Source organism: Pristis pectinata, chromosome 17 (genome assembly GCF_009764475.1).
Source record: "Pristis pectinata isolate sPriPec2 chromosome 17, sPriPec2.1.pri, whole genome shotgun sequence".
Classification (NCBI taxonomy): domain Eukaryota; kingdom Metazoa; phylum Chordata; class Chondrichthyes; order Rhinopristiformes; family Pristidae; genus Pristis; species Pristis pectinata.
The window spans coordinates 10,279,342-10,423,520 of record NC_067421.1 but is presented as its reverse complement, the minus strand read 5'-3'; the positions used below and the strand labels follow the sequence as shown (position 1 = coordinate 10,423,520).

Below are 144,179 nucleotides of genomic sequence, written 5' to 3'. Positions count from 1 at the left end.
AGAACATTAAAGCCATAGGAAGATGGAACGATTAGGAGTCCCCTCCAATTTATGCACAATCCTGAATTTAGTATACATCTATAGGATATTCCTCCATTACCATGAAGTCAAAATCCGGGAATATCATATCTAACACCATCATAGAAACACCTGTAAGAACTGTCGCAACCCTACTTTGCAGCTTAATCAGGCTTTGCCACTATCAGCTGCATCATGAGAACAAGTAAACATCACTTGTCATTTCCTGCATTTGGGAATCGCTGACTCTGTGCTCCCTCTACTGATAAAACTGCATGGATATTTCTTGATGTATGCTTTAGCTACCTTTATACACAGAGTATGATCAGAAATCTATAAGTTACTGCCAGATATTTCATCATGACACTGGATGAAACTTCAAATACAGGGTGGTGGGGAATAGGAGCAATTGTAACCAAATGGATCTGTGAAATTAGAAGGGATCATAAAAATAGATACGGTAAGTATAATAGCTGAAGAATGTTCATACTTATTAAATGACGAGGCAAAAAATGTAAGCAATCATGATCAGGGTTGCAACACCTGAACAGAGAGGGAAGAGAACAACCTAACGCTGCCTGTACACGTGGCAATGTCCAATGTCTGTTTTGCCCTGGTCTATACTGGGATCTCAAGTGCCTGTTTTGGACATGTTCAGAATATATAAGCATTCACCCACAATCATTATCTCCAAAGCACAGTTTATAAAAAAAATACTTAAGGATACAACTGTGATGACAGAAGCAAATGGACTTATCCTGAAGATGGACTTCGAATTTACCATGTTACTTTTAGTATTTTGGCTATGTGAAGTTCCAGACACCATTGGGAACATTCCTGCAGAGGGTTAAGGCGATATTGCATTTACAGTGAATGCCACAGAGAGTTGTTTAAAAGTTTTGCACAACCAGAGAACCCATGAAAAAAATCCATGAATAGTTCATAGAAGCCTAACACTTGGCTCATGAACCAAATTTGCAAATGCAGGAAATGGTAAGCTGCAAAGTCTTCGGATAACATTTATAAATATATGAAGCCAGTTTATTTCTTCCTGCTGTAATAAGTTCAATCAACATGCAAGTAATCAGAAATGTACAGAAATCTCATTCTATCTCAATGCAAACAAATAACAGAAATCTGTTAATGGATCAAAAATGAAAGAAATATGTGTGAAATTGAGTTTAGAATTTCAGCATGGAGTTCCTGGAATTTATTATATTTTATTTGTACACCACACTGAAGGAGACACAAAGCCATAAACTATAGGCAAGTTAGGTCAATATCTGTTGTTGATAAGATCTGCAGTCTATAATCAAGGAAGAAATAGCCAGTCATATTGAAAAGCTTAATGTAATCAAGTCAAAGCAACATGGTTTTATGAATGGTAAATCACGTTTGACAAATTTGCTAAGGTTCTCTGAGGATGTAACAAGCAGAGTCCATAGAGCAGGCTCTGTAGATGTGACATATTTGGATTTTCAAGGTGCCACATACAAACCTAGTGCATGAGGGCTCATGGTGTTGGGGGAAGTGTGTTATCGTGGACTGAAGACCAGTTATCTCATAGAAAACAGAGATTAAGTGGGTCTTTTTAAGGCTCGAGGAAAGTAACTACTGGAATGCCCAAGAATCAGTTCTTGGCCCTCAATTATTACTATTTATATGAATGACCTGGAGGAGGGGGCAGAGTGCAAGGTGTCTAAGTTTGCTGATGACTTGAAAACAAACGGGAGGGAATGTTGCAATGAGGATATTTGGGCTCCGCAACAGGATACAGAGAGGTTGAGTGAGTGGAAATGGAGTTCAATGTGGGAAAGTGTGGGGTCACACCAGTGAGAGGAATCGAAGGCAAATGAGTGAAGTACTTGTGCACCCAGATTCCTCTGGTTATTTGGCAGGCGTAGCAAGTGGTTAGGAAGGCAAATGGAAAGTTGGCCTCTAGAAGCAAGGGGTAGTTACAAAGGGCACTCGTTTAAAAATGATATGGGTAGGAATTACTTCAGAAGAATTTCCTGTCCCAGAGGGTTGTTGAGGCTAAGTGACTGGACATAGTTAAAAGGGAGGTAGATTTTTTTGGAAAGATCAGGGAATTGAGCATTGTGGGAAACTGGTACAAAACAGATATTGAGGCCAGGAGCAAATCAGCGATGACTATATTGAATGATGGAGTAGGCGTGATGGATCAAATGGCCTACTCCTGCTCCTATTTTCTTGCATGTTCTCTTCAGCGACTGAAGAGTCCAATATATTTAAATAAATATGATCTGGAAATTTCATATCCTGATGCATTTGATCTATTGGTACCTTGACATTGCTACTATTTACAGCTGGAACTATTGGAAACCACGTTACATTAAAATTCCAATAAGCCTGTATGCAATTGTTTGGAAATTCTGATGGGTCACTCATTGGTCCAGGTTTTAGCCATGGGTCTAGAGTACAAGTGGGATGTGTGTCCAAGATAGGATTAGGATCCAGAACACCAGGGCTCAGAACGTGGTTTGGAGTGAGGCTGGAGCCAGGGAAGAGAATGTTGGTAGGTTTGTGGCCAGAGCCAGGGTCTGGAGTTCTTGTATGTTTCCCGCTCCCTTTAAAGTCACTGAGTTCACGGGAAAAATTATTATACTACTGTGCAAAGTGTAAAATGAAGAAAGAGAAATAATATTGTGTTTGGGCATTAATTGGAGTAACATCCAATAATCTGGAAAAATAGCTAATGCAGCCCCATCAAAAACTCGAGGATTCGGTTTTTCACAGTTTCACTGTAGAGCTTAAAAGCTCACTCTCAGTTGACTTTAGAGCAATCCAACTGAAATGCATCTTCAGGGTCTGTTAGTTATGGTAAAAATCGATTTATTCAAGACTGTAACTGAGGAGAACTATGATTCCATGGCTCCACTCCCATTGTTTTTTTATTCAAATACTGGGTGTCTTGCTCTTAATTTCTACTCGTTTGATGTATATAGTACTACCACCTTCTTCCGCCCATTTAAAATCCTGCACAGGCACACAATGGCTTCAAACTTTAGTTCCCAAAACATCAATGAGACAAAGAGACACATTAAGAAGAAAACATAGTTTAAGGGTCCTTTCCTTTCTGCATCTCAGTTAGGTACACTGATTTCTACTTATTTCACACCTTTGTACTAATGCGTTTCTTAATAAGCATTCTCTTGATAGTTGCAACCCCAAAGTTTCATCACTTGCAACCCAGAATCATTGTAATATTTTGCATTTTACCTATTCAGACAATCTTCAGACAGACAGCATCACCTGCACCACCCAAGAGCTAGTGCCACGCAGGCGCACTTCAGCCTCTTCCCACCTGAGGCAGTTGTCCGCATGACGTCTGGTTCCGCGGGGTGGGTGGGTGGGGGGGGGAGGACGGAGACGGTTCTGTGACGTCACCTAGGTTGCTGCAGAAACGGAGACACCTGGACGTGGTTGGCGGGTGAGCAGTCGAGTGCCAGCCGCCGAGCCTGGCAGGGTCTGCGCACACACTGCAGGGCCACATGGTTGGAATGGAGTTCACCTCGCCTCACATTAGAAGTAGGGAAAAAGTAGGACCAATTGATAATGGTGCAGGAGCTATTATAATGGACGATAGAGAGATGGCAGAGGAATTGAATGAATATTTTGCATCGGTCTTCACCGTGGAGGACATCAGCAATGTGCCGGTTAGTCAGGAGTCTCATGAAATGGAATTGAGTTCAGTTGAGATTACAAGGGAGAAGGTGCTAGGAAAACTGAATGGACTAAAGACTGATAAGTCTCCCGGACCGGATGAGGTGCATCCCCGGGTTCTGAAGGAGGTGGCTTTAGAGATAGCGGAGGCATTGGCGATAATTTTCCAGAAAAGGATAGATTCCGGCGTGGTTTCGGAGGACTGGAGGGTCGCAAATGTAGTTCCGTTGTATAAGAAAGGTGGGAGGCAGCATAAAGGAAATTACAGACCTATTAGTCTGACGTCAGTGGTGGAAAAGTTATTGGAATCTATCCTCAAAGACGAGGTTACGGAATACCTAGAGGCGCAGGGCAGGATAGGTCCTAGCCAACATGGTTTTGTGAAGGGAAGATCCTGCCTGACCTCCTGCCTAGGAGTTTTTTGAAGAAATCACAGGTAAGGTGGATAAGGGAGAGGCTGTAGATGTTGTCTATTTAGACTTTCAAAAGGCCTTCGATAAGGTGCCTCACAAGAGACTGATTAATAAGATGAGAGGTCACGGAATTACGGGTAGGATAACAGAATGGGTGGAGCATTGGCTGGTTGACAGGAAGCAAAGAGTGGAAATAAAAGGATCTCGTTCTGGTTGGTTACCTGTTACTAGTGGTGTGCCACAGGGGTCGGTGTTGGGACTGCTCCTTTTTACCTTGTACATTAACGATTTGGATGATGGAATAAATGGTTTCGTGGCTAAGTTTGCGGATGACACCAAGATAGGGGGAGGAGTAGGGAGTATTGAAGAGATAGGAAGGTTGCAGAGGGACCTAGACAGTTTAGGAGAATGGGCAAGGAAATGGCAGATGAGATTCAATGTAGGGAAATGTGCAGTTGTACACTTTGGAAGCAGAAATAAGCGGGCAGATTATTATCTAGGAGGAGAGAAAATCCAAAGCACGGAAGTACAAAGGGACTTGGGGGTACTTGTGCAGGATATCTTAAAGGTTAACCACCAGGTCGGATCGGTGGTAAAGAAAGCGAATGCTATGCTGGCATTCATTTCGGGAGGTATAGTGTATAAAAGTAAGGAAGTGTTGAAGAGGCTCTACGGGGCACTAGTGAGGCCTCATTTGGAATATTGTGCACCGTTTTGGGCCCCACATCTTAGGAAGGATGTGTTGACGTTGGAGAGGGTTCAGAGGAGATTTACGAGGATGATTCCAGGAATGAAAGGGCTTACGTATGAGGAGCGTTTGTCGGCTCTTGGACTGTACTCGCTGGAGTACGGAAGAATGAGAGGGGACCTCATAGCGACATTTAAAATATTGATAGGAAAGGACAGAGTAAATGTGGCTAGGCTGTTTCCCTTGGTGGGTGAGTCCAGGACCAGAGGGCACAATCTTAGAATTAGAGGGTACAGTTTCAAAACAGAGATGAGGAAAAATTTCTTTAGCCAGAGGGTGGTGAATTTGTGGAACTCCTTGCCACGTACAGCAGTGGAAGCCAGATCAGTGGGGGCGTTCAAGGAGGAGATAGATAGATATCTAAATAGTCAGGACATCAAGGGATATGGGGATAAGGCCGGTAATTGGGATTAGAATAGTTTTTTTCTTCTTCTTCCCCCATTCCCCATTTCTCATTTCTATTTCCCCTTCCTTGGAGCAGACTCGATGGGCCGAATGGCCTGCTTCTGCTCCCTTGTCTTGTGATCTTGTGATCTGGGTGTCCTTGTATCAGACTGAAAAATGTTGATCTGGGTGTCCTTTGTACACCAGTCACTGAAAACAAACATGCAGGTGCAGCCAGCAGTCGAGAGGGTAACTAGTATATTAGCTTTCCCTGCAAGAGGTTTTCAGTAAAGGATCAAGGATTTCTTACTGCAAGTCTCTAGGGCCTTGGTGAAATCACATTGGGGTATTATGTTCAGAAAGGATATACTTTGCTCGAGAGGTAGTGCAACAAAGGATCACCAAACTGATCCCTGGGAATAGTGAGGCCACTTATGAGAGAAGATTGGGTCAACTAGGGTACACACGTGGAGTGTAGAAAGATAAGAGATGATTAATTGAAACGTACAGAATTCTGACAGGGCTCAACAGGCTGGATGTAGCGAGGATGCTTCCCCTGGCTTTGTGGGTGGATGGGTCTGGAACAATCTCAGGAAACAAGACTGATATGAGGAGATTTTGTTTTAGTCAGTGTTATGTTTGTTCTTCATCACGAGACAAACTTGGCGTGGGTTTAACATCTGAACATTTATTAAAACAACAACAGGCTGCAACCGACAGGCTGGCTGCTTTTTCTCACTCTTTCCAGCCACTTCCTATTCCCCCATGTGACCCCTTGCATTGCCTGCTGGGAACTGTAGTTCTTTATTATAACTACATAACAGTACATAATAATACATCTTCCCCCTTTAAAGAAAAAAACAAACACAATACTTTGTCCTTATAAACCTGCCAAGAACCCTTGTCCACTCAGCAGCTTTCAATCAGTCTCTGAGGTGGTTTTATGGTCCTTTTTGGTCTGGTACTTGTTTCCGCAGGTGTGGTGTAAGTGGTTCTGCTTGCTGCTTTGGTCTGTAGCTAAGGCATATTTCACCTGAAGCGGTAGTCGGGCTGATGTCTTGGTTCATTCTTGGACAGTACATCATTTCACGTGCTCTACGTTTACATTTTTCCTCCCCAAGATGCCCTTCGTGTATCTTCTGGAGCATCTCCTTGCGTGGAGACACTGGAATCACAAACCTGTTCCCTTTGAAAACCATATCTTTCACTACTGACAGTTCAGCTCTGCATGTCCAATAATCCCGAATACACATTGGACAGTCATCCTTTGCTGCTGGCCATCCTTTCCATATTGTATCCTTGAGTACTTTCATTACTTCATCTGCCTCTGCTGCATTCCTAATCTGCTCTATCCGGAGATACTGGAAGAGAGGTGACTATCATGTCAACATAGGCCTGTATATCTGCATTAACCTGTTGGTCACTTTTTTCTGTCCTGTCGACTGCTTGAGACAGAGCATCAGCAGTAAACATACATTTTCCCAGTGCGTAGATCATCTTCACATCATATTTCTGCAGCCTTATCAACATGTGCTGTATCCTCATGGGACAGTCATTCAGTGGTTTGGAGATAATTGAGACCAATAGTTTATGGTCTGTCTCCACTTCAATAGCTTGCCCATAGATGTACTGATGGAACCGCCTTTCACATGCATATGTAGTGGCAAGAAGCTCTTTCTCTACCTGTGAATAGTTGGCTTCCGCACTTGTTAAAGCCCTTGATGCATAGGCCACAGGTTGTCATTTGCCATCATGCTGCTGCAGTAGTACTGATCCAAGGCCGTGCTGGGACGCATCAGCTGATATCCTGATACACCTTTCCGGATCATAAAACTTCAGCACAGGCTCTTCAGTTAGGACCCTTTTCAACCACTGGAAACACTCTTCATGCTCATAAGACCAAATCCATTCATTTTGTTGCTCAAGGAGTGACCTAAGTAGTGCTGACACTGTTGACAGTCGAGGGATGAACTTAGCCAGGTAAGTCACCATCCCTAAGAAACGTCTCATCTCCTCTTTGTTTTGAGGCCTCTCCATGTTTTTAATAGCTGACGTCTTCCTTGGGTCAGGCTTCACTCCCTCTTCAGATTTGACATCTCTGATGAAGGTCAGTGTCTTCACACCAAACGCACATTTCTCTTTATTTAATTTCAAATTGACATTCCTTGTCACATCAAGCACTTGTCTCAGTCGAGTATCGTGTTCCTCCTTGGTGGACCCCCAGACGATGACGTTATCCATCATGGTCTCTACACCAGGTATGCCCTCCAAAATCATGTGGATGGTTTTATGGTAGACTTCTGGTGCGGACAGGATCCCATATGGCAGCCGAAGATAGCGATATCTTCCCTGTGGTGTGTTAAAAGTACACATTCTCGAACTTGCCTCATCAAGCTTCATCTGCCAAAACCCAGCCGATGCGTTGAGCTTGCTAAACCATTTGGCACCTGAAAACCGGGACATGATCTCCTCCCGTGTTGGCAATTTAAAATGCTCTCTCTTGATGGCTTTATTGAGATCACTTGGGTCTAGACATATCCGCAATGCTCCATTTTTCTTTTGCACAATGACCAGTGAACTCACCCAATCTGTTGGTTCTTCTATTTTCTGTATGACATTCATTCGTTCCATGTGTGCTAGTTCTTGTTTAAGTTTATCTCTAAGTTGAAACAGAACTTCCCTGCATGCATGGACAACAGGAGCCACTGCCTGATCTATGTGAATTTTGTGTACACCAGGTAAGCATCCGAGCCCCTCAAAGACATCTGCATACTCTTCCATGAGTATTGTGTGGTCATCTTTGGTATGTGAAGCTACTATGAAAACTCTTTTCACTAGGTTGAGCTTTTCACATGCACTCAGACCTAATGTTGGCTGTACTCTCTTTTCTACGATCAGTAGCTATGATTTTAAGTTTAAGTGCTGCCCCTTGTGCTTAAAGGTCACCATACAGCCCCCTTTTACTGGAACTTTCTCTCCAGTGTAGCTTGTCACTTTTAACTTCACAGGGTAAATCTTACCCTTTACTGTGAGAGTCTTATAATAATCCATGGATAACAGATTCATCTGAGCTCTGGTGTCAAGCTTGAATGGAATTACTGTCTCATTCACAGTTATTGGAACAATCCATTCTGTTTTACCAGCAGCCACAGTCTGTACAGAATCTACAAAGAACTCCATTTTCTCATCAACTGTGTGCACCTTTCTCTTTTTAGCCCCAGCTTTGCAGCACCTTGCAAAGTGATTCTTCTTCCCACAGCTGTTGCAGGACTTTCCATAAGCAGGGCACATCTTTGGAATGTGTTTACCTCCACATCTGCTGCATTTGCTGTTTGAGCCTTCCTCTTTGATTTGCTGTTGCTTTTGGAAACACCTTGGGAGCTGCTTCTCTGTTTTCACAGCATGTACTGTTGTGTCTGCTCTGTGCAGCTCCTTAGTGTGTGCTCGTGTGGTTTCTGCTGACCTACACATATTCACCGTCTTTTCCAGGGTCAAATCTTTTTCACGCAACAGTCTTTCTCTGAGTCCGTTATCTGGAATTCCACAAACTATTCTGTCTTTAACTAGTGAGTTTCTCAAATCTCCATATTCACAAGACTTACTCAGTGTGTGAAGCTCAGCTAAGTATTGGTCGAAGCTAACACTTTGTTTCTGGTCACAGGAAAAGAATTTATATCTCTCAAATGTGATGTTTTTACTTGGGATAAAATACTCCTCAAATTTTTCCATCAAGGTGCCCAACTCAAAAGCTGTCTCATCAACTTGAAAGCTATATTAGATGTCCAAAGCATCTTCGCGAATCACGTGCAGAAAAATAGACGCTTTCAATTTTTCGTCATTCCTTCCCGCTTCACTAGCATCTAATTATATGTTGAATCGCTGTTTGAAGTGTTTCCAATTATTGGCTAGATTGCCAGTAAACTGCATAGGCTTGGGAGGACTTAGCTTATCCATAACGGGAACTCTCGGCCTCTCGCCTGAATCTCTCTCAGCAAATCAGGTGACTGCTGAACTTCAGGAACAATGTGCTCCTTCGCCACGCCGGCTGGCTTTTTCTCCGTCTTTTTACAGCTTTTCTTTCGTACTCACTCTCTCTTTCTCAGTTGCACACAGTATTCATTTACTTTCCTTGTTCAGACCTCACACCAACTTCTGACACCATGTTATGTTTGTTCTTCATCACGAGGCAAACTTGGCGTGGGTTTAACATCTGAACATTTATTAAAACAACAACAGGCTGCAACAGACTTGCAACAGACAGTGTGGCTGCTTTTTCCTGCTCTTTCCAACCACTTCCTGTTCCCCTATGTGACCCATTGAATTGCCTGCTGGGAACTGTAGTTCTTTATTATAACTACATAACAACACATAATAACACAGTCAGAGTGGTGAACATGTAGAATTCTGTCTCTCAGAAGGTATTGGAAGCCAAGGCAATGAATATATTTAAGGTGGTGGTGAATAGTAAACTAAAGAAATGAGCATAGCAAATACTGAGATGAATATCAAATATGTGTATAAATTGTAGAATATAACTCATGACCTAAATGAAAAGTAAAGGTACTACTGTTTAATACATGTGTGCATAATCACTATGTCCTTTCATTATAACTGTGCTGATCACTCTACAAAGAGTAAATACCCACAATGTACTATCACTATTAATACATATTGTGGATTTGCTACATACATTGTTTGCATTATTTGAATATCAAACCTATAATAATCTGTGCTTCAGGTATGCAGTCTTACTATAAGCAAATTTGACTGTAATGTATTCCCCAGTATTATGTATTATTTGTACACAATATGTATAACATTCATGCTGTATGTACAATCTATTCATTGGCCCTTGATATGAATATTCTCACTCACACTGTATATGCAAACTGATCACACAGTTTACAACTGGCAACCTGTATGGACAAGCAGGCATGTTATTTAACTATGTGTATGTTTCCTAAATCTGCATTGTACATTCAAACATATTATTATTGGTTGATATGAGAAATGGCTGTTTGTGGTGACAACTTTTTACCCTTTGCTTTTCTGTATTCTTTACTTTCCCTTCCCTGTACAATGTCTTTAACTCTGTTTAAGACTATTCATTAGAATAATGTCAAGTCTGATCAATCTTCATTCCCCCAATTCTTCTTTCAAACTTCCTTCTGTCTCAGACAGTTGGTCCTTTCCTGGCTTCAGCTGAGGATATCTATCTGTGTAACCATGGACAGCTGGTACAACTTTGTACTGATTATGATTTGAGGGAGGTACACTCATTTGATAAGTCTTTACCTTACTGAGTTTGAGACCACGAAGCCAGTGACTAGCTGGATGGCTGTCCTTTTAGCTTTCTGCCAAAAAAAAAACACAATGTAAAATCCTTTTGTTTTGGTAAAATGGTGACATTTCAACTGTCAACTGTAAAAAAATAATGGCCCATGACTGAATCTTCTATACTTGTCTTGTTGAGATGCTCAGTTCTGTTGAAGAGCAATGGATGTTGAGGCATTTTCCAGATATTGAATATGTACATATTTACTACATATGTAGTATATGGATACATACTTATTTCATCAGAAAGAAATGAACCAACTATAAATAGACATATTAGTTCTTGCACCTAGACAACTGTTACATATTTATTTTGTGATAGGACTTGCTTCTGTCTATTTCATGAAAAAATTTCTGTAAATAACTTTACTTTTTATATTTAACAATGTTTGGACTATTTTTTTAGGCCTGTTAATGTTAACACAACATAGATAGTATGGAAGACATTACTTCCAGAAAGCATTGTCAGGGTATTTGCTGAAATGAAGGGGTACTTAGAAAAGCCCAGTCTGGAAAAGAAATAAAATACTGCCATTCCAACTACCTTCTCATCTACTCTCTGTGGTGTTATGCCTATGTCATTGGCACCAGAAAATCCTGCTTCTAACTAACCCAGTGAAGATAACATATCGCTTTCAGAATTGGTTGCTCCAATGCATTCTGAGTAGTTCCTCACCACTTAAAACTTGGCCAAACTCTGTCACTTATATTTCACCCATCCTTAAGTTTCATTTTCCTATTATTCCTCAGCTCATCAATCTTCATTTCTTCTATTTCTTCCATGATATTAATTTCAACTTTTTGCTCCTCTTCTCTGTGGCCTCTCCCTTCTTCTGCAGGCCAGTGTTCTTATATGCATAGGCTCTGACCTCTGCAAACCCTCCTTATTTCATCAAATACCTCCCTATGGAAATTTTCCTTGTATTTGACCATATTTCTTTCCATTTCCTTCAAGAACTACCATGTTGGTTCAGCCTTCAGTCCCTTCCTCTAATCGACCTTCATTGTGGGTTTAATACCCACAACGTTTTCACCACTGTGAAGTGTGTCATGACATTTCATTTTATTAATGGTCCTGTGTAATTGCTATTGAGTGTTGTGGATGATAACGTATAGAATGTACTTCAGGTATGTTATTGGAGCATAAACTCTGGGGGACAAACTTTATGAAAGATGCAGTTAGATTTTTGGTCAGGTTTTATACTTTTAAATAAATCTACATGAGCTGAAAGGTCTCCTTCAATCATACTTTGTCACAAGATAATATTATTTTCGCACTAGCACCATGGATAAACTTAGCGATAAGGCTTGGAATTCAGATTCAAAATTTTCATTTTTGTTGCCATGCATTTAATCCACTTTATCCATCACTGTCGCAAACTTATTATAGATTATTTAACCGGGTGCTCTTTTCTTCTCCAGAATTTGCATTGTAAAGTGGAATGAATTTCCAAAAGAACCCATGATATTGATTCAAAGATTGAAAGGGACTGCTGCCTGCACCCGACCCACATTCAGGTGACTGGAGTTACTAATATTGATTTGCATCCCTCTAGAAAGGCATAATAAACTGAGAACCTCTTAACCTTCAATTCTATGGCATGGACATGACTCTTTTTTCAGAGTATGATTCCATTACTTCTGACTGTACTGTATTTAAGTTACATATCTTTTACTAAAGTAAAGGGAAAAGATGATCAACATGCCAACTTTCTTTGGGTTAGCATGAAAGGGTTTATATGATTTTTTGAAGCTTGTGTTTCTTACGGCTAGAATTTCACAGCTGCTCCAATGTGATAGTTAACATTGTTGAAGTCATAAAAAACCTATTTCTATTTTTTCTTTCTTTTTCAATCTTTTTATTAGTTTTCAAATTAATACAGATTAATATATAACATCAATGTTTGTACATGTAATATAAAGAGATCAGGAGAACAATCATAGCATAGATAATCATAAAGAACAATAAAATATAAAAAAAACCTGTAGATCCCATGATCTCTTAGTAAATGAATATAATATAAAAGAAAGGAAAGAAAAAGATTTATTATATATATGTAAAATAAAAGAAAAAAAATCCCCAAATCAATAAGAAAAATTATAAACAATATATCAAACCAAACTAAACTAAACAGAAAAATTAAAAAAAAAGAAAAAAAAAGAAAAAAAAACTAGACTGAAATTTCTCAGTAGAAACAGAGCAATATTATGTCATCAACTCCATTCCTCTAAATTAGAAAGTTATTGAAAGGGGATCTATATCATGTGAAAATATTGAATAAATGGACTCCAAATATCTTCAAATTTAAGCGAAGGATCAACAGTACAACTCCTAATTTTTTCCAAGTTTAAACATGATATAGTTTGAGAGAACCATTGAAACGTAGTAGGGGGTATTGGATCCTTCCATTTAAGCAAAATGGATCATTTGGCCATTAATGTGACAAAGGCAACTATACGGTTAGCGGAAGCAGATAAATGGCCAGAGTATTTCTATTTTTTCTGTTCCTTCTGGTGCTGCGTTCTGGTGAAAACAGGGTGAAGTGGCTTGGAGGTTTTACTAAAATCAGTGGAAGTGAAGAATTTTCTGTGCAAAAGGATAGTGAAATCATAATCCTTTCATTATCAGATGGTTCAACATTTGCTGCAATAAATGTAGAGAGGAAATCTTTCACCATAGTTGAAAGGATTATGTAGATATAGGCATAATCACTGATTCAGTCTTGAGCTCAGGACCACTGTAATTTTTAATTCAGTTCCTGATTTTCCTCAAGACTATTCCCTACACAGCCTCCTCTCTACAAGAATCTCCTTTGCATCTCAGCGAATAAAACTGCACAACTACAGACTCCCATTCTTTGTACATTACAACAGTAACTACTTAAGTACCTCAATAGTAGTAAATTACTTTGGGAGGTCTCAAGTTAAGAAAGCTGCCATATAAATCCAAATCCTTCTTTCATTGACTATGTCATATACAGGTACAAGTTCAGATTGCACTGGTTCATGAAGTGATCATCCATTATTATACTTAACAGCTCTTACTCTGAACTATTCATGGTAAATTAATTTATTTGTTTCAAATTTTGCAGGTAATTTATGATGTAACATTAATGAGGTTCTCTCAGTAAACAAGACCATTATTCAATATACCCTACCTCTTCAATTTGTATTAAGCATAGTTATCTCTTCAAATTGGAATGAAGGCTGTAATTTTTTAGATGGGAATTATGTGAACCAGACAGCAAAATATGAGTCAGTTTTTGCTCTTTATAAGGCGCAAACATTAGCCAATAAAATTTTCAGTGAATTTCCATTACTGGTAAAACAGAGCTCAAAATTCAAGAGGTTGTTCCATCCCTGTCCTGTATCTCATCCATTTTCAGATGCTGTTAAAGGTGGAAACCCTCATTGTCATTGCTAGGGAACATCAAGGTACCCTGATCTCATGAACTGTCATCTCTGGAGAATTAGGTCACTCCGGTATCTTTATCTTTGTGGCATCTTTAGTGTGCAAAAGAACCAATAGATTACTGGGCCTTGTGTTGAGATATGTAGTGTGTAATATACAATCTATGATGTTCTGCTTTGTCAATGTTGAACATCCCTTTGCAGCCTGTTACTTTTGAATTATTTTTTGGCTTTGAATCTGTTCTTTTCATACTCTTCATAGCCTTAAAAGTACAAAATTCTGCATCATGGAGCATGAACATGTAGTCTGCGACTTAGTGCAACATTATGAAGACTGGATTGATGTGCTTGGTATGTACAATGGTTGCGCAAATATATTAAGACAAAAGAGAGAAGTGTATCAAACTCTGACAGTAAACGTTTCCCCAGGGAATGGCCTGCTGAAGAAAACAACTCTTATATCTGGCAATAACCAACTTGAAAACCCACAAACTTGCCAAACTGTCAACATCTGTATAAGGACAATGCTAGAAAATAGGAAGGAAATTGAAACCCCCAAAAATCTTAGCTTCATTATAGGAAGTGGTGATGTGAGTGAGGTAAGTGGATGTTATGTCAGCAAATTAAGGGAAATTAACAACAAAATTAGAGTCAATGTATCTTTAGTGTTAAGTGTGGTGTTTAAGTTGCCATATGATATGTAAAAGGAAAATTGGCATCGAGAAGTATTGGTAATATCATACAGTTCGATGGTTTGGAATTGGTTTATTACTGTCATGTGTACTGAGATACAGTGAAAAACTTGTATACTATTCATACAGATCAATTCCTTGCACAGTGCATTGAGATAGTCCAAGGTAAAACAGTAACAGAATGCAGAATAAAGTGTAACAGCTACAGAGAAAGTGCAGTGCAGGTAGACGATAAGGTGCAAGGTCATAACGAGGTAGATTGTGAGGTCAAGAGTCCATCTTATTGTACTAGGGAAACATTCAATAGTCTTATAACAGTGGGATAGAAGCTGTCCTTGAGTCTGGTTTGTGTGTGTTTTCAGGCTTCTGCCTGATGGGAGGGGGAGAAGGGAGCATGTGTGGGGTGGGTGGGGTCTTTGATTATGCTGGCTGCTTTACCGAGGCAGTGAGAAGTGTAGACCATGGAGGGGAGTCTGGTTTCTGTGATGTGCTGAGCTGTGTCCACAACCCTCTGCAGTTTATTGCAGTCACGGGCAGAGCATGGCCAACTATTTGGTATTTTCTGAGTTTTTTAGAAGACCAAGCAAATAGACCATCAAGGATTGGATTCATATTGTCTGCAAGACTGACAAAACCAATGGTTTTTTTTTGACATTTCGATTTTACTTTTGTTGCTCTTGATATATGGTTAATGTTAGCATTTAATAACCTCCCCAGCTACCCCAATTCCCCTGAGGTACTTATGGGTCTTCTCCAACAACCATTGGAGACCTTGATCATGTGGTTCCCCCCTTCCCCCCCCCCCCTCCACCCCTTCCCCCAGCCCACAACCATTTAAATTAAAGAATTCTGGGATTTTAAGCACTTGTGTTTGAGGAACATCAGAATATTGTACGATGTATGCCGTGCTGGGGATAGATGCTGGGCCGGGTTAGTGTTGGTGTTGTGATGATGCCGTGATCCTGTTACTCTTATTCTTCTTTGAAGCTGAGATTCTGGCTGGGGAGTGGAGTCAAAGGGAGGTGACATAGTGCATGCTGAAGACTGCACTGGTGGTGGAGAGGGTGGGGATTGAGCTGTGACAGTGGTGATACCAAGCAGACTGTTCAGTCCTAGTTAATGCAGCCTGTTTGTTGTTATACAGCTGTACCTATAGTGTAAGTAGAAAATATCATGTTGCACTCCAGAGCAAGATTTGTCAAAGGTATATATGCACTGAGAGATCAGAAGCTGCCAGTGTGTAGAAGCAGTGTGGTGCAGGTTGGGTGCTTGCTGAATTGACAAGTATGTGAAGGTATGAAGGAAATATGAATGCCAGGTACAAGTCTGGGTTGTTAGAGATTATTCTTAGGTGAATAATGCGACGTATAGTATGGAATGCTTGATACTAATGGTGTAACTGTTGCGAAAAGTGGTTTAATGGTATCATCACTAACCTCTGTCAGGTGTGTTAGGTCAATTAACACTGCAGAAGTGCATGCAGTCCTGTGGTCTCATTCCTGGTATAGATCAGCCTCCTCAAGATCAATACCAGGAATAAGACCACTTGTCGCTTCAGCATTGGAGCTTTCTGGGCCTCAACTGGATGCCCTTGACTAAGTTCCCCTGAGTAGTAGGGGAAAATAGGAATGCCTTTTCTTGCCATTGCTCCATCATGGCTTTCACCAACCCTCTTAAGCTAATGAACCGGCTTCAACCAGTGGTTATAGGCAATGAACAACTATGTTTTAGGAGATGCAAGCAAAATCTCAATCAGTGCAAGATAGTTTCGACTGGTGGTAGATATTTAGAAAATTGGATCCATTGAAATGTATTAAGGCATGAAATAGGCTGGATATTGCTAGTTAAATGCCAGAATCATGTTAAGAGAGATGGAAGAACAATTTTATGTGCGTTCTGCACAGGATCGACTGAGCTCAGATTAGTTGTGCATCACAATCCCACTGACTGTTTTCTACATTATTAAATTTAGCCCTTAAATTCTGGAATTCCCTCCCTAAACCTCTCTGCTTCTCTCCTCCTTTATGATGCTTCTTGAAACCCACCTCTTTGACCAAGCTTTTGGCCACCTGTTCTAATATCTCCATTACGTGGCTGTCAAATTTTGACAACATCCTGTGAAGCACATTGGAAATTTTTGTTACCTCAATAGTGCTGTACACATGAAAGTTGTGGTTGTTGCAGCTGCTTCGTTTCTGTTACATCAGTGTTCTCCTCTTCTTGTGCTGTGCAGTTCCCCAGGTGCTCCCTGTTACATATCTAAGTGATCTTGCCACAGTGGTTCTTTCTGAGCATCATCTGGATCATATGACAGATATTTCTGAAGAGGCACTGTCTCTTGCACATTTCTGGTGGTGGTGCATCACTCATCAGGGACTCAAAGAAGAAGACAAGAACATGTGGTAGCATGTTTGATATAGATCTGCATATAGTACCGGTTCTAGTTTGCCAAATGCTAGAGGACGATTAGATGAATGTACCCACCTACATGTATAAATTTGATGTGGAAACAAGAAGAGTACTCTTACCTTGCTGGGCTCCCTACCAAACCCCTAAGATTCTGCTTGGACCATGTATTCTATTGGTCCCACTCATTATACGAATGACCCTCTCTTGTCATTTGTAATTTGACATCTACCATCAAATTGGGCTTCTCTATTTCGATTGGTTTCAACCTTGTCCAATAACAAGGGAAACAAAGTATGCTTTTAGCATTTATCTCCCTCGTACCCAACCTCCACTTCAGCTCTTATGAAAGAATTAGCAGTAGTCTCATATGTTTAGAGACATGTTGGCCAATCATATAACTGCTGTATTATGAGAAGTTTTCTGTGTTAATCACAGTCTTCGAACTGAAGCATTTAGAACATGGAAGATTTCATGTGCAAATAGAAAGATGACGCCTAAAGTGCCTTTGATTAATTACTGATTTGAACACTTTGGGCATTGGGGACATTGTTAAATTGTGACCAATCTTAGTTTGCATTCCAAAGTTTTCCACAGAGACTGCAGATTTTATAGTTTTCATTGTTTTATATTCTTCCCGAAATTTGATAATTTATCCTGTTTCAATGATCTATGGATGTGAGAAACAGCTTCACTTGACCTGTCATTTTCTCCTTACCTTCCTTCCTCTGTCGCATCCCCTTCAGAAGATCCATTGTTTCACCATGTAAGGAGATTGTTCTGCCTGAGACTCCTCGATGGTTTATGTTGGTGTAGGTTCACATAGCCACAGCAGACAAAAGAGGAAACACTTGTACATATAAATGATGGCGGAAGTTTGGAACTCACTTATCAAACAATTGTAAATGCTGGGACAATTGGAATTAACAAGACTGAGATTTATATATTCTTGTTGGGTGAAGTTATCAAGGTACAAAGCTGGTATTTGGAGAGAAGGTAAAGATCAGTAAGGATTGAAATGCTAGTGACTGACACCTGTTCCTGTATTCTTATGTTTAGAGATTTATATTTGTATCAAAGTTCAGCAGCTGTCTGATTCCATGGTCCGTCTCATTCACAGATATGACTATACCCATGCAAAATGTACAGGAAGCACACAATAATTATTTAAATTAACTAATTGTTGAATTTCATTAGATCTCTGCATGGGACATATCCTATGCTAAACCAGCTCTCACTGTTTTTGCCCAGTCTTGGAATCATCCTTGCTTATGGTGCATTTGGTTGCAAGCAGTGTAAAGTGGTCGACTCCACTTCTTACCTTCATCGGTACAAGATACAGCTCTAAAACAGATGCAAGGAATTACTAATTTTGATGATTTGAGGCTTTCTGTAGAGGCTGCATCAACATGTAGTTTCACTATGAAAATTTCTCTTTCTAAGGCTCTTGAGATCTGTGTTCCTTTGATGAAGCTGGAGGAAACCATCTTGATCCTTGCTGATGTGAGATATTGTTTCCACAGACCTGGATGGTAAGATGACATGCGTCAGTGGTTAATGATGAATTGAGCATATGCAGTAAGCAAAGAACACAACATTCTCAATTTTTTCAAGTTAGTCCCAGCTCTGCTTACATGTGAGCTGATTTTGATGTTTGAGCAGACACCAGCAGGTCACACTTGCCAGTTGTGTCTTTCAGCTCTGAAGAGTTGGCTGAGAATTTCAAGTTCCTGCCCTCAATCACATCGGATCAGCGAGGGTCTGGGGACTAATTTGGTATCCTGATTCTATTTGCTGGGTTCAGTCTGGCTAAATCCAGATGCCCTGCCCTGTCCTGCAGCAAGGTTAAGGGGGTGAGCTTATTTGTGGGTGAGAGAGAGGTTCTGATTATCTTTCTAGCATCTTCCACTCCTGCTAGTCCCATAAAAATAATCCCAAATGTGCATCACCACTGGGCATCTTTTCCTTCTATCATTCTTAACCAGTGAGCTCCATGTTCCTTGTGAATTTTCTTTGCATCTTTCATGAAGCTGGGAAAATTGGGACTGTAATGTGTAAGAAATTTGTGGAATTATATCTAGACATTTCTCCCCAAAGAGCAAACTGCAGACCTGAAGAAGGGTGTAACCACGATCTGGATCTCCCTGTTGCCAGTCACTTCAACTCCCCCTCCCACACTGTCACTGATATGTCAGTCCTTGGCCTCCTCCACTGCCAGGAGAATTTCAAGTCCAAACTGGGGGAACAACGCCTCATTTTCTATCTTGGAACCTTGCAGCCTAATGGCATGAACATTGAATTCTCCCACTTTAAGTAATCCCCACCCCCCTTTCCCCACAACCCCCCCCCCCCCACCATGCTTCTTCCCTTTCCTAGCCCATCTCTTTTTTCTACCTTTTTCTCCTTTCTCTCCTTACCTTTGACCCATCCCCCAGTGGATCTGCTCTCCCCTCTGCCCCGCACCTGCCTATCACTATCTCTTACCTGCATCTAGAACATCGAACATTACAGCACAGTACAGGCCCCTTGGGCCCACAATGTTGTGCTGACATTTTATCCTGCTCTAAGATCTATCTAACCCTTCCCTCCCACGTAGCCCGCCATTTCTCTATCTTTCATGTGTTTATCAAAGAGTCTCTTAAATGTCCCTAATGTATCTGCCCCCACAACCTCTGCCGGCAGTGCGTTCCATGCACCCACCACTCTCTGTGTGAAAAAAAAACATATCTCTGACATCCCCCTTATACCTTCCTCCAATCACCTTAAAATTCTGCCCCCTCGTGTTAGCCATTGTCGCCCTGGGAAAAAGTCTGACTGTCCGCTCGATCTATGCCTCTTATCATCTTGTACGCCTCTATCAAGTCACCTCTCATCCTCCTTCTCTTCAAAGAGAAAAGATCTAGCTCACTCAACCTATCCTCATAAGACATGCTCTCCAATCCAGGCAGCATCCTGGTAAATCTCCTCTGCACCCTCTCTAAAACTTCTGCATCCTTCCTCTAATGAAGCGACCAGAAATGAACACAATATTCCAAGTGTGGTCTAACCAGAGTTCTATAGAGCTGCAACATTACATCGCGACTCTTGAACTCAATACCCCGACTAATGAAGGCCAACACACCATACGCCTTCTTAACAACCCTATTGACCTGCATGGCAACCTTGAGGGATCTATGGACATGGACTCCAAGATCCCTCTGTTCCTCCACACTGCTAAGAATCCTACCATTAACCTTGTATTCTGCCTTCAAATTCGATCTCCCGAAGTGTATCACTTCACAGTTTTCCGGGTTGAACTCTATCTGCCACTTCTCAGCCCAGCTCTGCATCCTATCAATATCCTGTTGTGATCTACAGCAACCTTCTACACGATCCACAACATCACTAACCTTTGTATCATCAGCAAACTTACTAACCCACCCTTCCACATCCTCATCCAAGTCATTTATAAAAATCACAAGGAGCAGAGGTCCCAGAACAGATCCCTGCAGAACATCTACCTATCACCACCTTGTGCCTACCCTGCCTCCCCTCTTTTGTCCACCTATCATTGCTCTGCTTTTCCCTCCTATATATTGGGCTTCCCCTTTGCCTATCTCCCGTCCTGAAGAAGGGTCCTGACTCGAAATGTTGACCACCTGCTTCTCTCCACGGATGCTGCCTGGCCTGCTGAGTTCCTCCAGTATCATAGTGTTTTTCATCTAGATTCCAGCATCTGCCGTCCTTTGTTTCTCTAGTTCTGCTGGATGAATAACTCTGAATGTTATCTGTGATGTAAGAACGTACAATTTAAACATAACTAGTAAGTATTTTGTTATGCGAGTAACCTGATTTATTTAGCTTCCTTTTGAAATCCAAGAGGTCTTAATCTCTGCTTGCTTGTCACACTCTCCTGTGACTTTGTGTGGAAGGAATGTATGCAACTTGCATCTCTTTGGGAGAAAAGGCTGAATCTATGGTGCTGAAGGCTTATTACATTCCAACGAGCAAGGAGAAATTGCTGGAAAATGCTCGCCATGTTTAACAATAGGAAACTTCACCCATATTCAGTAAAGTGGGAAGGAGGGGACAAACTGAGTTTTTCATTTGAGAAGCTTAAATCTGTGTTTCAGTAGTCTTAGGGCCCCTTTCTTTTTGATCAAGGACTGATATGAATGGGTAATCAATATCAAAGTTTATTGATAAATCTAGGTAAAGGAGGAGATATTGGTTATGGGACAATTGGTCAACAGATGATATTGATTGAACTCATTTGCAAAACCATGACAGCAGAAAAGCCTCTGGGATATGACTCTGGCCTTATCTGTAGGGGAGGGATATAGAAAAAGTATGATGGCACTTGGCTATTATTTTGTTTGAATGCTGAGCATAAAATACCAATACCCAACTCAGAGTTATTAGAAAGTGATTTTCTAAACTGAATAGATTATAAAGTGGGCAGAGTCAAATAAATGGTAGGAAATCACATCCATTGATTGGACATTGCATGGTTCAATAAAAATATAACATTTAAGGCAGAACGGTTGTATCAAGGAAATTCTAGTGACCCTAAAATGTGGTTAAATCTTTTTAACTGAAATTGGTCTGGAATCCATGATTCCATATTATACGGTCGGTCGGGTTTTAGCTTGGCGGTGCATGCCAGGCTAGAGTAGTATGGTTTTGAAATTTAGAAATCTGGAAGTATGGGTTTTCTAAACCATTCATTACCAGTTAAAATGAAGACACACAACTTCATTATAATAGTTAAGTGGACAACTACCCCCATGAGTAATTTGGTTGCCTATCCCTCATCTCACCACTGTAAAAATCAGAAGTTACCATGTTCAATGTAGGTTGGGTTCAGGCTTCATATTTTCAGACTTTTAACCTGCACTGACCACAATTCACCAACTGTTGGAAGTGAAAATACATTCAAATGATTTACCATGGCTGATAGATACAAATTCACCGCTTTGTGCACCATCAGTGCAACCAAGGTGTTCTCCTTCATTAACCATTCTGTTTGATCTTGTAGGATTTTTTTCTTGAAGATTCATATAATTAGCTCTTTATACTTTGTATGATTGATGCAGCCATGGTCCAGCATAAACTGATTACAGCTATGCTGAAAAACAACACAAGATTAGCCTTGAAAAATGTTATCTCTACTATAATTGTGTAACCTAACATCCACCTTTCAAATGGACACAGTGAACCTCTGGTAACTTAGGACTGAATTCTCCCCTGCAACAGTGGCATTTTAACAGTGATAGAAATGAACCGGATAACTTTCCAGGATAACAGAATTGAATTATTGCAGATTCTGTGAGACATTCTGTGAAACATTCTAAGAAGTATGCATTATCTCCAACATAGTGGTATCATGTGCAAATAATTAGCAAATGCATCTTACTAAGCTTTATATCACAATGTGCTTACAAAAATAACATTACATCATTAAACTTCAGAAGTTTAAAGTGTTTAGAATAAATCATACTGCTAACAAGTGAAACGTTTGTCCCTTCACATGTCCTCAGCCAGCCACCAGGATCTAGACTACTACTTGAGGTTAAGCTCCTATCGATTACTGGATGCAGTATAAAGGAAAAATCAGAGGGAGAACAGCTGGAAATAATCAATAGAAAGCGCGAGAAAGGCAATAATTATTTCCAGAGTAAGGACTATCAGCTGGCACTCTTTACCAATACTTGTGCATTGAAGATCATAGAGTCAGTTTCCAAAGGTAATGGTGTACAATCAACTTCACCTCAATGAATACCTGAAATTGGAACCACTGCCCATTATAATTACAGCTAATAGTAGTTTTAGAAGTTAACTTTTTGTTAATTGAATCCCTTTCTATCCACTGTAGGCTGGAGTAGAGTAGGTGCGAGGAATGGGAAATTCCTAGCAAAATGGTTGTATTACTTCTGGTTTAATAAAACTATGCAATGTAGATACAGTCATGGGTATGCTCTTAGTGCGTTGGAATTTTGATCGTAGCATGAATTCAATTCATTCTGGTCCTTACGAACTTGCATAGTAGATTATACAAAGCAAGACTGCTCCTGGTGCATTGAGCATGCATCACCAGATAGATAGAGAGTTGTTGGTGGGCTGGGTTGAACACCTTTATTGTAATGATGGGGCAGAGAGGGGTGAGGGCAGGATTCCTATTTGGCTTCTGTAGTGTGGATTCAGTACATTAGCATGAACCTTCTGCTCCTTGGTCTAATGTCACACACAGCCACCTATCATCGTTTCTTTATTTCTTCAGCCTGAGCTGTCTATTCCTGGTCAATTCCACTACATACTTTCTCCAGGTGCCTCTGAAGTTTCTTCTCGGTGACATGGGGGCCAATTTTAATTGCAACTGCTCATTGTAAATGATGCAGTACAGCTCTGAAAATTGCATTCAGTCATTTACCACTACATTGCTGCTGATGTATTAATCAATCCACTTTTAGATGTGTGGCTGTGTTATTATTAAACATCTTGTAATGGACTACCTGCTTGGTCTCTTGCAAGCGGAGAAGTCAACTTAGTAAAAATCAAGAACTTGTAACTAAGGTTTCCTGACTAGGTGTCTGTCACTATGACATTTCTAAGAATGGCACAGTCAGATTATACTTTTTTTTTGTAGATGACCTAAATGTTGATCAAAAGAACATCTTTTTAGATGAGAAGGTGAAATGTTACAGCAATATGGCAGCCTGTCACTTAAAGACAGGAAACTTAAAGGAGACAATCTCCTGCTGTGATGTAGTTTTGCAGCACCAGCCTCATCACTGCAAGGCCTTATTCAGGAAAGGGAAGGTAGGTCTGTTGTTCATTATGCTACTTTCTTTGTAACATTGCCCATGTCTGGAATGCCACAAGCTGTAATGATCAAAGGCTCTTCTTGGAATTGTTTCAGGTTTTGGCACTGCAGCAAATTTATCCCCTTGCCATTGTGTTCTTGAAGAAAGCCTTAGCTGTGGAGCCAGAGCACCCGGTGAGTGGCCTTTATGTTCTTTCCCATTAGAGCATTGTGTAAAAGAAGAAATTCGTCATTCATCAAGAGAAAAGTTCCAAAGGAAAGACTAGATCCTAAAGTGCTAAGGTTGGAAAAAGTGGGGAGGGGAAGTTGGTTTAATTAAATGGTGATTAGGCAATGCCAATCGTAAGTTTTTAAAAACTTGAGATTGCAGAAGGAATGGAATGTGAGATGTTAGTTAGGATTTTCCAACTCTATGGAATACTGGATCTGTTAAATTAGATTTAACATTTACTACCTCAGAAGACACTATTGGTAGTTCTTAACCAAGGCACAAATTTGGAAGTGAAGTTTTGTAATTATAATTGGTTTATTATTGTCACATGTACCGAGATACTGTGAAAAACTTTGATCATACAGATCATTTCAGAACATAGAGGTAGTATGAAGGGAAAAGCAATAACAAAATGCAGAATATGGTACTTAAAGTCTTAGGATTTAAATTTAAAAGAACGATTATAATAGACGTAATGAATAGATCTGCTGAGAATGGCTTGCAATGAGTCGCCATGCTCTGGTGCCATCTTGATGTTCCTTCTATTGATGAGGTAGAGTTACAGCAAAAAGACATCAAACCAAGAACAAATTTCATTGTGACCAAGCAAAACATGTCAGGGTACTCTACAGGACTGTTACAAAAAAAAAATGAAGTTGAGTTGCATGAGAAAATATTAGAGCAGTTGAAGAAGTGGTGAGACTGTCTGAGATTAGTCACTTCTCCAGAGATTCTGCCAATGTTGCAATGGAAGAGTAGGAGATATTGAAGAGCCCCACACAGACAAACAGGTTAGAAAGTATGTGAAAATGGTTAAAAAGGCCAGTTCAATGAGGTCCTGTCCATCACTGAGGGATCCCAGAATATCCTAGCCATGGGTGAGCATGTCCAAAATCTAATTCAGGGATTTGGTGAAGTTATATATACAATAACAGATCCTTGGGAGTGAGTTGCAGGCTGGAATTGCAAGAATTAATACCACATGATTTAATATGATTATCTGAGGTTCAGGAGGAATTATACAGAACAAGCCCTCAGGAGATGAGGAATAAGTGAAGGGAGAATAAATTATATGAAATCTGGGCTTGTGACCACATAGACATTTCTGACCCCATGCTCTCTTTATTCTTATGCCACTCATCAGCATTTGTAGAGATTCACTGTGACTCTTCCTGAGGGAATAATTTTGAGATGTTACAATAATTCAGGCCATGTAATACAATAAATGCCATGAATTATGTCACTGAATGCCACTGATTACACCTCCAGGAAATTAAAGAGGAAATTAAGACTATTATTGACACGTGGACAAAACAGAGAATATCTGGCATTACAGAGAAACTTGGAGATCGTAACTCAAGAGTGCAAACCACAACCAGGCACATGCCCTTTAAGGTAGGCTTGAAATCTCACAACAATTGGATAGGATGGGAACCAAATGGCACATTTCAGAACAGAGGTTGTACTGTGAAACAATCTGTTGGAACCAAGACTAGAGATTTTTCCCACCAGAGCCTCATTCACATTCCTAGGGCTTGTTAATTAGAGGATTTCTGATAAATCTGACATTTGATAAATTAAAGCTGTACAAACTATCAATGATTTGAAACCACTGGCACTGCAAAAAATGTCACTGTTGTTTGTGATTTTGTATATATGTGATTTAGATGAAAATCTAGGTGGGTTGATTAGTAAGTTTGCAGATGACACAAAAATTGGAGGGGTTGTGCATAGTGAGGAAGGTCAAAGGATAAGCAAGGTATAGATCAATTGGAAATGTGGGTGGAGACATGGCAGATGGAGTTTAATCCAGACTAGTATGAGTTGTTGTACTTTGGGAAGTCAATTGTAACAGGAAAGTATACAGTAAATAGCAGGACCCTTAGGAACACTGAGATGCAGAGGGATCTTGGGGTGCAAGTCCATAGCTCCATGAAAGTGGCAACACATGTAGCCAGGGCAGCAGAGCAGGCATGTGGCATGCTTGGCTTTATTGGTCAGGGCATTGGGTATAAAAGTTGGAAAGTCATATTCCAGCTGTATAAAACTCTGGTTAGGCCACATTTGGAGTACCGTGTGCAGTTCTGGTCATCATCTTACAGGAAGGATGTGGAGCCTTTGGAGAAGGTGCAAAAGAGGTTCACCAAAATGTTGCTTGGATTAGAGAGTATTAGCTATAAGGAGAGATGGACCAACTTGAATTTTTTTCCTCTGGAGCGTTAGAGGCTGAGGGGCAACCTGATAGAAATATGTTAAATTATGAGGGGCAAAGGTAAGATTAGATATCTTTATTAGTCACATGTATTGAAACACACAGTGAAATGCATCTTTTGCGTAGAGTGTTCTGGGGCCAGCCCGCAAGTGTCGCCATGCTTCCCGTGCCAACATAGCATGCCCACAACTTCTTAACACATACATCTTTGGAATGTGGGAGGAAACCGGAGCACCCGGAGGAAACCCACGCAGACACACGGGGAGAACGTACAAACTCCTTACAGGCAGCGGTGGGAATTGAACCCGGGTCGCTGGCGCTGTAATAGTGTTATGCTAACCACTACACTTCTTTTTCCCAGGGTAGAAATGTTAAATTCTAGAGGGCATAGATTTAAAGTGTGGAGGAAAGCTCACAGGATACTTGCAAGACAAGTTTTTTTACACAGAGAGTGGTAGGTGCCTGGAACACACTGCCAGGAAAGGTGGTGGAAGCAGATACAATAGTAACATCTAAGAGGCATTTATACAGGCAGGGAACGGAGGCATGTAGACCATGTACAGGCAGATGGGATTAGTTAAAATAGGCACCATGGCTGGGGTACAGACATTGCAGGCTGAAGGCCTGTTCTCGTGCTATACTGTTCTACATTCTATGTCACCCACCATCTATACGTACATTGCAATATTACATAAGGAAGATGTGCACAAGGCCTACAATCTCCCGCATGTTCCAGTGCTTTCATGATATTGCAGATTTGTTGAATGTTTGGAATTCTAACTGAATAAGACAAGCTTATCCTCTGCCTTGGATAGTATGAGACTGCATAAAAGCACTTAAGTGGAAGCAGGATAAGTACGTAATGGAAAAAGGAAAATTAATTCTGGTGGGGTTAGATGAGGTTGGACAGGATGAGATTCCTGTGAAACATTAGAACTCTGACTTGGTGTACTGGGCTGAATTGCTGTGAATCCCATGGCATTTTATTTATTACCTGCCCCAGAGTCAGGTTTCTGCCTCCTATCAACTTCATTTATGTCAGGTCTTTCTCCCTACCTAACCCCACATTCTTTTCCTTACCAAGATAGATGCTGATACACACCTGCTTCAAATCGAGATTTGAGTCTCAGTGCTGATTACGATAATTTGTACATGCCTGGAGGAGCCAAATCAAACACCAACAGGATTAGTCCTTGTGCGAACTTATTGCAGTTCTCATGAAGCAGCACTTTGACTGCAGTTCACTGGCTGCCACATTAGCACTTTGCAAGATGTCTTGGGGAATGAGAGAGAGGAAGCATACATTCTTGTATGAAGTCTTAGCAGAGGAGATCCAGAGGAGGAGGGATACCCTGGGTAAGCACACCGACTTGACTTTCTAACCCTCTTTCGTGTAGCAGCTGATGCTGTTCCTCAAGGCCTCATTTCCTCATCCAGACCTTAGCCAGCTGTTAATGACCAGGCACTCCCTCTCACCTAATGATTCCTGCAGGGTGTCCAGTAAGATGATGGAGTTTAGTACTCTTTTTAGGTGAAGTCCTAGGAGAACTTCTAGAATAAATATTGCATGATCCTTGCTGAAGTTTGAAGAAATGTCCAAAAAATTCTCCCAATGTGGTTCAGTCATTCCCTTAACAACTCCAGCCACAAGTGAGTATGAAATGGTGCGTATCCCTTCAAGATGTGGAGGAATTACGCATTAGTGCTGTAATTATTATCAAACAACTGATTGCTATTAGGACAAGTTAGACCCATAAAAATGCTATGCTTAATAAATGCTTGTAAGATTTAAGTCACAATCAGCTGCCTAACAGGCATCCAGGCCACCAACTGTTGTTTCAACTTATTTACTAAAATGACATCGTGCCCTAAACATGGGCCAAACGAGTTTTGCCGTTTAATACCCATTTTGACTACCTTCAAGAATATTTAATGCTTGGAAACACCATCAAAATTTGGCTTCTATATAGGAGCCCTTGATAATTTCCTGGACAAGGTGAAGTAATCCTCTAAAATTTAAGCATAATCTTTCGTGAATTTATTGGGATAACAATTTCTATGTGAAGTCTCCTGATCTGAAAATGTAACTTTAAAACTCCTGAGTAATGATATAAATAATGGCATTATTTTATGTACAACATTTAGATGTAGTTTTAACTCTGTTAAACATTGACTCGGTTGCAGCACTTTCACTAATAAACCATAAAATAGAAACACAAAATGCCATAAATACTCAGCAGCTCAGCTGGCATCTGCAGAGAGAGAAATAGTGTTAACGTTTCTTGTCACTTACCTTTTTGGTATCATCTTTGCTTTAAATTCTGTATCAAGGAATAACAAAGCTGGAACACGCACTCAGTTAAGATGTAAATAAATGTGGAAAACAATGACAAACAGAAGAATTAAATTCAGTTCTGTTTATATTTCCCTTAAATTTAAAGATGTTTATATTGAGAAATGGGTCCAGTTCTTAAGATTACAGAGAATAACAGTGGGTGTGGGTTTGACTACACATTTGCAGTGTTCGACATAGAATCTAAAATCTCTGTGATTTTCTAAACTCTATTTCAATTATTCCAACCATTTCCACTTTTACCTTAGGAATTTTCCATCACCATTGTCAACCTACCTCACAACATTCCTCCCTATGCAATCTAGACTTAAAGTACATATGGGGAGAATTTACACAAGTTTTATTTTTGTCCTCCGTGACGGATGGAAAATTAAAAACAACATTAGAACACAATAGGCTAGGTTATTTCTTGGTATGGACTTGTTGGGCCGAAGGGCCTCTATCCGTGCTTTATTGCTCTATGACTCTAGATCTTGCAAGAAATCTTGGGCATGGACTTTTATCTCTGCCCTACTACTCGGAATATTTAGTACTATTATATTCTGGAAGTCTATGTTGATGGGGACAACAGGGCATCTGGAATCTGAATGAATGATAGGACCAAAACTCCATAACTGTAGTCAGTAAGACATAAAAATTGTGAATGAGACAGAAGAACAATCGGAAACAGTGTGAATTAGAATGAATTCAAGTAAAGAGGCTGTCAGAGACTTCTCCCCAGTGAGACAATGGCTAACACGAGGGAACATAATTTTAAGGTGATTGGAGGAAGGTATAAGGGGGATGTCAGGGGTAAGTTTTTTTACACAGAGAGTGGTGGGTGCATGGAATGCACTGCCTGCAGAGGTTGTGGGGGCAGAGACATTAGGGACATTTAAGAGACTTTTAAATAGACACATGAATGATAGAAAAATAGGGGGCTATGTGGGGGGGAAGGGTTAGATAGATCTTAGACCAGCATAAAATGTCAGCACAACATTGTGGGCCGAAGGGCCTGTACTGTGCTGTAGTGTTCTATGTACAATGGGAGATATAAAGAGAGGGAAAGAAAGGTTTGTTTAAAAACGGTAAAGAAATCAAGAGGAAAAATTTAAGAGGAAAGATTTAATTTTTTTGAAATCTCCAGTTACAATCTACCATGTACAAGAATGATATTGAATACTTTAAATTGTTCCTTTCAGGATCAAAGATGTTGATGAACGTATTACTAACAGATGTCATATTAGGAGGGTCTTAGCTTTTTAACTTCAGAAAGTAACATTTTGTACTTTAAGGGTCAATTCATGTTCAAATCCAGCAAGTTTATAAAAATAACCAAAAGACCAAGGGTGATGTTTGTGAGAGACCAGTGGCAGAATGCAGTAAATTGTGGATTACAATAAACCTTTAATTTTCATGTATTTAACTCTTGCAGTTTTGAAAATTCATGGTAAAAACTCACTAGTACATTATTCCTGGTAAGGCTGCTATGTAGCCATAGCACAGCAGAAGAACTGGTGTGAGTAGCAGCTAGCATCACTCAGCATCCCGCATCCCCCAACACCTGCACCCCATAGTCTTTGCAGCCTCTAATATGGCACTGACTACGTTATATTGTATGAAGGAAATTTATTAACAGTGTTACATTAGTATTTATTGTACTTCACGCACACTGTATTTTTTTAATTTCAGCATTTGGGTGGAATGGCATTTGTGGTTTTCAAGATTTGCAGTGGTTTCTGGAACTTAAACTATGAAATTTAAGGGCTTACTTTATTTCTTAATCTTCAGGATTTACTAGCCAAATTATGCTTTAGTTATGAAGTGTGTTCTTAACATGCCTTTAGTTATCCAGAAAGATCTGACCAGGTTCATCTCCACTGAAATCATTTTGGATGACTGACTCCTTACAACTGCAATGTTTTTGCCTTTCAGGGGTCCAGTTTCTGCTGTGAATACTAAATATTGGTGCCTTGCACTTTTGTGATCATTGCTGCTTGCTGTTGTAAATACTTCTGTTTTCTAATTTGATTAATATTTTTCTTTCTCAGAATATACCTTGGAAGTGGACGATAGGAATTTCTACTGTTGTATTAGGTTGTATGATTTTATATAAATGGAGATGAACCCTAATCTTAATAAAGTGAGACTTGTTTATGATTAATAAAGGAACTTGCTTCAGATTATGCTGGAGTTGAAATATGCTGTTGATTAAAGGTATTTGGCAAATACCTATGGAGAGAACAAGGCAAGTCAAAATGATTAGGCATTTTGTGCCTGTAGCATTGCTTCTTCACTAAAGTACTAAAATCCAGTGTCACAAAATGTGAGAAAACCTTTCAGATCGAGAGCAATGTTCCAGGTTGAAGTTATGCATAAAAATGGGAATGATTTACGTCTCATTTAATTGAAACCTAGATGAAACATTTGGAAGCATTAATATGGTAATGAATGATATAAATTTATAATTTTTTAAAATTTTATTTACAGCGTGGTAACAGGCCCTTCTGGCCCAATGAGTCCGCACCGCTCATTTTAAACCCAAATTAACCTACTCGTACGTCTTTGCAATGGGGGAAGAAACCGGAGCACCCGGAGGAAACCCATGCAGACATGGGAGAATGTACAAACTCCTTACAGACAGCGACGGGAATCGAACTCCGATTGCTGGTGCTGTAATAGCGTTGCGCTAACCACTACGCTACCATGCTGTGTCTGAACAAATGACTCTGGTACATTCAAAACATGTTTGACTCTCTGAATGGAAAACAAGGTTATTATGGGTCATGATAATTGTTAAGAAGTTAAAGGTGAAAACAGGAACTTCCCTGATCAATTAAATCAGTAAAGGCATCACAAAGTGTATTTATAAGCCACACAAGCCAAGAATGTTCCAGGTTGATCCCTATATTCTGATTGTAGTGTGAGGAGAAAATTACCCAGCTTCCTTCACCTAATTTCTATCCTTTGCTAAAGACCCATGTTGAGTGAGGGTCACGAGTGAATGTGAGTGAGGGTCAGCAGCTTACATAGTTGGAAGACAGGTCAGCAACAACTGCAAGCCCACTTGGTCACATGAGTGAGCTATTGGAAAGTTGACTGCATAGGCAGAGTTATACATTTGGCAAAAGTCGTGAACTTCAGGACAAGAAGGGAGAAAAATAAAAGGACAAAACAAGGAAACAAGAAAGAATTCCAGCCTTATGTGGTGAAGATGATTGTTTGCCTAATACCATGTGTTATACGTAATTTATTTTTACACATTCAAATTTTAAATAAAAACATTAATTACCAGACACAAAAAGTTTATGCAAACACTTAGCCCATTTTATGCATTTTTTTGTTGTATTGCTGAATCAATTTTCACGTTGGAAATGTTTCATAGCCAGTTGTTTTCATTAGAATTACATTTACAAAGTCTAATCTATCAGTGAATCCAGACTTCGGTCGAAGCATTTGAGCCATGGTATCCAATATGAGTCAGGAGTCACTGCATGAAGATGCCATGATCATTTTTATTGTATTTGTTTGAGGTAAAGATATAATTTATTTAAGTTATTTAATGATTCTGTTATCAATTGAAAGTCCCTGTCTGTGGTTTCAAGCCCCTCCATATCCTTGCCCCTTTTTATCTGTGATACCTCCTCTGGTTCTACAAACCTTTGAACCACTGTGCTCCTCCAGCTCTGGCATAAGACTTCCTGCTGCCTTGGCAATGAGCTTGTGGTATTCTCCCCCGATATTTCTCTGCTTCTTAAACTTTCTTTCCTCTTTTGTAATATTTCTTAAAACATGTTTTCCAGAGTAAACCTCAACTCAATCATGAAGGCTCCTTTTGTGACTCAATGTCAGATTTTTAAATAGATAAAATTCTAATTATACACTGTAAGATACTTTGCTATGTTAGAAGATCTACATAACATAAAAAATAGTTAGCCCTGTCGCCCATCTAGAATGCTCCACATTCAGTCTCATTATGACTCAACTACATCAACTATACTTCAATGCACAATTGACACATCCCTTGACTCACTTAATGACCAGGAACCTATTAATCTCAGTCATGAATACACTCAACATTGTGCATCCACAATTCCTCACCACACATTTTCAGAGATTTGCAACATTCTGGATAGAGAACTTTATAAGAATATTTTAACGGAATCAAAAATCATTTCTCTAAACTTCATAGAATGCAGACACATTCTGAGGGGTAAGAGGATCAAAACAGTCCATGATACACCAGCAGCAGAGCTGGTAAACAAACAGATGAGCACAAGAATGGAAGAAACGTGAGATGAATTTTTTTTTACACCGTGGGTTACTGGGATCTAGAATGCACTGCCTGACAGGTGGTGAGACAGCTTCACTGGTCACATTCAGAAGAGAACTGGTAGGGAAACCCAATCACAGGACAAAGAACAGGAGAAAAGAATTAAGTGTGAAGCTCTCCCAAAGAATTGCTTGGGTTTGAAGAGCCAGATGGTCGTGTTTATTTTACAAAGTAACCAAATAGCTACATTATTTCAGCCAAAAACAGATCATTGAGAAGAACTCAGTGGGTCAAGCAACATCTGTGGAGCATGTTTATATCTTCATCATTTTTGATGCCACTTGGAGGTGACATGAGATTTATAGCCAAGAAACTCGTCATTTAGGATAACTGGTTGTTTAGGCTCCAAATGAGTTTGTCCCCACCATCTTACCCTATCAACATATTCCTTTCCTTCCCACGTAGCTATCCAGCTTAACCTTATTTTAATTCATTTATTCATGAGATCTGAGCATTGCTAACTAGACCAGCATATATCATCCCATCCTTAAGTTCCTCTGAACTGAGTGGGTTGCCAGGGCATTTCAGACGGCAGTTAAGTGTAAACCAGATTGCTGTGGATTTGGAATCATATGTACAACAGTTCTGTATAGGGGTAGCTGAAAGTCAGCAGTGAACAAGATGAGTTTTTAACAATCCATGGTTTTATAATCACCATTACGAGTATTAGTTTTTAAAAAAAAATCCAGCGGATTTAATGATTTGGATCTGAACTCTCCAGCTACCATGGTAGGATCCAATGTCATGCCCCCAGATCAATAGCCCAGACCTCTAAAACCCTTAGTGTATCCACACTATTGACCACAACCACTTCATGTGAGTTTTTCATAGCACCCTTTGAGAAAGCAAGTTTGTTCCAAAATCACTATTGGATTATCACCTTCGAGTCATAATAGAAATACAGCTCAGAAACAAGACCTTTAGCCCACCGAGTCCAAGCCAACTATTAATCATTCATTTACTTTAATTCTACGTTAATCCCATTTTATTATTATTCTCTCCACATAATCATCAACACCCGTCAGATTTTACCACTCACCTTCACACTAGAGGCAATTCACAGTGGTCGATTAGCCCACCAACCCGCACGTCTTTGGGATGTGGCAGGACACTGGAGCACCCGGAGGAAACCCATGTGGTCACAGAGAGAATGAACCTAGGTCTCTGGTGCTGTGAGGCAGTGGCTTTACTAGCTGTGCCACTGTGCAACCAGTATAGATTCTGGAATCATTCCTGTGGAATGGAGGATAGCAAATGTGACCCCACTTTTTATGAAGGGAGTGATTGAGAAAATAAGAACCAATATAAGTAGGAGGAAAAGAGTTTGAAGCAATAATGAAGGACATAATAACAGAACTATTTGAACTGAACAACAGGGTTCAGCAAAGTTAGCATGGAGCTATGAAAGAAAAATAATGTTTGACCAATTTTCTAGAGTTCTTTGAGGAGGTTACTGGTAGAATAGATAAGGGGGAACCAGTGCATATGGTGTTGGAGTTTCAAAGGGGCTTCAATAAGGAGATTAGTCAACCAGTTTAGAATATAAAAGTTGTGTGTAATATACAGACCTGGATTGAGAATCGATTATCAGACAGAAAGGAAAGAATGGAAATAAATGGATCCTTCTTGGGTAAGTAGGCTGGGACTAGTGGGCTACTGTGGGGACTTGTGCTTTGCCCAGCTTTTCATAATAGATATCAATGGATTGGTTGGGGGAATCAAATGTTATATTTCCAAGTTTGCTGATGGGAGGAAGACATTAAAAAAGATTCAGTGGGCATCGACCAGCTGAGTGAGTGTGCAGGAATGTAGCAGCTGCAACACAATGTGGAAAAATATGAGATCATCCACTTTGGTGCACAAAGAAAACAGAGTATTTAGTTATAGGGGGAGAATGGGTAAAATTTATGTTATATATGACAAAGACCTTATGTATCCCTGTACACAAGTCACTGAAAGCCAGCAGACAAGTGCAGGAAGTAATTAGGAGGGCAAATGGTATGTAGACTTTATTACAAGAAGATTTAAGTACAAGATTAACATGTCTTACTGCAACTAGATAGGGCCGTGGTGAGACAGCACCTGTATTATAGAACATTGTTTAGACCCCCCTGCCCTAAAAAGGATATACTTGCCATAGAGGAAATGCAATGAAAATTCACCAGACTGGTTCCAGGGATGACAGGTTTGCTGTTGAGGAGAGCTTGAACAGACTGAACATGTATTCTCAGTCTGTTAAAGTTCAGAAGAATGGGAGGAGATTTTATTGAAACAAACAAAATTCTTACAGAACAGACTAGTTGCAGGGAGAATATTTCCCCTAGGTGATGAGTCCAGAATAAGGGGCAGGCCATTTAAGATTGAGATGAAGAAAAATATCTCACGCAGAAAGTGGTGAATCTTTAGAATTCTCTACCCAGCAGTGTTGTAGATGCTCAGTAATTGAGTTCACTCAAAACTGAGATTTATAGATTTCTGGATATTAAGGAAATCAAAGGATATGGGGATAGTGCAAGAAAATGGCTTCAAGGTAGAAGATCAGCCATGATCGGTGAATGGCAGAGCAGGCTTGAGGGTCCAAATGGCCTTGGCTACTACTTTTTCTTGTGTTCTTATTTTGTCTTCTATTGATGGATCCCTGTTTTGGACACATGGACGTGGGAGCATCTTCCTTATACGTGAGCACTCCTAAATTGTTAAAGACCTCTATCAGGATTCTAGAATCAGCAGTCATTACACTGAGCTGCCATCACAGAGGGAGCATTAGTGACCCAGGGCTGCCATCACAGAGGGAGCATTTGTGACCCAGGGATGCCATCACAGAGGGAGCATTAGTGACTCAGGGCTGCCATCACAGAGGGAGCATTTGTGACCCAGGGCTGCCATCACAGAGGGAGCATTAGTGACCCAAGGCTGCCATCACAGAGGGAGCATTTGTGACTCAGGGCTGCCATCACAGAGTGTGCATTCGTGGCCTAAGGTTGACATCATTGAGGGAGCATTAGTGACACAGCGATGACACCACAGAGTGAGCATTCGTGACACAGGGTTGACATAACAGAGTGAGCATTATCGATACAGCACCGATATCACAGAGTAAGCCTTAGTTCCAGGGGACTAATGTGTCCCATAGCGAGCACGAGTAACACTCGGTTGATGTCACTGAGCATTAATGACAGAGGACCGATAAGACGGTGAACACCTGCCGCACCTGTTGCGTATGGCTCACGTTATACAGCGAGCATGAGAGAGAGCGATCTGATATCCCAGATCCGGCAGATAAAACATAGGAAACACGGCGGAACAGCTTAGGGGAAGGGAAGCAACGCTTGGCAGAAGATTTTTCTTGCTCAGATGATCAATGTCAACCTGCTTCCTTCCGAACTCTACCTAATCTGGTATAAAACCTGGAAACATTAGACTGAAACTCAAATTGTATCTAAACGCTCCATAGAATTGCATTAATTGACAGAGAACAGAGAGCTTCAGTGACGACCCCTCGGATTGCCCACTGCCGCCGGCTCACAGCGAACCACCGAGAGCGCCCTGCTAAAACCCCGCCCACCCATGCACCGATTGGTCGGATTTGCTCATGAATATGTTACAGCTATTTTTTAAACCAGGCTGATTACCGACGTCCCGGTTTAGAGGCGGCACTGACTTCAAATGAGTAACGCGGATTGGTCAATCTTCGTCCCGCCGGCAAACGGGGAGGCGGGACGTGCTGCGGCTTCCCGGTGATTGGCTGCAAGCGATGTCCCGGCGAGGGGAGCGGAACAGAAGGGCAAGGATGGCGAATGTTGAGCTGTGGAGGGTGAGTGTGGGCCTGGGGCTGGAGTGTGTGGGGTTGCAGTGCAGATGGCAGGGTCACGTCCCGTGGCCTGGGTTCTGGTAATTGTTTTACTCTGTGCTGACTTTAAATTATCTGATTCCTCCATGATCACAGATTACCACTGCAGGAACAGGTCCGTGTTTCTGATGCAAACATTGATCTGTTTTGGTTCTTAATAACTTTCTTTTCAGATTGGTTCGCACTGGATTAGAGGGCATGTGCTATAAGGAGAGGTTGGACAATTTTGGGTTGTTTCCTCTGGAGGAGCAGAGGCAGTTTATAAAATTTATGAGAGGCATAGACAGACAGCCAGTATCTTTTTCCCAGGGTCGAAATGCCAAATACTAGAGGGCTTGCATTTAAGGTGAGAGGGGGAAAGTTCAAGGGGGATGTGTGGGGGAAGTTTTTTACACAGAGAGTGGTGCGTATATGGAATGTGCTGCCTGGGGTGGTGGTGGAGGCAGATATGATAGAGGCGTTTAAGAGGCTCTTAGATAGGCTCATGGATGTGCAGAGAATGGAGGGACGTGGAGCATGTGCAGGCAGAAGGGATTAGGTGTCATTAGTTTAATTAGTTTGCGCAACATCATGGGCCGAATGGCCTGTTCCTGTGCTGTATTGTTCTATGGGACGCAGATCAACCAAGTAATGTTGGTAATGGTGAAGATCTCCCCGTGTTAGGGCAATGTACTGGAATAACAACAGGAACTGCTGCAAATATTCTGCAGCTCAGGCTGAATTGCATCCAGCATTCTCAGTTTTTTTAAATTTCAGATTATTCCTTTCATTGATATGTGTGTTGTTGAGGCTGCATTTCATAGCTAGAACTTCCTGCCAGAGGCAAGCTGCCAGTGATCGCCACCAATTTGCTTGATAAATGGTCTCACCCCTTTCTCTACCAGTTTGACTTTCTGCATGCTGTAGGCTTGCCCAATGTAAAATCTTCATATTCAAACCCTGCCCGCAAAACATTTGGGAAAACTTTGACAGGTCAGTCAACGATGCGTTGAAGCTTGGTTGGCTGGCAAAGTGCCTCATTGATCTCTGAACTGACCCTGGCATTCAGAAGGATTCAAAAACACTTAAAATTATTTTAAAAAATAAAGCAATTAAATTTATTAAAAATAATCATACACTTAAACAGTTGTAATCTAAACAAATCAAATTTCTCTCCATTAAAATGATGGACTTGCTGTTCCTGCACCAGATTTAACCTCTGTAAGTGCAGACTAATTGTAGTGAGTCACATTCTGCCTCTGGATCCCTCATGCAGTTCAAAAGTAGGAGTGCAGTTGGCAACATCCCGGTGATGAGCAGTTTGCAAGTTCTGAATTTCTATTTTTGTGCGGGAGCCCTACTAATTACAGGGAGATTACATGATGACAATTTGATGTGGAATTGCTTGCACCTCATTATGTTTTGGACCAATATGTTTACAAAAATCATCTATGTTTTTAATAAATCTAACTGTGTTGTAGAACTTGGATGCCTTTTTAGGTAATTCACTGCATATGTTAACAGTAATCCTCATCCACAAAGTGTGTACCATAGTACACTCACATAGCCAATGTTGCCATTTAGAATTTATACCGGCAGATGTGGTAGTGTGCTGTTCTATATTCACGCTGGCCAGTCTCAGTACTGTACAGCTCAGTTTGGTGTTCCTATGCAGAGTATGAACACCAGAAGCCTGTCAGCTGTCTCTAACCTGTCATTGACAATCATATCATTACAGCCTCCTCGAATGTGTGATGATTATTGGAGTGAATGGAAGCATTGTCGGAGTGTGGGGAATCTCTTTCATCATTACTATGCCTATGGAGAGTTCCCGTCATGTAAGCAGTGGAAAACAGATTACAAAAATTGCAGGGAATGGGAAAAACATAAGTCTGGAGAGACTAAGGTGAGATTTTTGAAGAAAACATATATGGATGTAGTATTTCTGCATTTAGCCAAATAGCACCCTAATTTTTCTTGGAATTACTTTTGGAAACATGCTTTCTTTTTTATTTCAATCTTAGTTTTGTAATTTAAAACAAGAACAGGAAATGCTAGAAACACTCAGCAGGTTAGGCAGCATCTGTGGAAGGGAGAACAGTTAACACTTAAGTTCTGGGACCCTTCTGACAAACATTAAATGTTTCTCTCTCCACAGATTCTCCCTGACCTGTTGAATATTTGCAGTATTTTCTGTTTTTGTTTCAGATTTCCACCATCTGCATATATATGAATTTCTTATATTTTAAAAGTTGTTGTCTGATATTTCTCTTGTGAAAACAGTGGTTTGTGCTGGATGCAGATATAGTTCTTAATTTGAGGTAACCATTTTTAAAGACAGCATCTGTTTAATCCCTATAAGAGGTAGAAGCAAAAGTAAAGTATTTGGCTCCTTATATCTAATCTGTCATTCATTAAGATTGTGGTTGTTCTTTCATCCTGGTACCACTTTCCAAATATTTAGTGATATCCTTCTTGGTTATACTCAAGCCTCCATTCCCCTTTGGCTGGATAATTCTAAAGATTCATTGCCCTCTGGGTAAAGATTTTTTTCCACCTTAGTTCTGAATGACTACTTATTTTGAGAACTGGATCCCAGCCCCAGACCCTCCAACCCAGGAAACATTTTGCCAATATCTACCCTGTCAAACACAGTAAGAATTTTGTATGTTTCAATGATTGCCCTATCTAAATTCAAGAGAGTATCGGCCCAGTCAGCTTAATCTCTCATCAGAGGAGAAGCCCCCCCCCCCATCCAGGAATCTATCTGGTGAACTTCTGTGTACTCCTTATATCACAAGTACATCCTTTTGTAAGATATGGCCTTTGGATTTCCATAGGACTTTACAACCAATTTAGGACTTTTGAAGTGTGGTCATTGCTGTAACACATGCAATAATTTGTGCACATAAAAGTCCTACAGTTGATAATGTAACTTTTTTTTGCTGGGACAAATATTGTTCAGGACACAGAGAATTCCTTGTCTTCTTTGAAATATTGCCATTATGTCTTTTAAATCCACACAAAAGAATAGATGGGGCATGTCTGCCCTCACCCCATTCCCCCCCCCAAACATAACAGGGATAGAGTTCCTCTTGTCCTCACCTACCACCCCATGAGCCTCCGCATCCGACATATCATTCTCCGCAGCTTCCGCCATCCCCAATGGGATCCCACCACCAGGCACATCTTCCCCTCCCCGCCCCTCTCTGCTTTCCGCAGGGTTCGCTCTCTCCATGACTCCCTTGTCCGCTCGTCCCTCCCCACCGATCCCCCACCAGACACTTATCTCTGCAACTACGCTAAGTGTTACACCTGCCCTGACACCTCCTCCCTCACCACCGTTCAGGGCCCTAAACATTCCTTCCAGGTGAGACAGTCCTTCACGTGAATCCATTGGTGTTATTTATTGCATCCAGTGCTTCCAGTGAGGCCTCCTCCACATCAGTGAGACCCGATGCAGATTGTGGGAATCGCTTCGTGGAGCACCATCGCTCCATCTGCCTTACCTGCCAGGATCTCCCAGTGGCCAGCCATTTTAATTCCACTTCCCATTCCCACACCACTATGGCTGTCCACAGCCTCCTCTACTGCCACGTTGACGATAGATGCAGATTAGAGGAACAGCACCTCATATTCCACCTTGGTGGTCTCCAACCTGATGGCATGAACATCTATTTCTCCATCTTCGGGTAGCCACTCCCATCTGACCCCCCCCCCCACCCCCCCCCTTTGCTTTCCCTTATCCCACTGGCCCCATCACCCCTTCTGTTTCCCCTCCCCTGCCCTCTATCTGCCTGTCACCCACCCATTTCTCTCTCCAGTTCCCCTCATCACCTCCTTCCCTTTATTCCATGGTCCACTGTCCTCTCCTATCAGATTCCATCCTCTTCAGCCCTTTGTCACTTCCGCCTATAACCTCCCAGCTTCTTACGTAATTCCCACTCTCCCCCTCCCCCCACCTTCCCCCTCTCACCTGGATCCACCAACCACCCGCCAGCTCCTGCTCCACTCTTTCCCTCCACCTTTATACACTAGGCTATCTCCTCTCTTTTCCTTTCCAGTCCTGATGACGGGTCTCGACCGGAAACATCGACTGTCCATTTCCCTCCATCAATGCTGCCTGACCTGCTGAGTTCCTCCAGCATTTTGTGTGTTACTCCAGATTTCCAGCATCTGCAGTATTTCTTGTGTGGACCCGACATTGTTTCAGCCACCCAAAGGAACTTACTGTATAGCAGAAGAGTTACTTGGTTAGTGTACAGCAACAGAAATAACGTTAATAAAGGATGAATGAACTTTTGATTTACCTGGCGTTTTTTAGTATGTTCCAAAATAACACACTGCCAACAAAGTTCTTTGACTTGCAGTCGTCAATTTAATAAATGGCCATTCAATCTACTTCTATTTGAGGAGTAAATATTTAACCACAAAAGGTTACATAATGAGGACGTCCATAAACTTAAGTGCATACTTTTTTGAGTTTAGAATGTTGAGAGCTAATTGAGACCTTTAAAATGATGAAGAAATTCCTTTGTGCAGAGAAATAATCTTCCCTTATGTCTAAAATTGAGATGAAGAGGACATAGAAATGAGAGGATTCACATTTAAAGGTGCACTTTGCACACAAGAGGTAATAGAAGTCTATAATTTTCTTTTCCAACAAGGAACAAGGATTAGATGCTGGGTCAAATGAAAATTTCAAGGCTGAGACTGCTAAGTTTGGATGGGTGAGGGTAGCCAGTGATTGCAGCAATAGTAGATACATGGAGTTGAGGTAAGGTCAACTTCGATGCAACATATTGAATGGGATAGAACATGGGTGTGAGAGCTAGAGGATATGAGTGCATTAAGTTTAACCTTATGTGAAGTTTAACCTTATGCGAAGTCGCGACTTTGGAGATTTTTACTTCACAGTATAGTAAGTAACTGTATTAGAGTACCAGAAAGAGCTGTTGCTAGAACATTTTTTTAAATGCAGTTGATGGTAATAAGTATAAAAAATGGAGATGTTCAAATTGTCTTTAGAGAATGCTGATTCATGATACTGAATCACAGTGTAAGACCTATAATACCAAGGTGATAAGGTGAGAACTCTCAGCCATAGTAGAACAAATGGTGAGAAGGTGGAGGAAGATGGAAGGAACATTTTGGTTTCAGTTGGCAAATTGTGTGTTTGCAATCACCCTTCATCATCTCAATCTCTTGAGTATGTTCTGAACTTGTGAAAAATTCCAATAATCTGCTATCCAACTAGTTAGAAATCCCAATGGTTTAATGTCTGGCTCACCAGGTGATGTTTCCTGTGCACCCTTTAAATTCACATCGGGCCTTGCCTCTTGCTCTCCCTTTAAACTCACCTGGCCCTGTTTCCTGCACTTCCTTTAAACTTAATGGGTTCACTGTAAAAATTATTACAATACTGTATAACATCTTTAAAATACTGCAAATTGAAAGTGTTTAGGTATTATCAGGAATAACAGCCAATAGTCTGGATGGTCTGGAGTAGTCTGAGCCCAGCAGGATAATTGCAAAATATTTTAATTGGAAATAAATAAGTCTGTGCTTCTCGTCCTAACCACAATTGCCATACAGATCGGGCAGATCCCAAGTCCTTGGTGCCCGTAATAACTTGATTTGAACTGTGACACAAGTTGAGGTACAGCTGGCTTATGTCATTGGACAGAGGGAAGGAAATGTCAGCAGCAGCTCTTGCTCCTGATTGCTTACCATCGACTTGCACTTGACACGCAAGATTGGACACTCACTGAGCATTGCCCAATACCCTGCCTTCACCCAGTATTGAGACATGCACGTGAATAAGCCATTCTTGGGCAAGTTGCTGGAAAACACCAAAAGGCATCCCAGCCAGGAATCACATAATTTCTTTGTTGTTAGGCATCCTAAAAGAGTATTTCTTCAATGCAAGGCTTCGTTGAACTTCTTTCTACAACAGCTTTAGCAGCAGCCTCTGGTTGAAAGCAAACGTGGCTCTAACTGTTAAAGTTTATTTTACATTTTACAGAAAGCTTTACGTGAGAGTGAGAAGAAAAGGTTAGAAGAACAAAAGAGGCATCTTCTAGTCTGGGAGTTGAGGAAGAATCCACCAGCTGAATGGCATCTTCCCCTGAATGATGGAAAAGGGAAATAGTGGGAATTGCCCACACCTGCTGTTAAACCACCAGATTGTTGGACAACAGTCCACAATTTCTTGGCTGTGCATCCTTTATAAGGTTAGATTCAGGCTAAGCCACTCGGCATAGCTTCTTGGAGTCTTAATTGCATCAGCTAATCTGATTCACTTTTGGAATTTGGTACAACATCCATCTTGAATCTAATACTCTAGCTGATATGTGATAGCTAGACACCAGAAGTGTTTTTAAGGTAATGTTAGCTTAATCTGTGTTCAATAAAAACAAAACCAGCCTATTCATTTTATCTACCGGGTACTTGGAATGTTTTTTTTACACTTGTGGTTGCAGAAACTCTGAATGAGGAGGTACCTAAACCAACTTAAAATGTAAAATATGAATGAAAGCAACTAGGAGATTTGAATTCCCCATTAGTCCACGTATGGTAGTCAGCATCAAATATTAACAAGCCCATGGACTCTTACAGTGATATCGACTATACTTCCTTGAACTCTGTTTCCCGTAAGGACTGTATTCCATTCTCTCATTTCCTTTATCTTCATTGTATTTGCTCCAATGAAGAGACTTTCCACAGGTGCCTCCAAAATGTCTTCTTCTTGAACCATAGCCTCCCATGTAACACCGTTGATAGAACCCTTGATTGCTTCTCATCTATTTCCCTCCATCCCTCTGCTCTTACCCCATCTCCTGGACAGGGCAAAGTTCCCCTGGTCATCTTCCAGCCCACCTGTTTCTTTAACAGATTATCTTTCACTATTTCCACCAACTTCAAGGTTCCACCAACAGATACATCTTTCCATCCTCTCTCCCTTCAACGTTTTGTAGAGATTGTTCTCTTTGTGACTCCCTGATCCACTTTTCCATTCACCACCATCTACTCCTTTATGGTATGTTCTCAGGCAACTGCAAGAGGTGCAGCACCTGCTCTTTCACTGTTTTCCTTTCACCGTCCAGGGACCAAAACAGTTCTAGCAGATAAAGCAGTGAATCACTTGCATTTCTTCCAATCTAGTGTACTGCATTTGGTGTTCACAATGTGGTCTCCTCTGCACTGGAGAAATCGAATGCAGATTACATGACCATATGTGGACTATCTGCTTCGAGTCTGCAGGGGCAACTCACAGCTCTCTATTGCTTGCCACTTTAATTCTCCACTTCCACCCTAACTTATGTATTTGTGGCCTCCCACATAGTTATAACAGTTTGTACACTGCAAGTTTAAGGAACAGCACATAATCTTCTGTCTGGGCATGTTGCAGTCTTAAGACTTGATATCAGATCTGAGAATTTGAAATAGTTCACTTTGTCTTTCTGCATTAGATGTGGCCATTTGTCATAAGTTATCCATTTTGTGTTACGAGCTTAGTTTTTTTTCTCCATGTGATAAAGCCTGACTGTTGGACGTATCCTACAGCCCTGCACAGTGCACCTTTTCACATCTTTGTATTTTCACTTTTATAGTATTTTCTTTCTCTAACTGCCCACAGCTAGACAACCTCAACACTTGTCCCACAGCAACTTCACCCTATCAGAGATATTCCCTTTGTCCTATCTATCCCACCCCCACCTTTTCTGCAACTTAAAACCAACTTGTTTTCCCTCATTCCGTTCTGAAGGATGTTCAACCTGAAACATTTACCATTTCTCCTTCCGCAGATGCTGCCTGATCTGCTGAGTGCTTCTAGCATTTTCTGCTTTTAAGATTTCCAAATTGTGTATTTTTTTTTTGATTTTCATTCCAATTAGCTTGCCAATTAGCATTACCATTGTTAATTTCTATATTTTTTACTATGCTTTTCGAAGAGCACTGACAGGCATTCAAGGAGATGGCAACTTTTCTGAAAACTTGTAAATCAGAAATATATTTCATTTAGATATTACAGTATTATGTACATTTTATGACAATATTTACTTTATTTAGAAAAATCAGATTAAAAGGACAACCAGAAAGTGAAGGGCTCTCATGCACATCACTGTGTATAAACTTTTGTGATATCTCTGTATTTTCCATCAGGTGCTTGGTAGTCAGCTATAGGAGGAGTATAACTACATCCTTGTAACTCCAATGGAAACAGTCCTTGGTCCCGTTTAATGGCAGCCTGGTACAAGTCCTCTGATTCGAGCTGCAGTTCCTGTAGAGCCTCCTGCTGCGCCTTGATCATGGACTGAATCATTTCCGCTTCTTTTTTATGTTCCTTCTTCTTATATCGAGACCATTCCTTCATCAGAAGTGCTCGTTGCTCACTCTCTTCCTCTGTCAGTTTGGGTGGGTCTCGAACTCTAGGCACCATAGATAATATGTTACTGCAGGCTTTTTCTTAAAAACGTGGTCCTCATTAGTACATGGGGTTAGCTTTGCATTCTCTGGCCTGAAATTATGCTTTCAGTTTCTACGTTGGAGATTCTCATAGAATCATACAGAGATAGAGCACAGAAACAGGCCCTTCAGCCCACCAAGTCCGTGCCAACCATTAACCACCCATTTATATTGACCCAACCCTAACCCACTTTTATTTGCCCCACAGTTTCACCAATTTCCCCAGATTCTACCACTCACCTACACACTAGAGGTAACTTAAAGTGGCCAATTAACCTACAGATCTGCACATCTATGGGATGTGAAAGGAAAGTGGAGTACTGTGGTCACAAGGAGAATGTACAAACTCCACACAGACAGCACCAAAGATCAGAATTCAACTTGGGTCTCAGGTGCCGTGAGGCAGTGGCTCTACTAGCTGTACCAGTGTGCCATACGAAGTGTGTAAAAGGGTGCTTCACACAATTCATTAAGTGAATAAGATCCCACAAATAATAACAAATGAATGACGAGTTAATTAATCTTAAATGATATTAGTTAAGGGAGTTTGCCAGAACTTATTTCTTTAAATAACAGTACAGATCTTGGGAGAAATTTGGAATCTTGCTTCAGTGTCTTAATTGAAAGAAGAAAAAAAGCATACACCATGGAACTTTTCGTGATACTGGGATGTCCCAAAGTATTTCAGGGAATGCTGTAATCAATCTGTGTACAGTGAGCTCCCACAAACAGCAATATGAAAATTACTAGATAATCTGTTAGTCATGGGGTTACATATTGTTTATCAACCAAAAATGTTTAAGAGTCTAATGGAATACCTGATCAGATTGTTTCGACGTCTGTTGAGAGGGAAATCGTGTTTGATCAATTTATTGGAGTTCTTTGAAGTAGTAACATGCGATGGATAATGGGGAAATTTAATGAAACCACATCTGGAATGCCTTGTACAGTATTAGTCTCCTTATTTAAGGACGAATGGAAAGGTTGTCTAATGAGGAAAGATTGGAAGGCTAGACATACATCTGCTGCTGCTTAGAACAGTGAGAGGAAACGATTGAAATACAAGATCCTGAGGGGTCTCGTCAGGTTGAACATGGGGAGGACATTTCCACGTAGGAGAATCTGGAACTAGAGCTCACTGATTAAAAGCAAAAGGGTCACCCATTTGATGAGGTGAAATTTTCTCTGAGGGTCACAAGCTTTTGGATTTCTCTTCCTCAAAGGGCACTAGAAGCAGAGTTTTTGAATATTTAAGAGAGAGGTAGGTAGATGGTTGATAAGCAACAGATGGAAAGGTTACAGTGGAATTGAGGTTACAATCAGATAAGCCACATTAAATGTTGGTTTAGGCGTCAAGGGCCGAGTAACCCACTCCTGCTCCTAATTTGTATATTGATGCTGAAGGAGCCATTAGTTGACCCGAATCTGGTACACCAGGTACATACACTCCTCTCGTGTTACAAGCTTGATGGCTATATGATCAACATCTTAGCTTTCTGAGGAATACGTTAGTTTTCTTATCCTTGGATCTACTCTGCTCTCTTCAGCTGCATTTGCTGCCTTCATCCATCTCTCCTACACCTCATATCTCACCTTAACTTCCTTTTCCCTCACCTTATCCTGAACCCACTAACACTCTCCCAAGTTGCACCTGGAGCCCCTTTACCGTTTGAAGGAAGATAAATAATGGTGATAACACCACGTTACTTCTGTAATGTGGTGAAAATCCAGCCTGGAAAATAAACTCTTTAGCAGCAGTAATTGCAAAGAAATCCCATAATAGAAAACAATGGGGAAAGCATATGTTTCCTATTGGAAACTAATGTCTTAGACCACACAAACCTGGATTCATCAAGGAACTTTGTGGGAGTGACAAAATCTTCGATTGGGATCAGCTCCGGAGGAACCCGTTCCAACTTCTTCAATCTCTTTTTCAAGCGGTCTCTCACTGCCTGCTCTCTTCTGGGATCCACTTTTTTCTTTCTCTTAGGCTCAGCTCTGCAAAACAAATTTGCCCACGCAAATTAAATGAATGGATTAATTCTGTCCGCATCTTCCTTCCCCAGAGTCCTCTCACTAGCAATGTGATGGTAAGGAGACCTGCCCCAGTTTCTGCTACTGCCACTCAAGCAATGGAGAAGTCCAGTGATGAGGAACAGTCTTCCTTGAGTTTACTCCCTGACCCAGTAGAAACAGTAATCAAAGTTAGAATCAAACCTTGAGGAAATCACTGACATTCGTTTTGAGCCAAAACAATATAACACACATTCGATTCAAGGGTTTTGGCTACAGGGATCAATGGATGATTTGATCAGCCTTTTTATTTTCCTATTCTCTAAATTTAATGGAATAATTTAGCTCACCCACACATTCTCCCTTCCTGACCTCTGAAAGAATAAACAGTTGCTGCAAAGTGGCCAGATTTGTTGATATTTTCTATATTCTCTCCAGAGATCTACAGTTTTGATTTGGCTCACATAACAGCAGATCAGGCTCACAAATGACGATAAGCATCACTTATAGGGCTGCAGCATTTTTAGATTTCCAGCGTTAATTGTATTATGCTTTGATAACACAAAACTGTAACTAAAATGATCACACCTCCATTAAAGAATTTTAGTCTCAGACTCATATTCAAAGTATATATCCTACTAAAGGAATATCTTTTTGACTATCATACAACATTATTAAGGTGATGACATGTGCAATTTTATTTCAAACTAGACATGTTGACAAATGAATTTCATCAATTTTTTTGCCCATTTGCTGCAGGCGTTGCTCCTACATATCACAACAACAACAATAACCAGGGTTCTCTCTATATCCAAACTAGACTTTTAAAGATTTATAAAATTGATGACTTTTGAGTGGAATCATCAGTCAAAGAGTTTATAGGGTTGGGTAATGAGAGGAAGGAGAAACATCGATTTAGAAGTGGACAAACTGAAGAGAGTCAGAGGATGATTTTTTAGTTGAACACAAATAAAGGCAAAGAAACTATTTCACAATTTCAACATTAGAATCATGCAGCACAGAAACAGGCCATTCAGCCCAAGTGGTCTATGCTGACCAGTGGGCTCCCTTCTGTATTAACCCCATCATCCAGCACTTGGTCTTTAGCCCACTATACCTAAGTGATTCAAGTGTTCATCCAGACACTTCTTAAATGCTGTCAGTGACCCAGCTTCAACCACTCTCAGGCAGTGCATTCCAGGTACTTACCACACTCTGGGTGAACAAAGTCCCCCTCATATCTCCTCTGAATCTCTTCCCCCTTATCCCAAATCTAGGTCCTCTAGTTTTATCTACTTCCAATATGGGGAAATGTTTCCTGCAGTCTACCCTATCTATATCCCTCATAATTTTATGCACAGTACCTCAGTCATGTCCTCTCTTAACCTCGCCTGTTCCAGGGAGGACAGACTTAGCTTCTTCAGTCCCTCCTCATAACTGAACTGCTCCATCCCGGGCAACTCCTGGTGAATATCCTCTGCACCATCTCCAGCACTCTCATACCCTTCCTATATCTTGGTGACTACAACTGCACACAGTACTCCAGCTGAGGCCTGACCAAGGTTTTATAGTGTTGGAGCATAACCTCCCTACTTCTGCATTCAAAGCCCGATGGCCAGTATCCATATTGCCTTCCTAACCACATTGTCTACTTGCGTTGCCACCTTCAGGGATCTATGAACTTGTACTCCGAGGTCCCTCGGTTCCTCAATAATTCTCAAGGCCCTACCATTCATGGTGTATGTCCTAACCTTAGTGTTCCCTAAATGCATCACCTTACATTTGTCAGGATTGAACTCCATCTGCTATCTTTCAGCCCATTTCATGAAAATATTGACATCTCTCCACAGCCTAAGACTACCTTCCACACCATCAACAACTCCACCAATCTTCAAGTCATCCGCGAACTTACTGACCTTGCCTCCCATATCCAAACAAGTCATGTATATTACAAACAATAAAGGGTTAACACCAACAGCAAATACTAATTTACCCCCCATTCCTGTTCAAATGAATACATCCCCAAAACACCCTCAATTTACTTGTATTAATGTGAAGAACAAAAAATAGAACAGTTAAGGACTGCAAAGCTATCAAGTTAGGAAATAAGAGGTGATTTCGAAAACTAAGAAATTCTCTTGTGATCTCTCCTTTTCTGTTTTGGGAGTTTTATAATTCTTCACTTTTTCTATTTCTCCAATTTGATCTTCCTAGCAATTTTGCCAGTGTAGATCTGGATAGTGCATGGTACAGACACTGGAAAAAAAAATCACCATGTCCAAGACAATGATCTTTGATTCACTGGTATAGTCAAGAGAATAGTGTTCCTCTGATATTTCACATGTAACCAGATTGCAAGTAGCACAGCCACTTAGTAGTAGCAAGTAGTCCATTCTTATCACTACGGTTCCACTGACACTTGTGCTTGAGTTAAACAACTCATTAACTCAACAGTCAAGGAGTTTTGAGAAAGGATTAGGGCAGTATTTACAAATTTGAGAAAGGATCAGTTTCTATGACTTCAGAAAAACATCAGGTTGAAGGGATACAGCAGAAATAAAAGGATACATGTCAAAAGATCTGCTGATGCTGAATCAAAAATCTAAGGAGTATTTACTCAGAGAAGGGGGAGAATTAAGACAAGGGCACAACTTGTAGGAAGACCAATGTACTCAAAAATTATAAATTACTTAAATGGAAGGAAAGGAATGATCAAGGGAGAATTTTGCAGTTTTCTGATTTGTCTCTCGTGGAGTATTTTCTTCTAACTTAATAACTTCATAGTTCATTGCTGTTTCTATTTTTCTTGCTTTAGTAGGCTGGAAAAATTGTCAATGCTTGAACATGAAAGAGCTCTACCTGATAACAAATGATACAGGTTAACTAAGGGAAATATTAATAAATTACCGATGATACTCTGGGAAAGGAGTTTTGCACTAAATATTATTTGAACTGTTGACATTTAGTAAATGTTATTGGCTTAAAAATCTCAATTCTTATTTTGTAGTAATGAAACAGTTGCTACCCTTTTTACCTTGATCCCCCTCTTAATTCTAATTCTTTTGAAATAGCTCTGAAGAGATGGAGCCCAATATATTAACATTCCGAGGAAGGGTCTTTGACCTGAAATTATAACTCTGTCTCTCTTCCCACAGGTGCAGCCTGACCTACTGGGTATTTTCAGCATTTCATGGTTTTATTTTAGATTTCCAGCATCTGCATTTTTATTTTGATTTTCACGTGAACATTCCCTTCTCACTCTGGTCCACAAATGCTAATTGGCTTGTTGCTTTTTTTTAAAACAAATTTTCTCTTTGTTTTAGACTTCCAGCATTACCAATTGTATTTTTCCTCTATAATGGAATATTTATATTACATTCCACTTCGTTTTATTTATTTTACTGCAGATATATTTCAATCATGCTGCTATAGCATTTGCATACAACTAAGTGAACCCAGGGCTAGATGGACCTCAGCTAAGGCACTTGAAAGGTTTTTTGATGCTGGCCCAACTACAAAATCACCCGCAGCAGAGAAGCTGATCCCTCAGAATGCACTGAGTGGACAATTTTCCCATATTAATCCAGGTAGTTGCTTAGGAAGAAGAGGCCCGTACCATATACCGTACCTCATGGGCAAGGATCCTCTGAGTGCCAGCAGGGACGTATGCCAGTGGCTGCCTCGAACTGAAGCATTTGACACTGCACGAGGACTGGAAGAGAAAGAACAATCAGTTCTAGCTTTCAAAGAGTCAGATTCATCTTGTGCTTTGATAATGTTGCTTTAACAAAGTTAACTCCGTTTCTTAACAGCCGCTCATATCTCAGACAATAAAAATTACAGGAAAGCAAAACATCAGCTGTAAGAAATCCTGGAAAGAATTCTGATTTCAGAAAATACACACAGATAATGTAGTTCTGCCAGTCCAAACGACCTGTTCTCTGTCAGCAATGTGGGCTCCACATTTAGCAGGGTGCTGCCAGGTTTCTGTCTTGCCTGGATTATCTCCTTCTTCAAACTAACTATTGCAAACTTCATTCAAATCCCATCAAAGGATGACATCTCCCTGTGGCAAAATCTTGCATTCTTCAAGTCAATCCAGAGCAGAGATCTAAACTTTATTGGTCACCGATGTTGACTTCATATTACTTCCCAAACCCATAACCTAGAATGACACTAGTGCAGCATTAAGGGAAGTGTGGCACTGTCAGGTGAGCCATAGTGTGAGCCATAGTGTGAGCAACAGACTGAGTCCACAAACCCGTTCTCTCTTAAGTGGATAAGAACATATACAAACAGAAGTATAAATGGGCCATTCAGTCCCTCATGCCTGTTCCACGATCCATTAAAATCATTGCTAATCTTTTATTTAAGTGCCTCTTTCCTGCACTAATTCCTAGATTCCCTTAAAAAATGTCAAACCACCTCTTGAATATAACTCAACAATTAAGCCTCCACAGTCTTTTGGCTAGAGAATGTAGAAGATCCCACAAACACTTAATATGCAGTATCGGACAATGTTTATTCACCATCCAAAATCATTAAAAAAACAATGTTTGGTATTGTAATTAATAAGAATTTGGCTACCACGTTTCCTGCCTTCAGAAGCACTTGATTTGGGCAATACCTCTTGGGAGTCATACAGCACGGAAACAGGCCCAATTGGTCCATACTGACTAAGATTCCCATCTAATGTAGTCTGATTTGCTTGCATTTGGGTCATATCCCTCTAAATCTTCCATACCCATGTACCTGTCTAAGTTCTTTTTAAATGCTGTTAATGTATCTGCCTCAACTGCTTCCTCTGACCATCCTCTGGGTGAAAAAGTTGCCCCTCAGATTCCTATTAAATCTCTCCCCTCTCACCTTCAATCTCTAGTTCTTGATTCCCCAACCCTGGAAACAAACTGTGCACATTCACCCTACCCATGCCTCTCATGCTTTTATACACCTCTATAAATGCACCCCTTATTCTCCTAAGCTCCAATGAATAAAGTGCCGACCTGCTCAACCTCTCTCCATAACTCAGTCCGTCAAGTCCGGGCAACATTCTTGTAAATCTCCTCAACACTTTTTCCAGCTTAACGGCATATTTCCTATAACAGGGTGATTAACAATGAATGCAATATGCCAAATGCGGCTGCACCAACGTCTTGTACAACTGTCCCAACTTCTAGACGCAGTGCCCTGACTGATGAAGGCCAGCGTGCCAAAAGCCTTCTCCACTACCCTGTCTACCTGAGACACCACTTTTGAGAAATCATATACTCCTAGGTTTCTCTGTTCGACAACGCTCCCCAGGGCCCTAAGATTCTCTGTGGAAGTCCCACCCGGATTTGTCTTCCCATAATGCAACACCTCACACTTATCCAAATTAAACTCCATTTACCATTCCTCGGCCCACTTACCCAGTTAGAACATAGAACATTACAGCACGGTATTGGCCCTTCAGCCCACGATGTTGTGCCGACATTTTATCCTGCTCTAAAATCTATCTAACCCTTCCCTCCCACATTGCCCTCCATTTTTCTATCATTCATGAGTCTATCTAAGTCTCTTAAATGTTCCTAATGTATCTGCCTCCACCACCTCTGCCGGCAGTACGTTCCACGCGCCCACCACTCTCCGTGTAAAAAAACTTGCCTCTGTCAACCCCCCATACCTTCCTCCAAGCACCTTAAAATTATGCCCCCTCACCCTGGGAAAAAGTCTCTGACTGTCCACTCGATATATGTTGATCAAGGTTCCTCTGTAATTCCTGAAAACCAACTTCACTGTCTACAACACCACCTACTTTAGCATCATATGCAAACTTACTAACCATGCCTTGCACATTTTTATCGAAATCATTGATATAGATCACAAATAACAATGGGCCTAGAACTGATCCCTTGGGAACACCACTAGTCACTGGCCTCCAGTTCGAAAAGCAACCTTTCATCATCACCCCCTGCTTCCTACCATCAAGCCAATTGTGAATCCAACTGGCTAGCTCTCCCTGGATCCCATGCAATCTAACCTCCCATAGCAGCCTACCATGTGGAACCTTATCAAAGGCCTGCCCTCGTCGACCTTCTTGGCTACTTCTTCAAAAACTCAGTCAGATTCGAGAGACATGGTCTCCACACCAACTATCCCTAATCAACCCGTCTTTCCAAATGCACATATATCCTCAAGATCCCCTCCAGTAACTTACCTACCACAGGTGTTAGGCTTACTGGTCTATGGATCCCAGGTTTTTCTTTGCAGCCCTTATCAAATAAAGGCACAACATTAGCCACCCTCCAGTCTTCCAGTACTTCACTTGTCGCTAACGATGATGCATATATCTCAGCCTGGGCTCCTGCAATTTTTTCTTGGAGATACCTGATCAGTCCCGGGAGATTTATCTACCTTCATACATTTTAAGACATCCAGCACCTCTGCTGTAACGTGGACTATTCCTAAGATATCCCCATTAACTATCTCACATTCCGAAGTCTTCACGTCTTTCTCTACGGTAAAAATAGAGGAGAAATATTCATTTGAGGACCTCACCCATCTCCTGCAGCTCCATGCAAAGATGTCCACTTTGGTCTATGAGGGGTCCTATTCTCTCCCTAGTTACTCTTTCCCCTCTTCATATACGTATAAAATCTCTTTGGATTCACAATCTTTCCTGCCAAAGTTATCTCATGCCCCCTTTCTGCCCTTCTGACTCCCTCAAGAATACTCCTGCATCCCCTATACTCTTCCAGGGATTCACTTGATCCCACGCCTCCTGAGGTTCTGGAAGGCGCTTTATATAAATGCAGGATCTTTACTTACCTGTTGGGAATCCGCTTTCCTGAAGCGCGTTGTGATGGTTTTCCAGTTAATAGAAATAATACCTGGCCAGGGGATTGATATCGTCCCAAACCCACTCAACACGGCCGGCTGCCGCCTCTCCCTCAGGCCAGACACCGTCAGCCGCCTCTCCCCGGGCCAGACACCATCAGCTGTAGCTTCCCCACCAGGTCAATACTTACATCAGGCCGAGGAGCGGCCGGGCCGTCCACGCCATGTTAATGGGGGCACGGAGTCACCTTGAGTTCTTCACGCTGTCACTGCTCCTTTCTCCAACCGGTCCACACTACCCGAGCCGCTTCCAGCGGCGCACCACCCCCAGCAACTTCTCCCCACATAATGATGTCCGACTCGGCTACACAATTCATGACTATTGTTCCCAGCCTACAAAGTCATGGACCTCAGCAAATCGATAGCAGTGATTGAACATTTGTTCTAAATTTTTAAAATAAAGTATAATAAAGTCATTATTAAACATGCAAGTGAAACTACTACAAGCTAAAAAAGCATACTTATTTTATCTTTCAGAGTACCAAAAGTTCACAGGCTTGAAATATAAAAAAAATACCTTGGACTTCAGAAACTTGAATTGGGCAAAACGTTAAAATGAAACTTGATAAATAGCTTGAAGGATGGATTTGACAAAGAACAATTATGTCCGAGTTTCCATAAAGAAACAACTTGTATTTAAAGATTGCTGAGACCAAGTGAAGTAAAGGGAAATTCTACAACAGTAAAACATCATCATGCCGAACAAGTTTATCCTTTGTTTTAATGCTTTCTAACCTCCTGTCATGACTCCAATTTAGTTGTGTCTCCCAAATGCAATAGTAATTTGCTTCTTATATCTATTTGTTTTTTTTCCCCATTCTGTAATGTTTTGTAGTGAATAATTGACCTAGTTCATTGCATTTCGCCGAGGTCATTTTGCCAGTTCCCATAAAACAATCATACAAACTGCAACATATCAAGTTATGTATCACTGAATTTTACCTTTTTAAAAATTTTAACTTTAAGTGACTTGAGCACAAGATGTAGGTTGGACATCATTTAGGAGTACTGCACTTTTGGAATAAATATTTTTCAATGAGGCATTAAACTTTTCAGGTGAACTTAAAAGTTTCCAGACACTTTCCAGATAAAAAGGGAGGCTTGGCCCCCATTGTAAAGGCAGTATGTATTTATTTCCCAACGTAAACCACTAATCCAGATGATTTGGGCGTTCTTTCTTTTTTTAAATTAATTTCTGAGATCTTGTTGTGCACACATTTTGGAAGTTGTATTTTGTATATTATAACCACAGGTACATTTCAAAATCACTTATTTGACTGCAAATCCCCCAGAATATCATCAGTTTAATGCAAATCTAATTTCAAAAACATATAAATGTAGAATCCATTCTAGGCAGTGATTAGATGAATATTTCTCTGCAGTGACTAGGATAGGGACCTGGTCAAGATGGTTGAGGTATTGTTGAATGCTGAACAAGTTGCTATCAAATAAAAGGCCGGGGATTTAGGTTTGCCTGAGGTTTTGATGGTCACAAGCCTTTCAGTTATTCTAAATTAAAATTATACATTAGTAGTCACATCAAAATATTTTTAACAGCTACGGATGTGACTGACAATTATGCACCTAGTCTAACTTTCCGAGTTTTATTTTATACTCGGAACGGTTGTCGTGACCTTGATTATTTTCCCGAGCCGTTGTGCTTGGGGCACTGGGGGGGGGGGGTTTGTGGGGAGCGCTGAGTGTGTTGCTCCCTTCCGGCGGAGCGGAGCGAGAGGCCGGGCCGCCCTGGGACTGTGACACCGACACCGAGACCGAGAGGGTGGTGCTCGAGTCCCAGGTACCGCGGCCCAGCATGAAGCTGCTCAAACCTGCCTGGGTCCATCACAATGGTGAGCGGGTGCGGGGATGGGCTGGGTGAGGAGGGGGACTGTGCAGTGGCCAGAGGGCGGGCGGGCTCGGACTGGGAATGGTCAGTGGCGGGAGGGAGGGAGCCGGCAGAGCCTCGGAGATGCAGGACCCGCCGAGTGAATCCACCTGTCGGAGGCAGCACAGGACCGCGCCGGGGACAAGATCCTGGGCTGAAACAGCGATGTGCGAGGCAAGGTTGGGAACCGGAATGTGGACGGTGGGGTCCTTGGAGTCCAGGAGCCAGAAGGGACATGAAGACTAGCAATGGCATGTGGAGAGACTGCAGTGGTCTCTGATACCTGACCAGGTTCACACGTTAAAATGAGGGGTGGGGAGTGCACGACTCGTGTAATGATGGATCTCAAGAAATGTTAATTGTAAATTGGTTTATTATTGTCACATGTACCGAGGTACAGTGAAAAACTTTGTTTTGCATGCCATCCACACAGATAATTTCAGCACAACAGTACATTGAGGTAGTACAAAGGAAAATCAATTAACATTGCAGAATATAGTTACAGTTACAGAGAAAGTGCAGTGCAGGCAGACAATAAGGTGCAAGGCTGCGATGAGGTAGAGTGCGAGGTCAAGAGTCCATCTTGTCATTGGTATTGGTTTATCATTGTTACTTGTACTGAAGTACAGTGAAAAACTTGCATACCGATCGTACAGGTAAATTCATTACACAGTGCAGTTACATTGGGTTAGTACAGAGTGCGTTGAGGTAGTACAGCGTGCATTGATGTAGTACAGGTAAAAACAATAACAGTACAGAGTAAAGTGTCACAGCTATTGAAAAAGTGCAGTGCAATAAGGTGCAAGGTCACAACAAAGTAGATCGTGAGGTCTGTTCGATAGTCTTATAACAGGGGGATAGAAGCTGTCCTTAAGCCCAGTGGTTACTGCTTTCAGGCTTTTGTATCTTCTGGGATAAGGTGATCCACAGAAAATGTGTATGGAAGAAGAAACTAGGAAGGTTTTTCAAATGACAAGAAGTGCAGTACTTAAGAGTCGTGTGTACAAGGATCTAGAGAAGGAAAGTAATTAAGGCTCATAATGAGAAGAAATCCAACAGTTGTGGTGTGAAGTTGAGAAGTTCTTTTTATTTGTATGATGAGTCTTTAATTTCTTGTGTGACATACAATATTTCGATAGCCTGGCAGAATCACAGAAAAGTCTGGCCGTTCATGTTCAGCAGGGCACTTAATCTGATCTTTCAAAGGCAGATATTCCAATTGTATGGATGTAAGGATTATTAAAAAGTGAAGGTTTCGGCTTAAATCTTCTGTCCACCTCTTACCTCAATACCTTGTTGACCAAATATTTACTCATTTTCTCTAATGTCTTCTTTGGGTTAATTTTAGTTGTGTTTGTGATGCACCTTGGGAGATTTTCTAAGTTTGGGCATGACACAATGAAGTTTGTCTCCTGTCTGGAATATGCATTAAATTGTGTGTATTGTTTTCATATTTGTTCATGGGATATGGATGTCACTGGCCATGCAGGATTTATTGGTCATGGCTAATCACCCTTGACAAATTTTTAAATTTAAAATTTTTTTTAAAATTTAAATTTTATTTACAGCGTGGTAACAGGCCCTTCTGGCCCAACAAGTCCGCGCTGCCCATTTTAAATTAGCCTACCCGTACGTCTTTGCAATGTGGGAGGAAACGAGCACCCGGAGGAAACCCACGCAGACACGGGAGAACATACAAACTCCTTACAGACAGCGACGGGAATCGAACCCCGATCGCTGGCGCTGTAATAGCGTCATGCTAACCACTACGCTACCGTGCTGCATCATCAAGGTGATGATGAGCCACCATCTTGGAATTTCTGCAGTGTTTGCTGAAGGTACTTGCACAGCTTTGTTAGGAAGTTGTAAGATGTTGATTTAGAAGCAATGAAGGTGTGATATATTCTATGTTAGAATGATGTATGACTTTGGAAATTACACCTGGCATTCCATGTACCTACTGTCTTCTTGATGTTAGAGAAGTGTTGTCAAAGAGGTCTTAGTGTCTATGATGCATCTTGTAAATGGTACACAGTGTGCTTTTGGTGAAGGCAGTGAATCTTCGAGATGGAGTTCTGTATTATCTTGACTGATGTCGAACTTTTGAAAGGTGTTTGAACCATTCCACTAGCCTGAATATTCAATACCCTGGCCTCCTGAGTTGTGCTTTGCAGATAGTGGAAAGGCTTTGGCAAGTTGGGAGGTGAGTCATAGCCTCTTATCTGTTCTTAGAGCCACAGAGTTTACGTGGCTGTTCTGGTTAAGATTTTGTGGTACTACAAAGAATATTGATTGCAATAGTGGTAGTGCTGTTGATTGGAAAAGGGAGGTGTAAGACTTCCTATAATTAAAGATAGTCATTGTATGGCACAGATATTGCCTGTCTATGACTCCAAGCGTGTATATTAAGACTAGTGATTAGAAGAAATCCAGTAGCTGGAGTGTAAATTTGAGAAGTTCTTGTTATTGGTATAACAAGTTTTTCATTTCTCGTGTGCCTTATATGATTTCATTTGTTTGTCATGGTCACACTGGTAATAGTCAGTAAGACCCATAACTCTGCAATGAGAAGCCTGCATGTTTAGCATCCACTTTCTTTGCTCTTTCAAGGACAGATATTCAGTCTATGTGGTTTGAAGAATGATTAGAAAGTGATTTGTTCCAAAGGCCAATTAGGGGGGAGTGTGTGTGTGTGTGTGCGCACACGCGCGCATGCGTGTATCTCCAAGTCTTGCTGCACACAGCTACAATCCACTTCATAATCTATGGAGTAGTGAATGAAACTGAATAGTATGCATTCATGTGAAAGACTTTTTCACATGACAGAGGGAAGGTCCTAATAAAGCAACGGAATAACTTGGGCCTTGGACGTTACCCTGTGGTATATTTTGTTTAATACCCTGATGCTGAGATGATGGGCCACCAACAACCTTAACTGTTTTCCTTCATGTTCAGCATGATTCACCCAGTGGAGGATTTTCTCTCTGATTCCCATTAACTTCAGCTTTATTGGGGCTATTTGTCAAGAATAGTCATTCCTGTCTTTGAAATGCAGTTTGGCTTGTCCCTATTTTGAGCAAGGCTGCCATAAAGCATGAAGCTAAGTGGACCTGGCCAAAACCTACTGTGAGCACTGAGTGGGGAATTAGTGACAAAGTGCAACTTGGCAGAACTCCTCCTATCACCTTGCTGATACGGTGATAATTGATTGGATTTGATTGTTTTGCATTCTGAGGACCAGATGTATCTTTGCAATTTTCCACTTTTTTAAGTGAATGCCAGTGTTGTGAATGGATTTGAACGGCTTTGCTTGAGGCGCAAACACTCAGAACCACAGCTGAATGCTTGAAAAGTGAACAAACCAGTGGAATTCCGGAGGTAAAATTGAAGCCAAAGTAAATCAGTGGGACAACTCTTCCACTGGCTGGAATCGTATTGTGCACAAAATAAAATGGTTCTATTTGTGGAGGTCAATCATCTCAGTCCCGGGGTACTGAAACATGAGTTCAAAATGGTAGCGTCTTGGGCACAAGCACCTTCAGCTGTTTTATCAATAATTTTCTTTTCTTCATAATATTGGAAGTTATTGAAAGTGGAGATGCTTGCTGATAGTTGCACAGTATTCCATTCCATTCATAACTCCTTAGATAATGAAGTATTCCGTATCCATGTGCAGTGACATCTGCAGAATGTACAGGTTTGTTAGAGGGCAAAACCAATTCCTCTAATTTCTACATACCCTGGAGCTCGTCAGATTGGCCGAGGACTGTCTTCTGTGATGGTGGAGACTGTAGGGGCTTACCTGCTTGGCTTGAATTGATTGCAGAAAGTTCAGCTTTGTCAGTTTTACTCACTTATTGAAATCTGTCATCTTGGAGAATGGATCATAGTTCCCAATAGCTTTTGGTTATCCAGCACAAGTGGTGTCTGAATTTGCAGGTCTGCAGAGCTGTAATCTGATCACTGGGTTGTGGGATCACTTATCCTGTCTCCATTGTTTTGCTGGCTCTGTTTAACAAAGCTGCTGTTTGACTTCACAAATCACCATTTCACTTTTAGGTTTGTCTGACTGCTCCTGCTTTGTCAGATTAATTTTGCTCCCTTGGCCTGATAATAGTAAAGTGAGGGGTTACATGAGGCCATAAGAATGAAGATAAATCTAGAATACAATTTCGTAACCAGCGATGCCCTTCAGTTATCTATTTTGCTGGATCTGCCTTGAATCTATCCTGTTCAGCACTGGAATAGTGACAGACAGCATAATGGAGGCAGTCTTCAATGTAAGCATTGAACTTTGTCCCCATAAAGATTATAAAGTAGTTGTTTCTTCCAATATTATCAGGAGCAGATGTATCTGTGGCTGGTAGACTGATAACAATGGGATTGAGTAGCTTCTTCTCATGTTGTTTCTTTCATCATCTACCATAGCCCTACTCTGGTAGCTGCATTCTTCAGGACTAGGCCAACTTGTACAGCAGTGCTACTGCTGAACCATTCGTCCTCATGGATGCTGGAGATCTCACATCCAGAGTACGTTCTGTGCTCCTGCTGCTTGCCCTTAACCATTGAGAAATTGGTTCATTAGCAAAAGGAGAGCTATACTCAGCAGGTTTCCTTAAATTTGTGCTATTGCACTTCTGTGAGTACAGAATCCCTTGGGGTTACTCCCTTCCAACTGTAAGCTGAGCTGGCCTTTCTAGTTGATTGGTCATGGCGTTGGGACGATACACGGAGCTCCATTGTTGGAGGTGGGTAGTAGTGGTTATGAGGAGCTTGAGGTGTTTGGTGAAAGGTATCATTGTGTGATTATGATCACAAGGCTGCTTCTCGAGTTGTTACTAGTTCAATTCTTTCAGTTCTTACATATTCTCATGTGAGCTCTGAACATGATTGATTGAGTGCCTTTGTCCAAATTTGGTACCTGGGTGATGTCAGGTGGTTCTTTGGTTTTATTTGCAAACTTTGTTGTAATGGTTTGGTACTATTTGGATTTTCATACAGTAACATAACCATCTTGCTAATATATCCTAGTTTGACTGCTTTAACTTTTTACTTTTGCTCTTTTAATATTTTTGCAGTTTTGGTAACTGATTGGTGCAAGCTACCTGCAACCCTTGAAGCACTTAAAATAGTTAAAATGGAGCAGAACAATCCTTGAAAATTTATTTTGTCTGTTTTTAATTCAGAGTACTTAATATCAGTTTAATCTCAGCTTTTTCTTTGAATATTGCATAGTTCTTTTTCACCATAAGTATCTTAAGATTAACAGAAGTGGGTTAGAAGCAGAGGGAGACAAGGCAACGTTAGACAAACAATGCTGTGAGTGACTTGGCACAGAAAGGGATAGAAGTGGCTGAAGTAGCCGTGGTAGTTCACAGGCATACCAATGGAGTGAATTCATTCTGTATTATTGTCGCAGCTGAGTTAACAGTAGAGAAATTAGTGGTGCTCGTTGTTTGCAAATGTTGGACATTGTTTAAATCAATCAGTTACATTTGGACAGTTAATGTAATGCCCAACTATACAAGGAGAGATGAGAAGCTTCCTAACTGAAGGCCTGATATTCTGTGAAATCTGTGACAGTGTAATAAAAGCCAATACAGACTTGCATGTGATGGCTGGCGGAGGGTTGCAAACAATAACCTAATCTGAGGGCCTGGTAGCTAAAGAAGTGAGCTTGAATCTTGTGATCTATGAAGTCATTTGAAACTCTTGATGGGATTGGTGCTTTATAATCCAGTTACACCATATTATTTATTTTGCTAAGTTTGTTGCTTAATGTTACTACAACTTAGCCTCAGAAAATGATTGGAAAAAATAGGTCCAACTTGGAACTTGTTGTTTTCTGCAGGCATCAACTTCCAATAGGAATGTTAATTTACAGTGCAACACATTCATGTTGCTAGGTTATTATTGATGTGTTGCATTAACAGTAACTTGCATTTCAGCACACCTTTAAACATGATAAATGTAAGATTCATCAGATGCTTGAGGGCAATAAAAAAGTGGACATCTAGTCAAAAGATAAATGAGAAAAGATGACCAAAAGTTCAGTCGAAGTTCAGCTCTGTGGAGGTTCTCAGCAGAGAGGAAGGTCATGATATTTTGAGGGGGTTGTTCCAGAGACTGGGACCCAAGCAGCTGAAGGCATGGTAAACTAATGCTAGGGTGAAGGAGGGAGGGATGTTCAAGAGGCTCGAACTCAATAATGGCAAAACGGCATATAGAGCAGGAGGAGGTTACAACAAGCCAAATATGTTCTTAAAATGTTTCAGAATTTCTATGGTCTTGGAGTAATCTGGAAAACACTGGAGAAATTGGCATCATAAATCTGTATTAATAAAAAATTCATGGGTGTAAATACTGTGATCCGACATCCGCAAAATATTGTACCATTTCAACTTGAACTATGTAAAAATAGTCAAACACTTTTGCCTTGCCTGAGGTTTGCAATCCCAGGATGAAGTATTGGTTAGAGTTTTGCCATTAGTAACACTAGCGGGAGCAATTTACAGTAACATAATTAATTGCCAACTGAGCCAAGCTGACATATTGTGGTAGACATGTTCTGGGGCAGGGTATTGTGGGTTCAAATCCCTTTTGGAGTGAGTTATGAGTATAAGCTTTGAAGAGTCATTTGACTTTATCTCAGAATGTGTTGGACAGATTTTGAAATATCCAAGTATTGTGCAGGAGGCAATAAAAAATATCTAACACCCTAATTCCTGAACAAGGGTCCTGACCTGAAACGTTGACCGCCTGCTTTTATCCACAGATGCTGCCTGATCAGCTGAGTTCCTCCAGCATGATCGTGTTTTGCTTCTCGATTCCAGCATGTGCAGTCCTTTGTTTCCCTAATTCTAGTTATCAGTAATTCTTGCTGAAAATGTATGTCTGTGATTATTGGGTTGTGATCAGGATGAGTTGGGATTTCTTATCTCCCCAGTAACCTTGGTGGAATATCTTTCCAAGTTAACTGTTGAGGGTCACATTGTGAGGATTTCTCACTTGGGTGAGGTAATAGAAAAATGACTGGCATATTAGGGGACAGCTCAGCAAGGACCTGCACTTTAGGGTGAGCTGTGGATAAAAGGAGAAGAGGGATAGACATTTTGATTACTTCCAACCTATAGATATTGTAAATGTTTGCTAATTTCATGTCAGTAGTATTTACATTTGGTTTTTGCATTTGTATGAATCAGCTGGAGCATAATCTTTATTATTTATACATTGGTGTTTTTACAAGCTTACAGTAAATCTGTCATAGTTACATATTTGTCTTTGGATCTTGAAATAACCTGCTACGCCTTGCTGTTAGTTTAAAGATATCTTTAGGTTCCTATCAGATAATTCCTTAACTGCATCTGAAGTCTTGAGTTTATTGTAGACGTTCAAGGAATTGTTACTGTACTTCATGTATATTTGTTTGCATTGACAAATGTTGTGCAAGAGTATGTAATTTTGATTGGTTGATAAGCTGTTTGATTGTATAAGCTCTGAAAGTAGCCCAGTGTTGGAATGTGTTTAAGTGCAAGATTGTTAGGTGCTCATCTGCAGCAAAACTTGTTGCTCCCTCTTTTTATAAGTGTTAACATCTGCAGTTATTTTGACCATTGACAATCACAGTTGCGAATGAGTCAGTGAATTTTGTATGGACTGTCAAAAGTGTCTTCTGAAATTTGATTTAGTATGTTCCTTTTCTACCACAGCTGGGAATATAACTGGGACACCACGAGGTCAACAGAGTTTGTATTTGTAGCCTTCCTAAAACAATGGTGTGTTTTTCCTTGTGAGCAGCTGCTGTCATTCTGAAGTTGGTTCTGGTTGCTTTCTTAAGTTTGTCAGTAGGCAGAGAATGTATCCTGTTATTTGGAAGCCAGTAGTTAATATTATTATATGAAAGTGGTAATCTAGATTATTGCAGATGGAGCTATGAGTAATATTTCCGAGTTCTATCTAACCTATTCCCCTTGAAGCTGTCTGGGGCATCTTGTTTGTGAAAGGCACTGTGGAGATACCAACCTTTGTTGTTTTATTCAGAGAATTTTGGACGAAACGTAGAATATAAAAGCAGGGAAATTGTATGAGAAATGCATACAGTGTTAGGTCACAGCCTGAATTCTGAGTACAGCTCTGGCCATGGAATTATAGAAAAGATATGATGCACTGGCAGTAGTGCAGAGGAGATTTAGAAAGATATTGCCAGGACTTGAAAATTGTAGCTCCGAGGAAAGGTGGGATAACATAGGGTTTTCTTCTTTGGAACAGGCTGAGGGCAGGTTTAATGAAGGTGTTTTTCCCTTAGCAAAGATGTCAAAAAGCAAGAGGTATAGATTTAAATTGGTAGAACGATTAGAGGGGATGAAAACCTTCTCACCCCTTAAGACTGTGGAACTCACTGCCTGAATAGGTGGTAGAAGCAGATATCCCCACTGTACTAAAGAGTACTTGAAGAGCTGTTTGTAACACAGTTACAAACCTAGTACTGGTGGATGGGAGTAGTTGGGTAGCTCCTTTTCAATGGGCACATACACAATGTGCCAAATATTCTGCTTATATGTTGTAAATTTGCTGTCTTTCTCTCAGTGAGGGGAGCCTGAATATTGTGTTGTACTACTTTTGGACTGATAAATATGTAATAATGGCATGTCTGTATTGGGTGTGGTGTGTTTCACAGAATTCCATATGGATTGCTTTGATTTATTAAAGATCCATGACATTAGGGTGTAGGCTTCCTGACAAGCAATTGCTTGGTTTTACTTGATAAAGTCAATTCTATTGGATTGTTACCAAGTTCTGATTGATTTGTTCATTGTCATATTAATGAATATTTATTTGAATTCACTGTAAACTATGGTGGTACAGCTGAATGATGCTGTCTACTAGATGTATTGAGCCCCTCAGGTTGATGTAAAGATCCGATGGTAGCACTTGAAGAAAAGTGGGAGAGTTCTCACATTCCCAATCAGTATCTTTTTTAAAACAAATAGAATCATGACGGGTCAGAAGGCAGCCCACACCAGCTCCTGGTGGATTAATCCTGTCACTTCTGTTCCTTTGTTTTGTAAATGAGCTTCCAAATCATTTTTCCTTAAGTGCCGACCCAGTTCCCTTTTGAATGCCCTGATTAATTTTATTTCTTCCCTGATAACACTTTGACTCTTATGACTCTATCCAAGTGACAAGTTTCAGATTACTGCTCTCTGTGCAAACCACAAACAGTTGCCCTACATATTCTCCTTGAATATTTTGTCTAGATCTAAAATCTGTGCAGCCTGGTTCTTAACCATCCACTGACAACCTTCTCTACTGCAAGGAGAACTGCCCCAACTTTCTCAGTCTGACTCTGCAGTTCATGCTCTTCATCCTTGAAACTAATGTTTCCTGCATCTTCTGTAAGACTTTCACATCCTTTCTAAAGTGCAATGATCAAAACTGGATGCAGTACTTCAGTTCTGGTCTAACCAGCATTTTCTATAGGTTGAGCAAAGTTATTTTACATAAGAGTGTAATTTAAGAGTAGAAGTAGGCCATAAAGTCCCAAGCACCTGCTTTGCTATTCAGGAGGATAAGATATCTTTATTAGTCACATGTACATCGAAACAGACATTGAAATGCATCTTTTGTGTAGAATATTCTGGGGGCAGCCCACAAGTGTTGCCACGCTTCCAATGCCAACATAGTATGCCCACAACAAGGATGACCTGACGTTGATTTCAGTTCTACTTGCCTGCTCTTTCTCTATAACCCTTGACTGTTCTATAGACCAAAAATCTGTCTGTTTCAGGCTTGGATGTATCCATGAGTCAACCTCCACAGCTTTCTGGGGTAAAGAAGAGCAAAGATACACAACCAGCTAAGAGAAATTCCTCTTCATCTCTTAAGTGGACATTTCCTTATTTTGAAACTATGTCCCCTAATTGTAGATTCCCCTATGAAGGGGAAGTATCTTCATAATAGATACCTTAACAAGCTCCCTCAGAACCTTGTATGTTTCAATAAAATCACCTGTCGTTTTTTCTAAACTCCAATGAGAAAGACCTAACCTCCTGAACCTTTCCTCATAAATCACTTTCTTCATCATATTACACTATGGTTCTTGAATATTTCCCTGCAGATTTGGTTCTCTATCTCCCTCCCACTATTGCTGGCATGGAGAATAACCTATTGGCATGAAAAGTCCCTTCTTATTACTCAAACAAAGTGGATTTTGTATGACCTCTCAAGGACTTTCTCACTTTCTCCAGCACTGAAAAATCTTCCTCACTCAGGAGAGAGGCCCTACCTTTTTTTTGTCTTTCCCTATATTTCCTAAATATCCCAGATCCAAGAATAATAAATCCCTGGTTTTGTCCTTCTGTATTTTTGAGCTTTGATTTGGTTATTGCCACTGCCTCATAATCATACACAAATATTTGTGTTTACACTTCACTAACCTTATTCACTGTGTGTTTATATTCATGAATCCCAAACCTGTTTTTTTGATTCTTTATGGTCTGTTCCCATCTAATGCTATCGAATATGCCCACTTCATTGGAGTTGGGTGATAGTGGTTAGACCTGATGTTGGTGGGATAAGATACTGGCACTGGTTTACTTATTCTTTTGATGGATTTGAAGGACTTTGCAGAGACAGTGTTGGTGGTCTCTGTTGCAAGTAGTCTTCATCTCGGAAGTCTACTGGAGGGCAGGAATCACTGATGTCTCACTTGAGCCTGAGCTTCATGCTGGGTTTGAGGTCTTGACCTTCGAACATTTTTCTCCTCAGGTAGCCAAAGGTGTGTCACACGGGAGCCGGTGCTGAATTTCGTCCTCCGTGTCTGCCATTGCTGAGAAGTGGCTCCTGAGATTTTAATTATTGCTGGTGATTATCCAGTATCTGTTATCTTCATGATCCAGCTTTCTTACTTTCCTTCCTAGCTCCTGAAACTTTAATTGTGAGACTTGCATCCTTCTCCTCTCTATATTGTTGGTTCTAACATCAACCATGGCTTCTGGCTGCTCCCTCCACTATGTTCTGCACTCTCTTCGTGAAGTCTTATGCTTGTCCCAGACAGGCAACACGCCATGGAAGAGTCGCATTGGTGGTTACAGAAGCATCTTCCCTTCTCCCGACCATGGGGATTTCTAACTTCTAGTATTTCACCCTCGCAGTTGTTTGTCCTGTAGTTCCCATGTTCTGGACTGCACCCCTTTAAGGTGTCATCAACCCCATTGTTCTCTAATGTTGAATATTGGTTTGGGAATAGCACAACTCTGTCAATTCTTCCTGTTTCTACCCTTCTGAACAGCTAAGTACTTATTGTCCTATGCTGTCTTTAGCTGTGGGGTGGCCACCTCCTGGATTGTATGATTTAGGGAATCCTTGGCTTTCCCAAGGATTCTCTAATTTCTGCTGTCACTCCTTCCTGACTTTGAATTTATTCTGCATGAGATTTTTCCTGCACAAGGCCCTTCATGCCAACAGAATGCAGGCAATATGTCTCAACTGGTCTAAGAAGGCTTGGTTTCCTTCACTCTACCCTTTTGAAATATACTTATTGCTTTGTTACCCTTACTGTAATTATGCAATTCTTTATTTTCCTTTAGCTTTCTTATTTTGAAATTCTATTGTTAAATCAATTATCTAACCTTTTGGGCTGGTTAATAATCTCGTTCATTACTTTGTGTCGTTATTTGCTTTTTGCTGTAAATTGTAACCAACAGACCTATTCAAATGAGAGAAAAAAGCTACAATACTCACCAGTGAGTCACCTACCTAACTTCCTACAATACTATTTTCCACATCCCAAACAATTACTGATCTGTTCCCACTGCCTCCCTCCAGCAGGTCTGCATGGGCCTTGAGCCATGGGTTTATTTCAACACTATGTTCCCATTGTCTTTCTCCAGTAGGTGCAATTATCACTCGGACACGTTATCTCTCCAATATTACACTTTGTGAGAGCTTACTGGATGGAAATTGTTGCCTGTGCTTCTTACATTACAACATTGATCACATTTCAAAAGTGCTTTGTGATGTGCTGACAAATGAAAGATGATAATTGTAAATGCAAATTATTTCTTGGTGGAACTTAGCAGAAACTGTTGTCCTCTGATATGTCATCAGTTAGACACAGACTGATGCTAATTCTATTTTGTTCTGACTGTTCACTTAACCCTCAATGCAGAATGAGCTTGTCTATGGCAGCAGTGTAAATATTGTTACTGCTCTCAACAATCTTCTTTTTGAGGTAGAATTGAAATTTACTCTTAAGGAATGGGATGTATTGATGAGATTGGTATGGCAAACATTGTTCATTTGGACTTCCAAGGCTTTTGATGAACTTCCATGCAATATAGTAGCTGCAAAATTGAAGCACTTTGTATCAAAGGAATAGCAGGTGCTTGGATATACAATAGCTATGGGACAGAAAGCAGAGAATAATAGCGAAGTTATTTTTTTACACAAGAAGGAAGTGTACAGAGATTTCTGATAGGGGCTAGTGTTGTGATCACTGATTTTCTTGTGGTATTTATTGACCTGGATGTTGTGGGAGGTCAGAATCAGGGGTCACAACATGAGGGTATGTGACGTGCCATTTTGGACTGAGATGAGGAGAAATTTCTTCACCCTCAGAGTGGTGAACCTGTGGGATTCTCTAAAATAGAAGGTCATTGTCACTAAAACAACATTGTTTTGGAGGAGCTCAGACTTGTGGAGGATGGAAGGAGGAACCCAGCCAGATAAAATGGAAAAAGGTATAGGTAAAAGTTTCAGCAGGAGTAGTGATGCCAAATTCATGAAGCATAAGAAAGGATAGTTCACCACATTTATAGTCACAGGGGATGTCACTTGCATCTTAGATTAGGGCCATTTCAGTCTTGTGCCAGTATGGAAATCCTATTGGGGAGGCACAGACAGAAAGTTACAGGGAAGTTCGGCATGCATTGGACAGAGACAACCTGTTTAGGACTAGAGAGGAACAGAAGATAAAGATGGGTGGTTGCTGCAGGAGACAACAGTGGATTTTTATGAAGGGACTGAAGATTTGAAAGCACATTGGATCTCTATAATAATTCTGTTGTGATTTGTATTTACTTGTCTCTACCAAGTCAGAAATAGGCTCTATGCCCCAACATGTCCATGACAACCATTGCAGTTATCTGTATTTAACCATAGTTCGTCCATAGGGGAGACATGATAGAGGTATACAAAATATTAAGAGGAATAGATAGAGTGGACAGCCAGGGCCTCTTTCCCAGGGCACCAATGCTCAATACAAGAGGGCATGGCTTTAAGGTAATGGGTGGGAAGTTCAAGGGAGATATCAGAGGGAGGTTTTTCACCCAGAGAGTGGTTGGTGCATGGAATGCGCTGCCTGGGGTAGTGGTGGAGGCTGATACGTTGGTCAAGTTCAAGAGATTGTTAGATAAGCATATGGAGGAATTTAAGATAGAGGGATATGTGGGAGGAAGGGGTTAGATAGCCTTAGGCATGGTTTAAAGGTTGGCACAACATGGTGGGCCGAAGGGACTGTATTGTGCTGTATTGTTCTATGGTTCAAGTTATTAAATATATTCAAGAAGGAATTGGATGTAGTTCTATAGGCTGAAGAAATCGACATATTGCAAGAAAGCAGAAATAGGGTACTGAATTTGAATGATCAGCCATGATTGTATTGCATAGTGGAACAGGTGTAAAAGGCCAAGGTCTAATTCTACTCCTATTCTGAGCTGTTTGCCAGATCTAATAACTTTTCCATAGCTTGGGGAGGTAGTGGTTGACAAAAAGGTCGGTGGGGTGGGGGGGGGGGGGAGGCTGCTGGTGGTAGAGAAGGGCCACTGGTGGTTAGTTTGAACTACTAAACAAGGGTTTGCTATTTGTGTTTGGTTTCCCAGCACTCTTGTTAGAGAGGCATGAAGTGCCCAGTGTCCTCCCTAATGCTTCTCCTCAGTTTGAGTGTCCTTGGGCCAGTAATGCCCCTCTGTTAGTTTCCATGTGTACTTCTCCACAAGGAGGCTTGGAAAACACTTCAAGGAAGTTCTGACTGTCCTCCAGGAGATCATTTGCTTTTAGACTTGTTTTAGGAGACTGGAGACAGGCATATGGGCATTGCAGCCCTGGTAGTGGAACTGAATGAATACAAATCAGAACCTCGATGTTGGTCTAATGGTGACCACTAACATTTTAGTAACACTAACGCTAATGTTTTGTGTGGGAGCTTGTATTCATAGAAATCCCTTTACTATCTTTATTAGTGATCATCTCAATGAATTCAACTAAGTGAGTCACTCAACCTTGAGAAAGTTATGTTGGGTCTCTTTGTTCAATTGTATTTCTTCAAGTACTGAATTACTCTTCTCTATTGACAGGTTTTTGAGTAGCTCAATGACAACTCATTTTAAACTGGCGATCCTAAATGTTACTGGTTTTCCCCCAGAGCTTTCATAAATAATAGAGTGAAATTAGCAATTTAGAGGGAATGACAAAATTCCCAAATTGAAAGCTTTGAATGATTGCAGCAATCCCTTCTGCAATTCCTCCGTCCACTTTCTCTAATACTGTGTGGTGAAAACCATTAGATCATGGAGATTTATCTGTTCCATGACAAATTATTTTCTGCATTAGTATTTTAAGAAACTAGTATTTTTCTTTTCCCTTTGATTTGTATTTTTATCCTTTTGTTCTCCAGTAAAAATAATGATGCAAAGTACTGTACAATAAATCTGACATTGCATTTATGCCATATGTCCGTTATCTATGGAGACACAAGAGACTGCAGATGCTGGAATCTGGACCATGAAACAGACTGCTGGAGGAACTCAGTGGGTCAGGCAGCAACTGTAGAGGTGGAGAGATGGTCGAGGCCCTGAATCAGAGGTGGTAGCCAGTATAAACAGATGATGGGAGGGGTGAGGCAGGGGCTAGCAGGCGATAGGTGGAACGAGGTGAGGAGAGAAGTGATGGGCAAATGGAGCTAGGTGCAGGAGGGGTGGAGTCAGGAGACAGATTAAAATAAGAAAAGTAAAGGTGAAGATGGAGGCAGGTGGGGGGAGAGGAAGGTGGAGGTAGAGAAAGTGGCTGGAAGGTGATAAATGGAGACAAGAAAGGGCTGCAGATTCTGGAATAGGATAAGTGGAACCAGTTAAGGGAAAGATGGTGGGCAGATGGAACTAGTAGGGGTGGGGATAGGAGACCCATTGGGTTGTGTGGGTGATGGGCAGGTAGAACCAGGTTGGGTAGTGGAAAGAAACTGGGTAACAGAGGACTGGGGGTGGTTGTTGGAACGAAGGTGGGGGGTGCGAGAACCTGAGTGGATCAGAAGAAGAGAGGAAGGAACACAGGGGGTGTGGGTTATCTGAGATCGGAAACTCCAGTGTTTTTACCATTGGGATAAAGACTGGGCAGGTGGAATATGATGTACTTCTGGTTTGGGTTTGGTCTCACCTTGGCAGTGGAGAAGGCCAAGGGCAGACAGGTCGTTGTGGGAACAGGAAGGGGAGTTGAAATGACATGCCACCGTGAGCTTAAGATGGCCATTGCAGTCAGAATTCAGGTACGTGACAAAGTAGTCACCTCGTCTATGCTTGGTATCGCTGATGTAGAGGAGACCACATCGAGAGCACTGAATGCAATAGATAACATTGGAGGAGGTGCAAGTGAATCTCTGTCTCACCTGGAAGGGCTGCTTCGGTCCCTGAATGGTGGTGTAGGGACAGGTTGCACCTTTTGTGGTTGCAGTGGAAGTGTCAGGAGGAGGGAGGCAGCACCAATGTAGTCGTTAATGTTGAGGAGACAGAGTTGGGGAGTGGTGCCAGAGTAGATTTGGAACAATGAAAAGACAGGTATAGCAGGGACCATGTGAGTTCCCATGGCTACACCTTTGATTTTGCATTTTGTGTGTTTCTTTTTTACAACTGAATATTTACTGTGCATCCCTTTTTATTATTTGCCATGTTTCTCCATCCATATACAAGATTATCCCATTTCTCAGGATTTGTGTAAGATCTCATTTGACTATATAGTGCACATCGCTTCACTTGCTGGTCGTGGAATTTAGGGGTATTTAATTAACTGTTCTGTTGAATATCTCTCGTGGTACTGTTAACAGCTTAACCCAGTTTAACATGTCCACCTTGTTCTTTCAAAATCAGCCTTACTGAAATTTAAAACCCTTGTGTACAATTATTATTTCTGCTTCGCAAATTGAATATCACATTGTTTGATTTTAGTCCCATTTTGTAAGCTGTTCCCTTACCATCAGATAATTAATTAAGTTGGGCTCATTACTGTCGACTGAATGCTGTATGACTAGTTCCTTTGTTTGAGTAAATTGTCCTGGATAAACAAGAAGCATTTTGCCTAAATGACCCAGGCTTATTTCAAAACTTTTATGTACTGTATATTGCTAATTACTTTACTATCTGAACTTATTTTCAATGGAACTAGCTTTGCTTTGCTCATACCATCAAGTTATAAAGGCATTCAACATACAGTGCATTTCCAAGAGCAGTTTATGTCTGGGGTTCCTTGCCTGCTCTCCTCATTTAATCTTGGCACTTCTTGTGTGGCTACTCTTGCTGCATATAAGGGCTCCAGCCCTGGACCTCTCTGCCCTCAAGGGTCTTTTTAACTGTTTTTAAGTATTTCTGATAATAGATTTAAAAAAAACAAATGTAAATGATGAAAATAATAAGTTTTTTTTATAATTAAGTTTTGTTAAAGTACTAAAATTAAGTAAAACAAAGATAAAATAAAAATGAGTAAACCACATATTTGCGCTTACCTTTTTGATTTAAGCTTAATCCAAATGTGATTGTGCTACTTAAGTGAGTCAGCTCTGGCCTCAAAGCTGAGATGCATTTGAGATGTATCTGGGCCCTCGGGTCAATATATTTGAGTTTCGCTGCAGCGTTGAGTCCATTGGAGGAGCCAGAGATCAGTGTGCTGGCATTTGACCTACAGGTGGTCTCCGACTTCCCTGCCCAGTAATTGAAAAGTGGAAGTCAGCGATGAGCTGACCTGTGTAGTGGATGTTGTTGGCTGCCCAGAGATATGTATGTTTTGGCCCTTTGTGCTTTAGAGGTGAGAATGGAACAGGCAATACATGCCTTAATTGTTGATGAAATGAAATTTGTAAAGTGACTGTTACATGATGGTAATACACTTCTGGCTTCTGCCCTCTTCCTTTCCAGTCCTGATGAAGGGTCTCGACCTGAAACCTTGACTGTTTATTTCCTTCCATGGATGCTGCCTGACCTGCTGAGTTCCTCCAGCACTTTTTGTGTATTGCTCCAGATACATCCAGCATCTGCAGAATTTCTTGTGTCTTTGTTATATGATGGTGCTTGATACCAAGTTTAAGAAGGAGAAAATTTAAATTTGTCCTTTAATTTGTCAATTAATGTCAAAAAAAATCATATGGCTGTGTTTCAGTGTTTTAATTTACTTTTGAAGTACTCATTTTGTTACCTCAGAGGTTTCATTGCAGACATTAGTGGGAGATCTGCACATTCCAATGCTTAATTGTGGTACTGGGACATTCAGACTGCTCTCTCCATTGCCAATCCAGATTTGGAAGAAGATAGTTGTTTCATTGTTGTGTGAAAATTTGATGCACCCAAGTTAACAATTGACTGCAGTCACATGAAGTAGACGGCGCAGTAGACTTTTGGGTGTCTGGCTGGAATCTATTTGAAGGTGATTTTATTTGGGCAAAAAAGTATCGCTCACCAATACACAATGGTGTGTTTATGGGGGGAAGAAAAAGAGACTATTTTATGTTTTTTGGCAGGGCTGTTTCCTTTGTTTAGATGTAAGGTATCCACCTAAATCAGTAATTTGGTCAATTTACCATGAAATAAATGAAAGTGCTGTAAATTCAAATTTTGTGCATAGCTTTTGGTGAGGTGTTGTTTGATTAAACTTACTGTTCTGTGGAAGTGGGAATCATTACAGGGAATCATTTGAACAGATAAACTCACATTTTTCTAATACATAATTTATCTGCATGGAGAACTTTAGTTGCCCTGATTTCAGTTAGGATCTCTGAAACTACCTTCATTTCGTAGAACTAGTGCAACAGTTGACCATGGTTGTTAAATTGGACTGAGGACAATGTACTTAACTCTGAATTGCCAGTAACTTCCAGACTGCAAATAAGATTGTAATGTTGCTATTGATAACACTGGAGCATGGTTCAGTGTACTGAAGGCACAAAAATTCCAGGCTATAATTTTAAGCTATTACAAGAGGTTTTAAATTATCAAAACGGAAAAAAAGGAAGGTATAGGTTGACTGTAAATTGTTTAAATCTGAAAAGATGCTGAATTTGCTGACATGAAGTGGTTCCTCTTAAAAATACGATTCAGATGATTTATAGACTTAGGAAGTGAGCTGGTAAGCAAAAAGCCAGAAATCAGAAATTGAAAAATGAATAAAGTGGACATGAGTAATCATGCTGAATGCGTGTTACATGGCAAAATGACTTGCGGTAACTTATTTGGAAGATATTACTGTTCACGTGGTGAGGCTGTAACTCCGGCTTCTGATGGTGGAACTGACACATCACTGGGACAAATGTTGCCGTTCATTTTGTTCTGAAACTTGATTGGCTTATCTACTTGATAAGGCCATAGAGCCCTGATTTGTGATATTCTGTTCAATTATCTATTTGTCCTCCAGGTAAGCCAATATTTTCAGTGGACATTCATCCTGATGGAACCAAGTTTGCAACAGGTGGACAAGGTAAGAGCCAGACTGCAGGCTGCCTACCATTTAGAATCAATAAGACCCAGAGACTGGAGGTGAAGTGCTTGTTGCTGTCCCCTTTCATCATTTAATTTGCAGGTAGATAAAATTCCAGTAATTTTGGCAAGTGTGCGTATTAAGTTGGGAAGGAGGTCATTTTCCTCTACTTCGTTCTTCTTATCATGGATTGCAGACTCTGGATTCACTGGCTGTAGTGCTACCGTATGGCAGCTGTATTCTATTTTGCTATGGAAATAATACTGTTTTTTCCGTATGCAATGGGCTTTAAAATGCTCACATGCTCCGAGGTGTGCATAGCCGCGCAAAGTTGGTTCTTGATGTGCTACCCCTGGTGCTTCTGGAGACATTACTTCCTGTCTCATTCTGTGTTTTATTTTCAGATGACTTGGTCAATATCTGCCACTTGCCTTTTAATTTTGGTTGATTTAGTTAGGTGCCCCCGGGCAGAGATTTCCTTCACCCATGCAACCAGGCCTTTCCTTATCATTCCTGAACCAAACAGATCGTTGCTCGAGTTCTTTTGTTTGAAAATCTTAACTTATCAACTAAAGGCTCATTATTTACTTTCTGTCTGCAGGGGAGGATTCAGGGAAAGTTGTCATATGGAATATGCCACCAGTTGTTCGAGAGGAGGATGAGAAGAATGAGGCTATCCCCAAAATGCTTTGCCAAATGGATAACCACCTGGGTACATGTGAAATACACGTGGAAAGCTTCTTTAGAGTCCCTCAAAGTTATTGCTGTATATTTCAGTGATATTTCACTCATTCCAGTCCTCAAAATTAGTACTCCATTTGGAGGGCTCGGGGAAGTCATAGAACATTGAACGTAGAACAGTACAGCACAGGAACAGGCCCTTCAGGCCAACGACACCAATTTTAACTAATCCCATCAGCCTGCATATGTTCTATATTCCTCCATTCCCTGCCTGCTCATGAGCCTGTCTAAAAGCCTCTTTAAACAATGCTATCGTATCTGCTTGTGCAGTGTTCCAGGCACCTACCACGCTCTGTGTAATAAAAAACTTGCCTCGTACATTTTCCCCCTCTCACCTTAAGTCTGTGTCCTCTAGTTTTGACATCTCCACCCTGGGAAAAAGACTCTGTCTATCTACCCTATCTATGTCTCTCATCATTTTATATACTTCTGTCAGGTCACGTCTCAGTCTCTGATGCTCCTGAGTAAACAATCCAAGTTTGTCCAAATTCTCCTTGTAGTTAATACTCTCTATTCAAGGCAACATCCTGGTGAACCTCATCTGCACTCTTTCCAAAGCCTCCATATCCTTTTTGTAATGTACTGACCAGAACTGCACACAGTACTCCATATGTGGCCTAACCAAAGTCATATACAGCTGCAACATGACTTCCTGATTTTTTATACTCAACACCCTGACTGATGAAGGCAATTACACCTTCTTTACCACCCTTCCTACTGGTGTTGCCAGTTTCAGGGAGCTATGGACTTGCACCCCAAGATCCCTCTGTACATCAGTGCTCCTGTCATTTACTGATTACTTTCCACATACATTTGTCACACCCCCCGCCCCCCCAAAGTGCAGCATCTCACACTTGCCTGGATTAAACTTCATCTGCCATTTCTCTGCCTACATTTCCACGTGGTCTATATTACTGCTGAATCCTTGACAACCTTCCTCACTCTCCACAGCTCTGCTAATTTTTGTGTTGTCTGCAAACTTGCTAATCAGCGTACTTGTATTTTTGTCCAGATTGTTTACATAAATCACAAACAACAGAGGTCACAGGACTGATCTTTGTGGAACACCACTGGTCACAGCCCTCCAGTCGGAATAACACCCCTCCACCACTACCCTCTGTCTTGTATGGCCAAACCAATTTTGAATCCAATCTACCAAGTCTCCATGGATCCCATGTGTTTCAGTCTTCTGGATCAGCTAACCATCAGGAACCTTGTCAAGAGCTGTACTGAAGTCCATGTGTACAATATCCATTACCCTACCCTCATCAGCCATCTTAGTCACCTGAAAAAAACTCAATTAAGTTTGCAAGACATGACTTAACTCCCACAAAGCCATGCTGACTATTCCTAATAACTCTCTATACTTTTCCAGATGTGAGTAGATCCTATCCCTAAGAATCATCTCTAATAATTTCCCTACTACTGATGTAAGGCTCACCGGCCTATAATTTTCTCCTTTGTCTCTATTGCCTTTCTTAAACAGAGGAATAACATTGACTACTCTCCATTCACCTGGGACCCTGCCTGTGGCTAAAGAGATCTCTGTCAAGGCCTTGGCACTCTTCTCTCTTGCCTCTCTGAATAACCAGGGATAAATCCCCTCAGGCCCTGGGAATTTTTTTATCTTAATGTTCTTCAAGAGCCCCAACACCACCTCCTTGATATCACCATACCCCTCCTTGATCTTGCTATCCTCTATGCCCTTCTCCTTGGTGTACACCAGTGTGAAGTACTCGTTTAGTCTTCGTCTTGCCCACTTCCTCTGGCTCCAGGTGTAAACTTTGTCCTTGAGTGGTTGTACCCTCTCCCTAGTTACAAGTTGATTTACTTTGTCTGTGTGTTTTGGTCACTTTTTGTGAGTTACTGTTAATTCTTCAAGATATAATTTAAAATAGTCATTCCATTTGACCAAAGTTATTAATTAGGTAGTGAACATTGCATTTTCCTGTTTCAGGTAACCCAGTGCCCTGCGTTCCCTTCCCCCTCCTACCAGTCCACTCGGGTCTCTCCACTTTTGTTTATCTCTTCCATCCCTCCTCCCCTGTTATCTAGATTCATCACCCTCCCTCATCTGGTTCCATCTGCCCTTCATCCCTTCCTTATCTGGGTCCAACTATCACCTTCTGGCCTCTGTCTCACCCCTCCGTCTCACTTCTATATACCTGCTATCTTCCCTCTACACTCTCAGTCATGATCCAGGGTCTTGACTGAAACACCGACCATCCCTTTGCCTACACAGATGCTGCTTGACCCACTGAGTTCTTCCAGCAGTTCATTTTTTGCTATTAATTAGGTGTATTGCTAGTCATTTTTATTTATCTTCTTGCAATGTCAATATCTTCTTACTCAAGTAGAATTACAAGAAATGCTATTAATAATCTCTGCAGCCAAAAAAAAGGACTGCCTTTTTTTGAGATTGTTGTTTCTGCCACTATATAGTTTCATCTGGACTGTGTGTCGATTAGATGAATTAATATCGTTAATTATACTAATTGATAGTAAAGCCATTTTGTTTCACATGTTGGCCATTTTTCTCTGTACTTTGGGCACAAAGACTCAATCAGAGGGCTTCTTTTACCACACGTAACTCAACAGAAATGAGATTCAATGTGGGAGTGTCCTGACAAACATTGAGTCACTCACTGGCTAAGCTTGCTGAGCTCTAGGTTGTTCTTTCTCCTTTAAGTTTTATTTTGTATGCTACGTATTTTTGCATATAAACAGTAAATTGCATAGCTAATTTTTTTTGCAGCCTGTGTAAATTGTGTCCGTTGGTCTAATAATGGATTGTATCTGGCATCGGGTGGAGATGACAAATTGATAATGCTGTGGAAGAGAGCTGCGTAAGTATGTCAGTCCACCTGGTGACTGTAAGCTTCACAAGTACATAGACCCGATTAACTGCTTTTGTTTTGAGTGTGTGGAAAAAGTAATTATGTCCAGGAATGATGCAAAGGCAAATGTGTATAGGTAACCAGTGAATCAATGTTGCACTTCAGTGCAGCACTTAATAGTTTTACATAAAGGTGTAATGCTTTATATTACAGATTAATCCAATACAATCCAATATTGTTATTAGCAAATGGCTAAGTAAATATTTGCAACACATAAATCACTCAAGGCTGCCAAGTGGAATTGCTTTGTGAAATGAGAGCAGACATTGTTTAGTTTGTAGCATATCTAATAAATTGTCAGATTGGAATATGAAATGTTTTAACGTCCTGCAAATTCACTACTGATCTAAAGAAACTAAAATTGACATGTTAAATTATAACTGTGTGACTGTGACTATTCTCTACAGGTATATTGGGCCAAGCAATGTCTTTGGCTCCAGTAGCAAACTAGCTAATGTGGAGCAGTGGAGGTGTGTTTCTATTCTCAGAAGTCATACAGGAGGTAAGAGTTTAAGGTCATGCTCTATCTGTCCTGATGATTTGAGGAAGTAAAAGATGGTTTTGCCTTTCAAACAGATTTTGCATAATAAAATGTGACTGGTCTTGGCCCTTTATATGCATCATTTTGAAATTTCCTTTTCCTTTATATTCATCATTTTTAAATTTTCATATTTATAATTTTCTTTTGAACTCTGAATAGTATTTGCCTAATGAAGTCTTGTGGTAAAGTGGTTTATGTTGTTACAGATCTAGATATGAAAAATATTCAAACTTTCCTCTTCATTCATATTAGTGCTTTGCTGACTAATGGCAAACTACTTAATGTTGCCTTCTCAAAGGCTTTCAAATTTTATAAGTTTTATCATTTGCAACCTCTCAACATTTTGAGTTATAAGTGTCTAGTTCTTTTTGAATGTACAAAGCAATTGAAAAGAAGAAACAAGATACACAACTCAAAATAAATGACTACAATATTGTAGTCTGAACAAAACATGGCTTCGTATTGGTTTCAGTTAACTTAATGAATTGTCCTATTTATTTTAATTAGCAACTATTCCATATTCTGTTCATTTTTCTACAGTCCCACATTCAGCTTCCTCCATAAAAATATTTTCAGTATGTCTAGTGAGCATTTCCAAGAACTATCACTCTCAAGTGCAGCTGCTCTTTGTCTCCAAATGACCCCACTCTTACTTTGACGATCTTTCTTATTTGTGCATTTTTAAGACTCTCATTTTTCACGTGGATTGTCAATTTGCCTTCATACTTAATTTTATCCTTTCTAATTTTTGCTTTATTTTTCTGTAGCTTTTTGTAATTCTGTTAATTTTGTTCTGTCTTATAACTTTGTTCTGTGTATCTCTTTTGTATGAGAAAAATGTTTTCTGATCCAGTCTCTCCCTTTATCCACGAATCTATGCCTGCATTCTATTGAAATCTATTTGACTTGTACCTTATCCACATTGTTATTAAAGAGCTTCCATTGTTGGTCATTGTGCTCAATCTATATATTTTCCCTAAAATTACCATAATCTGAGATATAGTCCTTTTCCTCCTTGTTACGGACTCAGTGAAAGTCCCTTTAAGATAGAGAGTGTGTGTGTATGTGTGTGTGGGGCGTGCTTACGTCAATAGAAGATAAAGGACGTAATGACGTTGTTGAAGAAGAAGAAGAAAGAGAGAGAGAGAAGGGAGAGAGACACCAGCCTGCTTGTTTTCTCTATCGATGGATGAGAAACAATAACTGTGTTTGCCACTGAAATCCATGTATGGAAGTTGGAAGTAATCCGGTGGAGTTCACTTTGTTGCTGACCTGTAGAAGGAAACAGGTATTTGTGTGTGGACGACCACGGTTCGGATGCTTTTCGGGGTGAGGAAGTCACTACCGAGTAAACACTGAAGTGTCGTTTGGGTTCCATCGTGGAACATTTGGATTTCGTATGTACTCTCTCTATGTTTTTCTACATCTACATCTTATCTTCAGACAACGGTGGTTGTTGAAGAAGCCCTTGCTCATGTTTCACCTTACGGCTTGCGGAACTGAACTTTAAGAACCATTCCGGAACTGGGAGTTTTGGACTTTGTCACACACACACACGAGCCAATTAAAAAGAATTTATCAGACCTTCCTCAAAAATCTTTGGATTGAATTTCGAACAAATCTCGTCAATCTGGGGAACGATCCCAGATGACACTCGTTAACCTTGGGAACTATCCCGGACGAGCCCCCAATTTTGTCACAAACCAGCAACAAAAGAAACACACTGAGCATGTTTCAGTGTTAAAAACTATTTTATTAATCACTACTTATGATAATACGTAAAATAAAAGTAAAAATGTTAGTATGTTAGAATTCAAAAATGTTAAACCTCGAACGTTAACCCCAAAACTAAACTCTTGGTGTGTGTGTGTGACAAAGTCCAAAACTCCCAGTTCCGGAATGGTTCTTAAAGTTCAGTTCCGCAAGCCGTAAGGTGAAACATGAGCAAGGGCTTCTTCAACAACCACCGTTGTCTGAAGATAAGATGTAGATGTAGAAAAACATAGAGAGAGTACATACGAAATCCAAATGTTCCACGATGGAACATTTGGATTTCGTATGTACTCTCTCTATGTTTTTGTGAAACTTGTAAATGGTCCAACTTCGTTTCAAGGTTATCTTCATCTGGGTTTGCTTTTGTTCGGCCAGATAGACGCAAGAAAACACAACTCTGTCATGTAAACATGCTAAAACCTTATTATGAGAGGGATTCAGTTGTGGCCTTGGTGGATGATGTAAAGGTTGTTTCTAGAATGCCTGATGTTGATGTTGAAGAAGGCCAATTTAGACCAAATATTGTTCCATCGAAACTAAAAAACCAAAATATCATGGAGAACCTTGAAACGAAGTTGGACCATTTACAAGTTTCACAAAAACATAGAGAGAGTACATACGAAATCCAAATGTTCCACGATGGAACCCAAACGACACTTCAGTGTTTACTCGGTAGTGACTTCCTCACCCCGAAAAGCATCCGAACCGTGGTCGTCCACACACAAATACCTGTTTCCTTCTACAGGTCAGCAACAAAGTGAACTCCACCGGATTACTTCCAACTTCCATACATGGATTTCAGTGGCAAACACAGTTATTGTTTCTCATCCATCGATAGAGAAAACAAGCAGGCTGGTGTCTCTCTCCCTTCTCTCTCTCTCTTTCTTCTTCTTCTTCAACAACGTCATTACGTCCTTTATCTTCTATTGACGTAAGCACGCCCCACACACACATACACACACACTCTCTATCTTAAAGGGACTTTCACTGAGTCCGTAACATCCTACTGAAATTAGCTCATTTTTAGTGCACTTCCTTTATCTCAGACTTTTTATTTGTCTATTTTCAATGTGAACCTGACTGGTAATGGTCACCGTTTCCCCTTCAAGTTGCTTTCTTGTCCCATCATTTGCACTGTTACTATTTACAAATTGTTCATAATTGCATTCAATGGTCTTCCTCAATTATCCAGTGGTCTTTTATGTAAATGTGCTCTAAATAATTTCACAAGTTGTCACTATCATCACTTCGGAATTTCCTTCCTTTGTATGAAATTATGATTTCAAATTTGCTTGTTAGGAGTTTGGCAGAAGTCCCAGTGAAACTGTGCAATTGGCTACAGTGGCAGTTTTTATGCTTCCAGAGAGTTTCCACCAATTTTATTTTCAAGGTTGCGATGAGAGAACATTATATGACTTCTCCACATCTACCCTATGTCTGTATCCACCATTTATGTTTTTGGCTTTGCCATCTCTCCCAAAATCTGCATTCCACCAGATGTATCCCACTCTTGCACAATCTGAGGTCAGATTGTGTCCAAACTATGTCATATCTATTCGTTCTGATTAGTTTACTTTGTTTCCTGCTCTAGTTCAATTGCTTTACAGTTCAGAAAGAACTATTATAACACCAACACACTTGTAGTATTCAGTACCCTCTTTGGTTTTCAGAACTTTTTGCTTTGCCCTTCCTACCCACCCTTGTTATAGCTATGCAGAATGGTTAACCATATTGTCCAAGATTTCTCCTGTACCCTGCCTTACAACTCCTTTCAAGAAAATATTGGTACTGTTTTAATTTTTGTCAAGCCCATTGTATTGGCAGAGTTTCCCCTGTCACAACTCAATAACCAAAACATCTCCTTCTGTAAGCATCCAGTAAGATGCGCATTGTCTTGTCTTAATGCTGACCATTGGGAGCAATACTGAGATTAATACCCTAGATATTCTGCTTTAAAAAAATTACCATCTTATTGAAATTTTGGTGAAGCACTTCCATACTGTTCTTTCTGAGACTATCAGATCCAACGAGAAGCATGAAAGTGTTGCTCGTTCTTTGCAAAAGCAGCTCTATTCTTTTCATTCTGATCTGAGATGGGGGAAAAATGCCTTGTGTGCTTTTAGTGGTTGACACATCACTGTGCTTGGAGATCTGTTCTCTCCAGCCTCCCATACCTCACAGATAACCATTCACTTCACAGTGCTGTGGAGTCCACTGTGATTTCTGACTGATGTTGATATCCCTGCCTTTGGGTGTCAGCTATTGCTCAGTTGGTAGTACTCTTATCTGAATCAGAAGGTTGTGGGTTCAAATCCCATTGCCAGCAACTTGAGTATAAAAATCTAAAATGTCACTCCAGTGTGTGACTGCCAAAGTGTGGCAGAGATATAGCTATCCTAATGTGCAGTATACTGAGTGAGGATTCTGTCTATGTTCTAGATGTGATGGACCTGGCCTGGTCACCCCATGATGCTTGGCTCTCCTCCTGCAGTATTGATAACACTGTTGTTATTTGGAATGCTCTGAAGTTCCCAGGTAAATTTGATGTTCAGTTCTATAAGGGTAGGACTGGAATGAATATAAATAGGAATCCTTCACAAGGCAATGACAAAAGTTTCAGCAAAGATGCCTTTTGTCTCCAGTTCATGCAGAATGTATTTTCTGTGAATCCATTGCAATCATGATGCTTGAACTCCCAAGTATAACAACGATATGGTTGGTCATACGGGTTATGGATATTGCACTGGTTCTCATTACTTGGGAACGTTATAAGCTTCAAGCATGAATACACAGTGAATGCTTTTCAATGCTTTCTTACAGAAATCATTGCAACATTACGGGGTCACTCAGGCCTGGTAAAGGGTCTTACCTGGGATCCTGTTGGAAAGTACATTGCATCCCAAGCTGACGACCGGAGCTTAAAAGTGTGGAGGACCATGGATTGGCAGCTGGAGACCAACATTACTAAACCCTTTGATGAAGTATGTACTTGAAGCAAATGTCTGAACTGTTGTCTTGGGACTGTATTTCTTTGCTGATTTTTGTCACTTAACTGAGCCCTAACCATTAAAATACTCCTGGAACTATCAATGTAGTCACCATGTACCCCTTCTCCCTGTTCATTCGTACTCAAGATCAGGTGATCAGCAGTTGACTTTTTATTTGTCTCTTCACCAACTGGTACCCTGAGTCTATGTTTTGGATTAGGGATTCAACACTGCGTCAACTTGTGAACCGGATGTGTGATGGGGCATATGGCTTGCAGCATTCAACTGTGCAATAGATAACATCAATTTACGCGGAAAATGTTTGAAGGACTAATGAAATGGAACATGTCAAAGGCATCACTGCAGCATCTGCCAGCACTTATCCAGAAATGCAGGGTGTAGAGGATGGTGTGCTTCAGTTTAATCTTGACCATTTGCAGCAACATGGTTAGCAGGTTTGATTGCCAATGCAATTAAGGAATCGTGTCCACTTTTACTTGGAATGGTATTTTCACTAAATGTTATTTAAAATAAGCGAGCATGGGATGTCCTCACCTCTCCCATCCCCCTGCTGTGACAGGTGGTCCTTTTTCACTTATAGACTAACGTACGCCCTACCTATTGGCACTGTGGTTTGTGTGATTGTTATTGGGATCACGGCAAGCCATTCACGAATAGGTACTTTTAGGCAAAGCATTAATGCTCCACCTCTCTCCAGAAGCTCTCCTATGCACATTAACATTTTTGTAGGAATTTTAACATTTTATAACATTCCAGGATATCTCAAATGAGTTATAACAATAAAAACATTTCCAATACTGAACTACAGGAGGCAGATCATCAGGGCAGATGACCAAATATTGGATCAAATGGTAGGTTTTAAGAAGCAACTCAAGGCATAAGAGACGGGTGGGTATGGACGTGGATTTAAGGAGGGAATATCAAAGCTTTTGGGCAGAGCAGTTGAGAGCATGCTCACTGTTCGTGCAGCAGTTATAGTCCAGGATTTGAAAGAGGTCAGAATTGGAGGAGCTCAGAAATCTCAAAAGTTTGCAGGGCTGGAGGAGATTTTGGGGGTAGAGAGAGAGGACAAGCCCAGTAGGAAACTTGGAAATATGGATGAGGGTTTTAAAATGGAGGTGCATTTGGATTGGGAGCCAATCAGCAAGCACTGGAGTCAAGGCAAATGTTACTTGGAATGAGCTAATATTAGACAAGAGTTTTAGGCAAGTGCCTCTCTGCAGAGTGGAAGATGGAGTTGTAGCCAGAGTGGCATTGGTATACCCAAGTCTAGAAGTAACAATGGCATGAATACTGTAGTCTTGGCAGCCAATGTGCTGAACTAGGGTGAGCATTGAGCAGTGCTACAGCACTGGAGGTAAGAAAGTGCGGGGTGGATATGCAGTCAGAAGATCATCTGGGTTGTGCATGGCACTGCACATCTTCAGATAGGTGGCCAGAGAACAGACTTTGTGGTCAGAAGCAAAGAAAGTGCTGTCCATGTTCACTGAGGAAATTTCTGCTCATCCATTGCTGGATTGCAAACAGGCATTTTGTGATGTATCAGAAATCCTGCAAGATGGTGGTGAGACATACTGTGTGTCAACACTGTACATGCAGAATCTGATGTGTTTCCTGATGATATCACCAAGGGCTGGGAAGTAGATGTGAAATAGAAGGGGACCAAGGATAGATCCTTGGTTACTCCACAGGTATGTATGGCTACGAGAAGAGAAACCCTTGTGGGTAATTGTTTCACTGAGATTTGAAGAGTTAGGATGATGTGCTCAACTATGTCAAAGACTCCAGATCGTTAATTGCAAGGGGGATAAACTACCATCATTATGTTCTTGAAGGGTATATTTGTGCCTTTGATGAGGGTTGTTGCAGTTTAGTGTAGGACATATGATTGAATGCATTTAGATGTTTGGTTGTACGAAGGCTGGGCTTGTATTTGGGAGGAGTTAAATGCATTAAAGGACTTTGTAAAGGAAGATGTGATTGGAAATGGGGTGTTAGTTTGCAAAGGCACAAAACAAGGGTGGGCTTTTGAGCAGGAGGCTGATGCTGACAAGGGGAGTGAGACAGTACCTAAGAGGAACCATTAATGTTATCAGTTAACATGGATCACAGGAATAAAAGAGTTGGGATTGAGGGAACGGCAGTTGTTCGTAAGGAGGGGGACAAGGTGGGCTTGAGAAAGCCAGTCAGTAGATATGATAGAATATAGAGAAGGGTGTGATTTCAGTGCTTGCACTGCAGGTTATCCAGGAAGAAATTTGGCATGCTTTAGGGGAAGGAGAAAAATTACTGTCAAATGAATTAATTATCCTGATTGTGGTGAACAAAGATCCAAAAGTTTTTTGTACCTGGTGAAGGTGGAGGAAGCAGGGAAGATTGCCTTAAGGTGACTGGTGGTGTGGGATTGAGCAGAGATCAGCTGTATTCTGGAGCCCTGGTTTCTATCTCTCTTGAAATATCATCATTCATCTATCATTATCGATTATTCTATCATCTTGAGATACAATTACAGCTTGGTATAGTACAGAAATCATACCCAACTGTGGGCAGTATTTGGACCTTGGACTAACTCTGGTGGAATTGATCACCTTAAAATTGTATCCCTTGTTTGTCAGGTGACTTCTTTGAGTCTTCAATGTAAAATTTGAAATTGCCCATTAAAAGTCAATTTGTATTTGGAAATATAATGGTCAGACATCAGAGCACAGAATGTAGAACAGTATAGCACAGGAAACAGCCCTTTGGCCCACCGTGTCTGTGCCGACTATGATGCCATCTAACTAATCCCATCTGCCTGCACGTGGTTCGTATTCCCCAGTTCCCTCCTTGTGCATGTGTCTGTATAAATGCTTCCTAAACATTGCTTTCATATCTGCTTCTACCACTCCCCTGGCAGTGTGTTCCAGGTGCCTACCATTCTCTATGTAAAATAAAAACTTTTTTAAACTTTCCCCCCCTTACCTTAAGCCTATGCCCTCTCTATCTACCACATCTGTGCCTCTCGTTATTTTACATACTTCTATCAGGTCGCCCCTCAGCCTCCGATGCTCCAGAGAAAACAATCCAAGTTTGTCCAACCTCTCCTTATAGCTAACACTCTCCAATCCAGGCAGCATCTTGGTGAATCTCTTTTGCACCCTCTCCAAAGCCTCCACATTCCGTCCTGTTGTGGGGTGACCAGAACTGCACTCAGTACTTCATATGTAGTCTAACCAAAATTTTATACAGCTGTAATGTGACTTTACAACTTTTATATTCAATGCCTTGATCGATGAAGGCAAACATGCTGCATGCCTCCTTTACCACCCTATCCACTTTTGTTGCCACTTCCATGGACCTACACCCCAAACCCCTCTGTATATCACTACTCCTGCCATTTCTGTACACTTTCCTCTTGCATTTTGTCTCAAAATGCAACACCTCACACTTGTCCAAATTAAACTTCATCTGCCACTTCTCTGCTCAAATTTCCAGCTGATTTATATCCTGCAGTATCGTTTGACAATCTTCTTCATTGTCCACAACTCCACCAATATTTGTGTTGTCTGCAAACTTACTAATCAGGCCATGTACATTTTCATCCAGATCATTTTTATATATCACAAGCAACAGAGGTCCCAGCACTGATCCCTGCGGAGCACCGCAGGTCACAGACCTCCGGTTAGGATAACACTCATTCACCACTACCTTCTGTCTTTGCATTTTTGAAAGAACAAAAAAAAAATCTATTAAGTTTGTGTTTCAGAGGGAATTTTGCATTTGCAAGACTTAAGTCCATTATTGCTATGGTATTTGGTGTAACTTGTCTTGAGTTATATGGCCGTGCGTCGTTTATTCTTTTTATCATCTCTCTTTAGTGTGCAGGCACGACACACGTACTGCGTTTAAGCTGGTCCCCAGATGGCCATTACCTCGTATCTGCACATGCAATGAACAACTCAGGCCCCACAGCCCAGATCATTGAACGGGATGGCTGGAAAACAAACATGGACTTTGTTGGCCATCGAAAGGCAGTGACTGTGGTGGTAGGTGTTCTGACTTTTTAAATCCTGTGGAATAGCACTGGGTAGAGTGTGATTTTATAAATAAATGTTCTGATTTATAGGAGAGAAAAAGAGTAGGAACTAGAGAGATTAATAGGCATGAATTTTCTGTCAAAATATTGATGAGCCTAGTGTTTATGCACGAATCACACAGCAACTTCAGGCAAGGGCAGATGCCCAAGTAAATGTGAAAATCCTGAAGTTATTATTATAGGTGCACTTCCCTGCCATTTCCTTCCTGAAAATGGTGTCTTGCAGTACAACTTTCCATTGAAGTGGATGCAACATTCCTGCATTGTATTTTAGATACAAGCTAAACATTCCCAGTAAATCGGGGCTTGGCAATTTCTAAGTACTCTTTCAAACACCAGTAAGTCCTGTTTGTAGTTGGAACACTTCAATATTTCAATTTGCATTTCTGGATTGGGCATTTTTGCTTTCCGATTTGACTAGCCAAGTGCTTGCAAGATTAGTTGGTCTGATTGCAGAACATCTGAGATACGTGCAGAGCAAAGCGTTCCGTTTTGATCTCTAACATTACAGCAACTTGCCAACTAAAAGCTCATAGAAATTAACTGAGTAATTTCCTTTGGTAGTGTGTTCAATAACTCTGAACCTTAGTTTCAAGGTAATTGGTAGAAGAATTAGTGAACTAAAGGTTTTTTTCCCAAACTGGTGAGTGTCAGTCTGAATGTGATGCAGGTAGAAACCCTCACATCAATTGAGCACTTGAAGAGCTGGAACGTTCAGTGTTGTGGGTTGAGAGTGGGAATAGCCCAAATGTCTATTTTGGCTGACATAGATAAATTGAGTTGAATACCTTGTCCTGTGCTATATACTTCTGATTTAATGTAGATTAGAATGTTGCACATGGCCCAACTATAGTTATCTTGCGACAGCAGTGATTTATATAGGTTAGAAAATTTTGAACGTCACTTAGCTAAATTCAAAAAAGATGAGAGGAGGAAACCAAGAAAATATGGGCAGCTGAATCAGCAGGTGTTGCAGAAAATTACTCAATACTGTGCTTGAGGATATACTAACAGAACATCTTGGAAACTTCGCAGCCGATAAAAGGTGCAGATGGATTTGTAGAAGATAAAATATCAACTTGCACCTTTTGGCTCCACAGATGCTGCTTGACCTGCTGAGTTCTTCCAGCATTCTGATTTTTCTTCCAGATTCCAGCACTCTTTTGTTTTCAGCGTCCTGCATGAATTTGTTTTGGGACTATAACTATTCATCGTACTTTTAACAATCGTTATGGAATGGAAAGCTACACATTCATGTTTGATAATGTTGCAAAGGTAGATGATGTTGTAAGCGACCTAATTAATTTGCATGGGGATATGAATAAATTAAGCAAATAGACAAATGTGTGGCAAATGGATTTTAATATAGGGAAATTTAAGGGGCATTGACTTTTTTTTTTACCCAGAAAGACTTGAGGGTCTTGCTCCTCAACCAACATAATTAACGCTAAGCCACTCAATCATCCTCACCTTGTTTTTTGTGCAGCCTTGCTGCACACCATTTGGTTGCTGCATTTCCTATAATAGACTAATGGCTATGCTTTAAACATCCCTAATGATCACTTTGGAATATGATTGACTTTTCTCCGTGTGTCTTTGAGTCTCAGTGGTTTTCACTTCAATAGGTGAGTGGATATTGTATGTAAAAGGTGTAATCTATGAATGTAAGAGATCTTTGGAAATGCACCAAGAGATCTTTTACATGCATAGTCTAACATTTAAACAAAAGATTTTGCATTAAATATTGCAGAACTCCCACAGTGCTACTCAGAGTGATAAATGAGGATGTGCTTTAAAGTGCATGACGTGGGATGAAACCTAAAGCTTCGGACTTGTAATCGAGGGTGTGACCACTGAGCCATGGTCAGTTTGTAGCATCTTGGTTCTGGACAACATTGGGGAATCGGGGATGTTTGTCATAAATAGCAATGTGTTTTTACATGTAATTAAGACAAGTACAGAAGGGCGTGAAGATAAAAGTCAAAGTTGAGTTTGTTGTCATATGCACAAGTACATGTATGCACAGGTGCAATGAAAAACTTACTTGCAGCAGCATCACAGGCACAGAGCATCTGATACACAACATTCACAAGAAAAAAAATAAATAAATCAAACATAAGTTATACAAGAAAGAACACAATTAAAACAAAAAAAAAGTCCACTGTAGTGCAAAGTGGTCATAGCATTGCTATACTGAGCTAGTGATTAGGGTTGTGCAGGTTGGCTCAAGAATTGAATGGTTGAAGGGAAGTAGCTGCTCTTGAACCTGGTGGTGTGGGACTTCTGCCTGATGGTAGCTGTGAGAAGATGGCATGGCCTGGATGGTGGGGATCTTTGATGATGGAAGTTGCCTTCTTGAGGCAGCGCCTCCTGTAGATGCTTCTGATGGTGGGGAGGTATGTGCCAGTGATGTATCGAGTCCACTACTCTCTGAAGCTTCTGCCATACCAGACCATGATGCAACCAGTCAGAATAAATTTTTGTTATGAACAACATCATGGTGGAAGATAATGGAACTATGCAAACTTTAATCAGTGCCCAAGTTTCCCCGTTTATTTGTAACTGTGAATTACAACATTTGACTGCAATCCTTTCATGAGTTAAACAAAGCATTGAAATCTACTAGTGATGTGTACTCAAAACCTGCTATGTGTCTGGATATGCTGCTGATCAGAAGACTGAGTGAATTAGCAGCTTCTTTATACTTCAGATGTAAAGCTCCATCTGATGCTGACAGTTTTCTTCTTTTCCCTTCTTTAGAAATTTAACCCGAAGATCTTCAAGAAGAAGCCACGGAATGGAAGTTCCAATAAGCCGAGCTGTCCTTACTGTTGCTGTGCGGTGGGGAGTAAAGACCGGTCCCTCTCAGTTTGGGTAAGTCCCGAGACCGAGGTGTCTTGCTCTTGGGATGACCCATCAAGAACGATCGACTGACTTTTATCCCATTGCAGATGTGCTTTGTTTCTGTCCTCCCTCCTTTCGCTTTCTTCCCCCTCCCCCTCAGCCCACACATAATTTTTCAGCATTTTGAACATGATATTTTGCAACTCTGATAAGGGATAATTGACTTGAAATATTATGTCTACTTCTTTCTCCATAGATATTGGCTAAATTGCTGACTACTTACAGTTTTTGTTTTAAGTTCAGATTTAGAGCACCTGCAGCATTGTATGTTAGTCCAATGTGTACTCCTGGATTACACAAAGCTGCTTTCAATTGTACTTAATGTGAGCCTCTATCATAAACTCTGTCCTTTGGCCATTGATTCCAACCCCTTCGCACCCCATTTCCCTTGCCGTTCCCAACAGCCCTGCAGGCTGAATCAGACTGTTGATGTTTTATTCGACACTGAGTTTTCCATCCTAGTCGTAGAGACTGTCTGTTTCTTTCTCTGTAACCCCCACGGGCTCTACCTATCTGCTGCTGGAGATTTTCATCAATGTTTTTGTCAACTCCAGGTTCAGCTTTCTTGATGATCCCCTGTAAGTGTGGCTCATTCAAAATATTGCTGCTCAATTCCTAACCAGCTCACTCATCGCCTCCATGCTTGCTCAGTCACATCTACTCCCAGATCCCTAACGCTCTTCTGTTGAATTTCTTCAGACCTTTTGATATTTACTTTTGTTTTGACTGTCTCCAAGTTGATAGCAGTCCAAGAACTATGTGTTTCTCCAACTCTGGGTTGGCCCACTTCCTTCATCCTGCAATTGGTCTTCCCCTGTCTAGGCCCCAAATCCTGGAGTTCTCGCGATGCTCCCTGGCTTATTATCTCTCTTTTTTAAGGCACTCCTTATAACCTAGCTTTCACATTCAATTGGAATTGAATTCCTTTGTGCTTGGGCATTGGCTTTGATTTGTTTTGCCAGAGTCTTAACTGGTCTACATAACTGAAAGAAACGCCATCCTGCAGTCAGCTTGTGTGTTCATCTGTTGCTTTGTTTCCACAGCTTACCTGCCTGAAACGCCCCCTGGTGGTGATTCATGAATTATTTGACAAATCAATCATGGATATCTCCTGGTAAGGGTCACATTGGATTACTCTGTAATGTTGCTCCATTTCACGCTGCATTTGATTATATCAGAGAAATTAGCAATATTATTGCAATATAAATTTTATTGAATTGAAATTACTTCAATAATTAGGGGAAACACCATTCTGTAAGATTTCAATTTTATTTTGGAGTCAATCATGTATTTTTCTTTTGCATGTTTCATTGCTGCTGGATAAGAGTAAATGTTAGCTGACCTGTTCTTGAATCATTGCGAAATAAATTAGAAACTGGCCCCGCTTGTGCTTTCCCAAACCACTTGATTGAAAGCATTGCACTTGGCTGGCACTTTATCCACCACCTAGACATTTACTCCCCTCACTGCCAGTACAGTGTGGCTGTAGTGTGTACTAAAAGGCTCAGTAGTTACTTAACAAGTAACTGCTGAGAATTTTAGAGATGGTACACACTACAGCCACGCTGTGCTGGCAGTGAGCGATTTCAATAGCATCTGAATGCTCCTCTTCCACTTTGATCGGTCATGGGCCAGAGACACCCAGGAGCCAAAGGGGATGTTGCACTTCTTTGAGAAAGCTTTCAACACATCCTTTACCTATTGGACAGCAGAAAAGGTTAATCTCCTCCCACGGCAGATCTCAGAATACAGTATCCATTCCAGGAGGTAGAAGGGCAGTAGACGCATGGAAACACCACCAAATCTCTTCCCATCCAAATGACACACTGTCCTGACTTGGAGTATATCATCACTCCAGCATTGTTGTTGGTTCTAGAATGACTGCAGTGTTTCACGAAGACAAATCGGCAGTTGTGAATGGGAAATAAGTGCTGGTCTTGTTACTGACACCCACCTGCCATAAAATCTTTGATGTAGATTGTTCAGTGTCATACCTTGTGAATATTTGGAATGGATCTCACGTGGGCTAGAATCTTAACAGATCACCTTTCCACATCACTATAATTATCTTTGTGGCAGGAACCATATGGTGTGCCTCAGTTACAGCTGGTATTCCTTAGCTGGTAAGGAGGAAAATGACTTAGGAAAAGTGATGAGAGAGTGAGGTAAAATCAGTCAATTGCTTGATGGAATCTTATTATTTCTTCATCTTCTGCTACTGCTTCTGCTTCAGCAATGCCTCCGGATCAAGGACGTCTTGCTTGTGCTCTGGTTTGGTGGGTTCCAAGGTGGCTGATGAGGTCAGTATGGGAACCACAGGCTCTTCCACAGAAGGGGCAGGAGGAGGTACGTAGGTAGCTTGTGAGGTTGTGTGCTCCTTCAATTGCTTATCCAGGACTTCTGCTCTCGATGAAAGGCCTCGAGGTTCTCAATGGCATCGGAATGCTTCTCTTCCACTTTGATCGGTCATTGGCCAGAGACACCCAGGAGTTAAAGGGGATGTTGCACTTCTTCAGGAAAGCTTTGAGCACATCCTTCAACCTTTTCTGCTGTCCACTAGGTAATCTCCTCCCATGACAGATCTTAGAATATGGTATCAGTTTCAGGAGTCGGGCATGGCTTGATCAGTGTAGTTGGCTGAGAGTAACTAGGGTGCCACAGTGGTGCAATAGTTAGCACTGCTATTGCCCAGTTCCAGTAACCTGGGTTCAATTCTGACCTCCAATGCAGTCTGTGTGGAATTTGCATGTTCTCCCTGTGACTGCAGGGTTTCTTTCCACATCCCAAAGATGTGCTGGTAGGTTGGCAACGATAAATTGCCCCTTGTGTAGGTGGGTGGAAGGAGAATCTGATAGACATGTGAGTTGGGAGTAGTTTAAGGGAAATAGGTGAGTGAATAAGATTGATGATAATGCTCTGACAGCTGGCATAGACACAGGCTGAATGGCCTTCTACATAAGGTAATATACTGGAAACATTGGCCAGGGAATGGGCACTGATCCATCCAGTGAATTTGCAGGATCTTACGGAGACAACATTGGTGAAATTTTTCCAGTGCCTTGATACGTCTGCTGTAGGTAGTCCAGATTTCAGAAGCATAGAGGGATGTAGGGATCACTGTTCCTGGTAGACAATGATTTTTTTTTGGCTAGGTCTGAGGTCTTCAGATACCCTTTTACTCAATTGATCAAAGGCTGTGCTGCATTGGTGGTGAATTTCATCATTGATGTCTGCCTTTGCTGAGAGGTTGCTTTCAAGACATAGGAAGTGGTCTGTGTCTTCCAGAGTTCACTATGAACCCTTATTGGTGGAGGGCAGTGTGATGCACTGGGAGCAGATTGGTAAAGATCTTTGTCTTGCAGATATTGAGTGTAAAACCATCCTCCCGCGTGTTTCAGTGTCGGAGCTTGGTGTCTGAGTGTACAGAAATGGAAGCGTTGTCTCTGCACATCAAGTGACCTTGGTTCTGGAATGTAGTCACCATAGGTTGCATGGTTTCCCGTTGGTTCTGAGTATTAGCTCCGGTTTCATGGGAGGTTTGTTGGAGGTGATGAAATGGTGTAGTGGCAGCACCTTTGTTTGCTTGGATGCTCCTCTGTCCATGACCAATTTCTTGCTAGTGTCTCTGCTATGTTGTGTATTTCTCCCTTGTCCAGTTTCTCTTTCCTTGCTGGATGAGCTGCTATTCCAATTGACACATTTGGAAGTTGCCCACCAAGCCACACGCCATCTTGACTTAGAAATACATTGCCATTCCTTCTCCATCGCTGGGTCAAAGTCCTGGAACTCTCTCCATAAGAGCATTGTGGGTACACTCACATCTCAAGGACTGCAGCAGTTCCAGGCGGCAGCTCACCACCACCTTCTCAAGGGCAACTAGGGATGGGCAATTAAATACTGGCTCATGTGAAGCCCCCATCCCTTGAATGAATATAAAAAAAAATTCCATTCTGAGCACGTAGTAATGTGATTGCAATTCAGAGACTTGGACCAAAAAATGAGTTCAAATCTCACAATGGTTTTTTGAAAATTTGCACCTTATCTACCATTGTATCAGTTTGATCCAATTTTCCCATCTTTATTGGCTAAGTATTTAACTGTGAAAGTCTTGCTGCTTCCCTGTCATATTCTTATTTTGTCTTGGCTTTCTTTCTCAGGTGGACAAAGCTCTTGTACATCTGATAGCAATTTGGTCTTGACTGTGCACAGCATGTGGCACATTAAACATTGCCTCGAAAATATGTTTCTTGTCAACCTTTAGGGATTAGTAGAAATTATTATTTCTGGCAGATAACTCTACCTGCCAATAACCATTTTACCCAGATGGTTATTGGCAGCTGGCATTATCTGCCAGAAATAATAAGAGATGCAAAATCCTTGAATTTTTTTTTAAAGGGATAACTAAGTGCAGTTTAATGTGGGAAAGTGTAAAGTCACGCATTTTGGAAAAAAGAATCTAAAGACAAACTGTTATCTAGATGGAAAGAAATCGCAGGTGAGCGAAGTACGCAGTGATCTAGGTGTTCTTGTCCACAAATCGCAAAAAGTTGGCAGACAACTGCAGCAAGTGGCTAAGAAGGCAAATGACATAATATCGTTTATTGCAAGTGGGTTGGAGATTAGAGATGGGGAATTATTGCCACAACTGTAGAGGCGTTGATGAGGTGACTCCTGCAGTACTGTGCGGTTATGATCACCTTATTTATATGACTCTGACTCTAAGGGATGTACAGCATTAGAGGCAGTCCAAAAGAAATTCACTCAGCCATTTCCCGAGATGAGAGGCTTTCTTATCTTCAAGCAGCTAAAGAAATTAGATCTATATTCTTTGGAGTTCAGAGGAATGAAACATATAATATCCCCAGAGGGCACGATAGGGTAGATGTCCTGATGAATCTGCTAGTGGGAGAAACTCAAAGGAGGGGCATTGTAACAAGATGAGGGGGCAGTTATTTAAAACTTCCGTGCCTAGGAATCTCTTCTCATAAAGAGTGGTGATGGAATCTCTGGAATTTTCTAACGCAGAGTGCTGTGAAAGGTAGATCATTTGATGTCTCTAAAGAGGAAGTAGATATATTTCTCTAAAGATCAGTGAACTGGCAGTTATAGGGAAACTGGCACAGAAGAGACGATGAGGCCTGGGGCAGGTCAGCCATGATCATATCGAATGGCAGAGAAGGCTTGAGGGGTTGAGTGACCTACTCCTGCTCCTGTTTTCTTGCTCGCTTATGTTCTGATCTGATAAAGAAATCTTAAATCGTTATGGGGTAAGGGAGGAGAGTGGGATGAACTTGATAGTTCAAGTTTAAGAGTTCTTGGGTATCACTTTCACCAGCAAAGTTGCCTCCTATTCCTCAAAATTCTATTATTCTATCAAATCCAACCAGTAAAATGCAACAGTTACTCCACAGTGCAATCTGCATTTGAATGAGTGGTAGGATTTGTGTAACTGAAGTTGAATGTATCTGGGTGTTTGAGGGTCAGTGTGGATTGGGTGGGCTGAGGGGCCTGTTTCAGAGCAATATTACACTTTAACTCCATGAACCTGCCCCTTGTACTTATGTAGTTAGATTTATTTAGGATTAAGACTTTACTTCCAGATGTCTGAAAGTATGCCACTCTTGAATGCAATCATACTATGGTTGCCCTTTCCTAGAGGGTCCCTTACAATGCAATTACTAATTAATTGGTATTACTAATTACTAATCTCATTACCCAAGGAAAAAATTAATATCATTTGTTTCCTATTTAACTCCATTGAGTATTGCTCCAGGAAATTGTTTCAAATAAATTCTTTGAACTGCTTTTCTAAACTACTTTTCCCACATCAATGTATCCAGTTTATATGAAAATTAAAACTCCCAGGACTTTTGCATTACTTTTGTTAAAGGCTACTATTTCTTGATTGATTTGTAACAAAATAATGAAGTGCTCCTACAGACTTTTTTTGTCCTTTATTATCCCTCTATTTTTAACATTTCAGATTCTATTTCCCCATACTCATGACTTCCTTGCATCGTCTTTGTCATTAGATTACTTTCAACTCCCCTTTTCTATTTCTTCTTTGTCATCTTGACTGATTCCTTTTAATCCCTGTGCTGAAATGCTATCACTAGATTTCCTGCTCTTCTTGCCCCAGCACTGCTTGTATATGCATTTCAATTTCTTTTCTCATGGTACTCGTACTCATTACGCTGAAAATACAAATTGATAAAAACATCTTTATTTGCATCCATCGATTTATTTTTCCTTAATTTGAAGATGACCCAATAGGAAGGGTGTTTACTTTTCAGATATTTGGCACTGACAAGGGATGTTCGCAGCTAGTTGGTAATTAGTAAGCAAAGGGTTGGCTTTGATGGTGTTAAATATGTATATGTGTCTTTTGTGTTTTTTACACCAGGACTTTAACAGGATTGGGATTGCTGGTGTGCTCAATGGATGGAACAGTGGCATTTCTGGATTTCTCGCAGGAAGAACTGGGTGATCCACTAACTGAGGAGGAGAAGGTAATGAAAGCTGGTTCTCCAGCTGCATTGAAGTACAGCACCACCAAACGCATCAATGTACCTGCAGTCTCAATTGGATGCAAATTACTAAATTGCTTGAGGTTGGTCAAGTTATTATACGACAGAGAAAGAATAATCTTCAAGCAGGGATATGATATTGGTATCCCAGGACTATTTGTGATCTAATGTTCTCAAACTAATAATGTTTCTCTTAAGTTCTGGGGCAATCACATAAGAAAGTGAAATGTAGGAGATGAAAAGAAATTAACTACAACTTGCTTCTTCTCTCTGGGAGTGACAATATACAAGGAAGATTTTCAGATAAAATTTCTCCAAAAGTACTTGTTTGCTGATTTCCAAGTTACAAATTTTTTGACTTTGTACTCTTGAGTTGTTGAGTGATGTCCTTTGATGGTGAATCACTGGAGTTCTGTGAGGAGTAGATATCTTGGGTACCACGTGAGTGGGAACCCTTGTGCCGGGTTATTTGTTATTGGACAAGTTGGAATAGGGCATCATTGTCTACAGAGCTACACGCGAGCAATCCATATCCTGTGCTGCCTTGGTCAACCATGTCTGAAGGAGAAGAATAAACTGAATGCTTACATGAATGCAGTCAAACTGTGCCACAGGCTTCATACAGATACAGTTTTATACTGCAGTAATCACTAATGCCCACCATTCACATTATGTGCTAAAACTGTGGATCATTCAAGCCACCTACCTCTGAAACCCTCAACACTCCTGCAGTTTATTCAGAGTGGCTCAACTCTGCCTATACTGCAATTAGTAAAATGCATATTAGGTGACATTCCATCTGGAGAAGTGGGTGTTTTAAATTTTTCATGAACTGAATGATTTTGTACTTTTTGTCTTTTATACAAGTGGCCTGAACTACACTGGCTGATTTGTTAACAGTATTGGTAATTGGTTTATTGTTGTCATATGTATTAAGATATAATGAGAAGCTTTTGTTTGCATGCCATCCAGACAGATAATTTCATACATAGCTACATCAAGGTAGTACAAAAGGAAAACAATAACGATGCAGAATGTTGTGTTACAGTTACAGAGAAAGTGCAGTGCAGGTAGACAAATAAAGTGCAAGGACCATGATGAGGTAGATTGAGAGATCAAGGGTTTATCATTATTGTATAAGAGGTCTGTTCAAGAGTTACAACAGCGGGATAGAAGCTGTCCTTGAGCCTGGTGGTACGTGTTCTCAAGCTTTTGTATCTTCTGCCCAGTGGAAGGAGGGAGAAGAGAGAATGACCGGGGTTGACCTTGATTATGTTGGCTGCTTTCCCGAGACAGTGGGAAGTGTAGACAGAGTCAGTGGAGAGGAGATTGGTTTCTGTGATAGCCTGGGTTGCATTCACAACTCTCTGCAATTTCTTGTGGTCTTGAGCAGAGCAGTTGCCATACCAAGCCGTGCTTCTACATAACACCAAATACCTTTTATATATTTTACTGGAATATGTGCTTGGAGTTGAACAGTTTTCCTACTTGTAATATCTGAGTGGGGGCGGGGGGTTCAGCAATAGTACTGGACTACAGGAGTCAAACTCGTACACATTCTTGTTTACAGTACCCTTTTATTTTAACCAGTAAAGTTATGGGAGGGCAAGATTTAGTATTCAAACGTTACACATTGTTTGGTCTTCATCCATTTCAATGCAAACTGTAAAATTAAGTTTGAGTTAGCACTGCTACAGTTTTCATAAAAGAACAGAAATCTTTCAGTGCACGTTGATGTTGCGCTTGCCTACTTAAGGTTGCTTCTTGTTGTTGAGTGAACATAACTCACTGGGAGCAGAAATAAATTTGATTATTGGAATATTAAACATTTCCCTTTAAGGCAAATTATAACTCTTCACCTGCTTGGTGACCCAAATCTTTTATTATTTTTCCTCTTGCCTTACAGAACATGATTCACCAGAAGACTTATGGCAAAAGCTTAGCAATCACAACAGAGCAGCAACTGTCCACCACTATCATTGAGAACCCAGAGATGCTGAAGTACCAACAGCAGCAGAAGCAATTACAGGAGCAGAAAAATGCATTAGGGTCCAGGGAGCTGATGGCCCCCAAAGTGCCGAATATGCTGAACGGAGAGAGCTTGGAGGACATTCGAAAGGTAATGGATGAGAGGCAGCCTCTTGAGGATTGAAATTTAAATAAATACGATTGATGTTTTTGGGTCACAGGTTTGAATATTGCAGGGATGGTTTACAGCTGGTACCAGAGAGACCATCAGTTATGGGACCTGAAGCAGAATTTTATTTTAATATATATTAATCATTGCTCTTTGTGATTCACTGAAATTCTCTCAAATGTTTCATTACAAATGGTGCTTTCTTCTGCTCCTTTAGTACCTGCAATATTTTTGTGCATAAGAAGGGTTTTATCTTTTTATTTTACAAAAATCTTTTGAGCTCTTTTCGATGGCCACATTTTGTTAGCACACCAACCTAAAAGTGAGAGATTTGAAACTGCACTTTAACATGGCTTCAATTAATTTAGAATTTAGATTTCATATTAACGCAATACTCTGAACCATTTTAGGAAAATTGGACCTGCGTAACATAAGTGCAGCGTGTAAACATATGCCTCCTGTTAATTGCCTGTTCTAATCATAAATTCAAAGTCTGATCTTTTGCCCTGTAATTTGTTTTACAAACTTCTCATTCATGTGGGGGGGAGTAATCATAATTTTCCAATGCCAATTATGTCCTGTACCATTTCGCATAACTTGCTTTTTGTCTTTGCCCAAACGGGATCGAAGAGGAAGGCCACCTGTTCTTGGCAGTATTTGACACTATATCTTTGTCCTACCACTTTTATCCAAATGACATGTTCAACCAAGGTCTGTTTTTCTTTGAGGAGGAATTTACGGTGCTATTTTCATCCTCCCATGTGTCCAGGCCAATATTTACACCCAGTCATTATCACCGAAACAGGTTATCTCTTTTATCTCTTGTAGTGCTGTTTCTGGGTCCTTACTAAGTGCACATTAGTCCTATGCTCCCTGCATCTTAGCAGTGATCACACTTCAGAAATCGTTCATTGACTGTGAAGTACTTGGGGCTGTAGGTTATGAAAGGTGCAATAAAATACACATTGTTTACAATTCAGCAAAGTGATGGAGCTGCCGTGGACTGAAGAGCTGAAGGGAAACTGAGTGTGGCATCAAGACGCCCTTGTGAAACTGGAGCTAGCGGGCATCAAAGGGAAAGCGCCGTCATGGTTAGAATCATACATTGCACAAAAGAAGATGGTTTTGGTCAGAGGTCAATTGTCCAGCCATAGGACATCAGTGCAGGAGTTCTTCTGGGCAGTGTCCTAGGCCCATCTAACTTCTGCTACTTCATCAATGGCCTTCCTTTCATCATAAGGTCAGAAATGGGGACGTTTGCTGATGACGGAAAATGTTCCATTTGTAACTGTTCAGCAAATGAAACAGTCCACGTCTGCATGCAGCAAGACCTAGACAACATTCAGGCATGGGCTGAGTAATGGCAAGTAACATTTTCTGGAACGAAAGTGCCAGGCAATGACTATCTGCAACGAGGGAAAGTCTAATCACTTATCTTTGACCTTCAACTGTGTCGCCATCACTGAGTCCCCCACCATTGATATCCTGGGGGTCAGCACTTAACCAAACCTTGTGTTCACTCCTTCCCCTCCTCTTACCACCACCACCACCCCCCCCCCCCCCCCCCCCATCCCATTCCACTCCCACCCTGGGAACTTTCCACTGCCCCCGCCACAGGTGCAACACCTGCCCCTACACCACCTCCATGCAGGGGCCCAAACAGTCCTTTCAGATGGGACAGAGATTTACCTGCACCTCCCTTAATATCATCTGCATTCAGTACTCCAAGTGTGGCCTCCTCTATGTTGGCGAGACCAAATGCAGACCAGGTGACCATTTCGCAGAACACCTGCACTCTGTCTGTAACAGCGATCTGCATCTCCCCATTGCCAGTCAATTCAACTCCCCCTCCCACTCCATCACAGATATATTAATCCTCAGCCTCCTCCACTGCCAGAAGTCCAAGGGCAAACTGGAGGAACAGCACCTCATTTTCCGTCCTGGAACCTTGCAGCCTAATGGCATGAACATTGAATTCTCTCACTATTGTAATCCCCACAACCCCCACTACACCTACCCCCAACCATGCCTCTTTTTTTCTTCCCTTTACTTGCTTATCTTTTTTCTACCCCCACCCCCTTTTTTTTCTCCTTACCTTTGACCCATCCCCCGGTGGATCTGCTCTCCCCTCCTCCCCCACACCTGCCTATCACTATCTCTTACCTGCATCTACCTATCACCACCTTGTGCCCACCCCGCCTCCCCTCTTTTGGCCACCTATCACTGCTTTGCTTTTCCCTCCTATATATTGAGCTTCCCCCTTTTCCTATCTTCAGTCCTGAAGAAGGCTCCTGACCTGAAACATTGCCTGCTTTACTCCGCGGATGCTGCCTGGCCTGCTGAGTTCCTCTAGCATCATGTTTTTCATCTAGATTCCAGTATCTGCTGTCCTTTGTTTCTCTGAACCAAACCTTAACTGGACCAGCCACATAAGTACCATGGCTGCAAGAGTAGGTCAAAGGCTGGATATCATGTAGTGACTCACTTGCCTTTGAACACCCAAAGCCTTTCCACCATCTACAAGGCATTTCACGAGCATGATGGAATGCTCTCCTGACGTCCTCTCTACTTGCCTGGATGAGGGCAGCACCAGTGACTCCCAAGAAATGCTTGATTCACACACCATCAATGACCATATGCATTCATTCCCTAGTCCCCTGGTGCACAGTGGCATCTATAAATTCGCAGATGTTCGGCTAAGCTAATCCAACAGCACCTCCCAAATTGTGGCTTCTGCAGCCAAGGAGAAGACAGCAGTTGCATTGGAGTACCAGCACCTGCATGTTTCCCTCCAAACTGCTCACCATCCTGACTTGAAAATATGTTACTGGTCCTTCATCATCACTGGATCCAAAGAGAGTTGTACAGCACAGAAACGGGCCCTTTGGCTCACCATGCCCATGCCGCACTTCTTACCCATCTGCACTCATCCCGTTTGCCCACAATAGGACCATATCCTTCTATGCCCCGCCTATTTAAATATCTTTCTAATTGCCTTTTAAACATAGTAATTGTATCTGATTCCACCCTTCCTCTGGCAGCATGTTCCAGATATCAACCACTCTGTGTTTTAAAAAAAACTTACCTCTGAGAGCCCCTTTAAATCTCCTACCTCTCATCTTAAAACTATGTCCCCTATTTTTGATACCCCTACCATGGGGGGAAAAATTGACTATCCTATTTATGCCTCTCATAGTCTTATAGACTTCAAGTGCGGCCTAAACAGTGTTTTGCAAAGTTGCAACCTAACGTCCCAAAGGAACGCATTCTTTGCCTTGACCTATGGCATGCTTGCCCTCATATGCCACCTTCACCACCTTATCCACCTGTGTTGCCACTTTTAGGGAACTATGGACTTGGATCCCTAGGTCTCTCTGTTCATCAACATTCCTCAGTGCCCCACCAGTTATTGTCTATGTCCTACCTCTATCTGACTTCCCAAAATCTTAGACCAGCACTATGGGGGTATCTTCAGATGAACTGCAGGGGTTCAAGAAGGCAATTCACCACCAATCTCTCTAGGGCAGTTAAGGCTGGGCAATAAGTGCTGGTTTTGCCTGTAATGCCCAGATCCTGAAAATGAGTTTTTATTTAAAAAAGAAGGAAGTACTAAACAGTCTGGGTGCTAACCAATTTGTAGCAACATGTTTAGCATGGTTTACTCATGACAGTCGAATACCAGGTGACCTGGAGGAGTAGTTGCTCAATCTATGACGTGTATAATGTTAATAGACTGGATTGGAGAAACAGCCGGTGGCAGGTATCCATGTCTTCCTTGACTTTTCCTTCTTGAACTGTCCTGAATCTTGAGTTGAAATATTTATACCAGATAAAGAATTCTGCATGTAAGCTCTTTCTATTTTGCTTTGTCTTTTAAGTATGCTGCTTTTGACCTGCACCAAGGGCTAAGTTCTCCTAAGTCTTACAATTCATGCTTGACTGAATACTAAGATGTTAGCAGTTCCCCCTTCCACTCTTAGGGTCTAAAATAGGCTGTTACTAATTCCTTCCCCAGCTAAAGTAAACAAGCTGGTCCCAGTCCTTCTCAGGCTGAAGAAAACATACTGTTCAAACAACAACTTCATTGTTCCACTTTAAACTGCATCTGTTTTGTACTCAAGGCCAGTTTAATTCTCTTGGACTCCGTACAATTCATAATAGTAAAAACAGAAAGTGCTGAAAATACTCAGCAGATGCACCCTGACCTGCTGAGTATTTCTAGCATTTTCTGTTATTGTTTTAGATTTCCAGCATCTGCAATATTTTTATTTTTCCACTTACGATTCATAATACTTTGAATAACATGCAAACTTGCTGCTGATTATTGTTTTATTTTATGATTTAACTTGCAGTCTACATTGGAACACAGCAAAGTTCCATGAAGTTTCCTTGTTTGCTTCTCATTTCCCGAATTGGTAAACGGGAGCTGCCATCTATGAATTCAAGCAATCACTGGGATGCTTGTAGAAGGTGTGGCTAAGTCATACATCATTACCAGTGGCCTTTGTAATAAGGGAACAGTGATGTGGTGGTTAAGGTACAGACTAGTAATCCAAGGCCCAGGGATACGAGTTCAGATCCACAACGTTAGCTGGAAATTTTAAAATTGAATTTCTTATTTAATTATCGACAATAGGGTCCATGAAAACTAGCAATTCTGGTTAAAACCAATCCATCCTGTTTGGTAATACCTTTCAGGGAAGGAAGTCTATTGCCCCTTCCTGGTCTGGCCTAAATGTGACTCTAGAGCTGTCGCTCCATAGAACCATAGAACAATACGGCACAATACAGGCCCTTCGGCCCACCATGTTGTGCCGCCCTTCAAACCACACCTATGACTATCTAACCCCTTCCTCCCAATCCAGTCAACTTGCAAAGACGTGAGGCCAGGTCTGAATTAGGAGATTGTCCTATGCGCTAGTGACGCAACAGTCTGTCATAGTTATACTGTCAGAGTTATATCCCAGACTTCTTCATCACAATGCCTGGGTTATCCTATCTACCAGGACAGAACCACTAGAAGAAGCAACATTGTAGTCTACAGTCAGCAAGAAATGCCCCTGGGGGTCCTTAATGTTGACACCAGACCCCATGAAGTGAAATAGCACCTGATACCATCCTATCCGAGAGAGGATACTGTATTAATACTCCTCCATGATAAGCAATACTTGAAAACAGCACAGAGTACCAGAGGCACAGAATATACTCTAGGTGAAGGTTTCAATCTCCCTCACCATGAATGGCTTGTTAGTGCCAGTCTGACTGAGCTGGCCGAGTCCTGAAGGACCTAGGTGTCAGAATGTATCTGTGACCTGATGACCAACCCTGGTTTATTGAGGAGTGTAGAGGTGGATACCAGGAGAAGCCAGATACCAGGTGTGGCTAAATGTGCCAACCCGGCGAGGCTTCATCACAGGACAATGTGTGTGCTAAAACAGCAAGTAAAAGTTGGACCTAAGTAATCCCACAGTCAATGGATCAGATCAATGCTCTGCAGTCCTGCCACATCTGGTTATGAACGGTGGTGGACAATTAAACAGATTACAGAAGGACCAGCTCATAAAACATCTGCATTCTGTCATTAGTGCTTAATTGGCACCCCATCCGCCAAGCCTTCTTAAACTACAAGTGCTGTGCTGCGATGATGCATTTCCGTTTCCTCCTGGACAGCCTGCCACACAGATATTTATATAAAGCCTTTGGATGAGACGGCAGAACTAGCTGTAGTGCTGAAGATTTGTCCTCCAGAATAGCTGGGTTTCCAAGGCCCTCTACTGTTCCAGTTTAATTAAAACACTGGCATCCTCCTGATGATGTGAAAAATTGCCCAAGTCTGATCAGTGTACAAAAACGGAACTGATCACATCAGGCTAATTAATGGTGCAAGGTGTTGTAGACAGTGATGACAAAACACTTACTCCCCAGTGACTTATTTACCAACGATTGATTTAGATTTCACCAGGACCACTCGATTACTGACCTCATAAATGCCTTGCTGCTGACATAGTGAGAATGACAGCTTTTATCAAAGTAGCAATTACCTGGTAAAACTGTATGGTAAACTCCACTTCACACAGGAGGGTTGTTGGAGGTCATTCATTTCAGTTGCAGGCTGCTGCTACAGGACTTCCCCAGTGCTCTGTCCCAGGCCTAACCTCCTTCATTTGCTTCACCCAATGACCCTCCATTGTAAATCATCAGTGTGAACGTTAATAATGATTGTACTTTGTTCAATTCTATTTCAAACTGTTCTATAAACTTAACTCCCTGTGGATGCATGCTTCAAGATCTGAACTTTTATATGGTATGAAACATTTGTGTTACCCAGTGCGAGTGACCATTTCTAACAAGAGATGGGTCGCTCTTCACAGTTTCCGCCTGCTTCAATGAGATTCCACCACCAGACACACGTTCCCCTCCTCTCCCACTTCAGTGCTTCAAACAGACTAGTTCCCTTAGTGACTCCCTGCTGTGCTCACCTGTCCCCACCAACCACTCCCCTTGTAGGATTTTCCTATGCAGAAGATGCAATACCCATTCTTGTATTCTGGCATAGACTGATAATGGGATCACAGAACTGCTACAGTGGCTCAATTTGTAGAGCTGCTGCCTCAAAGCTCCAGGGATCGGGTTCGATCCTGTGCTGTTTGTGCGAAGTTTGCATATTCTCCCTATGATTTCACCGGTTTCCGCCGGGTGCTTCAGTTTCCTCCATATCCCAAAGGTGTGCAGGTTGGTGGTAAACTAGCCGCTATAAATTGCCTCTGGCAGTGGTAGAACAATAGGGAGTTGATGGGATTGAGGGAGAATAAATGGGGTTTAATGTAAATGGGTGTTTAATGTTTGGTGCAGACTAGACAGGCTGAAGAGCCTGTTTCTGTGCCCTATGACTATGAGATGGAGAGTGCCTGGCCCATCGAGTTCACGTCATCACATCAGCTTCTGTTTCAGCAATGTACTTTTCCGTCCCACTACCCCATTCTTTATCCACGTCCTTGCAAATTATTCTCTCTCTGTCTAATTCCCTACTGAAGGAACTTTTATGGTATGAAGCAGCTGTGTCACAGAAGTGACAGTGACCATTCTAACAAGAGGTGCATCATTTTTCACAAGTTCCATCCACTTCCATGTGATTCCACCACCAGACACAACCTCCCTCCCATTTCAGTACATTGAAGAGACTGCTCCCTTCATGACTCCCTAGTCTGCTCATCTGTCCCCACCAACTGTTTCCCTTCTTACAGAACTTTCCCATGCAACTGCCAAAATGCAACACCTGTCCTTTCACCCCTTCCCTTACCGGTCAGTCTTTCCAAGTGAAATAGCGATTAACTTGCACATCTTCCAAACTAGTGGTCATAATGTGGTCTCCTCTACATTGGAGAAAGCAAGGACAGATTGGATGAACACTTTGTGGACCATCTGCGTTCAGTCTGTAGAGTCCACTTAGAAGTGCCTGTTGCCTGTCACTTTAATCGTGCATCCCACTCCCATTCTGACCTATTTGTCTGTAGCTTCCTGTATTGTTATAACAGGGTCTGACATAAGCTTGAGGAACAGCACTTCTTCCATTTGGGCACATCACAATCTTCCAGACTTCAAGTAACTTGCTTTCTCTGTTATATCACTACTGACCATTTCTGCTATAAATTGTTCATTGACAGTTTTTCTCTCTTCATTAGTGCAGTCTGACCAGCTCGGAATGTCCCACGCCCCTGTATCTTGCAACTTTTACATTCCTTTGTGTTTTCCCTCTTCAACTTCCCTCATTTCATAGCTTTTGTTCATATTTTTCTCTAACTGCATGTTCCTGAACCACTTTTTTAACATTTAACCAGAGGTTAAATACAGAGTGTCCCAGGATTTCAACCCAGCAGTGATAAAGGGAGGATGATACATTTCCAAGTCAGGGTGGTGTGTGACTTGTAGGGGAATCTGCAGGTGGTGCCGTTCCTGGGTGAAGGTAGTTGCGGGTCTGAGAGGGGCTTTCAGAGTCTCTTAATGGGCAACCGCGGCTGGAGAATCTTAAAGTGACATAAATGGCACTTATACAGATTTAACTTTAAGCATGCATCTACTTGTTGTGGAAACCTAAAGAACCTTCCTTCCATGATCATAACTGTCCTTACAAGATGTTTGGTTCTTACCATACCTTATCAGACAGCTAACCTGCCTGCAGATCCTCTGACCAATTCATACCGTTCTTCCATATGAAAATCAAATAAAACCTGTTGGGCACATTTTTGGTGGGTTCACTTAGCTTGATTTTAAAAGTGGTCATCATATTCTTTCTGTCCCCAGACTTTGCTTTACCTTTAATATGGTTGCACCCAGTGAAGAGTACAACTGCTGTCATTACTGATCACTAGTAACTGATAAAATTAGGCAAAACTAGATCCTTTGTTTTTATACTCTGGTGCACGTGGAGAGGCTACCTTGTACATTTGTACAAAATATGGATCAAAATATTTCACAAAGTACATGTTCTCATCAGCTGTAGTCAAATAAGAATTTTTGTAATGAAGAACTGTCACTTTTTATTAAATAACTTGATTGCCATCCTGCACAGAGAGTTGGTCTTGATTGTGCCACTGCTATTATGCATGTCTAGTGTAATATGATGCAGCTCGTTTCCAAGGGGTGTTGGGTTTCAAACATCCCCAGAAAGATGGCAAGAGCACCATTTGCATGGCAATTGTAGCAGCCTGTCTTGTTTTGTGTAGGTATTTTACTCCCATCGCATTTGGTCTTTGTTTCAAAGGATTCATCTTCTGAATGAGGGCTCCTCTAAAGTGCGCTGCTTTTTGTGGTCTGTGAGATTAAAAGAGCAGTCTGAATAATTGTGAGGCTTACAAAAAAAACAATTAAAAGACTTGGCCACATTTACAGAGAGCTTCAATGGGAAGCAAATAGTGTGCTGGATAATAACATCTGAATTTTCTTTCTTTCTTGTTCTCCCTTTATAGAATCTATTAAAGAAGCAGATTGAAACTAGGACAGCTGACGGACGGAGAAGAATCACTCCCTTTTGCATTGCTCAGTTAGACACTGGGTAAGAGGTCATTTCTGTACCCTTTGAAAAGTTTTGCAATGTGTGTTGCACAGTTAGGAACCCACGAAGAAACAAATGTGCACTCGAGATCCTATTGCTGCCCTCAAACCAACACTTGCACTATGTCAGCCTTGCAAAAATGCTGGTTTGGTGTATAATGCCTGACAGCCAGTATCAAGAAGAAATCATTTTCAGACCCATTTGTGTTTCATCTTTAATATAAAGCTGGAAGGGGCAGTTATTTAAGTCTGTTTCGTTTAGGCAGTTCTCACACGCCAAGGGCTTGATGTCATTTTTTTGTGTCCCTCATTGATTTACAGATTTGTAACTCTCCAGCCAACTACTTGCACTGTTCTTGTTTTAATATGCATTATGGCCAGATCGGGGTATTTTATGAACCTCAAGTGGCAGCAGGCAGGCTTGAACACAGCAGGTTGTTTGGTCAGCAAACCATTGTCCTGAGACTGCCGCAGTACAGAGGAGCCTCGCTTAACACGAGCTTTGTTACACTGGTCGTGGGAGTACTGATATCTTAGATGAAGGTGGAGAGGATGTGGTTAAAGTATTTGTCGTTGTATCTGAATACTTGGGCTGGTGTAGTATCACCGCAGGCAGGAAGCGTTTAGCACTGACTCTGAAGTGATTGATTTTTCCAGCGGTTTCACAACTCCAGGGAGTGTAAAGTGGCAGCTGTGCTATGATTCATGGCCACTAGAGGTTGTGAGGCCACATTGAGAGGCTTGTCATAGCTGAGTAGATTCTTATGATCACTGGTAAAGCTCATTTTGGTTAGATAGAAGGGAGGTCATAAAATGCCTGCTGCTCGCAGTGACCTGGTTGGATTTACAGTGAGGCTGGAATACTCTGAACTTCATGTTGGAAGTTTATTTCTGAGTGTTCTCGAACATTAAGAACTGTCTATCAGAAAATCTATTGTTAGAGGTACTATTTTATTGATTGGAATATTTCTGGACGACTTATCTTTGGGCACTGATTCTCAACATCTATTTAGAATGAAATTGTTGTTAATTTATCTACAACCTGATGAAGAAGTCAACTTTAATGTCTCTTTCCATTCCCCAATAAGGACATAGGCCTGAGCTTCTTTCTTGTCAAGGAGCATTCTCTTTCATTGACTGATGGTTGATGTACAGTGCTTCACCCTCTGTCATGTTGCAGGTTTACTTCCTGGAGGTTACATTGCCTTCCTAGGCACTTTCCCAGTACTTTGGGCCTCAGATTGGGAGCAGAACCTTGGCCTCTAATTCTGTCTCACTGCAACATGTGATACCATTGTACTTCCCACTCCCAAGTGAATAGCTTTCTATCTAATTAAGCACACATCCAATGAAAGAATCGTTGCACAAGTCCTTGATAGTAGGGTGTCTGGGCCAAGGCGGGTGGGAAGAATGTTGAGGCTTTGGAAGGAGTACATATAATAGTTATTGCTGGGGCTTTGAAGTGACTGAAATGGTGGAGTAGGAATTGAGGCCTTGGCTTGTATATGTGGAGCTGGAGAAAGTTCAGGGTGAGAGAGTTTCTGTCTTAAATTTGGTTATGTTATAATGTTATAATGTTACTTTTCAAAAAAAAAGATTTACTACGGTTGATGTAGGGGCCTCAAGAATGCTAGAAGAGGAATAAAAATGACAGGAAATGAGGCTCGTTTTGGTACAATAATATTGGTCAGAAAGACCATACGTTGCCATTCTTGGACTTACAATGAACAGTTCTCTCTTTCTCTTAGCACATGTAATGTTTATGGAACATGAAACTAATTATTCAAGTCACCAAATCCAGTGCCTTGACTGGCAGATTTCTGCAACAGATCAGGCAGGAAGTCGATGGCTGTTTTGGATGACAAGACAGCACCTCATTCATGAAATTTGTTTTCTTGCATTGGCATAGTATCAGAAAGCAGGTGCTTCATTTAGCCCCTCAAGCCTGATCAGCTGCTCAATTAGATCGTGTCGCTGCACCACAGTTCCAATCAATTATTGTTGCTCCACGTCCAACTGTACCAACAGGGACAGGAAGTGCAAAGTGCTTCAGAAATGAAAACAGAAGGCAAAAGGAGAACAGGGAATTAACATTAATGGATAACAAATGACACTAGAGGCAGCAAACTTTAATCAGAAGTATCTCAAAAAGGAAGTGGCTCTAGTACTAAAGAAGCCATCTGCGATTGCACAGTGAGAAAGAGATTGTAGTTAAACGTTTGTAGTGGTTTCAGGCTGAACTTTCCATCCTTAACGGCACGTAGGTGGGCTGTGGATAAATTGGGTAGTTTATCCATCCCATTTCATGACTGGAGGGATCTCCCAGCTTTACTGCTGTACCAGTGACAGGTTGCCCATGCACATTCTGGTCTAAGCAGGACTGGTGTGGTGTATACTGTAAATGTAACTTTGTGTTAAAGTCGACCCGTGCTCTGTAATGAATCAGACAACAGCAGAACCAAAGAACTTACGATAAATGCTTTATTAGTTTTCGCTAGTGGGAGTGAGGGATACAGAGAAAGAGTAAACAGTGTAACCCTAGCTCTGTACTGATACTCACTCAAGGAAGACTCAGTTACAGCGTATCTTTATACTCATTTTTGTGGGAAAGAAGGGTGGGAATTTACTTACACAGGTAGTTGTTTACATAAAGTTTTTAGCATAACAAGATATGTCTTAAAAGAAACTACTTTCCCACTTACACCTGGCATTAAAACTTGACAAAACTAATATCACACCATGCCTGAGATCATTCTTTACTCTGGGAAGCCACTGACAATGAGAAGCATACCATTAACCCTTACCTTGCCAGTCATTAATCCTTGCATTCCCAGCAATCTTTCACATTTATTTTAAACCATACTTGGGTAGTATTCCAACAGTTCTGTCAATAGTAGACCGGTGAGCCACATGGTTCTGAAACCATTTTCTGCTGCTTCCTTTGATCATGGTTAAATGTCTCTGAACTTTTACCATTCATGCCTCCACCATCTGTAAATCTAGCAATCCTGAGCATAGCCTGAATGCTGTGTAGTGCAGTGTTGTCCATGCCGCTGCTCATGAGCTGCATGTGGTTTGGATGCTGCTTTGAGATTCAAGGCAAACATTGTCTTTCAGATATGTATTGGAGGGGAATATGATTTCTGGTGTACAATAACCTTTAACTTTGGCAGACAGTCCATAAAACATGCACTGCTTGGGATCTTGTGGGACAGATGGCTGTAGTCACACCGTATCCAACCATTGTGCTGAATTACACGTGTTGTGGTTGCTGTCTCCGGTAGAATCTTCTTGCTGAATTCAGGGCCTGTGTACTACGTGCTGTGCTCACTACTTGTTCAGGTTGATAGGCCTCCATTAACTTTGTGGAAGATAGTGACATCATCAAATTGTAAGAAACTTAGAAGAAATTGGTTTAAGTTAGAATGGGAAGAAGGATTTTGCATTCACTGTTAAAGACGGCAAATCAGTGTGTCCCATCTGCAAGACAATGTGGACTCGCTACTTAGTGAGAAACTTCAAATGTCACCACGAAAGGAACTGTTTGAATCAGAATAAGGTAACTGCATGAAAATTGTCTTTCAACAGCAGACTCTAGTTCCTCTGCTCGATAAGGAAGTTGAGAGAAGACCAAAGTTAGTTCTGTAACCTCATGGAATATTGCTTGCATTAAATGCCCAGATTCTGATGGAGAATTTGCTAAGGAGACTATTGCGAAGTGGCTGCAATTTCATATAGAAATAATACAAAGCCTCTGACTAATGAAATAAATTCCTACTTGCAAAAGTTGTACAACCAGTGGAAATTAGCCACACTGCAGCAATTATGTGTTTAGCGTTATTGTACACATGGAGTGTTTTACAGAAAAAAAAAGTTGTGCTTGTTTTGTTGGTCTCTGAATATCGTTGAATGCAGCTGCACGGGCCAGAAATTTTGGGCTGGGGTGTTGTGTATGACAATTATTGAGTCCAGTAATAGGAAATGGATTTTTGTAACTCTCGTTCAAAGCACATTTTGCTACAGTGAAAACTAGAACCTGATTCTTCCTAATGTCAAACCCCTATGTTAGGTGTACAGATGTTGAAACTGGTTTAGGAACTTCAGGCTTTAGATTGGACTCTTACCTCCTAGCTAATGGACGACTATTTCCAAGCTTTGTGCAATTATCTGTTGTAGATAACAGCAGGATTGTGTACAGTTTTGTGCTGTACGTCAATAAATGATCAGGTTGACTGATCAGCATTGGTTTAGTCAGGGGCTAGATGTGGTGCTGATGAAGGGAATGTGTTAAGGGTCCAAAAATTCTCATGTTTTAAAATTATTTCAGTGCTAAGCTGTAAACAGACTCCCGGTTGCTATGTGATTTATGATTTATTTGTGCATTATCCAGTAGCATAGAATTTCCCAGGGGCCAGACCGAAGCTGATTACCGTAATAGCTTTTTGATTTGATGCGTGCCCCCTCGTATCTTGCAAGTCTTCAAAAAGCTCCTTCTAAGCTAGCTCAGTGCATTGGAGACAGTGCTATTATCGTCAGTATACGCAGATGTACATGTATTTGGGCATTTAGGAATTAGATAGTTTATTAAAATTATTTATGTACCAGATATTAATTATTGTGTCATATTTCCGTTCCATTTACTTACGGACATTTTCCTTTCTGCACATACACCCTCGTTCTATTTACTGATAGTAGTTTATCCAAATAATGCTGTTTGAACCTCTATATTTGATGAAACAAGCATGCCAAAGTTTATTTTCACAGGGGTATATTTATGAGGTGTTTAGGATGGATGTGCAGAGAAGGAATCTCGACTACAGGAGAATTCCTGGGCTCATAGTGCTGATAGGTAGCTGGCGGTTTCATGGAGAATTTTGCTTTGTGATTAATCGCATGCAGGAATGCTGCAGCTGATCCTTCCTTATTCCAAAATATGCTTTGGCATTTAAGATGTGGACTTCATTGGCAGGGCCCGCAGTTATTAACCATGCCTTTGGATCATCGAGAAGTTGGTCACTTCCTGTACTCAAAGATTCTGACAGTGCTTTTGGATTGGGAATTCCAGTAACAAGACCAGCAATGGTGAAAGATTGCCAATATGTTTTCGTGCCAGGATGCTGTGTTCCATTGGGCATCCAGGAGTAGAGGTCCTTGGGTTGGAGGTACCATTGAAGAAGCCTTGATCAGACGCTGCAGTGCATTGTGAATACCATCCTCAGTACAGCCTTGGTATGCCAGTGGTGGAGGGAGCGAATGGTTAGGTGGGGGGTGGGGTCCAAATCAAGCAAGCAGCTTTGTCCTGCAGCTGCATTATTCCAGACAATTTACACTTTGGACATGTTCCTTGTAGATGGTGGACATTAAGAAGTAAGGAGGTGAATTGCTTGCCAAAGGGTAGAAGTATTTATGTGGCTGCCCTGTTTCTGCTCACTGGTGACTTCCTCTCTGGCGATGTTGGTGAAGGATTAGCGATAGTAATATCATTGAATGTGGACGGAATGTGATAACACTTTCATGCTGGTGCTGTCATTGTCTCCCACTTGTACCTCACCACTCGTCCCATACCTGAATACTGTGAGGTGTTTGTGATGTTCTTTTCCTTGTGGATGTTGGAGGTTTGGGAAGTGGTGGAGGAGGTTTGGGTGTTGAAAGAGCATCCAGATAATGGTAATAGATGCTAGTAGTGAGGGGCTTCACAGGATTAGCGGAGAACCAACCGAGGAGCTGTACCTGGTTCAACCCTCCCAACCAACATTAAAATGTGTGTAGCAGTAAGAAACTGGTCCATATTGTGAAATGTTCCATCCCTGCCATCTTGTACGCTCCAGTTGGCTCATTTGATTCTGTCCCTTACCTCTGTGTCCCAAGTGATGTGAGATCTTATGAACTCTCCCAACTAGAACCTGCCTGCAAGCTTCTTCCTTTCGGGGCTGCTTTGTGAGATTCGGTGTACTTGCAGCCTTATGATTGTGTGTTGTTGCCCAGCTTGGTAGAGATTAGTTGTAGTGTGGAGTGCATCCCCTGAACAGCTGAATTCAAGTAGTCTCAAGCATTTGCCATCTGTAAATGAAGCATACTTCAGTGCCACTCTGAGCTGTAATTAGAAATTATTATGTTTTGGATTAATGAACACCACAAAATTATTTTCATTTGAGTAACTTTAATGCAATATTTAATTCTGCAAATGGAAAACGTATGAAAAGCATTTGATGTTTCTGAGCCAGTATGATGGTGTTCAGAAGGATGAGAGGGGATCTCATTGAAACCTACTGAATACTGAAAGGCCTGGATAAAATGGTCGTGGAGAGGATGTTTCCATTAGTAGACAAGTCTAGGATCTGAGGGCACAGCCTCAGAATAAAGGGACGTCCCTTTAGAACTGAGATGAGGAGGAATTTCTTCAGCCAGATGGTGGCGAATCTGTGGAATTCTTTGCCATAGAGGGCTGTGGAGGCCAAGTCATTGGCTGTACTTGAGGCAGAGATTGATAGGTTCTTAAATGGTAAGGGGGTTAAGGGTTCCAGGGAGAATGGGGTTAAAAATAATCAGCCATGATGGAATGGCAGAGCAGACTTGATGGGCTGAATAGCCTAATTCTGCTCCTAGGTCTTATGGTCTAAAAGCCATTGTGTATGAAACTATTAATACCATGAAATGGCTCTTTCACAACTTGTCTTTTTTTTTGTATTATTAGGGATTTTTCGACTGCTTTTTTTAATAGTGTACCCATCACAGGGGCACTTCCAGGGTCAGTGCTGCCTTCACAGATCAGCCAGCCACAGCCTTCCTCAGACTCTAATGCTGCCAAGTCCGTCTCTGCTAAACTATCTCAGGACCCTGCACCAGCCACTGCAAAGCCACCTGAGGACATCCCCAACAAAGACGGGTAAGGTGCACAGTGCTGAGTACAACTGGATTTGAATAGTGGTACACACATACATGGACATTAAACCCACTTCTCATCTGTCACTGGGCACAATGCTCTCTTTTATAACCCAGTCTGTTCAGCTGCAATATAAATCCAAGTGTGAAAACGTTTTAATTCCAGCTCGATATTTGAATGATGCTAAACAAAATCAGAGTAGATTTGTTTGATTCGAGTTGTTTGAAGGTGCAGTTTTCTGCGGAAAGTACAGAGGAACAAAAGGCTCTTCCCCTCCCCCACTCAAGAGGAAGGAGCAACGCAGGTGCAGCTGAACTCTAGTGGTTGTAGTGGAGCAACAGTGCCATCTATGGACATAACTCAGTACCACAGTAACAAAGGGGAACTGAAGATCACTTCCATTAGTTCAACAGCAAAATAGCAAAGGTACTGCAGATTTGAAACAGAAAGTAAGAAAATAACTGGTCAGGCAACATCTGTGAGAAAGGAAGCCGTTAAGCTTTCAACAGGGGAGGGTGAGAAAAGAGGTGAAGGTGACGGGCAGGGGAAATTAAATGACTGGAGGAACTGAGTATGGAGAGAGGTTGAGCAGATTGGGACTTTATTTATTGGAATGTAGGAGTATGAGGAGTGATATCATAGAGGTGTGTAAAATCATGAGCGGCATAGACAGGGTGAATGCGCACAGACTTTTTCCCTGGGTTGGCGAATCAAGATCTAGAGGGCAGAGGTTTAGGTTGAGAGTGGAGAGATTTAATAGGAACCTGAAGGTCAACTTTTTCAACCAGAGGGTGGTGTGTATATGGAACGAGGAAGTGGTTCAGGCAGGTACATTAATAACATTTAATAGGTACATGGATTTGAATAGCGGTACACACATACATGGACATTAAACCCACTTCTCATCTGTCACTGGGCACAATGCTCTCTTTTATAACCCAGTCTGTTCAGCTGCAATATAAATGCAAGTGTGAAAACGTTTTAATTCCAGCTCGATATTTGAATGATGCTAAACAAAATCAAGGGATACAGATCAAACGTGGGCAAGTGGGACCAGCTTAGAGGAAATCTTGATCGGCATGGATGAGTTGGGCCGATGAGCCTGTTTCTGTGCTGTATGACTCTGTGACTTCAAGGAAGAGGGTGTAAGAAGAAAAGGTGGTTATGGGACAAGGAAAGGAACAAACCAAGACTCAGAGGAGGTATGAAAGGGAAATTATCTGAAATTGTTGAACTCAGAGACTTGGAGGCTGGTATTCTGATTGTGGAAAAAGATCAGGTGGTCTTTCTTGAACTTTATGCTCCACTGGAGCAGACATAGAAACTGAGGAACAGAGAGTAGAGTGGGGGAATTTACTGACAGGAGACCAAAAGCTTGGGGTCCTCCTTACAGAATAAATTGAGGTAGTTTGCACAGCAGTCTCTTCCTGGACTCCTCAGTGCAAGGGAAGTTGCATCGTGAACTGTGAATACAGTGAATAAAATGCATCACCTTTTCACCTTGGGACCTTGGGAGTGGGAGGGGAGGAGGTAAAAGGACAGGCTCTTGTGGTTGTGGTTGCTCAGCAAGATGGCTTTGGAAGGGAAGGTGAGGTTGGTGGTGATTGAGGAACCGGTCACTTTAGGATGCTGAAATGGGAGGAAATGAGTTGATAACATTGATGGTGACACTACACTGGCATTGGGATGGAGGTGCTGGAAGTAAAAGAGTATATTTGAGTGAGTGGGGTGGAAGGTGAGGACTAAGGGAACTCTGTCATTTTCTTTTGAAAGGAAGGGGAAGTGCAACAATGAATAAAGAGACCCTGTTAGCTATGGTGGAGAGGGATTGGAGGTTGAGGGAAAATTATTTATCAGAATAAGCAGTATACAGAGTGAGAGGATTAGAATAGATGTGACAGAGAAACTCAGAATAGAATGGTGGCCTGAGAGGAAGCAGGGTGAAACCTTAAGGGGCAGGAGCTGAGCCAAAAGGGCAATTGAAAGAATGGTAATGAATAGAAAGTGAGAGGAAAAGGGCGTTGTATAACTGCTCAGGAATGGGGTTTAAATTCAGTTCTGCATTCATAAATATATTTGCAATCGGTACTTTTTATTACATCTCTGTTACAGTGGCCAGAAGGACCAATGAGGAGAAAAGAATTCTGTGAATGAACAAATGAAACAGTGGTCTGTTACCACCAATACTGGTTTTCCATAATTAATAGGATGCTGACTGATAATCAATCTGACCAAGTTTTTAATCAAGGAATCCCCCAGGCTTCTCAATCATCTCTGTTCAGTCTGTAAAGTGATCACTTTTATCATGTGTCTGTTCTGTTGTCACTCCATCCAAGCTTTCTCAGTGACAGGGTAGCTAAATACATTTTTTTTAGATGGTCGTATTTATTTTCTATATTTGCAGTGTTTTCCAATATTAATCATAAGTTATATGGCTTCCACCATCCAAACTGTGATGTTTTTCAAACCTAAAGCTATACTATTGAACCAAATGGGGTTTTGAATACTTTTAACAGAATTGTTCAAAGTTCCATTAGGTGGCAGCATTGCCCATTGTTGCTCTTCTAAGTGATTCATTCCTATATTTAGTTAATCTTGCACAACATTATATTTTCCCCCATCTTTAATTATACAAAACACTTGCCTTGATTCAATTCCAGTATGTTCAATGAGAATAATTAATGGGCTATGCTGCCATCTAAACTACTTCAAGAATTAGCTGGGTGGTTTTGTTTTTGCTCTGGTATCCCCATGAATCTGATATATATTCACAACAAAGTGACCGCACCTGAACAGACTGCTCCATATCTGATTTCACTGTTGTTTCATAGAATATCCATAATAGTTAATCACATTTGGGATTGCCAATATAGACTAATAATGTTTCTTTCATCAGCCATTATATCCAGACTTATTTTCCTGACAGGCTAACTAAATGCATTTTTTTTTAGGTAGTCATATTTATTTTCTCTATTTGCAATGTTTTCCAGTATTAATCATAAGTTCTAATCAGTGATATTAAGCCGAGGTGTTCATAAACAGAAAGAACAGGAAAACATCAGTGAAGATCCCAGGTTCTATGTAATTACTCCTCCATTTGTTTAACTCAGTCACCTTGAACCACATTTGGGCCATTGGGTTTATTCATTCTCTGTATGTTTTTAATCACATTTACCAGACATCTACTTTGCTGCACAAATTGATGCTACCTGCTTAATCTTTTCATCGAGCTTATTTCTGCAGTTTGGTATTAGTAGGGTTCTCTGACCCAAACCGCTTAAGTTCCCTCTGCTGTCTGAATTTTGAAATATCAGCTTAGGGGAGTGAAGAGCAACCATAAGGAAAGCTTCTTCCCCCTCCACCATCTCCAGTCTCAGTTTACGGTGAGGTTCCATGATGGGAGTGTAACCACATTAAATTTCAAAATTAATGTCCATTCCAAATGAATTGCCAAAATCTTGGCTCCAAATTGCTTTAGCATCAGTGGGCTGAGACTTGGAGAATTCAAAACGTTCATAAATTGGTTGCATTTTTCCAGTGACTTATAGATGCCCTAAAATACTTTCTAATTAAGTACCCATGATATGTAAACAGGATTGCAGGTAAAAGCTGCAGCCAATTTAAACACTGCAAATCAAGCAGTGTGGTATGTGAGCAGATAATGATTGAAGGATTGATGTCAAGAGGGCACCAGGGAGAATTTAACTGCTTTTCTTTAAAGCCGCACTGTTTTTTACATGTACCCAATATCTTGCCTAAAAGAAGGCACTCAGTACTACACTATAGTGCCAGCCTAGATTATGTGCTCAAACCTTTGGAGTAGGACCTGAACAAACGACCTTCTGATTCAAAGTTTGGAGTGCTGCCATGACCCTTGCATCATCTGTGCTTCATTTAGAACTGGAAGGCAGCCAGGGCTCTGCACATTATGGTTTGCTTGCCATCAGGTGAGGAATGGAAGGGATAGAATCCTCACATCAGAGAGCGATTGGGGGAAAAAAACACACGGGCATTTTAGCATTAAGGTTTACACAGAGTTGACTTTTCTTAGAACAGGTGGATCTAAAGGATTGCTTAAAATTAAAGAATAAGAATGGGTGTTGAGTTCAAACTGGAGAAAGTCAAACATGGGGTACGTGTCCGAATTTTTGTCTTAGCCCTTGCATTATGTTTTATTATTTATAAAGCTACCAAGAATAATGATAAACCAAGTGCTGGTAATGGAGGCACAAGCTCTGAATCATTTAAACATTTAATGGGTCAGTAGAATCTTTACTCGTAGTTGGGAATATTTCTGATCATCTGCATCAATGTTCTGAATTGTCCTGAGCACTTCTGGGCTTGGAGTGGGAAGTTCAGGCTCAGTGTAATTCACCTTGGATATTTAATCTGACTGTGCTGGAAAGTACAGCCAGGTTAAATATCCAAGGTGGATATTTGGATGTGGATGCTAAAGAGCTTGTGTTGTAGCCCACTGCAATTGATCAAACTTGTAAACTCACGTTATCTGGACTCATACATGAAGGGTTGTTATTTGAGTGACGATATCTGTGGTTATATCTCAGGGTATTAATACAGGCCCTTCCTAGGTTACGGCAGTTCCCGTGAACTGTTCGTAACCCGGACAGCTCGCAAGTCGGAAATGCGGCTGTGAACCGACTCCCAGGCGGCAGAAGACGCCTGCGGCCCCGGAGCAGCCAGCAAATCCATCCCGCTGGTCTTCCTTATGCTTGCTCGTGTGTACAGGCTGTACGTTAGTCAGGTGTTCATAACCTGGGAGGACCTCTACGCTCAAGATGGGGGGGGGGTAAGAAGGGAAAATTAAAACAATATGTGAACCTAAAATACTGACCAAATCCAAAACGGCATATAAAACAGCCTATTTTGTGCTAAATGTTACCCCATTTTAAAAAGAAAAGGCATTGCCGCATTGTAAGCACTCAGTGTTTATTCGTGCTACTTAAAGCATTCAGTAGTGGTGGAGATTGTACTTGGTAGCTTGTACTTAATGTGGCACTGTAAGTGGGACAGGCACCTGTGCATTGTTGAGAATACTAAAGGTGGGTAGAAATACATTATAGGTGTAAAGTAGGTGGGAAAGTCACCTGTACGTTAAAGTCATGTCTTTGTTTTTCAGGTCTGCAATCACTAGTACACCCACTGCTGTACCTACAAGCACTCAACTTTTGACTTCTCCTTCACGGATTGAGCCAATGAAAGCTCTAGACTCGAGGTTCACTGAAAGATCCAAATCAACCCCAGGAACAGCTCCTATCTCTTCTGTTGCCAGGCAGAGTGACTTGGACAGGTACGGGCACGCCAACATGGGAGACCATTGGTTGAGTCTATTTTGATAGATTTAGCAGACTATCTGCAAAGAATTACTACAATCAATTAACTGCAATCAGTTTATCACCATAAGATATTCCTTGGTGTATTCTTAGGAACAATGGTAACAAGAAAACAGGTATTTTATGTTGAATCTCTCACATTGTGACAGTGTGAGAGGTTATTTGTGGGTGATCATTATCTATTCTTGACGTTGTTAAAGGGAGTTCAAGAGATTTTTCTTTCTCAAGGCATGCTTTAGTTGACAACTTGGACTTAATATGTTCATCCAAGGTGACCGAGATAGACTAATAATCGCTGTGGTTCTCTTTTTCCAGGGGTAAAGATCTGGGCCTGAACAAAGACTTGAAACCTAGAGAAGTTCAAGAGAGCAGCAGTGACAGTGAAGAGAAGATTCCAGCGTCTAAGATCTCAGCACTGTCCAAGCGCAAGAATGACATGGAGGGAGAAGTTGTGGAAAAGAAAAAGAAAGGTCGACCAAGGAAAGAGACAAAGCATATGGCTGTAACCATAGCAACTCAGGTACGGGTGAAATAATCGCTGTCCTAAAGCTGGCAGTGAACCTATGTGGATAAATACTGTTACTGTGTCCCTCTGCATGCGTTTTTGTACTGACTGTTCATTGTCAAAGCTTAACGGTGATGCGGCATTTGGTCTCATTGTTCCTAGTTAATGGAGTGGAAAATCTGGCTGGTGTAATTTATTCCAAACAGCACATGCATATCTTTTGGGAGAAAGAATTGAGCTCAACTGTGATACTCCAAGACCAAATAACGTGTCCACAATCACGTTTAAGTTAATATAAAAAGTGGCTCCTTGAGTGCAGAGTTGTTGGTATTAAGAAAGTGTTTCTCAACACAAATTTCAGCCTTCAGGTGAAATAAGAAAACAGATATAAAATAAAATTGAAATAGAGTACTGATACCACTGACACTAAAAATTGATGCTTATTGTTTACTCTGGTTAGAAATGCTTCCCACTTTCAATTATGGCATCTCTTCAAATCTTGAATGGCAATATCTACAATGTTCAAACTCCAGCTCCAAATTAAATTTTAACTCAAAGCATTACTTGCACTATTTAAGTTGCAAGTCATTCATTATCTTTATGAATATTCCTGTTTCACGTACCTCCTCTGGCATGAAGGCAGAAGGCTTATCAGCTGCTGTGACTTGTAGTTGGCAGCTGAAAGCAGGAGAAAAGTTTAAATATTGGGCCCTCTGGTTTTTATTTTTTTGCTTGTTTTGAACAGTGGTCTCTGCTGCATGTATGTTTGTGAAAGAAATGGGAGCCAAAACTTTGTTCTCCACTTCAGAATTTCCCAAGGCAATTAAAGTGCCAGTTTAGTCATGGGTATCTTTTGTGCTTTTCTAAATGCACACGCCCTACAGATTATATAAAATGGGGTAGGTCTGTGGGTCTTCCATGATGGTACCATGTCTTGCTTTGTATGAGCTCATTGGCTCTGTTGCTCACTTTACACTGTATTTACAAAAGACTGGATGTTATTCTGTGCAGCACCGTCATGCATACGTTTAATATATTATCTATGTCCAGTGCACAGCAGACACTATCATATTTTTTGCTGAGTTGGTGTCGCTGACAAGCCAGCATCTTATGTCCATCCCTAATTAACTTAAGAAAATGACGAGCCACCTTCTTGAACCACTGCAGTCCATCTGGTGAAAGCACTCCCATACTGCTGCTGGGTAGGGAGTTCTAGGGTTTAGAGTTGGTGGCAATGAAGGAGCAGCAATATGTTTCCATGTCAGGGGTCCTGGGTTTAGGAGGTTCTGTTGAGTGAAATTAGTGGTACACATTACAGCTACTGTGTGCCCGTGGTGGAGGGAGTGAATATGCATGGTGGTAGATGGGGTGCTATCCAGGTGAGCTGCTTTTTTCTGGTTGGTGTTGAACTGTTTCAGTATTGTGGGGTTGTACCCATCCAGGCCAGAGAATTCTGTGTGCCCCCCTCCCTCCCCACCCCCCGCCCCCCCAGCGTGTCTTGCAGATGTGATGAAGTCTCTGGGGTGTCAGGAGGGAATCATTTGAAGTCCTCCTGCAGTTGCAGATAAAGTTGCAGTTGAATTTCTGGTCAGTGGCAACACCCCAGCATGTTGATGGAGAGGGATTTGATGATTGAAAGCCATAGAATATCTAGGGTCAGTGAAAAGACTGTGTTATGTGATGAATGTTGCCCAGATCATGCTGCATACAAACATATGCTGCTGCACTTGGTGATGAGTTGTGAATGGATTGAACATTGTGCAATCATCAGGGAATTTCATCACTTCTGACATCATGGTGGAAGGAAGATCAGTGCTGAAGCAGCAGAAGATGGTTGGGTCTAGGGCACTGCCCTGAGGAACTTGCTCTGGAGATCTGCGGGAGCAATGTCCTGGGACTGGAATGATTGACTTCCAACAATAACATAGGCAAATGACTCCAATCATTGATGCCCATTTACATAAGCTTATCCAAGGGCCATCCTCCTCACCTGACCTCTGGAATTCAGCTCTCTGTCTCTGTTTGGGCCAAGACTGCGATTTGTTCTGGACTATGTGGTCCAGGTAGAATCCAAACTGGGTATTGACAGTAGGTTCCTGGAGAGTAAGTGGTGCTTGTGAGCACCGTCGATGACGCCTTTCATCACTTTGTTAATGATTGAGAGTAGGCTGACTGCATGGTAATGAGCTGGATTGGATTAATTCTGCTTCATATGAACAGGACGTACCTGGGCATTTGTCAGGTTTATTCCAGAATTGTAACAGTACTGTTACAACTTGGCTGGAGATGCAGCTAATTCTGAAGTCTTCAGTACCATAGTTGTCTGGTCCCGTACTGTATCTTGTCCTCCCACCTGTTTCTTTTCTATTGTCTGGAGTGAATCAAACTGGCAGAAGACTGGTTCTGTGACCTCGGGATGAAGCCGGTGTTGTGAGGGCAGTGGTTTTGTTGTCTTTTCGCTGACTTGTACTCTCCATTTAGGATCTTGTGAGAAGTCAGGTACTGAATGAAATTCGACTGAACATTACACTTCTATTTCAGCCTGCTCCCTCAACAGAAAAAGAGGTATCGGCCCCCGTCATTGTATTTAAACTCCCGACGCCGACACCAAAGAAAGCATTTAACATACAGGTAAGAGATGGCATTGTCTGGGAACAGTGTTTCTTAATCCTCCTTTAGGCCTTTACAAGGCTTTTTAATGTGATGGTATGTTTCAGCCTGAATTACAAGAATGTTGTGCAAGCAGCTATGGTTCGAGTTTACATTAAACTCCCAAAATCTCCCTACTAGGGAATACCCTTGCTTGCTGAAACTCTTAGCTTTCTGGAGGAGAGCTGGAGCTTTCTCCTGGAGGTAGAAGTGTGTAGTGTCATTGTGCAGTTAGCCGATTTATCATTAGGAAATCGCTTAAAGGCTTGTAGAGTGTTACTATAAAGAATATAACATTCTCCCTGTTATACACTCCATGAACAGCTCTTCAGGGTATGCTATAACTGCAAAATGTCAAATGGGGGAATGAGAGGTTAATTGAGAAAGTTAAGGCTATGTAAGTCAGTGATTTGAGAGAATTTGTGTCAACTTTGTGTGTGTGTGTGTGTATAAAATTACTTTTATACTCTCTACTCGACTCCAGGTGAGCACTGAGCCAGCCATGTACATAGAGGTGGAAAATGAAGTTCCAACGGTCACAGGGTGGAAACTCAGCCGGCTAAAGTGCATGAGAGAAGGCAAAGAGTGGGACACACTACTAACCAGTCGAATCCTCACTGCTGCTGGAAGCTGGTGAGTATGAGCTCATTGAAAAAGTCCGGTGGTGATAATTCTGAGAGCTGATTTACGGAACTGGTGGGTGTTGGCTCTGGGACAGACTGAATGACTGTATCACTGACCTTGTCAAACATTCATTTCGTTCATGGAACTGACAGAGGGGAAAATTTTATATTTATTTGTAGTTCTGCTTGAAGTAGTTAAGTTTTAAATTTTAATGTGGAGATGCGTACAATCTGTACCTACGCTGTTAAGACTTGCAGTGTTGTAGTCTCGTGTCTGTGTGAGGTTTGCGTGTATGATCCACTAATTTTTATATGACGTAGTAATCGATGTACAAAGCTATTGCCCGTTTCCTGTGGTTTACTTTCATGCAGGCTGCTAAAGTTATGTAATGTTGCAGCATAATATGTTTAAACTTTTAAGATAGATGATTTGCGTTAAAGTAATGAGACTGGCAGCATGTTCCTAATATAGCTTTACAAAGGTAGTTAAGAGGTTGCTTGGTCAGTATGATTGGTGCTGGTGGTTGTAATATATTTTGTGAGACATTGTGACCCCCACACTCAGGGATAATGTGAGGGAGAGAAAAAACATTGATGAGGATTAGTAATGAGACTCAGAAGTAGTGCAGCCAATATCTTTGATTTCTCGCAGTCTGACAATAAACATCCTTGCAACTATGGTGTTTCTTTCACAACAGGTCCCAGTGAACTTGAAGTGGGACAACTCTTTCCTGTGGAGTGGTGTAGGTGGTCTGTTCTTGTTGCTCAATAGAAAGCCTTGCTGCACAGGCCCAGGCAAAGAGAGAAGCAAAACTGCAGCAAGAAAAGGAAATTTTAAACACTGGTACTGTTCCAAAGTGTGAAAAGATGCAGCTGGTCTGTGTTCTCACTTACCCCCTGGTATATTTAGCACATGTTTCAGTTTGAGACACGAGATTTAAACAAAGCTGTGTGCCATATTAGGAAGAATGATGTCAGCTCAATTTGAAGGGGGAAGATGAAGGGTTTTTTTTGGATGTAAAGATCATCCAATGTCCCCTGGTTGGCACCTTGCCAGAAACACTGACGCAGGGAAAGTGGAAAGAATGGCCTCTCTGTGTTCTCAGATTCTAGGATAGGTGGTCACATTGGTGTGATTTATTCATGTACGTGAGATTTTTACATTTTACTGTATACACTGGCCCTTGGAGCTGTGTGCTTCAGATTTTTAGAAAGGAAACTTGATCCACTGAATAGAGTTTCTCGGAAGTTAAATTAATGCATGCAATACTTAAGAATATTTCAACTAAACCAACTTTAGTTGGTTGATGTAACTTGTTGGTTTGTAATGTGGGACAGAAACCGTAGAACTTTTTAAATTGGTCAGATGGAAAGTGGTTTCCTTTTCATATTATACTTCATGTGAAAAATCCAGGAATCAGTGAAAATGCCAGTCTCTTGAGTTCATTTCAGTAATAGCCACCTTCCTGTACTATTTTATGAATCCATTTTCTTGTGGGTGCAGTATTCAGAATTAGGTTCAGAACACTGTTCAGATATTCTTGAATTGAAAGCCACTTAACCACCTGAAGAATTTTTTTAACGAAAAATGCTCAAGTTTTCATCCCGAACTTAAGCACATTCTCAACTTACTCTCCCACTGTCAAAGATCTGTGAATGTGTATTGTTCAGCAAAGAACCTTCAGTTTATGCACTGCCAAGAATAATACAATTTAAATTAAGCAGCCATCCCATGCTGGTGCTCCCAAAGTGCATGACATCGTACATCCAAATTAAATTGCATCGGTGATATGTCTGCCTGTTTCAACAAACTACCAATGTCCTTTTGAAATCTTCTATCTTCTTTATTATTCACTATAATATAATCTGCAAACTTCAAAACTATACAGACGCATGAGCCTGCAGATGCTGGAATCTGGAGCAAAAGAAACAAACTGCTGGAGGAACTCGGTGGATCAGGCAGCATCTGTGGAGGGAAATGGACAGTTGACGTTTCGGGTTGAGACCCTTCACCTGGACTGCTGCCAGATGCTGCCTGACCTGCTGAGTTCCTCCAGCAGTTATTTTACTTCAAAATTATACCCCTTTTTACTAAGAGCCGGTCATAACCAAGAGAGGCAATACAAATATAATACTCGTAGATGCCACGGCCAAAAAAGCTCACCAGTGCCTCTACTTAGGAGGCTAAAGAAATTTGGTTTGTCCCCTTTGACTCTCACTAACTTTTACCGATGCACCATAGAAAGCATCCTATCTAGATGTATCACAGCTTGGTATGGCAACTGCTCTGCCCAGGATCGCAAGAAACTGCAGAGAGTTGTGGACACAGCCCAGCACATCACGGACACCAGCCTCCCCTCCTTGGACTTTACCTCTCGTTGTCTTGGTGAAGCAGCCAGCATAATCAAAGACCTCACCCACCTGGGACATTCTCTCTTCTCTTCCATTGGGTAGGAGATACAGGAGCCTGAGGGCATGTACCACCAGACTTAAGGACAGCTTCTACCCCACTGTGATAAGACTATTGAACAGTTCCCTTATACAGTGAGATGGACTATGACCTCACGATCTACCTTGCTGTGACCTTGCACCTTATTGCCCTGCACTTTCTCTGTAGCTGTGGCACTTTACTCTGTACTGTTATTGTTTTTACCTGTATTACATCAATGCATTCTGTACTAGCTTAATGTAACTGCACTGTGTAATGAATTGACCTGTAAGATTGGCTTGTAAGACAAGCTTTTCACTGTATCTCGGTACAAGTGACAATAATAAACCAACACCAATACCAATATCAATACCAAAATCCCTAGGGTATGCATCTGGATATGTCTCTCTAATCAGAAGATCATCTGTTCACCACTGGTCTCTGCCTACCACACCTCAGACCAAGTATTTTCAAAGTTCTCACGGTCTCATGGTTCTGCTTTCTGAATAAATCTGTAATGAGGGACTTCATCTCATAACACTTGTATAGAAAGTTCACATGGACACTTACTGCACCACCTTCAGGTACCCTCTGTTACTTCATCAGAGAATTCCCTTGGGCTAATTAGACTGACCTGACTTCCTATACTCATCTCTGGCCATATTTTTCAATCTCTTTGGTTTACAGACATCTCAGATTTAGCCTTAATTGTCATTTGTGGAAGAGAGTTTGAAACTTCTGCTGCTCCCTGTGTGTTAAATAGTTTCTTAATTTCTTGCCCAGTTGCATACGCTGCATTGGTGAAGTAGTTTCTCTCTGCTGTAGTCAATGGGATTACGGATGTTGGATGGGAAGGACATCTCTGGTGACCTCTGGAGTTGTACCTAGCATAAAGAAACATGACAGGCCTATCTTCATAGCTTCAGAACAGCTACAGGAGTTCCTTGGGCAGTTTATCAGGCCAAGTTGTTTTCAGCTGCTGTCAGAATTGAGGGTGATTGCCAGTAAACTCGGGCTACTTACTCTAGAGCGGCAGAGGCTGAGGGGGGATTTGATAGAAGTTTCTAAAATTATACGAGGCATAGATAGAGTAGACAGCAAGTATCTTTTCCCCAGGATTGAGATGTCTAGTACTGGAGGACATATATTTAAGGTGAGAGGGGGAAAGTACAAAAGAGATGTGCGAGGCAAGTTTTTATCGCAGAGAGTGATGGGGGCGTGGAATGCACTGCCAGGAATGGTGGAAGAGGCAGATAGCATAGGAGTATTTAAGAGACTCTTAGATAGGCACATGAATATACAGAAAAGGGAAGGATATGGTCAATGTGCTGGGCGGACGGATTGGATTAATTTGGAGTCATTGGTTTAGTTAGTTCAGCACGACATCATGGGCGGAAGGGCCTGTCCTGTGCTGTACTGTTCTATGTTCTAATAATTGCACATTGTTTTAGTTCCATTTTTTTTGTAGGATGTAGCCGTCAGCATTTATTGCCCGTCCTCAAATGCCCTCTAGAGGGTGGTGGTGAATTACTATCTGCCCTTCTGGTGAAGGTACCCTTACAAAGCGATGGGGTGATGGTGAAGGGATGGCATCGTGTCAAAGTCAGGAAGGCATAGCTTGGACTGGAACCTGTAGGTGGTGGTGTTCACATACCCTGAATCCCTTGCCTGAGTGTAGAAATCAAGGGTTTGGCAAGTGTGAAGTTAGTGTAAGATGAGTGGTTGATGGTTGGAGTGAAGGGCCTGTTTCTGTGCTGTATGTCTATGCTGTTGGTGTATTCTAGGCAAGTAGATGCCACATGTTGCAGTCATGGTGTGTTGGTGGTAGAGAGGATAACTGTGCAGGGTGATGGATAGGTGCCAGTCAAGTGACCTGTTTTGTCCTGCAAGCTGCTGAGTTTCTTGAGTGCACTGACTCCAAGGCAAATATATCTTCCCTAAATGTGGTTTGTGGCATTTTCTAATGTATATTTTTATTCACTTCAGCAGTTCAAAAGTCTTGAATTACTTCTGACCACCCACTTAATCCTAATGTAACCTCAAAAATAAATTTATTGATTTTGATAGTCCTTGTAATTCCCTGTAGTATCGTTCTCTGTATCTGCCGCTCCATCTCCCTCCTCCCGCTTCCACATCAGGCTGTGGTTCCCATTCCTGGGCACTGGGTAGCTCGTTCTCCTTTTCCCTCCCTTCCAACAAAACCTTACATCCCCTGCCCCAGTACTGTTGCCAGTCTGAGGTTCTCTGTATCTATTGATGTGGATGTCGTCGCAAATTGATGCAGTTTCAGCCAGGCTCATCCTAATCCCTCTTATTTTTGCAGTGACCTTGTCAGTGTGGCCTGTGAGGAGCGGATGGTGTCTGTATTTTCGGCAAGCGGGCGACGGCTGCTGCCTGCCATACTCCTCCAGTCACCCATCTCCACGTTGCATTGTGCAAGTCACTTTGTGATGGCTCTGATGGCTACTGCCACACTCTCTGTCTGGTAAGTGCATGCCACAAAGAAAAGTGACAGGAAAAATGCCCATCCAAATGGAATAAGGGACAGTGCGGGAATGTGATAGATGTTGAAATAGACTGCTGCGTTACGCTGACATTTCACCAGCGGGTCTTTGGAGAACCACTGATTCGCTGTAGTGACTGTTCCAGACTCCAGTGCCTGTGTAGAGCAGTGTAAAAGTCAGGAACATGCTGGAATTTGGATGCATGTGTATCAGATCTCTCACTCTGCTGCCAGACTCTCCACTGACCACAGGCATACTGTAAACTGCTTAGCCAAGAGTCTGGATACACTTATGACCTTTCGGCTGTACGCCACCCATTATGGGCGTAACTAGCAGGTCCCCATTCATTTCAAAGGTGTCGCAGACCTTGAATGAAAAGGTATGTTTAGGTAAATTTTTTGTTTATCTTTCATTTTCTTAAAGTGTGTTTATGTTTATAATTAATAGTTGTTTACTATGTTTTGAAATAAAATTCTATTTTAAAATGTTTTGTATTTTTTAATTTAATTTACATTTAAGTTTTTTTTGTTCCAAATATCTCTGATTAGAACGATTTGGGTCATTGAGGAGGGTGACCTTCTGTTTCAGGCACATGTATCATTTTCACAGATACATCTCTGCCTTCTATTTTTAAACAGTAGAGAAATATACTTATTAAGTAGATCAAGTATCAGAGAGTAGAATCTACTAAAAGTCGTGGGAATAATTTATGGGAAAAAGATGAGAAACAACCATGTATCCTAGATGGGAAATAGTTAAAGGAGATGTATTGTTGGCAATGCTTTGCTATTTTGCATTGGGACAGCTTTGAGCATCAAATTGACACCTGTAGATCTGGAAAACGTTTCTGCTTATCAGTTAAATCAGCAGTGAGTGCAAATTGGGGATTTGGTTATATTTCATGTTTCCTTGTTCTTCCAGGGATGCAAAGAAACAGACTGTGTTGGTCAAGGATGAGTCTCTGATCACTATATTATCAGGTACTGGACTTCAACTGTGCAGCTACAAACAGATATTAATGCACTAACTGCAAAAGTGGGTGTGAGTTGAATCATGAAACTAGTCGATTACACATTTGTTCTGCTTCTCTAACCAGTTACCATTTCCCTTGACTGACCAAATTTTGTAAAGCTTTTATTTATGTTCTGATCGCAACTGGCACATTGCATTTCACGTTTTTATACTCCTTTTGGTTTATTTTAATATTTTGTATCAGATATTTGGATGTCAGCAAGAATTTTCTGGTCCAGAGCTGCACATGCCCTGTGTAAAGCAGAGGTGAATGAAGAGTTCTGGCTCTCAACCTGATGTTGTTAGTGTTCCATACCATACAGCCCACTTAGCTAATGAAAAATTACAGCGTTGTAGTAACAGGGCTCTACTATTTGGTCCATCTTCTCTTCTCTACCTTTTTTTGTCAGCTACAGCTATTTTTCACTTTTTTAAACCACAGATTTCTTGTTCATTTCTCTGCATTTTTAGTACCATGACTTCTCAGCAAGTGCTTTCATTCTCAGCATTTACTACTGTCTTTTTGGCTGGACAGCCTTAATCACTGACAGCAATGATAACAATATATTGATTTATGTTATGGTTTCAAGATAAACAAAATCTCTGCAGTCTATCAAGGGGAAGGAAATAGACATTGAACCAGGAACGGAGCATTTAGGAGAATAAAACTTTGTTGAAGAGATGGGCTTTAGTGAGGTTTAAAGTAGAGCGAGGTTAAGATACTGAGAGGTTTAGAGAAAGAGTTCTAGAGAGTAGAAAAGGCAGAAAGGCAAAAAAAAGAGGGAAGGATCATTAAAGTCTAGGCTCAGGGAAGCACGCTTGGTGTGGAAAATTGGCAGAAGCAAGTCTCAGAGTTGGAGGGTGAACTTGGCCCTGGTCTGAGACATAAATCCAAGGATAACACTTTAATATTAAAATTCTGGGGGGTTGAGAGTAAGATTAACAAGACAGTTGTTGGGCCAAAGGGATCAGATGTGGGCTAGGATGCATGTGGCAGTGTCAGTGACAGGAATTTATAGAGAAATCATTGAAGTAGTCAAGTCTGGAGATGATCTAGTATTCACCAGGGTTCAGCAACAAATAAAGCAAGGGGTAGGGACGAATGCGGTTAATATTGCAGAAGTGGAAGTAAGCGTTATTTGTTGCAGAAAATGTATGACATGTTGAGCAGTTCAGTCCCATAGTAATTAAAACACGGCCTGTTTTTAACGTGGTGTAAAGATTAATCCTGAGATTTCCTTTTGTCTGCTGTCTGGGTTTCCTATAAAACTGTCTATATCATTTTATAATTTAATGAGAGAGAGGTTCCGATCTAACTCCAGCAATTGAGAAAAAGCAACACATGTACAGATTAGCACAAGTCACTTTTTTCTCCATGCAGTTGTCTCTATTCTGCTTCTGTGGGATACTGCATTCTCACACCCTTTGTGTGAAAACATTTTAACTAATTTACAGTTGAGCTTGTTTGACTGGATCTGCCACCAAATTTTAAAACAGTACCTGAGGACATTTCTGTCCCACATGTTTTCAATGGCAAAGTGTAATACATGCTTCTGCAGGGATAGTTCACATATGCATAAGTTGTTACCAGGAAAAATAAGCTGCCTTTTCAGAAAGGAACAAATTGTTCTTTTTGTCTTGGTACAACTGTCTAGCAGAATTGATGCCAAGATGCATACAAACCTAGTGGCACTAAATGGGAGAGAAATCCTTTATTACTCCTGCATCGTATGTGTTTGGGAGTTGACTTGAGTGAATGGGTTGTGCAGAGCAGCTTGGGAAGTTGTCCTTTTATGGGACTGAGTTTTCCGATTTGAGAATACCATTCATTGAAAAAGCTGGAAATAATTTACTTATTATTAAAGTGCAATATTGAATTTTATTTATTATTTGTATTTCAAAATGGGTGAAGCTAGCAACCCCAGCATTTGGTGCCCATCCTTAACTACCCTTGAGAACGTGTTGGTGAACCACCACTTAATCCTGGTGAAGACACTCACACAAAGCTGTTGAGGATAGAGGTGCAGGATTCAGCCCTAACAATGATGAAGGAAAAGCAATATATTTTCAAGTTAAGATGGTGTGCAACTCAGAGTGGCAGTTGCAGGTGGTGGTGTTCCCATGTGCCTGCTGCTGTTGTGGTGACTTGGGTAAGTAACTGTAGTGTATTTTGTAGATGGAACACATTTAGAGCCATGGTGTGATGCTGGTGGAGAGAATGAATGTTTACCGTTGTGGCTGGGTTGCTAATCAGTGTTTGTTGTCTTCAACAGTGTTAAACTGCTTGAGTGTTATTGAAGCTGCACTTGTTTAGGCAAATGAAGAGTGTTCAATCAAGCTCCTGACTGTGCTTTGTATTTGATGGAAAAGCTTTGGGGTGTTAGATGAATCATTTACTAGAAGATACCCAGCTCCTAATCTGCTCTCATTACCACAGTGTTATCGTGGCTGGTCCAGTTGATTTTTTTTCGGTCAGTGACGATTGATGGGGTTGGGGTGGAGATCTTGGAAATGGTAATATCCAAAATTTGGAAATCCGTCTTTTTTCCTTGCCTTGAAATGATCTGCTCTGACTAACTAGGGATTGTGAAATTAAAATACTATGTGATCAGGATGAATTGGGCAGTTTGTGCTCCCACCCTTAATCAAACTCTCATCCGTTTTCCCTTATCTACAGATAAGTGAAATGTAGCTTTTTTTAAAATCATAATCTACTTGTTATTATACTTGATTGATTTCACTAAATTTCTCAGGCACTGCTGTAAAATGCAAACATCGGAACATTGAACCTTCCCTGAGCTGCTTGTCAGCTGCACCTGGCTGTACTGAAACCTGACCAGGGACTTTGGCAAACTAAAATAAAATGATTGTGCTTCATGTTTTGTCAATTTAGACTGAGTCCTTTTTTGCCTTTTCCTGTACATCTGTTTCCTTGTAGTCAAATTAGCTTGCGATAAACAAACACTTCCTCTTCCAGCCACCAAAACTAACGTCGTAGTTAATCAACAGGCGTGTGAATTGTGAAATGCCACTGTTCACCAAATTCTTAAGTTTTCTTTCTACCATCATCTTCTATAGCATTCTGTTCCCAATTATTGCCAGCTGGAATTTTTACCAGGCACATCTAAATGAGGTATTGGTATTGGTTTATTATTGTCACTTGTACCGAGGTACAGTGAAACGCTTGTCTTACAAACCGATCGTACAGGTCAATTCATTACACAGTGCACTTACATTGAGTTAGTACAGAGTGCATTGACGTAGTACAGGTAAAAACAATAACAGTACAGAGTAAAGTGTCACAGCCACAGAGAAAGCGCAGTGCAATAAGGTGCAAGGTCACAACAAGGTAGATCGTGAGGTCATAGTCCATCTCACTGTATAAGGGAACCGTTCAATAGTCTTATCACAGGTTTAATAACCCATGAAGTTTTATTGAAGAAGAGCAGGAAAATTCCAGTGGTGCAACAAATGGGAATTCGGCTCGGTGTCCTGATCAATAATTATTTATCATTATGTGATCATCAGCTTCTTGCCTCTTGTTCTACTTCAGTGACTTGAGAAATGATTTTCCACAAACTGATGAATTGCCTAACAACACATTCTCAGTGTAAATCTTGAATTAATTATCCAGATCCAAGGATTGCTTTCCTTGGATCAAATAAAGTTAAAGGAGAAATTAAAGTTTGGACTTGTGCGGGTTATTTAAGAGGAGAATGAGTAGATGAAGCTAGTGACAGTACACTTAATAACTAGAGTCAGATATTGGATAAAATGAAAGAACTTGAGGGAAGATGAAAACTTCTTTTGCTTTGAGTTGTAATGATCTGAGTGCATTGCTTGAAAGAATGGTGGAAACAGATTCTATATTAACTTCCAAAAGGGACCTGAATATCCAAAATGAATTTGTATTACTGAGGAGAAAGAGTGGAAAAGTGGGACGAACTGCACAGCATTTTCAGAAATCGGGCACAAGTGTGATGGGCTGAATCCTGTGAAATTCGATGACTGTAACTAGTTGAATGCTGTACTGTTTCCAAGTACAAACTGTTTCACATGCAGTTCATTTTTACCTATCGCCGGCTTCTCCACAAATCTATTTATTGGATCTGAATTTTTACTGTTGTTCCTTCCTTAACTGGAATGGGATCACATCGTAACTGAGACTCTTATCTGTAAAAGTGAAGCTGTGTTGTAGCCATTTGATGTATACAGTTGGAGAAAATTGCTGTAAGGCAGTGGTGTGTGAATTTGAACCTTCATGGACTTTCTGTTGCACTAGCTAAATATACCAGATACCATTTAAAACCATTAATGCTATGTTATTAAATGCTGTGCAATCTTTGACACAACATGCTGTATTACACAGTGTACTGCAGTCAATGAATGAGGTGGCTGTATTACAGAATACACTGTAACCCCAGACCATTACGCTTTGTCCAGCTATATTAAAGGATCCATTGTAATCCCTCTTCTAGGCTGTCATGTTGCAGAAGGCATTGTCTTCCCTGACCCTTCAAAAAGATGTGCTGTTCAGGAATATGGTGCAGTCCCTGACATTGCCAACAAAATAACGTGACATAATCTGTATGCTAAGCTGTAAGGTATTCTTGCGTTTTGTTCACAGGTAATGATACTACTATAACCCAATCGCTACTTACACATCACGGTGTCCCGGTCGTCACTTTGTCCAATGGCAAGTCGTACTGCTTCAACACATCCCTCTGCACATGGTAAGAAATTAAAGTTTTATTGGTTGAATATAGTCTTGTCTAAAACTGTATAAATGGGAGAAATATTTTAATAGGAGGAACAAATAATTGCAGGGTAGGGGTGAGGAACTTTGCAGGGTGTTTTGTATCAGTAAAGGAGAGGATTCCATCCAGTGCTCTACTGAGGTAGATATCACTTATACTTTTACCATTTGCCACCTTTCCTGATGTGCCAACACAGCCATTGCAACCGTTTTGCTTCCCAACCTATGTGGATGTGCGCAAGATTGAACATTCTGCCCACGTTGGGTTATTCCTAGGAATGGGGTCAAGATTTGTATGAATGCTGTTTCTTGACACCATCGTCCCTGACTTCAGAACTACCACGGTGGTTGTCCCAACTGTAATCCATCCTCCTCTCAGAGGTGAAAAGAACAAGATTCCTTAGATTGAAGTCAACCTGTTTGGCTGCAACCAGACATTCTTCATCATGGAGCCTGATAGCATTCCCCTTTTGTTTCCTGATGATTCAGGTGAGCCAGGCATTAAGCAGTCTCAGCATCTGTTTAACTAAGACAGCTGAACTTTAAACTCACTTCATCATCTAATCTCCTGTTTCCTTAACATGTCACCAGCCTTTGCCTTTACTTTTCTCCCAACACCTCGAGACCTACATTTGTGCCTTTGTTAGTTCTAGATATTCACACTTAAGTACCATCTTTACTACTTTTTCACCTGCCATCCATGCTGAGTGCTGCCTCTTACTGGTTTCACCAGGTGAATGGTTGTGTGTACATTGTGTCAGAATGTATTGAAGCCACAAGTGGCATGTTGCTACAAAAATGTGTGATGTGTCAATGAAAAAAGTGGAATAAGAACATTCACTCAGTACAGTGAAGCTCTGATAATCCAGCATCCTTGGGACTTTGGTAGTGCTGGACTAGCAGATTTTCTGGACTATTGAACGTTACTCATATTAATACACAAATGCACTTTAATTTCATTTGCTGTTTTACATATTACACAGTAGTAAAATAAATTCACCAGTGTACCGGTGAATGTAAAAGGAGCAGGAAATTTACAAGTGCCCCGGACCCTGGTTCGAGCTGCACAATTACCCCCGTTGCTGACCCCTGGTGTTCCAGACCCCAACCTCGGTTCCAACCAGACCCTTGGCTCTGGCCACACACTTCACTTGCTCACATTCCGAATTAATCAGTGAGCGAAATGCTGAACCATCTGGTTTTCTGAATGGATGCTGGATTGTTGGAGTCGTACAATGAACCAATTCAAAGCGCTCAGTTCCCATTTACAAACCCGCTATGGCTTTCTAAATCACACATTTTCCAAAGTTGCCCATTCTGATGTGTCATTAATTGGTCTGTGCTCATTTGACACTAGTGCCCTTTCCGTGTCCACCTTCATTTCCTGTTTGGTGCCAATACTGTCTGATTCCTCTGCTCCGCACCGTGTTGTCCTCTCCCCTTCTTCAATGGTTCCTCATTCTGTGATTGAAACGGTATCCAACTGTCAACTTCACAAAATGTTTTGGAATGCTCTTGTTGCATTAAATGCACCATAGAAGTGCCAGTAGGATGGTGACAAACAAATGCATTTAGTGAACTGTGAGTGAATGCCAGAATCAATAATCACATTTTTCAAATGGCATATTTGTCATGAAGTTCAGTAGCTTAATGCAAACAAAGCCACGTGGTGCTAGACATGTTCTGGCTGGCAGGCCAAGTGAATTGTATAATCTCATCTTCCCTGTAAGGTATCACCAGGTGTTGGCTACTGTCATGACAGAAAGTTGTCGTGGAGGAGATGCTGTGCTGGATTTACTAGAGTATAAGATTCTAAGGATTTAGAAGACATGACTGCATATAACAGAGTAGAGAGGATTTACTATGGATGGAATTGCTTGTAAGGCTGCTCGTTGCTAGCAATGAGGCACAAATTGAGGAAGCGTGCTCAAACATGAAAGGAGATGTTGGAAAAATGTGAAATTAAAAGGTTATTAGAAGATGGAATCAAAACCACAAAGAGCAATTAAAGGGATATCAATCCTAGCACTTGGGATGGGAACTAAGTTAGGTTACTAAAGGGAAAACACCTCAGTGATTGCAGGAGAAGAGGAGGAAATGAGATTAGTGTAATCAGCAGCCATTCTTTGGAGAGATCTAGCATGATGCGCTGAATCAACTCTTCCTTGCTGTAACATTAGCATTCATCAGGTTAGTTACTATTAACTGCACAGCACTGACAATTTATTTATGGTAAATTGAGTCCCATTATTATTCAGTAAGTAAAAAAAGTGCGCTGCGTGTGCCTAACAATGTCTGTAATGTCAGATGTAGGATAGTGAGTGCGGCAGTTCTTGATACGAGTTAGTGAACAGAGAAAGTTGCAATCTAACTTTGCAGGAGGTTGCAGTAGTGTGAGCAGTGATGAGGGATTAGTGTTGGGACACTACAGTTTCTAACTATCATAATCATATGATTCAAGGAGACCATTCAGTCCATTGTGGCTACAGTGATTCCTAGTAGGAACTAAACAATTAATTTCACTCCATAGCTCTTAGCAATGTTATTCTTTCTTTCCAAATATATATTCACTTCTCTTTAAATTTAATTTGGATTTGGTGTCTCAAAGCTGATCGATGCAATGCCTCTCTCAAAGCCTATGAAACCTGTCCTCTTGTATCAACCCAAGCTGCTTTGTCAGAGCGTTTTGCAATGCAGCTCTGTTGTGTAACTGTCTTAAGTACACGGTTTAATTTCTTGTAGCCTCAGAATCGTTCAAACAAGCTTTTCTTTAAGCTTTTTGAAGCATTCTTTTTACATCCATTGTATACCACTGTAGTCAGCTCTCTTGTAGGCCTGGAGATGAATAAACCTAAAAATATGTAACTGATACCTAGTAACTGATTTGACTAACTGGGGAGATGCCTGTACTTTCAAATAGACCAAACTCAGTAGTCAGACAATTCATAAATAGTGCTTGGGAGTGTTTTTTAAATCAGATTTAGGTATTTTGTGTGCTTGGGATTTCCCCTTGGTATAAACAGTCTATTTGTGAGCAGCACCCTAGTGCTGTATGTCAAGATAACAAACCGATCTTTCTGTTAAGTTCTTTTGCATTGGACACCCACAGAGGAAGGACCAGCATTCAGTGGGTCTGCATGAATCCCATGCTGCACAGGTGCACATCTGCACCGTGGCTTCTTCCAAAATTGTCTAGTTCTGAACACTGCTGGACTATCACATGCAAATATATTGACTAGTGCACTTTTTGATATGTTGTGATTAAGTACAATGTGTATTCCTGGTAGTTAGAAATTATTATTAATATTTGAGAATATCTCTGGTTGAGTTTCTCTTTGTGACCTAAGTTCATAATCAGAAGCGTTAATGTAATTTTTATGGTTTGTCAAAATTACAGGGTGGGAAGTGTTTGTTAAAACAACCTTGCAGTAAAAGCATCTGGTAGCCGTTGTGAAATGTTTGCCAATATGGACTTGAAAGTGAGGGTTAAGGGAACAGATTACTTTTCATATACTGTGTGTGTGTGTGCGCGTGTGTGTGTGCGCGCCGTCCAAATTGAATTATTAATGTTGTTGCATTACTCCCAAACATGAAAAGAACAAAAAAAGAGCAGATGAATTTGGGCATAGTGCTTAGTCAGAAATAAGCTTAATGAAAATTCCTGTTTGGCTGCCACTTTTGCTTCCCAGAAATCATCTACTCTAGTACCAAGCCCTCCGGGGTGCAGTATACTTCCTTTACAGCCTGTTTCTTCGATAGGCTGTCAAGAAGTCTGTGTATCCTGAAGGACTTGATGCTACCAAGTAACCTCGGAAGCAACTTTGTACGGGATATATATTGTATATTATATACTTATGCACACAGGAGAACCCAGTTACTGTTACAGCCCCATTCTTCATAACTGGGGGAAAAAATACGACCACATTATACAGATGACAGGCAGACTCCTATCCAGTAATCTTCGTAGGTGACTAATACTTCTGATGCTTGTAGGCAACTTTCCACAAACTTTTTATAAACATGTAATGATCTGATACCAAAGAGGGATGATGTGGGTAGTCCAGTAAAATTGACCCGAGTCAACCTACTCCAGGCTCTTTTATCTCATTTAAATTTTTCATTTTACAGGAATTTGATCTCAGATAAGCAGGACTCGCTGGTTCACTGTGCAGATTATCGCAGCTGTTTAACTTCTCAGGAGGCCATGTTGTGTTCTGGTCCCTTGGCTACAGTGCAGGGATGTGGAATAAAGTAAGTAATAGTGTTGCTGATCTGTCCATTGGTGAGATAAAGGGACAATCTTCATGGTTTGAATTAGACATTAAATTTTCATAGGTTGTTGATCTGGAAACTCTCCCACGATGTTTTCTGCAAGGTTGACTAATTTTATTCTCCATAGTTCAGTCTATTGATTGAAATGTTTCTCAGTTTGATCTGTATGACTGATCCAAATCCCAAATTTAACTAGCTTGCAAGGGGATCTGGCACCTCAGCAAGTTAAGCATACAAAAGCACATTGTGCAGGTGGTGCAGAGATTTTATTTTGCTGTATCCTCGCTCAATTTTTTTTCTTGATGAATTTTTGCATTGAGTGCTTTTGCTCTGTTCTTGCTGGTTATGGTGGGAGAGCCCAGTGCACACTGTGCCCTGCCCCAGACACTTTCTCCAGAGGATGATGGGAATGTGAAGCTTACTAGCACATGGAGTCACTGCGGCAAATAACATGGGTGCATTATGGAGAATCTACGTATGTACCCTGGACTGAAAAATATAAGACATGTTGATGGGGTAGGGTGGAGGAGGCTTTTGTAAATACCGACAGACAGGTCCAGTTGAATCTTCTGTTTTTTATGCAGTTGTCTGTCATTTTATGTGAAAGAATTTGCTGTATTGGCTGCAGTTTGTTGTATTGCTGTGCTGCGTTTTCATTGCTGACGGGCTGCATAATCTGTGTCTTCCAGTGCTGGACGCCAGGCTGCCAGGCTCTCCTCGATGCCCCACGTTTTACAGCGAGGGACCACACTGGCTTACCTCGAGAATCAGGTTGCAGCTGCGATGACGCTAAAATCCAGCCAGGAATATCGTCACTGGCTTCTCATCTACACCCGCTATTTAGTAAATGAAGGTGGGCGAGCTGATTGTCGTGTTGATTTAGTGATTTGAAGCACATGCACGGCAGGCACGGTAGCGTAGGGGGCAGGCACAGTAGTGTAGCAGTTAACGTAACGCTATTACAGTGCCAGCGACCCGGGTTCGATTCCGGCTGCTGTCTGTAAGGAGTTTGTATGTTCTCCCCGTGTCTGCGTGAGTTTCCTCCGGGTGCTCCGGTTTCCTCCCACGTTCCAAAGACGTAGGGGTTAGGAAGTTGTGGGCACGCTATGTTAGCACTGGAAGCGTGGTGACACTTGCAGGCTGGCCCCAGAACACTCTACGCAAGATGCATTTCACTGTGTGTTTCAATGTACATGTGACTAATAAAGATATTTATGTATCTTACATGCACACACTCTACTGACTGTTGCTTCTCATTGCAGGATTTGAGCCGCGCTTAAGAGAACTCTGCAAAGATTTGCTCGGCCCGGTTCACAACTCTTCTAGTAGCCAGTGGGAATCGACTGTTTTGGTAGGCAGCTTTTTTAAAAAAAAGACTGAATGAAAACATATATGAAAATGTGTTAAAGTTCCCACCTTCGAGAAATTAAAGTTAATCCTTCAAGCACAAATTATCAATGCAGAATAACTGGGGTACTGGGGTAAGTATTGCTGCCTGGGATCCATGGTCCTGACTGGAACAGTTGGTGCTCAGATGTTTTAATCGGGCCATTAAACAAAATCAGTGAGTGACAGTGACTCAGGGCTCCGTGGGGAGTTCCACCCCCAGCTTTGCCTTCTGACAAAGTCTGTCAGTGAATTCCAAGGGGCTGGTCCCTTGCATCCTCCCACGTGACGCCCAGCAGCCATGCAGGCCTCACTGCCTTACCTGAAGGTGCAGAGGGCACGTGAGATCGTCCTGCTGCATTCGGCCCAGTTAAGTGCATGTGTGCAGGGACCATGGGTGACGGGTCCAGTTTAGCAGGTTCTGGCCCAATATATTGGAGTATGGCTGCAGTTCATCTAATATGGCTGCAGCTCATCTCTACTGTGGCCGGACTATGACCAATACCTTCCAAGCAGTATTTTTCTCTCTGATCCACGTGCCTTCAAGAGTGCTTCTGTGTATTCTCCTGGATTTTATCATGTCTTGTTTAGTTAGAAAATGCACACTTGCTGCTAAACTGTACCGATCAGAAAACCCTTGTGCTTGCACTGAGGTAGCTGATTGCAGAAGGATTATGTTCTGTTACAAGTTAACTTATCGAGAAAAAAGACCAAAACTGTTGGTCTCTGCAAACCTGCTGGACAAGTGTGTGGACATTGAGGTCCAGACTGAAATGTCTTGAGTTTCCCTGTGCTGTTTTAATCATGGGCATGGAACTGTGGTCCAGGACATGACGCTGTCTTTAGCAGAGGAGAAGAATCCTGCTTTACCCTTTTCCTCTGGAGGCTTAAGCTTATTAATGTGTACCTTTTCTTATTAAGGCTCTGTTGTATATTGGTCAGCTGTTGGCACATACCTGTAAATATATAGTATAATTCATCCTCTCAGGGAAACTTAATAATTTCACTATAAAAACAGAATAAATTAAGTTGTTCCATTTATCCATATTCGCTTGTGCAGTATTTGTCACGTACAAGTATGTGCCATGATACAAAATTTACCCTGGTGGCACAGTGGGTAGAGCTGGGTTCATGGGTGCAATCCTGACCTCTGGTGCTGTCTATGTGGAGTTTGCACGTTCTCTCGTTCACCTGGGTTTCTTCCAGATGCTCCACTTTCTTCCCACATCCCAAAGACGTGCAGGTTCATAGGTTAATCTGTCACTATAAATTGCTCCCGGTGTGAGAGAGAATCTGGGAGGAGTTGATGGGAATTTGAGGAGAACCAAATGAGATTAGTGTAGGATTGGTGTAAATGGGAGCTTGACCAAAGGGCCTGTTTCCCTGCCTAATGACCTTGTGGCTGTAAGTTCCCTAGTTATTCAGGGAAGGTGAAGAAACGGGGGAAGGACTGGATGCTATATGAGAATCTGACTGATCAGATTTGCTGCTCCATTAGAGTGAAAGATTGGGTTCTGTAGCCTGCAATGTAAATGTGACTGAGGGACTGAATGGGGCACGAGTGCCACATGTGGCTGTGCTGGTGTGACTGAGAATGTTTGGTGCTTAAAAATCTAAAAACTTCGCCCCTAAATCTACTAAATTCCAGGAAGTGCAAGCTTAGTATGTGGAATCTTTTCCTTAAACTGTTTCGGAACTTTTCTCCTCTTATGCAAAATTCTCTGATGCTGTAGTTATTAAACCTCCTTGTTCCTTTGTCAGGGTCTTCGGAAGAGGGAGCTACTGAAGGAGATGCTTCCGGTGATTGGCCAGAACCTCCGATTCCAGAGACTCTTCACAGAGTATCAGGACCAGCTGGATCTCCTGAGGGACAAGTAGCACCGCCCAAGTAGGTGTTTGACGAGGATCTGACCGCGAACGCTCTCTGGGAGATTTGCTGAGGCCGGCCGGTGACCCCACCTGGGAGAGATGGACTTTAGAAGGCTTGGGTTTCAATCTGGGAGAAGAGTCCACATTCAGCTACACCAGGCTGGCCCACTGCAGTGGACGACATGCTCAAAGAAACAGCGCGACTGACAGTGCTGGTCTTAATGCATCACTTCACAACAAGCAGCCATGCAGTGCACGGGAGAGACGATTTGCGTCTATTCTGCGGGACATCGGTGAGCAGGGAGCCAGTACTACATCCAGAGAATGGTTGCAAGCGACTGAGGTTAACATCTCCAGCCATCGTGAGACGAGCACTGGCCTCCCTACTTGCCAGATAGTGACTTTGCAGTCCTTGCTCATTTTATAAACTACCAAGTCCAATGCTGTACAACACTCAGAAGTTTACTGCCTGTTCCTTGCCTTGGAGAGGGAAGGACAACACAACTGAAAGCTGTCAGTCTTCGAACCTTTGGTTAGAGGATGAACTGCTGAGTTCAGACTTTTCATGGTGTAGTTTTCTGTTTGCCTGATGTACTAAATTACACACTTGTTTAATGTATGTCCTTGTTAGATGTGTGAATGGGGAGAAAAGAATTCTAATGAGCCACCATGGGCATGGCAGAGATGTACAGAAACCTAATTCGCCCTTTGGTACCTTTTAACTTTATACAGGCAAATTTTTCGTCTTTTTTATAAAATAAAGATAGAATATTGCATTGCTGTTTCTCCCTTCTGGATATAAAGCCTCTTTGATTTGCAGGTAAGACGTTGCCCATCAGGCATCGAGAATGCACCTTCCTGACAGAGAGGTGCGGCTGGCTGCAGCAAGCTGCTGAATCCTGGGTTTGGACGGAGGGAGCGGATTGCACCAACTGGGTTGGAAAATGTTGAAAGCTGACACATTTCACAACGAGGCAGTTGCATAGAGCCCAGGATGCTCAAGATCGCCTTTCAATTTGCAATAATTGGCCTGCTGCAGCCCACGTTTGAAATCACCCAAAGCCTGAAGGCTGCTCTTTTGGTTTCCCACTGCACTGAATGCACCTTTCTTTGCTCTGGAAAATCCAAAGAAAAGCCAAACCGCCGTGCACTTAGAACAGAGAACAGCACAGGAACAGGCCCATTGGCCCGTGATGTCTGCGCCAAATACGATGCCAAATTAAACTAAATCTCTCCTGCCTGTACATGATCTGTATTCGTCCATTCTGATTAAGCCTTGTGATGAGGAACTGGAGCAGAATTAGTGTAAATTGGGCAGCGATGCCTTTGAATGAAGAAGCATTATTGGTTTTCCAAATACAGTGCAGGTACTCCCCTACTGGTGCTGTGTGTCAGGGCCAGAGGTTTTGTCTGAGTCACCCTGTGTACCACTGAAACGTCTGAATAAAGTGAGTCCTTGATAACTTGGTGCCAACAAGGATGCACACACACATAGACACTGACCTGA

The 144,179-nt window shown here is 41.2% G+C and overlaps 3 protein-coding genes across 3 annotated transcripts; 2 read left to right on the top strand and 1 right to left on the bottom strand.

Moving 5' to 3' along the window:
* Positions 1-36,683: 36,683 nt before the first annotated feature.
* On the top strand, positions 36,684-43,393 carry c17h22orf39 (chromosome 17 C22orf39 homolog). The gene is made up of 3 exons (XM_052032306.1): positions 36,684-36,794; positions 38,548-38,715; positions 42,835-43,393. The coding sequence occupies exons 1-3, from the start codon at positions 36,735-36,737 to the stop codon at positions 42,958-42,960; spliced, it is 354 nt and encodes a 117-aa protein (XP_051888266.1). The 5' UTR covers positions 36,684-36,734; the 3' UTR covers positions 42,961-43,393.
* Positions 43,394-44,862: 1,469 nt separating this feature from the next.
* Positions 44,863-54,434, bottom strand: mrpl40 (mitochondrial ribosomal protein L40). The gene is made up of 4 exons (XM_052032350.1): positions 54,299-54,434; positions 50,920-51,003; positions 47,121-47,276; positions 44,863-45,241 (listed from the first exon to the last, which is right to left on the bottom strand). Exons 1-4 carry the CDS (start codon positions 54,331-54,333, stop codon positions 44,932-44,934), a joined length of 585 nt encoding a protein of 194 aa, XP_051888310.1. The 5' UTR covers positions 54,334-54,434; the 3' UTR covers positions 44,863-44,931.
* Positions 54,435-55,844: 1,410 nt separating this feature from the next.
* Positions 55,845-143,448, top strand: LOC127579275 (protein HIRA). Its single transcript, XM_052031955.1, has 25 exons — positions 55,845-56,017; positions 74,719-74,781; positions 75,383-75,493; positions 78,278-78,368; positions 78,827-78,921; positions 83,173-83,268; positions 83,554-83,714; positions 87,599-87,766; positions 90,577-90,690; positions 91,764-91,834; positions 97,124-97,229; positions 99,154-99,366; positions 108,351-108,436; positions 115,130-115,321; positions 120,456-120,626; positions 120,985-121,189; positions 123,716-123,805; positions 124,308-124,456; positions 129,198-129,359; positions 130,300-130,358; positions 135,017-135,122; positions 139,274-139,396; positions 140,107-140,270; positions 140,680-140,768; positions 142,565-143,448. Exons 1-25 carry the CDS (start codon positions 55,981-55,983, stop codon positions 142,679-142,681), a joined length of 3,039 nt encoding a protein of 1,012 aa, XP_051887915.1. The 5' UTR covers positions 55,845-55,980; the 3' UTR covers positions 142,682-143,448.
* Positions 143,449-144,179: the final 731 nt, after the last annotated feature.

Coding starts and splice junctions, on each gene's coding strand:
- LOC127579275 (XM_052031955.1), top strand. CDS start 55,981: ATGAAGCTGCTCAAACCTGCCTGGGTCCATCACAATG. Junction 90,691..91,763: donor ACCGGTCCCTCTCAGTTTGG/GTAAGTCCCGAG, acceptor TTGTTTCCACAG/CTTACCTGCCTGAAACGCCC. Junction 91,835..97,123: donor TCAATCATGGATATCTCCTG/GTAAGGGTCACA, acceptor TTTTTACACCAG/GACTTTAACAGGATTGGGAT.
- c17h22orf39 (XM_052032306.1), top strand. CDS start 36,735: ATGTCCCGGCGAGGGGAGCGGAACAGAAGGGCAAGGATGGCGAATGTT. Junction 36,795..38,547: donor CGAATGTTGAGCTGTGGAGG/GTGAGTGTGGGC, acceptor ATATCATTACAG/CCTCCTCGAATGTGTGATGA. Junction 38,716..42,834: donor ATAAGTCTGGAGAGACTAAG/GTGAGATTTTTG, acceptor TACATTTTACAG/AAAGCTTTACGTGAGAGTGA.
- mrpl40 (XM_052032350.1), bottom strand. CDS start 54,333: ATGGCGTGGACGGCCCGGCCGCTCCTCGGCCTGAT. Junction 47,277..50,919: donor AGAGGATCCTTGCCCATGAG/GTACGGTATATG, acceptor TTTGTTTTGCAG/AGCTGAGCCTAAGAGAAAGA. Junction 45,242..47,120: donor AAGTTCCTTGATGAATCCAG/GTTTGTGTGGTC, acceptor TATGGTGCCTAG/AGTTCGAGACCCACCCAAAC.